This window comes from Callorhinchus milii, unplaced genomic scaffold, assembly GCF_018977255.1.
Source record: "Callorhinchus milii isolate IMCB2004 unplaced genomic scaffold, IMCB_Cmil_1.0 Scaffold13, whole genome shotgun sequence".
NCBI classification, from domain to species: Eukaryota; Metazoa; Chordata; class Chondrichthyes; order Chimaeriformes; family Callorhinchidae; genus Callorhinchus; species Callorhinchus milii.
The window spans coordinates 13,842,531-13,986,709 of NW_024704754.1; the positions used below are offsets into that span (position 1 = coordinate 13,842,531).

Sequence of the window (144,179 nt, forward strand, 5' to 3'; positions counted from 1 at the left end):
TAATAAACAGGTTAAAAATAATAAGGTGCTTAAAATGGCAGGTCATCTACTCTCTCTCTCTGAACTTTTTCGCATTTTTGGAATCTTTTGGAATTTGACAAGTGCAATCTGATCATCAGTCCAAACAAGAAGGTTAAAATTAGCACCACTATCCCTTTTGTGAAGCCCTACTGTTCACAATGAGGGCAATTATAATAAACACAATCACACACAGAAGACCAGCTACATTCTTGGCATATTTCTCATTTACACTCATGCATCTTATACCCTTTATCACCCACAGGTGTATTCAAGGTTATTCTCAGTGCAGAGTTCCAGTCCAGTCCTGCTCAAACTGACTGCTGACTATTAAACTCAAAACCAGTAAGCGGCATTGAGCTGAATCATTCATACTGGAGGACATTGGCTCAGATCCAAGGCCTTTGTCAGCTGCAATTCGGAATACTTCATGTGTCAACAGGCGCAGTTGGTAGCGCTCTTGCCTCCGAGTCAGAAAATTGGGGTTCATGCCCCATGTCAGGACTTAGTCTAGGTTGACATTCCAATGCAGTACTCGTGGTGTGCTGCCTTTTTGGAGGCGCTTTCCTCTTGATGCGATTAAATTTAAGGATTATTATAATTTGTAATTAGCAAGTTCTATCCTGTCAATAAAATATTCTTACTGTTTTAAGTCATATGGAATTTCTTCCAGTATAGGATTGGCTTCATACTTGTAGTGATAGTAATAATCCTCACATTTGATTTAGCACCTTTCACATTGCAAGGATCTGTCAGTCTGGTTCCTTTGGTAGCATTTTTGCCACTGAGTCAGAAGCTGCCATGGTGCGTTCAAGCTCCGTGTCAGAACTTTGAACTCACGGTCTAGACCAGCCTTTATGGTCAGCCAGTATATCAAGAAATATTCAATGAAGGAAAGACTGAAAACACTACAGATCAAACATGGACTTATCTTGACTCGTGCGAATGTTCGGGGCAAGCTGCTTCTACATAGCCATGGGGCCACTTGTAGCCCACAGGCTGGCCACCATTGGTCTAGGCTGACAGACCAATGCAGTGCTGGAGGCTTGCTGCACTATTGGGAGTTGCCGTCTTTCAGATGGAATGTTAAATCAAGGTACTACCTACTTGTTCAGTGGACGTTAAAGATCCCATGGCACTGGTCAGACAGAGAAGGGCGTTTATCCTCTAGATAAAATTAGTCATTCACTTCATGGCTGAATGTTGGAAATTGTTATGCACAAATTGGCTGCTACATTTGCCTACAAATACTGCACTTCAGAGTGTTGTGACATGATAAGGTGCTATTCCAATGATAAGGTGCTATCCCAATGACATGATAAGGTGCTATTCCAAGCATAAGGATCATTATTATCATGCCTCAAAGTGTGTTACAGGAATTACTGTAAAGTGTAATGATTGTGTACTTTTTAGACAAATATGGCAGCCAATTTTGTGCACAGCAATTTCCTTCAAACAGCCATGAAATGAAGGATCCTTTTTCTCTGGAGACAAGTTGGCCAGGACACTGTGAGAAACTCCCTTCTGTTTTTCTAATAGTGCCAACTGTAAAAAAGCAGACATCTGCTTAATAATAACAATAATAATCCATGCATTTGATATAGCACCTTTCACATCATCGAGATGTCTCAAAGCCCTTCACATGATATACTGTAAAGAGGAATGACTGTCTATTTTACCATCTCTTCTGAAGGATGTGTTCCTGAACAACATCAGTCATTACTAGGTCATGGAACAGGTCATGGGCAAAGATCTTAACTGAAGAGGTGTGGGGATAAAAGGAAAAAGAGGTCAATTCAACACCACATTAGTTCAGGAGATAGCTGGAGACTTACGTCAGCAAAGTGACTTAAGAAGCCAGCTGGCAATCTCTCTCTCATTCAGGATGTTAATGCAGGAAACCTAAAGAATAAAGCTGGAAATATTTTGGTATAAAACATAGGGCCTCTGTAAATATTTTTAAGACTGTGCACAAAGAAAACAAATAATTTTTTTCCTTTGGGATTGCTTGTCAATTTATATGCTTTTGTTGAACTAAATATTGTAAATATAATCAAATGGCATTTCACAGAAATTGATCTCTTTTTATCGGAATTGATGGGTAGAATTTTTCCTCTAATTAAGAGGGAATCATGCCTTTTAAATTCAGGAAGAAGCATTTTCTAGTGAGAAACTTGGATCTAAAATGTGGAAGAACACGAGGCAGATTATGACAGACTGGTTATGTCACAACAAGCTTGAGCTTTAAAATGTGTGGGGTGTAGGAGGAAGCAAAGACTGAGGGAATCGGGAAGCTCCTGGGAAGTACATATCTTCATTGTATCCTACAATTTTTCGTTCACAATGCATTGAGATTTCAAGCTCACTGTGTGCACACTTTGTGTGGAACACGAAACCCTGAAAGAAGCCTTAAGTGAATCAAGGGCACTTGCATGTTCTCTGATTTCACAAGTGCCTTAACATCAAAACACCTTAAAGCACTTTATAGGTCATTACTGTCAAATCAGGAGGTAAATTTGCATTATCCGCTTTTAAACCAGTTCCATCCTATGGTCGTGGTGTTGGCTTGAAGGCACCTCTGATTTGAAGCAACTCTATCTCTCTGCTTCTATTTGTGATTCCAGGTCCATGGTTGTGCTGGAGGAACCTCAATTTCCTCCGTCTTAACATGGATGAAATGAAAGCCATCTTTCTCCACACCCGCCAACACCACCTTACTCCTCGTGGAGATAGAGAAACTCCACATCCTGTGCATGACATTTGTGCTTTATTCAACTCTGCTCTCTTTCTTTCCTTACATCTTGTTCCTTTCAAAGACTGGGTTTCTTTAACTTCAACACATTGCCCACTTCCATCCCTATCTTACAACCATTGTGACCAAAACCCTTATGTTACCTCAAGTCTGGACATTTGCAATGCCCTCCTCACTAGCCTCACAGCTCATCCAAAATGTGTCCACCTGCATCCTTACCTACATTCAGCTTCACCTGTCCACCACCCCCATCCTTGCCAAACCCTATTTGCTATCATTCCCAATGGATTGACTTCAAGATCCTTACTTTTACCTACAATTTTCCAGGGGGTAATAACCATTTCAAAAATAATAACAATAATTTGGTTACACCATCCATGACTGTTTGTGGGGCACTGCTGTGCACAATTGGCTGCTGTGTATCGCCCACAAAATATAGCCAATTCACTTTAGAGTATATTCAGTGAAGCGCTTTGAGATGTCTCGAAGATATAAGGCATATCAAACGCAAGGATTATTATTATTATTACAAATCCCTAGACTGCCTGTCAGACACCAAGTCCTGATGAGAGCCAACTTTCTACAGTTGAACGTCAGCAAGACCGAGGCTCTCCTGATTGGCGCCAGTGCCTCCGCACCTCAGGCACTGGCTGCATCAGCATGCAAGGATGCACACTCCACCTCACCAAGCCAGTCAGGAAACTAGGTGTCTTGTTCGACCCTCAACTGTTCTTTCTCCCCACATCCGTGACATGACCTGTTCTGCCATCCCTCATCTCCACAACAGCACTGCCTCAAGGCCGCCGAAACCCTCATACGTCTTCATTACAACCAGGCTCAACTATGCCAACGCCCTGCTTGTCAGCCTTCCCAACTCTTCCCTCCACATGCTGCAGATCATCCAGAACTCTGCAGCTCGTGTCCTCTCCCACACCAGGCTCCGTGACCCCATCACCTCCACCCTCTCCTGGCTCCCCATCCCTCAGAGCATTGATTTCAAAATCCTCATCCTCACCTTCAAGGCCCTCCATGGCCTTACCTCATCCTACCTCTCCGGCCTGCTAAACCCTTATCAACCTGTCCGCTCCTCCGCTCAGCAGGCTCTGGCCAGCTCCATGTCCCCCTCCCAGCCTGCCCACCATCAGTGGTCAGGCCTTCAGCCCTCTCTGGCCCCTCCCTCTGGAACTCCATCCCACATTCTCTTTGCCTCGCTCCTCTCTTGCCTCCTTCAAGGCATGCTTCAAGGCCCTCCTCTTTGACCGTGCCTTTAGCCACTCTTCTACCCTCTCTGCCCTCTACCCTCCTTAATCCCAACTCTCCCACCACCCACTCCAACTCCGGTCCCAATCCCTGACTTTCCAGCGCCTTGGGACGTCCTCTCGACATGAAAGATGCTTTACAAATGTAATTTTGCAATGTATTATATAGCCTTGCTCCTCCCGAAGCTCCATGATCTTCTCCATTTACAGCGTTTGTAGTTTAGGACGATATCTTTGCTAGCCATTGCCTGAGATAATAAATAATTATCGAAAGTGGTATTTTTTAATCAAATATATATTTAACCTCGCTGATTGTTTAATCAACCTTGAAAGGATGAAGGGAGAGTGGTTTCAAAACTACAGCCTTGTTAGTCAAGTCTGGTGCTCAACCAACTGAGCTACCATGGTTTTAGGGCATACAATTAAAAGCCATAATCAATCGTGATTTGCACAATGTCCTTGTGCTGGACCCATGTGAGCAGAGCTCGCAGCCAGTGCTGGAGAGGGAAAAAATCCACTGACCTGACAATTTTATTCTCAGTTGCTTTCTATGGATGATGCTGATTCTGCAGGTTGGTAAATGATTGACTAAAAACTGTTCTAACTTTAACTTTGAGGATAGAAAGTACTGTTCTGGGCTCAACAGCGCTTGGAATACCTGGACAGCAGTTATTTTCCTGTAAATTCCTATCTATAATCCTCCTGCATTGATACATTGCCTCTTCCCCATTGGGTGGGGGGGGGGGTCTCACCTGCTCCAAGCCATCCCTCAATAACAGGGTAATGAGAGAGACAGTGAACCATTAATGAACCGCCTGCAATTAGTTACTTTCAAAGCAATTATCGTGACCTGAGAGACTGCAATCGTCCGTACAATTCCAGTATCTTTCCTCCCTCACAAATTTCCATTCGCTTGAGCCAAAAGACATGAGTTACATATTATTTAATGGAAAATCAGGTAAGAGGCAGTGCTCACCAGCTTCCCTGGGTGGGTTAGTCGTGTGTAGGTGAGTCACACAGAACCGCAAGGTCAACTCATTGGGTTCACTGTCTGAGCTGAGCTGTTGACCTCAGTCAGGACTCCAATGACTCGGCTCAGAGAGCAACGCTTACGATGGGGCACGTGGGACACAGGTGAATAATAGTGAATGATAGTCCTCGCGTTTGATACAGCGACTCGTCACGTCTCAGGCGACGTCTCAAAGCGCTTCGCAGGAATACACTGCGAAGCGAACTGACTGCGGATCTTGTGGGCAATAAAACACGGCGGCCAACCAACCAACCAACCAACCAACGGCACACAACAACAACAACAGCAACAGCAGCAGCAACTTGGATTTTGTACAGCGCCCTCCACGCCGGACGGCGTCTCAGAGCGCTTCACGGTAACGGGTCCCGGGGCCGAGCCTCGAGGGGGAGAGGGAGGAGGGGAGAGGGAGGGGGGGGGAGGGGAGAGGGAGGGAGGGAGGAGGAGGAGGTGGGGGACTGGAAGGTGACCAAAGGCGCGGCCGAAAAGAAAGGTCTTCAGCCGAGAGCTGAATGTGGGCGGAGGGAGCGAGGACGGCAGCTCCGGCCGCCCCCCTCCCCTCAGTCAGTCAGACAGACGGTTGGCATTGCACTGCCTGGTGACGGGGTGACGGGGTGAGGACCCGGCGCTCTCGGGAGGGGGGGGACCCTAATGAAGAAGCCCTAACGGTCCCGATGTGTGTCCGCGGTGACGCCTTCACACACACACACAATCCTCACAGCGATCGGCAAAAGCCCGGGAAGTGAAACCGACGCGGCCTGGAGCCGGGGCCCAGGCGACTTACACACCAGCGACGCCGGGAGCGGGGCCCGGTCCGGCCGTTGGCTGACTCGAGGCCGAGCGGAGCCCGAGGCCTACACCGACACCGGCGCGGAGTCCGAGGCCCTCAAATCCCACGCGCGGAGCCGAGGCCCCGCCCACCTGAGCCGCCCCGCCCTCGCTGACGCTCCTGGTCGACAGCCAATCAGAGCCCGGCTGCCGCGTGACGTCACATCCGCCCGCCAACTTTGAATCTCTCAGCCTGGACTCCCTGTGACTGTCACATGGCCCTCCCCCTCCCCCTCCTCCATGATGACCCTCACCAGGGGGTTAGCTATGCCTCGCTGACCCCTCCACCCCCCCACCACCGCCGCCGTTCACTCTTAGTCTCGGTGTGCGTCACCGACCCGAGCTGCTTCCCCAAAATGCCCCCACCCCTGTCCTTCTACCTTCCATTACTCCCGCTCTGTCCTCCTCTCCCACCGCCCTCCCCGACTCCTGTCCCTGCTCCACTGTCCCACAGCCTCCCTCTGCGAATCCTCGCGCCGTGGAAGTCCAACACAGCCACTCTGTGACTGCCCTATCCCCCCAGTCTCACACTGACCACGGGGGCCCAACCTCTCCTCCCTCATCCGCATCCCCCACCCTCTCTGTCAGTCCTCCCCTTCCCCTCCTCACCCCCCACATTCCACCACCAACTGACCCCTCCGATTCGTCGATTTTTGGCCTCACTCAAGGCGTCGCTCCCTACAAAATGTCTGCTCCCTCTCCAATAAAACTCTCACCATCCAAGACCTCATTGTCGACGAAAACGTCGACATTCTCGCCCTCATTAATACCTGGTTCACTCCAGGCCACACCTTCCCCCTGACACCACCTGGCTACACCTTCCATCATACCCCATGACCAAACCGCCGTGGTGGCGGTGTGGCTCTCATTTCCTGGTCCTCACTCTGCCCCTTTTACTCCTCTGGAACCTTCCCTCGCTTGAGCACCTTACGCTTTATCACCACTCCAACCTTTCTTTCAAAATTGTTCTTATCTATCACCCCCCCCCCCCAAGCCCTCCCCTATCTTCCTTATTGACATCTCCACCCTCCTATCTTCCCTCTCTCTCTGCTACGAACTCCTCATCCTAAGCGATTTCAACTTCACTTCACCCACTACTGCTCTACCTCTGCTGACTTCTCCCTTATCTCCTCCCTCAACCTCTGCCTCCACATCCACTCCACCACCCACGTCCGCGGTCACCCCCTCGACCTAGTGATCACTCAGAGTCTCACTGTCTCGGACCTCACCATCATTAGCAGAGCGATCTCAGACCATCACTTCATCGCCCTTAACTCCTCAATCCCTCTCCCCACTGCCACCCAACCCACCTCCATCACCTATCGCCCCTGTAAAAAAAAGCTCCCTCCCCTTCCTCTCTGCTGCCTTGGAGTCATCTGAACTCCTTCTGCTCTGGGCTTCCTTCCGCAATGACCTATCCACATCAGTCACTCTTCTCCACAGCTTTGTCTCCTCCACTCTCGATTCCCTTGCTCCCCTCACTTCCTGAACCGTCAATGACTCATGGTACTCCAGCCACCTCTGCTCCCTTAAAAAACAGATGTGTGCCACTGAACGCACCTGGCTGAAATCGAATTCAACAGTCCATCAGCTGGTCTGACTAGACCTTATCCAATCCTACCACTCAGCCCTCGCCGCCGCTAAATCATCATTCTAATCCAAAACAATCTTGGAAGCCAAGGACAACCTCAGGCTCCTCTTCTCCATCACAAACCGGTTCCTCCGCCCACCCTTTCATGCCTCGCCCATCCTCAACTCCAATGCCAACTGCAAGGCAATGCTGGACTTCCTTGAATGCAAAATTGAGAGAATCCGCTCAGCTGCCTCTGCCCTTCCGTTTACTACCCCCTCCCCACATCCCCCTCTCACCCCGGCCCCTACCCATTCCTCCATCCACACCTTCGAACCTGTCTTCCACTCCTCTCTCACCACCACTATAACCCACATGAAACCGACTACCAGCTCCCTCGACCCCATCACTACCCCTCTCCTTACTCCCAGCTCCACCTCGTTGCCCCTCTACTCAACATAAACTTCTCCCTGTCCACTGGTTCTGTTCCCAACCCATTAGATACGACTGTCATCACTCCTATCCTTAAAAAACCCTCCCAGGACCCCTGACATGGGGTCAACTTCCACATGTATGCAGTTGACAGCCAACTGTACCTCCTGCCTCCACCCTTGAATCCAGCACCACTGCTGAGCTGACTGAGTGTCTGTCAGACATCAAGTCCTGGATGAGAGCTAACTTTCTTCAGTTGAACGTCAACAAGACCGACGTCCTCCTGATTGGCTCCCAACAGCACCTCCACATCTCAGACGCTGACAGCATCACCATCCATGGATGCACCCTCCACCTTACTAAGCCAGTCCGGAACCTTGGCATCTTGTTTGACCCTCAACTTTCCTTTCTACCCCACAATTGTGCCATGACCCGCTCTGCCTTCCTCCACCCCCTACCATCCTGTCTGATCCCTCCGCTCAGTGGCCTCCAGCCTGCTTCACATCCCCCTGCTTCGCCCGCCCCACCTTTGCCACTCTGCCTCCACCCTCTGGAACTCCATCCCACAGGCCCTCCACCTTGCCTCCTTCAAGACCCATCTCAAGACCCTCCTCTTCGTCGGTGCCTCCCTCCCTGCCCTCCACCCTCCCCAATCCCAATCCCCAGCTTGTTCGAAAATCTGACCGTCCAGCTCCTTGGGACATACTCCCGATGTGAAAGGCGCTATACAAATAAAGTTTTGTTGTTGTTGAAGGATGTAACATGATTAGATAAGAAAGCAATCTACCACTGACCTCTCAATTAACTGTGCTCGCACTGTTGCCTCTGTTCTGCTTTCTGAAATGAAATGTATTACTGGCACTGAACAACGTGTCCTGCTCTTGATCAGCAGGTTCAAATATAAAGCAGGACTACTGGCAAGTTCAGGGAAATGGTATTCCCCCTGGTCTAATAAAACACTCCTTGTAATTGTTATATCATTTTTCACATGGGGAGGATGTCTTAAAGAACTTCAAAGTGTCGTGACTGTATTTTATAGGCAAATGTAGCAACCAATTTGTGCAGAGCAATGTCCAAGAACATTGATGAAATGAATGCCCAATTTTATCTATGGGATTATTGGATACCAGCAGAAACTCTGTTCTCTTTACAAACACTCCCATGACATATTTAACTTTCACCTGAACAGGCAGATAAAACATTGGTTTAATGTCTCATCTGAATGTTCGCACCTCCGATAATGCAATACCGACAGGACTAACACATAAACCAGACTGACTCCCTGACACCTGATAAAAAGCACACAATTTTAGTCTGAAATGATACAGAATTTAATTTTGTGTATTTGTTGATAACCCCTAATGATTTTGCAAACCATGAAGTAGAGGTACTTGGCTATTGGTTTAAATTAACCATGGCTACTTTACAATTCAATTCAAACTGAATTGGAATGAGTCAGAAGGGGAACATACAGAGGCTTGGCTGGGTGTCTGTACATTTACGTTAAACTGTTACAATTAATTGTCATTCCAGTTCTAGTAAGGGTCCTGCTTGGAACATTAAAGGATCTGTCTCTGTCAGCCCTTGAGAGAGAACTTCCAGCATATTCCACTTTTATTTCAGATTCCCAACATTTTATTTTTTTCTCTCGAACGTTACTTAAAAAAGGAAATTGGGCCATATGTGTATATGTTCAAAAATAAATATATGTTGCTTTATTTCATGAAATTAATCTTGACATGGTGGTATTAAGTGGTTTCAAATGCAGACCTATTTGAGATGTTTAAAAGAGATATTGATATGATATTTGGGACGCAGAGAAAAGACAGAAATAGCATTAACAAGTTTAATAAAATGGTGGAATAGACTCCTCCTCTTCCAATGTGAAATGGGAGCTTTTCAAACCAGTCACGCAAGTCACAGGACCAAATAGCTCCCAGTTATAACACATGGGAACATGATAGAAATAACTTGTGTATCAGCAGGCAGACCGTGGAGCCAATTCAGCTGGATAACAGTCAGGAGCAGATGCTCATATTAGCCTCGGTCGCCATGGATTAGGGTGGGAGAAAATTCCCCAATTTGAAATTCCCCAATCCCCCAAACTGCTGGCCTGGCCAAGACCAGCGAACTCAGCACAGCCTGGGATCTGAATCTGCTTCTTTGCTCAGTCTGTTGGAATTCTAGAGCCGTTATCTACTAAGCCACAAAAGGTAGCTTTAACCTCAAATGCCTTATAAGAACAGGTTAGTTAAATTGCTTACATAATTATAGAATTTCGCTGTAACATTCTTTTTTTATTAGATGTTGCTGATAATTCATGCAGTCCATTACATACAATTTAGTCGACCTTATACATGCTTTCCGTTGGATACACAGGACATGTCATCTTATTCCAACAACACCTGATAAAGGATTGGGTCATGTGCATTGCTGGATAGGACGCAATGTGAAATATTTTACTATACAGACACTGCAAAATGACTATTCCATTACAAACACAGTGAAGCACCCAAAATATCCCATTATTTAAACGTAGAGACAATGTGAAGCACAGAGAAGCACACTGCTCCAAACACTTGGCTGGAGTTGCATTTCCTGTTTTTAAATGTGTTAAAATATCATTACTTCCAGTGTGCACAACTGTTCTAAGTACAGCTTTGCTGATCAACTCACATGCATCTCACTTACAAAATTGACTCATTCAAAACATGTGGTCCCAGTGTGGACAGCTGAGGAGGTTCAGAGATGATCAGACTGAACGGAATAAAACAATCAGGGAAACTGACAAATCTAACTTAAGATGCCTCATCCCTCTTGTGGGGGAATTCAAAGCAAGGGCAATTTTTTAAAAAAATTAGATCTTAAACATTTTAAAATGTCTTTACTCAGATGGTTGTGAGAATGTGGAAGAGTTTCCATATAAATTTAAGTACTGAATCATTTGAAAGATCACTCCCTCTCTATCTGACTCAAAATATTCCTGAAGACTTACTTCTTCAATCATGTCAATTGTCACCTCCCTCCCTCCTCCCCTCTGCCCACCCCACTGCTCAGTGCCCAGCACCATCTTTGTAAAGCGCTTTGAGATATTATCTGGTGTGAAAGGGACAATGTATTTGCAAGTTGTTTTTGTTGTAGATGGGAAGTAAGGGTATTAAGAGACATGGAGAAAAGGTGGGGAAATGATTCAACAAAGTGATAGAAAAGGCTTGACGGTCTGAATGGTCACCTCCGATGAATACCACTGGAGCGCAGCACAGAGTGTACGTATATCAGGACTCACAAAGACAAGAAGTAATGCGATTTGCACAAACAGTGTGCTATTAGCTCACAAACATTCCGTGTAGTGTACCAAAAAGTTCAATGCATGTACAGTATATAGCCTTGAACAACTAGTTGACTGACGTTCACTTCACCTTTTATAGTAACAACACAACTGATATTGTCTCATGCTTAAACCAATATTGACACACAATGGAAGTACATCATGATGTATAAAGCTCGGTTAATATGAGCTTCATATCTGCTACTTGGTGATTGGTGTCTTGGGTATCAACTGATTCAAGGAGTTTCCGATCCTCAGTCACAGAAAGAAGCAATGCTGAGTATTGACTGCAGCAGTCGGAGTTTCAATTCAGTTCTGCACCATCTCGACTGAGAGTTCTTCCTCTCTGTTGGAGGAGAGCTCTGTACTTTCAAGACTCTCACAAGCTTCCTGTATAGAAAGAAAAATAGCACACTGCAATCTGAGCTAAAGATAGTGTCCCTAGATTGTCTCAGTCCATTTGATCTTATCCTTTCAAAGTACTCACTTTACTAAACAGTTTCTTAAATAAATCCCTGGATGATTCTGTGTGACCCTCCCACTCCCCACCGACTTTAACACCATCAGTCCGAAGCTATGATGACAACAACACCACCAAATTACATTTGTATAGCGCCTTTCATGTTGGGAGGATGTCCCAAGGCGCTGGGCAGTCAGGGATTTGGACCCGAGCTGGGGGTTAGGATTAGGAGGGCAGGAGGGCGACTGAAGGTGCGACCGAAGATGAGTGTCTTGAGACGTGCCTTGAACGAGGCAAGGGAGGGAGCTGACATTCTGTCAGCACAGCAGTGGTACTGGAGTCGAGGATGTAGGCAGAAAAATCGAGTTGGGTGTCATCCGCATACATGTGAAAGTTGACCCCATGTCTGCGGATGATGTCACCAAGAGGGTGCATGTACATATTGAAGACGAGTAGACCAAAGACAAAGTCCCGAGGAACGCCGCACGAGATGATGCGGGACCTGGAGCAGAAGCCGTTTGTGGAGATAAAGTGTGAAAGGCAGGATCAGAATCTAATGGCAACAAAAAGCTACAGTAACATTGGATGATTGAATCTATTCATTAACATTGTATGGAAACAACACGTTTTACATTGCGGGATAGTACGGGAACTCAGGCTGTGGGTTATGCAATTGACCTGGATTAACAGCTTGTGGATGAAATCATACTAGAGTTCCAGTTTTCACCAGCTGCCTTGGTAGATGTTAGCCAATTTATTTGGTTTGTCTCATGAAAAACAACTTTTCCATTTCATTATTTTTTCATTGAATTTTGATTTTTTCCATTCTAGTCAGCTTCAATTATAGATGTGCAAAAAATCAATTGGATTGGTTGTAGTAATTATCTTTTTCATTGTTTCCTGAAAAACTGTCACAATTCCAATCTTCAATCATGCTCAACGACAGAGAAAGGTTTGGAATAGATTAGAACCCAAATCTTAGAGACCATAGGTTAATGTCTATTTAAGATAGTGGGCAATCCACAGTGTGGAGTTTGAACTCATTCTCTTGTGACCCAGAGGAGAAACTGCTGCCAACTAAACCAAATTAGCCCCATGTTCAGACTCACACATGATGAATGGGGACTTGGGCAAAATACCTGGAGGGCAGTGGTGTCTCTGAAATTTACTCCAAGAATAGCAGGAGTGTAACAGGATAAATGTGTGCAACAAAACCATAAAAAATTCAATTACCTTCAACTTCTCCAACTCTTGTTTGCCTGGAAGTGATTTCTGAGGCGTGTGGAAGGCCTATTGAATGAGAAAAATAACTAGCATTTAATTACCAGATTAATCAGATATGTGTAAAGGGGGTAAAGTTTTAATTCATGTTTTTCAATCCAGTTTACATGAATCTTTAAAACTTGAAACCTATTGCAAACGTCTTCTAAGAATTAAGGCTGAATCACACTTTTTTAAAAATCATTTCCTTGTCTTGTTCCCTTTCAACTCTGTTGAAATGTTACGGATCGACTGGGAGATATTCACGAGGATGATAACTGCATGAATTTGCATTCATAGATATATGTAGATTAAAATGTTTTTTTTACAGAAAATCGATTTTTTAAATATGTTTTGTATGAATTGCTTGTAATATGAATACTAAAGCCCTGTAGATGTGCCAAGCATCTGAGAATGATAGGCTGAGAGAATGCAAAGGAAAAGATAATAGCATTACCCACTGTATTCAGTTCAGCTAGTGATTAAGTATAATGTTGCCAGTCAGAAAAATGGCCAGAGTAGAAGTGTGGTCTTTCAAATTCCCCCCACTATGCCTCTAAGGTTCCTGTTTATATTTCTGGATGTACCAACAACAACAACTTGCACTTATAGACTTATTAGACATTGTAATGGTTTCACGACTTTTTGGTCACCCATATTTTCACTGCAACAGAAATGCCTAAAAGATAAAGTAATACAGTTCTTCAAATTTCTGAAAGGATTTTTATCCCCCGCTTCTTGAAAATTTGATAACAATGAGGCATGATCCTGTTTGTCATTAGATTCACAGGAAGAGTTAGGTTGGAAGAAATTGATTACAACAGAGTAAAGCTCTCTGTACACTGTCCCACTTAATCTCCAGAAATATGTGATGTACAAGTGACAGAACAAGAAATTACAAAAGATATCAGATTGTAAGTGAATTGGTTGTCCACTATAAGGATTGAAGGTTATTAAATATAGAGACAAGGACACTGTGGGAAATTGGTTGGATTGCTAGATAGATTACCGCTGTCTGACACTTTTACTTTTACTTATTTGTACGATTGGCTTTGTGTGGGGGAAATTTCAGCTCCAGATCCATTACCTTCTTTGCTTGTAGAATCTCGTCGGTGGACTTGGAGCGACTCTTAACAGTCTGTTTCTGTGGTGAAGACAATTCACTCTGAAAATCAAAATGATTTCTGGTAAGTTAGAACTTTGAAAGTCTCTGAAGAGATACTCAGCATTTACAGAAATGTGTTCAGTAAATGTTTCTATTTGTGCCGAGTTAACTGATCAGCAAAACAAATGAATTGTTCATAGGAATGTTGTAAACAGTCTCAGTGGTTAGCGTGGGACAGCAGGAAAAAAATCAGAGAGTATTCATGTTCCTGATCACTGTGTAGTAACCTATTCTGGAAGTTACAAATGTAGAGGATTGACATCATCTGTCGTAACTCTGAGACAGAAAGTTGCAGCTTCAAGCTCCCACGTTAGAACTTTAAGCTCCACATAGTCTAAGATGACATTCCAATGCAGTCCTGGGGTGTGTTAGATTATCGGAGGTGCGTCCTCCTGTTCTGCCTATTCAGGTAGAAGTTAAAGAGCCCATGGCACTATTCGAAAAGAGAAGGGAGTTTCTACAGCTGTCTTGGCCAACAATTCTTCAAATAAAATTGGTCTTTCGTTTCATGGCTGTTTGCCATGCACAATTGGGCTGCCATGTTCACCTACAAAATACAAAGTCACTCTACTTCACAATAAATCCTTTGAAATGCTTTGGGACATCCTCCAGACGTGAAAGAGGCTACACCAAATGCAAGGATTATTCACTTTATTTTACTTGCCTACACTAACTAATTGGGCTTACAAATGAAAAATGGCTACTAGGATGAGATACTTTACTTGATGTCCTGGCTATCAATGCTCCAGACAAGTTGATCCTTCATCTCATTGACAGTTTGCGGGATTTAACTTTGCACAAAATGGTCGCTATGTTTGCACACAAAATGCAGTCACTACATGTGACATTAAGTACTCCGAAATATTTGAAACCTTTCAACATTAGACTGGGTGTAAAAAGGTTCCTTTAACCTCTCTCTTTTCTGGAGAGAGTAAACTTCAACAGCCATTGCTGTGAGGCATTCCATATGCTAAGCCCTGTGTAAAAAATGTCATCCCCTTTTCAAACATAAAAGGAAAATCCAACAGAAAATAAATTGTGGGTAATGTGTTCGAACAAGCTCACCTTCTTCTCCATGCCTTCTGCTGAGTACTCTTGTGTTTGGCAAAGATATGGGCGGTTTTCTCACTGAAATTATATTTTTAGATTCAATCCAGACCTTCTTTTCCAGAGGTCAAATCCAGATATCTATCAAATGATATGAAATGGGCATAATTAGCACCTCATCTGGTTACATTCTAGTTCTCTCAGACCTCGGGATGGAATTTAGAATTAAGAACAATTTGATAAATACCAATAGGTGGCACTCTCCTCTCACAGTAAGTGGGATACAATTCTTGGAGCTCGTTGCACTGTCATTTTGGGGTATTAACTCATTTAAAATGCTTTTCCTCTCTCCATAGATGCTGCCTGACCTGCTGCGTGTTCCCAGCGACTTCTGATTTTATTTCATTTTAAATCTAGTTCTTCAGCATTGTTGTCACTTGTAACTGTTTTGTTTCACATTTGTTTTCTGGGTTTGATCAGCTAGGTTTTGCCCTGACCTAGGCCTTGGGACCATTTAATATTTATATTTCTTAATTAAACACAAGGAACGCTTAAAAGACTGCAAATTGTACTTCATTGTCTTGTCAAGACTGAAGAGTTTGGGTTTATCTCATTGTTCCTTTCAGCTCATCCCTCTAAAACTGAGGATTAGCCTCATTGTTCTCCTCTGAAATGCCTCTGGGACACTGATAACCCCACATTTTCAATGCTAATACAATCATCTTCACTTGTTTTAATCTCACAACCGTATGAAAAACAACATTCTTCACAATTTTATACATTTATATCTCACGTATAAACAAAGTACATCTGTTGGTGCCTTCAATCGAGTTTCCATGCTGCCCACAGGTCAACTTCCTCATGCATGCAGATGACACCCACCTCTACCTCTCTGCTTCCGCCCTCGATTCCAGGACCAGTCCAGGACCGACTGCCTGTCGGATATTGAGCCCTGAATGAGAGCTAATTTCCTGCAGTTGAATGTCAACAAGACCGAGGCCCTCTTGTTTGACTCCCGTCAGTGCCTCCATACCTCGGGTGCTGACAGCATTTCTCTCCACAGATGCACTCTACACCTCACGGAGCCAATACAGAACCTCAGTGTCCTTTCGACCCTCAACTGTCCTTCATCCCCCACATACGTGGAATGACCCACTGCGCCTTTCCCCACCTCTGCAACATTGCCCGGCTCTGCCACTACCTCACAGCACAGGCCACTGAGCCCCTCATACACGCTTTCAGAACATCCAGGTTTGACTACGCAAACTCCCTGCTTGTCGTCCTCCCCAACTCCTTCCTCCATAGATTGCAGTTCATCCAGAACCCTGCAACCCGTGTCCTCTCCCGCACCAGACGCCGCGACCCTATCACCCCAACCCTTGCCCGACTCCACTGCCTTCCCTTCACACAGAGTATACAGTTCAAGATCCTGGTGCTCACTTTCAAAGCCCTCCGTGGCCTTGCTCCTCCCTACTTCTGCGTCCTCCTAACTCCTACCAACCTGCCCACTTAATCCGCTCAGCGGGCTCCAGCCTGCTTCATGTACTCCGCCTTTCCCGCCCCACTATTGGCGGGAGGACCTTCAGCCACTCCGCCCCCACCCTCTGGAACTTCATCCTGCAGTCCCTCCACCTCACCCCCTCCCTTGCCTCCTTCAAGACCCATCTCAAGACCCTCCTCTTCAACCATGACTTTGGTCACCCTCCTTCCCCACCGTCCCCCTCACACTCTCGATCCTGACCCCCAGCTTGGGTCCGAAACACTGATTGTCCAGCGATTGACATCCTCCCGACATGTAAGGTGCTATACAAATGTAATTTTGTTGTTATTGTTAGGTGAAGATGGAATGTTAAATTCCAACATTTCATGGCAGTTGAAACTACATCTGTTTTTCTTTGGATAGTGTTCAATATAAAAAGATAATATTTATATATTTATTCCATGGTTGTTTGTGGGACATTGTTGTATACAAACTGACTGCTGCGTTAACCTACAAAATGCACAGTAATTCCTTTGAGGCACTTTGAGATGTTACACCACATGATAAGCGCGGTTTCAAATGCAAGGATGATTATTATTATTGAAGAGAATTGGAGTTGGAATTCAGAAAAAACAGAGAAAGAAAGAATTTACAATCTTTGAGTAGGTGGATGGAACTCAAGAGAATCTTGATGAAAACCTTATTTTATAATTGGGTAACTTTTCTTATATAGATAGAGGATCAGGCACGGGGTCAGAACTGCGAATGTGTTGGTGCCCTTGGCAGCTCACTTTACATCAGCTCCGATTTACAGACAGCCACACAAAAAGCATTTGTCACAAAGTGATCTCACTGGGGATAATGAGCACAACAAAGGATAAGGACATCTTATTCTTTCAGGAGACATGACCTAACTGTGCCCTCGTGGGATAAAAATTCAAATTGTTTTACAAAAGTAAAGCACACATTTTGTGAATGGCTCACGGCTGCATTCGTAATGACAGGACACAAATCTCACCCAGATGAGAGAAAAGATTCCTCTCTCCGTGCTCTTTGTAAAGATCCTACATGAAAGTGAACATTGGAAGCAGTCTGAACCCAACTCATTTGTGTGGCCAAACACTTGAAGAACATGACCTGGAGCTCAGTGGTTAGAGCGCGGGCCTTGCAAGCGAGAGACCTGGGTTCCATTCCCGGCAAGGCGAGACGTTGGGCAAGTTTCCTTACTCCACATACCTTTGTTTACCTAGCAGCATGTAGGAACCCGGTTGTAAGTCAATTGCTGATCACTTTTCCAGGTATAAAAATTCCTTAAAAAAAACAATAATAAATTAGTCAATCAATCCACAACTATTTGTGGGACACTGCTGTGCGCAGTTGGCTGCCACCTTTCGCCCACAAAATATACAGTCAATTCACTTTACAGTATATCTTGTGAAGTGCTTTGAGATGTCTTGAAGACGTGATAAGGTGCTATATCAAATATAAGGATTATTATTTTATCATTATGTGTGTTTCTGGACACAATATCAAAGGATATCCCTGAAGTCATACCCCATCAGCACAAGTTGCCTTCAGACAACCCTAACTCTAATGTGGAGGAATGACACGGAGAGGAAATAAAGTAAAAATTGCTGTGTGTGACATTTGAAAATAGTAGCCATCAATAAGGTCTATTGACAATTACACCTTTTTATTTGCTGTTATTTTTAGGGTGAAGATGAGAAGGGAATGATGCATAACAAAAACACCAAATGTTGAACAATTCAGCTCTACATTTTGAAAACATTTTACTGCTTTTAAGATTAGGTTTGGATTAATCCCCAGGATCACGAACAAAACAAATCCACTCACACCCCCACTAAACACTTGCTCTTTTGGCATTCAGTGTATGACTGATTCAGTTACCAGGGGCATTAATAAGTTCCAATAAAAACAATTGAACTATCACGATTTAGCAAGTATGAGTAAGAAATTATCCGCGCCTGGACAATAAGTAGTTCCAAAGCTGCAGGAGGCAATTCATTCATCCATGAATCATTTTTCTGCACTGCTATGTGTTAGGAATACATTTTTTTTCCTTTTTGTGGATTACCTGCTCAGGAAGATGCAGGCATTCGTGAAACAGAAATCGCAAGAGGATTCATGGTTCCTTCAATGGAAAGCATCTCATTGTTAAAGCTTAGCCCACAAAGAATTGCCTCAGTCACAGTTGTCGGTATTACAAAAATGCTGGCACAAGGCAGCCCACAAAACCAATCACTACACTTGGCAGCATTTTCCTACACAGTAAGATGTTATAAAATGCAAGCCCTTTCTCAAAAATTAGCTTTTGTAAAAGAAAATCTCACATGATAGCCAGTGGCAAATACACAGCAAATAGAGTCACATAGACTGAAAATAAACTGTGTCTCCAAGCCACTGAAGGGCTTTTCAAGGTCAGGCCTGGACTTCAAAAGTGGACAGGTTTGCTGGCTTCCGGTCAAGTCCTCAGCTTCTCTAATCCTAGGTTTACATTAACTGGGGGTGTCTATGGGGTCTAAAAAGTACTCTACCTGCCTGACTGTGAACAATGGCATCTCTGATATTAACTGTATTTTCCCCCATGCAAATAGCCATATAACATGCAGTACTGGAGATGTTTCAAACCTCTATTATGCAATGTGCCCACATTGGCTACTGCATTTGTCCACAAAACACACGGTCACTTCACTTTGCAATACAACCTGTGAAATGTCCCCCTGACGTGAAATGTGCAATATCAAATGTAAATATTTTTATTGTAAGTTTACCTTACACTGTGACAAACCCCAGCTCTTGTCATTTACTGATATACTGTATTGTAATGGGCCTCAGGGGAGGTTTGTAAGGTCCCTACAAATCTGCGCGTGTCTGTATCTGCCTGGCTCAGAGGAAACGCTATCACACGTTCTCCACATTTATAGATATATAATATTCTCTTAATTCTGTAATCAAGTGACTATCTTTGTTCCCAACATTATTTTAACATCGCTAAATTCCATTAATTGACCTAAGTTATGAATTACAATGTTATGATGCTTTGTTAATTGGGAATGCCTCAAAACACATTTACTGTAATTATATTTGCAGAAAACGTGACAGCCTTTTTGGCACTCAGCACAATCGTGTAAACAGCTATGGAGCAAATGATTCATTTAAATTGTTGGATAGGGCGCCGGACAAAGCTCCCTTCTCTTCTTGAATAGTTCCACAGATTATTTAACATCCATCTAAAACACAGGCAAATGGGAACTCGGTGCAATCTCTTCTGAAGGATGGCACCTCGACACATTCCACCAGCACTGCACTGAATTGGTGGCCATGAGAATGAGCTCAGCTGCCAAGAGTGTATTGATCTGAATGTTATCCCTTTGTTCCTCACAGTCTGCTTTCCTGCACACCCTGGTATCACCCTGAAATGTAGACATTCCACTCTGAGTGGGTTTATCATCAATTTTAATGAATATTGTGAGCAGGAGCCCTGCTGTGACCTGTTGGTCTCAATAGTGCAATTAGAGCTGCATTGATTGCTTCCTTTGTCCTCTGCTGAGTACATTATCTAAAACCCTTTTCTGCTTTATTCAAGAATATTTAGCTACAAATTTCCCATGAAACATTTCATCAAATCCATCCTGCAACTAGTCTCCAGAGACGCAACATCTCTCACAGCTCTACCTTTATGATCATTGTCCTAAAGCGTAAGCAAGACTGTGCGGAATTTTGGAAAATTCTTACCTTCAGTCCTAATTTGCAAGCCGATTTTTAAAAAATAATCGTGAAGGATCAAATAAAGACTGAATTTAAGGATTTTTCAAAATTCTGCCTAAATGTATGTTTAAGACGTGGGGTTTCAAGTCTTGGCTCTTGCTAATGTGCATCTTTTGGATATTCTTAATCATGTTGATAAGTTTCAACATGTGTCAGACACTTGGACAAACTTCTCCCGGGTGTGGTTCACCCTATTTACTTATTCTGGAAAGTATTAGGGAGCCAGACATTAGGGCACTGCTGGAATTTATCCGCTAGACCTGCAGAGTTTGCCATTGAGAAACACTTTATGCCAAGCTTCCTGCTAGGGCCACTCTGCATATCAGAGCTTTGGCTTGCAGGGTTAACAGGAGCTGAGGGGAAGAATCCTTATGCCAGTGATGGATCTGTCCCTCCAAGATGTGGTAGAGTGGGTACATACACCTGATAAGGTGATAAGACGCTACATCAAGTATAAGGAATGCTATTCGCCCACAAAATATACAGTCAATTCATTTTACAGTAAATTCTGTGATGCTCTCTGAGACGTCTCGAAGACGTGATAAGGCTCTCTATCAAATGCAAGGATTATTATTATATAATAAATAATCCACAGCAATGGGTCACGGACTGCATCTTACAAGAGCGAAGATAAAATCAGTTTAGATTTAGTGACTTTACACAGAGAATGTTGAGAGAGAAGAATGGGTTCGGCTGCTCAGGGAGACAATGGAGGCATTCATGAGCTAAATATAGCATCAGCGCACACATGCCGAAGAGAAGAAAAAGAAAGGAAACCCATTAACTCTCTTGCATAATTCACGTTCATTCCGCCAACACAAACCGTGCAAATATGTTATTAGGATCAAACCAACCGCGAAGTAAAAGAGCTCGGGCAAACAAGTGAGGAGGTGTGTCTCTGTGTAGAGTACTTAATCTGGGCCCTGATATCTGAGATGTTCTGTGAGCTGTGTTACCAGTTCTTTCATGTCTCCTGATAATGCAGATTGATTAAAAATGAATAATGTATAAACTTCCCACATCAACCAATTTCCACATGAATCACTTTCCCATTTTAGAAAATCACTTCAGACTAAATGCAGTTTTCTTTTGCATTTTTAAAAAAATCTAAATCAGCTCACCTTCTTCATCACTCGCCTCTCCGTGAGCATCGAGCGAGCTTTTAAGCAAAACTAGTTTTAATGTGCGGAGTCTGGTGCGGAAGAGGACACAGTCGGCAGAGTTCTGGATGATGTGCAGCCATGGAGGGAGGAGTTGGGGCGGCCGACAAGCAGGGAGTTTGCATAGTTGAGCCTGGATGTTAGGAATGCATGTATGAGGGGGATGCTGCGGAGGTGAGGAAAGGCTGTGCGGGTTATGGCACGGATGTGGGATATGAACAGGACAGTTGAAGGTTAAAGGTAATGGCTCTGTGAGATGTAGAGTGCATCTATGGAGGGAGATGCTGTCAGTGCCCGAGGTATGGAGGCGCTGACGGGAGCCAAGCAAGAAGGCCTTGGGTCTTGTTGAAATTCAATTGCGTGAACTTAGCTCTCATCCAGGGCTCGACAGGCAGTCTGTGAGGACAGCAATGGTCCTGGAATTGAGGGAGGCAGAGAGGTACAGTTGTGTGTCATCCCCATACATGTGGAAATTGACCCCATGTCTGCGGATGATGTCACCAAGGGGGAGCATATAGATATTAAAAAGGAGAGGGGCAAGGACAGAGCCCTGAGGAACTCCTCACATGGCAGAGAAGCCGTTAATGGCAACAAAGTGGAGACGGCGGGAGAGGTAGGAATCGAACCAGACAAGTCCAGGTCCGCAAAGATTGATAATTATTATCATTATCACATTATTATTAAGTCCCTTTTTTATTCCTTTCAACATTTATGCCTTGATCTGTATCAAAGAGGCTTGCATGTGGCAAGGTTTGACTCAGATGTTTGTCACCAGCCTGCCAGCACTCACAATCTGGCTTACACAGGGAGAATATAATAATAATCCTTGCATTTGATATAGCATCTTATCATATCTTCGAATCATCTCTAAGAAGTTCACAGAATATACTGTAAAGTGTAGTGACTGAGGTTCTGTAATGGCTCCGTGAGATGTAAAGTATATTTTTATATTAAGTATATTTTTGTGGGCAAAAATGACCATTTGAACTCACTACGAGAAGATGCCCAGCCAAGAGCAGAGCCATTGGATTTCACCCCAAGCTTGATTCACTGCCTTCAGGAGAGGAAGTGAGACAACGGAGTGAAAGAAAATCTCACCAATTCCTTTGTCACTACAGTCTCATAGCGAGACCTCAGCCTATTTCCTCTGTTGGCACTCTACAACCTCTGACCTTGGGACGTCCTCCCGACGTGAAAGGCGCTCAATAAATACAATCTTGTTGTTGTTGTTGTTGTTGTTGTACAAGACCATACAGAAGAAGATGATGATTTAAACTCAGTTCTCAGTTGCTTTGTGGCAACACGGCACTTCTCTTTGAAGAAGGGGAATTGAAAAGGTCAGAGGTTCAATTTGATTCAGATTCCCTCTCGGTGTATCAAGCCATTTGACCAACTTTCCCAGTCCAGCCCTTCCTTCCCCTACAGCTCAGGATAAACAAATGGGCTTCAACAACACCTGTCACCAACGAGCAATCCTAGCAGATTTATTGCCTCTTCAACTAGAACAGTATGAAACTCTTCCACAAATGTGAAAAACCTTTCATTTAGAACAATCACTCAACTTCAAGCAAATTCCCAATTGAACAATGCATTACGTACCTTAATAACAGCAAATACTATTTTGTTCATTTTCTATTTCTAACTGCATTGATGCAAAGCAATATATAATTTTTTACAAAATCTGTTCATTTGCAGGACAGTTTATTTGCAGGACAATGCATCTATTAATAGGGATGGATTTTCATATATTGAAGACCAGAAATGTCTCATTGATGGCTCAATTGGTAAATTAATCATCTGGTGTGGAGCTGAACTGAGCTGACCTGAAAGATTTCCAGTCTTAATGTCTATTCCTCATTGGGGGAGGGAAAAAGGGTGGCAACAGTACAAGACAGTACAATCAGCCTCTACAACCCCAAGCAAGAGGAGTGTGGGAGGGGGTTGGGAGTAGAATTAATCAGAGTTTCCATTTCTGATCGTATCAACGCATTGTGTGTAGAAGAAAATTCTGAAATAGAAATGCTGTAGATATATAAGAAAAAAAAATGAAGCACAGAGTACCCCCAGTCACAGGTTTAAATGCCCTTTGTGTAACATACCAGCACAAAGTACAAACATCACCAGCAGTAGACTGATTAAAGGGTTAAAGCTAGAAATCTATTAGCACCACAATGAATAGGTTTCAACTGCATTCAATATACACACAGCTCACTGATAATACATGCATATACTGATGACACAAGCTCCTCGATAATTTGTATCAGATACATCCTGCTGAACTTGGAAAGAAATTAATGTTTTTGTAAAATTCACATTTTGAGTAGTTGTATTCCTTACCTGCCTTTCAGTGCAGTGAGGCTGTTATATGTTCTCTCTCTCCATCACTATGCCGGTGATTATTCTGCAATACTCACTCCAATCTGCCCTGATGCTTTCATTCATCAACCCAAGGAGTTTCCCTGCCTGGAACATCTCCCCAGCTTAACATTACCCACCAGGAGAGCGGTAACACGTGACTGAAGATTGGCCGCTCAGGAGCAAGCCGGCTGGAGGCTGTTGGAGGAGCTGCTATGACAAAATCTATCAAGACATCCTGCAATGATTCAGAGGTGTCTCAAAGCAAAGGCTCTTATTTTGATCAGACGAGTCTGCCAGCCGTACGAAATGTACATCTTCCGACGGAAGAATGAGATGACAAAGTTAGAGCTGGTGTGTAACTTTTTCTCCAAACCCTCATAGAGTAAATCCGATACATCGCCTGAATCCCTCTCCAGTTCTGATTCAATTACATTTAACTTTGTCTTTGTGAAATATGGGGATAATATTTGCAGTGTTCCGAAATGTGCTTATGAAAACAAGAAGGTATTAAGAACCAGTGCAGATTTAGCACAAATCTCATTCGAACCCTTCCTTTCCTTCCTCACTGTGCTGCATAATAATAATAACAATAATAGGAAGTGATACAGCGTCTTTCACGTCAAGTGGAATAGCTTCACAGGATTTATTGTAATAAATGTAGTGCCTATATATTTTGTAGTCAAATGTGGCAGCCAATTTGCACACAGCAATGTCCCACGAACAGACATGAAATGAATCATAAATTTTATCTGTTGGCCAGAACACCAGGAAAAACTCCCTTGTTTTTTTGCATAATGCCATTTGATCTTTAATGTCCACCGGAAAATAGGCTAACGAGACCTCAGTTTAATGTCTCATCCAAAGGTTGACACCTCCAACAATGAGCCCCTCCTCCATTACTGTCCCGAAAGTCCCGAAAGGGGCTTGAAGCCACAACCTTCTGTGTCGGATGCGAGAGTGCTACCAAACTGAGTCTGGCTGACACCATAAACAATGCCTTCTGGTATATATTTAATACAATAGCTCGGTAATACTTATTTTTTATTTATGGTAGAATCACAGAGGGAGAGATCAAAGATAGACGGAGACAGAGGCACAGTATAGGAGAGAGGAGCAGAGTGAGAGAAGAGATGGGTGTGTGTTGAGGAGAGAACTGGTTGTGATGTCTCCAGTGATGGACATCAATACCCACTGATTGTCACCTCAATGCCCCTCACTGAGACGACAAATGGTGAATCAACACTTGGGTCCAATCCTGGAGTAGCTCCACTGAACTGTCGTCAGGAGAAGGAAAAAGGAGGAGCCACCTTCAGGGGAAGAGAGAACATGTGATTTAAAAAGAGAAATAAATATTTAATATCAGTGACGGGGAATTGACTGACCTATCAATATTATAAGTATAAATAACTTAGAGGAGACCACCATGCACCATTGGAACTTAGTATGCTATTTCAGTTTAAACATCAGTAATGTATCAATTAGGAATTACCTGGATGTAGGCGGGACACGTTCCTTATCCCCACACGTAACACAAACGCACATCAATCATCAATTCAATACCGCAATTTGCCACAAAGTGGGGTTAATCTTTACTCTGCATCTAACCAATGACTTGGGAGTGATTGATGATAGCACTGACTGCTTGAAATAAAAGGAAATGTGTTCAATTTTCTAACATTGATCATTTTGCTAACATTGATCATTTTGCTAAGCACAAATTAAGAAAGCAACCTATAAAGACACAAGTCTACTGCTATCTGGATAAAGTCCTATAACGAACCTCAGATAACTTTAGAGATGTAAGTGCACCAAATTAAGCTGATCTTTTTCAGGTAGTCAGTAATTCGATGCAGTCACTCAATCCTGTGACATTTACTTTGTGACTAATGTAGAAAAAAGATTGATTTATATGACACTAAACCACAATGTAAGTATCTTAACAATCCTCTGCAAAGATAATAATCAGTTCCAATGTGTTGGACGTCTAACCCCAATGCACAATATGCCTCATTTTCACCTACCAGCGGTTCACCTCACTTCTAGACAGGTGCATTGACTTGGTAACTAAATGGATAATGTTTGAAGGAAACAAAAATGATCACAAAAATCCTGTCTTCGAGAAGTAAATAACCTTTTCTTTTAGTGCATAATTTAACACTGACATTCAGGAACAGCTGCCGGAAAGGAAACGTGTGATAGCCTTTGAGCCATAAATTGCTCAATAACTAGGCAGCTGAATATGTTCGTACTGCTTAAGAAAGAATTGTATTTTGATAGTACCTTATCATGTCCAAACTTCTCCAGTTTCCCAGATAATACCTAACTTGACGTCATCTGCAAATAAAGATAACTTATCTAAAACTTCAGGTCATTATGCTTCAATAATTATCCTTATAATTATCCATAAAAGTATTGTGCCTTTTATGTCAAGAAGACAACTCAAACCTCTTCAGGATATACAATAAATACTGTGTATTTCATAAGCAAATGAAGCAGCTAATTTGCACTCAGCAGTGCCCCACAAACAGCCACAAAGTGAATGACCAATTTTACTTTTGATGAACTGTTAGCCAGGACACCAAGAGAAACTCCCTTGTCTTCTTGAATAGTGCCATGGCATCTTTAACATCAACTTGATAAGGCATCATGGTTTAATATCTCAATTCAAAGGATGGCACTTCAACCAACGCAGCATTACTTGGCTATTTGTGGTACATTAATTAGCTGCTGCATTTCACCTACCATTTCTCGATCACTACACTGTATAGAAAAACCTGTGAAGTGTTTTGAGATATTTTAAGGATGTGTAAGGTGCTATATTGCATAAAGGGCGAAACCTTGGGCAAGTTTCCTTTTCCACACGCCTAATAATAATCCCGCCAACAAAAACAATAATAAATTGGTCATTTTCAATCCACGAGTGTTTGTGGGACACTGCTGTGCGCAATTGGCTGCCGCGTTTCACCCAAAATATACGGTCAATTCACTTTACAGCATATTCTGATGAGGAAAGCGCTATATCAAATGCAAGGATTATTATTATATTATATAGTGTGTGCAATTGACTGCCACATTTGCCCACAAAATACAATATATTCTGTAAAGCACTTTGAGACAACGTGATAAGGCGCTATATCAAATGCATGGATTATGATTATTATTATATAAAATGCAAAGCTTATTATAAATGTATGGTGGAGAATAGAGGGGAGACTAACCTGTGACATACCTCACAATTGGATAGCAGTCAGTGCTCAGTCTCCCGACTCATACACAGAGAAAACATTGTTGAGGTATCAGAGTTTGCCAGATCTGAGGAACTGCATCACAGTGTGAGTCATTGACTTCAGGAGAGGAGAAAAATCAGAGAAACAGCTCCTTACAGTTTTAAATCTTCCCGGTTCACTGATATTTAATTTATGCTTCATAAATTTCAGCATTTATTAATACTTTTCAACCCCAAAAAGTGTGTCACATTTTCTTATTGAAAAAAAAGCCTTTTTGCTGTTAGAAAAGTCAATAATTATGACAGCATTCTTAAATATTTTAATCCTGTCTCATTTTTCTCTCAAAGTGCAATTGTTCCTAATTCCATGTGTTAGCATTGTTTCAGACAGCGCATGTCACATTCTGTCACAAGCGATTAGGATCCAGTGAGCTTCTTTCTGTTTTTCACATCATTTGAAGAAATACTTCACTCTGGTGTAATGTCACAATTGGCTCTCATTGAGTCTGACTCAATGCCCTCAGGCTGCTACTTCTGAATCATTGTGGTTACTTTGTCTTTCTTTTCATCTCAGATTAGCAAAATTAATCACATCAAAGAGCAGACACATTTACAAGGGATGAGGATTCAGGTCTTTTCAGAACATACATTTGGAATAACCTTCAGGAGTTGGAAATTCATGTTCACCAGAGTCCGAATTGTCAAGACTTCATTCAGAAAAAGAGACGTTGGAAATTAATTTGAGTAGCAACTGATTTCTAAATAAGTAACGTGTCAACTTTCAAACTAAAATGTTGAATATGCTGGCAAACATGTTTCTGGATTTCCAAATTACAAAAGTTAACTCCTTATTTGAAGAAGGCAACAATTTCTTGGCACTTTAAATTGGACATTTCATCTCTTCATCTTTAATGTCCATGTGAACAGGGAGACAGGACCTCGATTTAATTTCGCATCTGGAGGATGGCACCACTGACAATGCAGTGCTCCCCAAACACTGCACTGGAATGTCAGCCTAGACTGTAAGTTAAAAGTCCTAAAGTGGGGCGTGAACCCATAACCTTCTGACTCAGATGCACAAATGTTACACTTTGAAGAGCACAAATATCACCCAAAGCATTTTTCTATCTTAAAAAGTGTTTCGGATGACTTCCAGATCCTGATAACACTGGAAGGATCTGGGTTTGAATCCTGGAGACTCCTCTCAGATCCTTTTGAAGCTGATAACATGAGTACCATAGCCATACATCAAACAACACCGCTTTAGATCTCTCCATTTCTTATTGCACTCCCTCTCCTCTCCTTACTAATAGTTTGGATCTACTTTACTCTTGTCTAGTCCCAGCTATCATTCCCAATGGGAGTTCTGGGGATCTTATTCCCAGCTACCAGATACAATTTGTTATTCACTTCATGCTGTATGTGGGACATTGCTGTGCAAAAATTGGCTGCTTACAGTATAACCTGTGAAGCAATCTGAGATGTGCCGATGTGAAAGGTGCAATGTAAGTATCATTATTATTACATTTACACCAATCCCTGTGCATCTTGCCCAAACTCCGCACACTACATCCAAACACAGCAAAGTGGGAAGCGTGGTCAGATTTAACATCAAGCGAAGTACATCCCAATGTTACCCCGGCCTTGTCAATGCAAAAGGAGAGGGAAAAAAGTCAACTGTTTGTTTCCAAAAGGAAAATAAATTTACAATTTACATCGCTATTGTTTGTTATGTTATTCGTACTTGTTCCACCTAGAAGCTACACCATGCTGGAGTCTTTTCTCTGGAGTGCTGGGCCTTTACTCTTTCACCCTGACAGTGTCAGCCAACAGGTTTTAATCCCAATTTTTACAAAGGAGATTGGCCATTAAATATCAATGGATATAATAAATAATAATGTATCTTAATAAGAATACCAGAGCAGAAGTGGAGTCCACTGATGACCTCAGTGAATTTGGTTACAGAAGGGAAATTGGCCAGAATTTCTTATTTGGTTCATGGGCCATCAATCCCTGCTGAAGGGGTATGTGTAGGAATACATCATCTCTGACTTCTGAATGAATAAGACAATGAGTATATCAGTGCAAAATGTGCCAGTTTTATTTTCTGGATGTGAATGAGAAGGGCAAGAAATAATAAGAGCGAAGTTTTCTAAAGCCAGGAAGTGAATCAGTGAAGTGAAGTCCTTTTTTTTCCCCCAATAAGGAGACAACTCAAAGTCATCAGCAGCTAACAATACAAAGTCTGAAAGGGCAATGTACTTTTGTCGTGGGATTCACGTTCTCTGAAAGGGAGAAGAAAAAGCAAAAAGCCAGAACCAAACAGCATGAACAAGGAGACACAATCACAACAGGTTGTATTCATATTCTCTATTTGGCTTTAATGTTCGCAAAACCAAAATTTACGTCAGTAAAACCCGAGTAAGTCCAATAAAAAATAAATTTACAATTTAAATATATATTTTAAAAGTATTTCCCTTGCCAATTTTCTCCTCTCCTCCGTTTCTGAAAGTGAATGACACCTTTTTCATTCTGCAGCATTATGGTACATTTCTCAATCGATCACCATTCAGCAGGCTATTTAAAGGTGAGGGAGATTGACGCCAAGCTTGATCCCATCTTCAACATCCACACACCTTCCTGGAGGGGTCTTTAGACCATGATAGGCAACAGCAAAGCAACCTTTGCTGATTTTCACCTTTGTGATCCTAGGAGTGCTGATGTTAATTATAGTCCCAAGTGTTTCCTGCGCTGAGGTGCTAATCTATCACAGACTAGGCATCAATCCTACAATTTTCATGTTGCTCAGTGCTGCCACTCATGATGATTGAACAGTTTGAGGTACTATTCATCTGAATGCTGTCCCGGATTAGCTTCTGCATTTACTTCCATAACATTCACATCATTTCAAATTAATCTGGTTTTATAAAGCTTCAAGAAGTTTATTTGATGGGGAGGGAGTTGTTTAAATGTAAATTGTCCTTGTAAATGATGTACAGCAACTACAATAGGCCCAGCGTTGTATAATTTAAAGTTAGTTCACTAAATCCATTAAGGAGAGGCTAGGAGACCATTTCCAACAAGTATCTAAAATATCGGGATATTACTTGCAATAATTTTAAAGTGTTAAAAAAAAAGTTTGCAATTCACCTGAACCTCTTCAACCAAGCCGGCCCAGTTACAAGAAATTACTTTCATGAGATCACAAGTTTGGTTTGGATGAAGAAGCCCTTCAGCCCATCTGAGCTTATGCTTCCAGAAAACCCACCGTCTACCATCACAGCCTCAAGCTGTTTTTTAAATGAATCCATTATCCTGGTCTCAACTACCCATCCAGGTAACCTGTTCCAGTCGTTATTTCTGCCTGGTGCCTGTCCTAAAATTGCCCTTTGCAACTCTAAACCTGTGTCGTCTTGTTTTACTGACAGCCTGGCTCAGTTGGTAGCAATTATACCTCTTAGTCAGAAGGTTGAGAGTTCAAGCCCCACATTGAAACTTAGAACTCATATAGTCTAGGGCAGTCTGACACTAGACACTGAGCTGGAAAGAGATGTTGAGACTTGGTCCTTCCTAATGTATTATTCTGGGTTTACTTTTTCAATACCATTTAATATGTTATACACCTTAATAAGTTATAATAATAATCCTTGCATTTGACATAGCGCTTTTCACATCTTCTCGACATCTCAAAGTGCTTCACAGAATAGATTGTAAAGTGAATTGACCGTATATTTGTGGGTAAAAGTTCCCCTCTGAGAAATCTCTCAAACTGGGGACTATGTTTGATGTTCTCCTCTGCACTACCTCTAGAGCCTGGGCAGACTGCTTATGTTGTGGCGACCAGAAACACAACATTATGGCAAAGACGAAACAACCAATAAAATGTAAGAACTAAAACTACTTTCTCAACGGTCCTAAAAAATACATTAGAATTAAAAGGGAACATAGTTTTTTCAAAGAAGGATCTTTGAGCTGGTTCTGTTCTTTGAACAATCGCCTTCACCTGCTCCCTCTCAACAGCAAAGAACAGTTTTCAAAGTGGGTAGTGAATAGGACTTTATCAGGTGCCAGTCTGGCTCAGACGGTTGCATTTTCATCTCTGGTCAGAAGCTTATGGTTATCATGATTTACCACACTTGGCTGACTCAGCAGTGTATACTGAGGAATCAATGCATTCTCAGCAGTGCTGTTGTTTGGATGAGGCTTTAAACTGGGATGTTATCTGGTTGCTTTCAGGTGGCTCAGTGACACTCCTGGAAAAGAAAATGATGGTTCCTTGGTGTCCTGGTTTACGATGCTCCAGACTATATTTGTCATTGATATCATGGCTAATTGTAGGATATTGATGTGTTCATATTGATTGCTATGTTTGCCTTCAAAACCAGGCATAGCATAATAATTACTCTGAAGCACTTTCAGACTTTTGGTCTGGATATGTTATATGAGGCTACAAGTTCTTCTATTTTTTCAATAAAACAAAGTTTGGTTGGTCCATGAGGAGGGTTCATGTTGGGTCTTGCAATATGATATGATACCTGATCAGTAGTGCAGAAAGGCTCAACAGTAGTTCCTAAAATTGTCTTTCTTTATAACAAGAACAAATGTACAAACAAACAAATAAGAGAAAATGTAAACAAAACGGACATTGAACAAGTGCGTTAATTGCAGTGCTGGATTTGCTTTGGCTAAAGACAGTTTAGAATTATGCCGGTCCAAATCCTTGCTGAATTGAGAAGCACATTAGGTAGAAATCAGTATGTGTTCCCGCCATGACAACGAGCTGAGAATAATATTAGGACTCATCGTTTGGGACTCTAATTCAACCTCGCTGGTGTCTTTAAGAGGGACAACATTTCAAACCAGGCCACAGTACACGGTTTCAATCATTCATAATGATCTGCTGCAAATGTCAACTTCTGATTAATGCACAATAATAGATCATAGGAACATATGGCACTAGAAAGGCCGACTTCAGTCCATCTAGCCAGCCCCAAAGGTACAGTATAAATTTTGCCATCATTTATATAACAGGAAGTTTAGTTTCATTAAAGTGCATCGAGCTTACATCTTTGTGACCAATCAAACATAAACACTACTGGAGTATGGGCATTGGACAGGGTGTTGGGGCAGGTGGGTCTATAGGGTCAGCTTGCTTCTGTGTGGATTCAGATACAATATTACAGTGCTGTGTCAGCACAGTTTCCTTCTGACCTGTCACTGTGGACTGTTGAACCTCAGGCTTATCTGCAGGACAGTGAACAGCAATGGCTGGATCAGTTACACCAGACGAACCTTGGTTTGGATTCAGCTCTTTGGAGCTCGGCTGCCCTAGTCCTCTGATGTTGGAACTCTGTTGGGAGCAAGCACTCTTCTGGTTGTATGAAATGTGACCTTGTGTGGCCTGGGCAGTAGAGCTCTGTTTAACTGAGGGGTTCAGTGCACTTTGAAGTACAGGATTGCATCCACCCTCAGCAGTTCCTTTATCAGAAGGCCATTGACTGGCCCCAGGCTTGTTCTCTGGCTGGGTTGGACCTTTAATGATCTTCTCATCCCCAGCTTCTGACACGGGCGAATCAATACAGAACTCAGACAATTCTTCAGGAAGCTGCAGGAAGTCTGGCAGCACAAGGTGATCTTTGCTGAGAAGCCCTCGCTGGTCATTTGCACGGGAACTCTGTGCTTTTGATAATAACTCAAAAAGTGCTGCAGGGGAGAGACAAAAAGTACAATCGTTACAGTCTAGCTACTATTCGCATGAAAAAATATTTCAAGCAATTTTCTCCCCTCCTTCTATAAAGGGATACCAGGGACCCTCTTAAACTTGCTCAAGAGGGCATCACTCATGTATGAGCCTGGAAGGTGAGTTAGGTTATTGAACAAAAACCGAGCCCAAAGCTGTCCTCACGGAACATCCAGATACATGTGGAGTCCTGTAGAATAGTGGTTAGAGCACTTGCCTCCCAAGCGAGAGGACCTGGGTTTGATTCCTGGGCAGGATGAAACATTGGGCAAGTTTCCTTACTTCACACGCCACTGTTTACTTAGCAGTATGTAGGAACCTGATTGTTACTTGATTGGCAGATCGCTTTTCCGAGGATAAAAAATATAGTCACTCAATCCACGACTGATTGTAGGACACGGCTGTTCGCAATTAGCTACCATGATTTTTGCCCAGAAAATCTAGAGTCAATTCACCTTATACAACAACAAGATTCCATTTATAAAGCGCCTTTCACGTCAGGAGGACGTCCCTTATAGTACATTCTGTGAAGTGCTTTGAGATGTTTCGAAGATGTAATATGGCACTATATCAAATGCAAGGTTTTTATTATTATTACGTACTTCCAATGATTAAGAGTAGGAATCCTGGCTGGTTGTCTAAACCAGGGATGCTGCGGTTATTTCAGCTCTATCTACTGATCCAGATAAGATCAGGAAACTGACAAAAAATCAAAATTCAAATCTGTAACCATAAGGCTTAGTGTTGCACTGGGGTGTGCTTTTACTCATTAGGACATTTGTGGAAAACATTCTAGCAATTGTTATACCTTCCACATCGTAAGTCTTACGATACACCTGCTTCATTTCCTCCTTACTTCCTTTTCCTCTTCTTTTTGTAGAATCCGTGGAGGCAACTTCATAACTGCCTTTGCTCCCTGAATAGGTCTCCAGCTGTTCATCAAACAAATCGAGAAATCAGATAGCTCCCAGCCTAAGAATTTACAAAAAGTGAATCCTGTGGTGGGTGGATACCTCTCAGGTGACATGCTGGTACACAGATACCAATCTCAATTTTGGTGAAGCAAGATTGTAGCCATAAGAGGTTTGTGGTGTCCAACAGGAATCGAAGGAGAATCCCAAGAGTCAGTACAAGATACATCTAGGTACCTGCAGGATTTGCTACTTCAATTTGCAAATCTCAAAAGTTACCCCCATTATGTTCGGATGCAGTTCTTGAATAATACCAATATCTTTGAATGGGTTGACCAAGAATTAGCTACGCGAGACTTGTTAAAAGCTTCTGTAGTCACAGGTGAATTTGCAGACCCTGGGCAAAGAATTTGGGGTGTGATGTTTGCCGTATCTGAATGGTGTTTCTTAATCAGTTATCAGGAAACTGGTTGGGCTGAGTGGCCTGTTTCCATGCTGTACATTGTTTGCAAAGTTTTGTAAGACCGTTAATTATGGATTTCCTAACAGGATTCTTAATAAGGGATACCGCAAATTAGACTTCTGGAAATCTAAAATGGCATCGCAAAGAAGCACACAATATGTTCGCTAAGATGAATGAAATGATCAGGTTGTGTTGTAAAGCCAACAAATGTAATGCATTTTGTGGAGGTTCAATAGTTGTAAGGAATGCTAGTCTATATTTACTGATCATGGCCAGAGGCTGCATTTTAGTCACTGCTGGTCAGCACATTTACCAGCAACTGGAGAATCACCCTCTATATTTGGATTTGTGAAATATATAACTATCCAGTGATGGTATATAATAGAGATCTTGTCACACTTACACGGCTTGAGGAAGATCGACTGACATTCTTTATCACCTCCGATGTTTTATCTGTGNAAAAACAGACGAATGGTCAGAGAGTCAGTCAGTGTGTTGCACATGTTCTTTCTTATCTCCAATCACTGCCTTTCAAAGACAAAATACCGTGGATCTTGGAAGTAATTGATTTAATTCCAATTCTGTGATTCACAATTTTGAGATTAAAAAAAACACTGACTTTTCAATCACTTCAAGGTACCAAATAAGGCCTGGAAAGTCTGACAAAATAACCTTTTCAGCCATTGCCAACTTTCACAATCAGCTAAATCACAGTTTAGATTTTTTAAATCTGAAATTCCTGATCACAAATCAAGGTTTTTATTAACTCAGCAACAACTGGATTGTGATGATTTTATTTTAGGTGCCACTGATCGATTTGGTCAGAAGTGTGTTTGATCACACAACCAATTGTTGGTGATTGTGGAGCTGAAAACTGAACAGAATGTCCGCTCTTACTAATCTATCAATACAACCAAAGACTATTGATTAAAGACAAATGCAATTGTACAGATGAGTACACGCCAGGGGTTTGTCAAGGACAGAACAGGGTATTATTAGTAGTTGAGATCACCAATTCAAATACACCTACTAATACAATCACTGAGCTTTACAGAAATCTTGTGAAGAGCTTTGAGACAATAATGGATTAAGGCCCTATATCGAATGCATGGTTATTTTATTATTACTCAATAGAGTTTAGTTTTGTTCTGCACCTAGTAAATGGCTCCCTTTATTACATTCATATCCACAATTTTTATTAATGCACATTTTTAAAAATATAATCCATAATTACGTGAAGAATTATTCTCATAATAATACTCACATTTTACCTATAGCCTTCCACATTAGGTCATCTCAAATCACTTCATACGATATACTGTGAAGTGCAATGACCATATTTTGTAAGCAAACAAGCTGTCTTGAACCAAATGGCCAATTTTATCTGAGAGATTGTTGACCAGGACATTGGGAGAAACGGGACCTTGTTTTAACTTTTCATCCAAAGAAGAGCTCCTTCAGCATGGTATTGGGTGCCCTCCTACAGTACATAAATTCTAAGCCCTGGGGTGGAGCTTGAACCCACAACCTTCTGATTCAACAACAACAACAAGATTCCATTTATAGAGCACCTTTCACGTCGGGAGGACGTCCCAGGGCACTGGACAGTTGGATTCAGAGACAAGGGTATCACAAACTAAGCTAAATTGACACAAGCCGGAATTAAAAGTGAATAATTGTTGTTTTCTTGGTTGAATTGCTTTGTTCTACTCTATTTTGGACAACAAGATGGAATTCTGGATGAAATTTGCAACATGTTCTGTGAGAATGATCACCGGTGATAATTATCCTATCCCATTTCTTAATATCCTTGGCTTGCGACATTTACATAAAGTATTGCAAAATACTGAACAAATAAACAGGAGAGATGGTGGGGGAAAACAAATTAGGAGTGAAAAATATAATTTACTGATGAGGTGACTCTTTGGAAACTATCAACTTCTCAGCCCTTTGCCAACCGGCTTAACTGGATCCATATCCTCGAGTTCAAAGACTGACGTTAAACTTGGAATTGACCACTTACACCACCACCGATTAGCACAGAAAGCCACCTGTACTGCTACACCTCTAGCGGCCTTCAGTGGACACCCTCACACCTCTTCACTGTACAGTACATAATCCTTTATAAGCAAATGGAAGCATGAAGGGATAAATTATTTCTGCCACCAGCGTTACAGATTCTAACTCACAAACTGAAGGGATCCACAGGCTTTAGTTTAACCACCCTGAGAGAGAGATCTGAACGTTATCTTTCTGATATTTAGGATCGGTGTGATTGTTCCCTGAGTTTTATTGATTTTCAGATTATGAATTTCACACCAGGAGGATGTCCTAAGATGCTGGGCAGTTAACAACAAGGCCCAAGATGAACTTCTAGCTGCCATTTATTCACCTTATCTTTAAACTCCATTCAAATAGAGGGCTGATGTTTTATGGAAAACACACACACACTAACATACACAAACCAACAGACAGAGACGTACACATGACACACATATACCAACACACAGAGAGGCAGGGGTGTTAGCAGAATGTCCTTGGAGTTAAAGGAGTCTCATTGAAGCAGAACTGGCTCCAAGGTGAGATGCCTGGCATCGGAATGTCATGCTAATGACAGCACAGCCATTCTGGCTCATCAGCAGGACCTGGAAGGGCAGACCAGTCACTGGGGGCAGGGAATCATCCCACTCAGCTCCTGTTAACCCTACAATGTCCACAAAAGGTATGAAACGAATGACACTCATTTTGAATAGTGCCCCAGGATTTTTGACGTCCACCTGAACAGGCAGACAAGACCTCAGTTTTAACATCTCATCTGAAGGGTGGTCTCAGAGGGCAGATAGACAAGCGCTGGTCTCCTGATTGCTGGCCACTATTGAACATTACCTCTGATACATACCTCGCTGTGTTTTTCTGATTGAATCCAGGACAACCCTCTGATTCTCCAGACACGATACTTTAACATTTGATTTCAGAGTCTGCGATTCTCCACTCTGGTTTGTACAAGTTTAAAAACAATTGTTTAAATCTCACTTCCACTTTTTCCAGTCTTCCAATGTACTTAATCAACATTTCTCCCCATTCTCACATAACCAATTCATATCCAGAGCCTTGCGTTCAGGTCCTTTATTGATTTATTATCTTTCCATTTAATTTACCTTCACTTTCTGACCAATTTTGTTTCCCAAACAAATCTCTCTTTTACATTCCACCTGGATATAGTTGAATAGACAGCCAATCTCCCTGCCCCAGCACTCACCCGATGAGCATTTGTCATGCCTTGATAGTGAGTATTGTCAGGGAATTCACAGGAGACACTGGGCCGAGCCAGATCCTGTCCTCACTCAATAACCACACACTTGCTGTAACTGGACATCGATCAAGAACACTGCTTGATTTTCTCCCTCCTTAAATTGGTTGATTGAGGCCAATTGCTGCCTGTCTGAGATCAGAAATGCAGCACAGACCATGGCCTTATGGCTCAGCTAATCAATGGATAAAGTCACTAACCCAATGTGGGAGCTCAGAATCATTCCGAGTAGGTTGTATGGTCCAGTAGGTCCAACAACTTAGATATCTTATACCCCTGATTTATGCTGTCTCCATGCTCACTTGTGGTATTTTATCAGTTCTTAGCTGAGATGTTAGAGGAAGCACCCCCCAGGGAATTGAAATCTTATCTCGAGTGAGATACAGCATGACACCGGTAATTCAACTTCACCCTCACCCTCCTGGGAGTTACTAGCTCACAGAGCTCTGGCACCTTCTCACAGGGTGCAAGAGGTTGATGTAGCACCTTACCAGGTTTAAAATGTCTTAAAGCACTCAACAGTAATTACTGTTAAATGTGAAGACTGTTTTGTAGGCAAAAGTGGCAGTTCTTTTGTGTACAGTAAGTTCCCACAAATAGCCAAGATGTGAATGTGTAATAAATCTAGAGGATTGTTGGCCAGAACACTGGAAGAAACTCCCTTCTCTTTTCTTATAGTGACATGGGATCCATAACATCCACCTGAACAGACAACCATGCATTCAAAATGTATTCAATCATCCGGATATCAACAGTTTCTTTGGATAATGTTTGTCATGCTGTTTCAAAACGTACTATTTTAGCCTCCATCTCCTTAGCATTTAATTTGTATTTGATGAGGAATGGTTGGAGAGCCTCAGCCACTGTTTTGTTGGGTTTGGCTGTCACCCACAGCTTCTTGTTGATTGGAACCAACTCTAACCTAAAAGTAAATAAGATCGAAAAGTCAACAGAGGAATAACAGCAAATGCTCCCAAACTGAGGATCAAACATTCAACTTCTAGCTATAAAACAATGGAGTGAAATAGGTTATGCAATGTGATATCCATCATTCAATAATGCAAAGTTACAATGTAAAGTAAAATGCAAAGATGATTTTAATTATTGACTGGTTTGGGTTAGGGAAGGGAGGTACTGTGAGGGAGAGGCTGATGACATCAGTGGGCGAAGAGACAAGGAGGGATCTTTAGGTGATCAGGAGCTGGGTAGGTATGGGCCAAGGCAATAGGTGGTGGATTTCATGTGAGAGATGAGGATGGAGAAAGATGAGAGGAGACAAGGGCCAAGGTGTGAAGGGAGCAATGGTGGGTCTCTGGCACAATGCCACGCTGTCCAAAACTGGTGGAAGTTTCCATCTTTGATTTAAGTAATTACCTTTCAACAAGCTATTACCTTTATGATACAATACAATTTGTATGTATATAGTGCTTTCCATTTGGGGAGAATGTCTCAAAGCACTTTACACAGCTGGTTGGGGAGAAGGGAAATGCACTCAAGGGTGGTGGGGAAAAGATAAGTTGTTAAGTCGGGTTTGTTTTGAAAGTGGGGAGGGAGGGAGAAGTCGGAGGGGCCCCAGCATGGAAAGAAAAAACATCTGGAATATCAATACATTTCTTCCTTAAAAGCAAAACCTTAGGAAAGGAAACAAGGTAGAATCCTTACTCAAAGAGTATTTTCTTCTCCACACGCAGCTCCTGATCACTCAGTATCATACAGTCCTGGTCCAGCACCAGTGGTTTCTGGAGTTAGTAGGGGAGAAAAGGTTCAATTTTTTACAGACATGTTTTTTAAGAATGAGCCCAATTCATACAGACTAACAGCCCCAAACCCATTAGAGGACTCCAAAACACAGTGAATTGGAATGACAGTCACTAATAATGACTGACTCCTATAATATAGCTAAAATCTTACAGAAACTCTGCTAACTGCAAAGCATTTGGATTTCTATACTAAACTTGAGACCACAGATGTCATGGTTCTCAGCCGGACACTGGCCTGAAGGTCATTTTAAAAGTAAAAATGTTGAAGTTAAAAAGTAACACTAACAGCTGTGAATCAAATAAAAAATTCTCACTAGATTGTTTAAAAAAAGGCAGTCAAGTTTTGTGTGAGAAACCATTCTCTTGAAGCCAGGGGATTTTCATCAGCAAGATACCAATAGGGAGAGTTTCCAGTCAATAATGTGTTTATTGTCACCAGTGAAAGCTACAGAAAAGCTTGAGGGCAGGAAAACCATAATTTTGATTCTAACTTGTTCTTTATTACTCAGAAACTCTGAGGTCAGTCAGCACATTACAAACTGTGAACTGTCAAGCGTACCTTCTCATTTCTGGTCAGATAGATGCTTGTAGCAGCCATTGGGATTCCATGTCTCTCACAAATGTTCAAGAGCAGGTCTCGGATAGTTAGACCAGCACGGACTTTGACTAAGGACGAAGTTCCGTCAGGCAGGTAAATACAACAATATTTAATCGCTTGCTCTTTCTCCGTCTCTGGAACACTGCTGATCGGTCTCTCGTTCTGTGACAGAAAGGAAAGGTTACATTAAAATGCCATCAACCTTCACTCATTGTCTACATTAAGGGCTAATTTTTTAATTTTTTATTATTATTATGTGCCAATTTCTAATTAAATGCTTTTAGGGCAACCTAAGTGCGGACTCCTTCTGCTAACCAGATCACCACATCATATAAAAATGCCAGTTCTTTATAAGCTTCCAATGGATCAATATTGAGTGCAATATAGAGGTTCCTGGGGCTGGTCTAATGCTCAGGTGTTAAGAGCATTAGTGGTATAGATCTGGCGATACTAGGTTCAATCGTTATAATGGAACAGGGTTCAGCAATCTGTACTGAAGAGAAGCATTACTTGGACTCTTAATTACCATCCATTGACTTTTGTAGTAAAATGCAAGGATTTTGAACAGGATCAAGCTTGGTTCTTGCCCTCAATCAGTAATCAGTCTACAGGCAGTTATGATCTCTTTTCCTACATGAGGAATGGTACTTGGACAAAGTACTGGAGGGTATGGTGCCCATGACCCACACTCCAGCATGGGTCCCTGCCATCAGTGGAATAGTGGCAATCCCCCCAAAACAGAAAATAAATACAGTGATGACCCAAAGATAACACACAGCAACTTTCAGATTATTATTATTATTATCATTGATGTTACAGCACAGAAAGGAGGCCATTCTGCCCATTAAACCATTGCTGCTGCTCTTTCCTCCATGAGATCCAACTACCTTTACTGCGATCTCTGTACTTCACCCTTTAAATATTTCTCTCCATCTGTGTTTCCAATCCCTTTAAATTTAATAGTCAATAAAATAAAATCTCATGACAAAGCATTTCATGTTCTAATTCTCTTCATAAAAACAATCCTTCTAACCTGCCTTTAACTCTTCTCTGGATTTTATGCCCCCTGTCCACCAATCAGAGGGAATAACTCACTGACAAAGCCTTTCAACTTGTTGAAGATCTATGTTAGATCCCCTCCCAATCTTCTCTGCTTGAGGAAAAACAGACCCAAGTTTTGAAAACGTTCCTCACTCCGCGACCCCTAATCCCCAGCATAATCTGTGCTGCATTCTTGCACTTTATTAATTTGATAAAGAACTCTCTGTGTTCCACTTGCTGTGCTGTATAAAAGATCTGTCATGATCCAATAAACCAGTGGAACAGGCTCAATAACCTGAACGGCCACCTCCTGTTCCTATAAACCTTAATTGTAAGACTTTCAGGTTGTCCTGTTGTACCTCTGATTTTTCACCTCTGGCAGTGAGAGAGCTGAGGAAGCCAAGTTCCACACTGGCTGTGGAGTAGACTGACCCCTGTGACTCTCGGCGGGTCAGGGAAAACCCATTGCTTTCTGTAAATTCTGCTAAAAGAAGAAAAACAAATTAAACTAGTAAAATAACCTCTCGGGATGGGCAGTGAGGAGGAGGGTAATTTATCTGGGAGCAAAGGTCTACCGAGCGAACTGTTGGAAGCAAGTATAACTATATTTTACTTGTGAATTTGTCTCTCTCCTGTTTGTTTCTAAGTGTCTTTCTGACTTTCTCTCCCTCAGTTCCTGCCTCTGTGCCCTTTTCTATCCCTATCCTATCTCCCCGTTCTGTCTTTGTATCATCACTTTCTGTATGTCTTGCAAATTGTCGTACATGGTTTTTCCCCATCTCACACTTCTCTCACAGTCTGACTCTTTCCTTTTTCACACGTAGTCACTAATATTCAGTGGAGCATTTCAGCCTTGAACGAATATGTCTCGGAAAGGGATTTTAGAGAAGTTCTGTGTATAAAATGCTAATTACTATAGAGAAAGTAAAATAATACTTTCCGATACATCAACCCAACGAAACAAAAGGACACAGGCTCCAGAAAGAACTAGTTTGAAACAGAAACCAGGAAATATTTATTTTCACAGGGAGTAGGTGATCAGCAGCTGGAACGTGTTACCAAGAAGGTGGTTGAGGTCAGGATGCTCATTTAAGAAGCAGCTCGATGCTGTAATATGTGAACAGTCAGGGGAGACCTTTAGGATGGGATCAAATGGGCAGAAGCACCATCTTCACCTAAACCTCTCTTGTGATCACCTTTCATGGCACTAATTTAATCACCAAAAATGTCAAATGAAAATGGCAAGAAATTCCTGACTGTGTGGGACATAGATGGTATTTTACTAGCAACAGAACTCGGACTGAAATAACACTTGGTTTCACATTCAAAGCTTTAAAATATCAACTCCTTCATATGTTATTTTTGTGTCATGACTTGCACACTGAGCATTTTCCTATATCAGTACGTCTTTCATTTTAGATGGTAAGAACATAGGTTTGTAAACAAGATACATCCACAACTTTTTTATGGCATGAATGAAGTATACGTGCAATCCTCAAACAAGCCAGAATAGCTAAAATTGTTTTAAAAGGTTTAATTCATATTTAATAAATGTAATAAAGGTTTATCATTCATATTTAATAAATGTAATAAAGGTATTTGCTTTATTGTTGCTGTGCTTAATTCGTTACCGCGTTTCGCCCACAAATACACAGGAGTCCCGTAGCTCAGTGGTTAGAGCACTCGCCTCGCAAGCGAGAGACTTGCGTTCAATTCCCAACAGGGCGAAACCTTGGGCTAGTGTCCTTACTCCACACGCCTGATAATAATCTCTCAAGAAAAAAAGCAATAATAATTTGGTCACTCAATCCACGACTGTTTGTGTGGACACTGCTGTGGACAATTGGCTGCCGTGTTTCGCCCACAAAATATACAGTCCATTCACTTTACAGTATATTCTGTGAAGCGCTTTGAGACGTCTAGAAGACCTGAAAAGCAGTATATCAAATTCAAAGATTAATATTATGTTATTAACTGTAGTTTCTCATGAGTTAGAGTTCTGTTCACTAACCTCCCAAGGAGTCCCTCTTCTCTTTCCTCCGGCTTAACTTGCTTGAATTTCGCCAGATCTGCTTTTCCGTACTCCCTCCTCTTCTGTCAGAGCTTTCCAGATTGCTCCCAGAAAATGACTTGCCTGATTTTAGTCTCTGCTTCTGCCATATTAATCACATCAAAATAAAGGATTATCATTGTAATCTGAATGGGATTAAATGGCTTCCTCCTGCTAATTAGTATGTTCCTCTTATGTATGTTCAATACTGATCTCAACTCGGATTAAAACCTTCTGCCAGTAGGCAGAGTCAACCCATTGCTATATCTTTAAAACATATCTGAGAAGCACTAGACCAGACCCTTGAGTCTTTGAGGCTGGAATTTAACAACAATGCAGTCACTTTACATTAATAACCTGCAAAGCACTTTGAGATGTTTTGATTAAAGACGCTATATCAAATGGAGACATTATTACATTTATTTTAATTTTATCTGTGAAGCAGGAATAAAGTTAACAGGTTTCCTATGAACACTATTGTCTATTAAAAAAGAACTTGCATTCTTATAATACCTACAGAAATTTTCATCACAGAAGGAGGTCATTTAGCTATTGGAGTTTGAGTCTCTGCTACCTGTTTATTTTCAGTACTTTCCCTATATCCCAGAATGTTTTTTTCTGCTCAGGTGGTCAAGAAACTCAAATAAGAGTACAATCTTGAAAAGCAGAGAGGAATCATCTTGTGTTCAGCATTTTCCTTTTACATTTCAAGCTTACGGCCTGAATTATCAAGAACCGATGGGATCTTTTATTTCGACAGATCATATTGATGTATTTTTTACGTTTATTTTTTAGGAGGTCGATTTTTAGCGGTCGCTTTTTGTTTAAAAAAAGGCTAACTTCTCGGCCGTATGTTTGGGGTGGAAATCACTTCCCACGTACTGTCCATGCGTATTCTGCGCAAATCAGAGGTGCTGTCTGCCCGCACTGCACAGGTGCAGTAGGCGAACACTTCACGTGGAAGTCGGCTATTTTTGTAGTTCAAAACAATCGAAAAAAATGTAAAAAGAAAATTTCATGACGGGAATTCATTTTCCTCAATTTGGAGAAAATTGAGAAATTCAACAAACACCAATTATTGAAAAAATCAGGAACCGTCAAACCTAATTATTCTTTCCATCAACATCCCAATAATACAATTCCTGTGTGAAACCATCTAAACTCAACAGTTACCATTTCCTGTCCTGTTGAATGTAGACGGTTTCACACAGAACGGGCAGGGTTTTACCTTCTTGGAGCCAGAGGGGCTCGAGCTGTTCCCGTTAGTCCTGCATTCCGAGACTGGGCTCCGTTTACATAGCTCAATGTCAGGAAGAGGCCGGCCTTCAACATCGGCTAACATGCATTGTTGGTAAAGTGGTGACTTTGCAAACCGGGCGTAGCTGTCAAACTTCATCAGGTTGAAGATCTTGTAAACAAAAAGCCATTAATATTACTGTTTGTCTGTCAGAATGACAATGGCTCACACTATCATGGGATGAGCAGTGGAATGATATACATTATCCACAGTAGGAGACCATTTGCCGTGTAGTATTTTCAGCTATATACTTTCTTCCAATTACAGAATAGAACTTCAATTGAGTTATATAGTCCAATTCCATTTCTCTGCTCTTTCCCATCCCTATTCCTTATATTGTTCCTCTTCAACTATTTATCCTGATGTGAGACAGATCACACAGTTGTGGTATATCGCATGTACCTTTTCTGCTTTTGGGTTTGGTTGACCACTTCCCCCTGATCTTGGGATGTTCACAGTCACTGGGACTTGGAATGAGAACATGACGTGAATACGAACAATGTGACCCAGATATTGTCACTTCACCGTCCAAACCCATTAGCTCTGATTTCAATATTTTGCATTTCCTGTATTTTGATCATAACCCAACTAAATATTTCAGAAATAACTGTCTTCATTATTTGTGGAAAGGGAAAAGCCAGCTGCCATTGTTATCATCACAACAAATACAAGGGACGCAATTCACATTTAAAACACAACAGGTCTTCAGAAACAAACTAAAAGCTCTGTTGAATACTATGCTATGAACAGAGTGTCTCTCCATGTAATGGTTTCTAGAGATTGGGTTAGAAATCTTAAGTACGGGTGGGACCAACAGACAATACCTGAAGTTGTTGTGCCTTGAACATGTCTGAAGTGGGCGAGTTTAGTACATCCTCCTCCAGCTGAGCTTGCTTGTCAATGTTGATGGGGCTCAGGGAACTGCTGGACAGGTAGGTGTTAAAGATCTTCCGTGCTACCTCTGCAAGCTTTATACAGCGAGAGAAGGAGAGAGAGAGAGCAGTGAAGAAATAGTCAAATCACCACTACTTTCAGCAGCACTGAACCTGCTGTAATACGTTGTCTTGTCATTGGGCCCAAGTTTCAAGCACAAAATAAAATGTTCTGGTCTAGGGAAAGAGTGTGAAATTTTTCAATTGCTAAATGGTTCCAGCCCAGAAAATAATCCTCAAAACAGAAGGGAAAAAAAAGGTTTAAGGGCCAAAAACTGAAGAAGCAGATATCTGCATCAAAGGTGAAAGCAATCAAAGTCAGAGAAAGCACCGGGTCATTGTGACCACTGGCCAAGCAGGTATTACAGTAGTTTAATGGGAAGCTAGGAATGGTCACATTAAGCACAATCTACAGCAATAATTAATTTTATCACCATAATCTTCATCCTATCTGATGGGAAAAAAAATCAATCGATGCACTTATCACAAGATCACAACGATGGTTTGGATGAAGAAGGCCCCTTAGCCCATCACATTTCTCGCTTCTGGAACACCCACCTTACCATTCCCTCTCCACCTCACAGCATCAACTAGTTTTTTTTAAACGAGTCCATTGTCTGGCCTCAACCACCCTTCCTGACAACCTGTTCGAGTCGTTAATTAACCTCTTAGTAAACACGATGAGTGAAGGCACATAAAGGCTTACTTGTTTTGAGTCATTTGCTGGGATCTGCTGGAAGGACTCACAGGCCTGCCAGAACAGGATGTTTTCTGCACTAAATTCTTTTTTTAAAAATGCCTGAAAAAGAGAGAGATAATAAACCGAACAGTTTTAACCTCAGAATGACATTTCAAACCACTTAACAAGATTCACTGTAAAGTGTAGCAATTGTGTATTTTGTAAGTCATTTCCTTGCTAGCAGATAAATGGTCCTGCCCGAATCGTTTCAAAATAAAATGTCTTGTTTCCTAAACTTCACATAATTTATTGCCATTGTAATAGTCAGCACAATTTCTAATATGGTACTTTGAAGAGAAAGGAGTTTCTACCAAGGCAAAATTCCCCCAGATAAAATTGGTTATTCATGTCACAATTTCTTTTGTGTTGTTCATTTCTTTGATTAAATTCCATTTCTTAGTTAAAAAAAACTTAATCCATTGAAGCAATTAACTGAATACAAATATTTGTGTTAGCAACTTGCATTTATAAAGCACCGTTCATGTGTAACAACATCTTTAAACAGTTTGACAAATGTGGTAGTGGCTGAGCAGACGAATAAGAGATTTAAACATGTTGCCCACTGGCACTGCGGAAGAGATGTATGTTTAGGAAATGTTTAAAGTATCCAGAGTTGTAGGAAAGCACCATCCCCTGTGCCATTATGAACTCTTCCCAAAAGTATATGCCCTCCTTACCTTCAAGAACCAGTAAAACCACATCTCTTTGTTTGAACTTTTCATCAATATATCTCTCATTTCCCTACTTGTGCCCACATTAGATTTCTTGAGGGCATTGAGAAATTGTTTCACATGAAAGGAGCTGCAAGTTCTTCTTACTCTTGAGGATCATCTGTCTTGGATAGTGCCAAACACCACTGATGGTGATGTAATGGGTTCCATGCTCCCAGATCCGATTCTCTCTCTCTCTTGTTCTGTCTCCTCAACATACAGATGTGTCTAGAGCACTTGTGACAGCAATGATGAACAGAACTCTTCTGGAGGTCAAAGAATGGTAAAGGTCAATGCTGGACTCCAGCATCCAATACTCACAGTGAAATACTTGACACCAATGGGGTCCTGTAGAAGTCTTTCAAAGGACACGGCCCAGCTGGCAACCGCCCTCTCAGTGTAGCACTCATTGCTCTGGACACTGGGCAGACTGGCATTGATGTTCAGCACCTGCTCGCTCACATGCCCATCCACCTCAGTGATGTTCAACTCTGCCCAAAATAGATCCATTATAGTCAATCAATATCATTATTAAAGAGTTTCCACAAGTTACAGAGTTCTAATGAAAAGATGTACCAATACAGAGAATGGGGGTTAAAATTCTAAACATATTCTCTTCATTATGTAAGTAAGCATTTTAAAATTTGTTTTGAATTACCACCACCCTCCCCGATGTCTGAATATTGGTAGCTCCCAAACATGACTGCAATACCCTGGATTTTGCTTGAATACCAAGTTTCATTTGCATTATTTAGTTCACTGAAAGTTGTGGAGTTTATTCAGGAGATACTAGTCTAACATAATCTGAGTTATACAGGAGTTTCCCCATGAGTAAGACCAGAGAGGCCAAGTTCCACATTTACAAATAGCAAAGTAAGATTTACAGAAATGTTTGGACTCTTCCAGGCCTTAAAAAATGAACAGAACAGGTTTAGGAATATGGCATTTTTGACTGTACACATACAAGAAGTTTACAGGTAGAATAAAGATTGTAAACATTATTTACTTAACAGGGCCAATGTATTTTCAGTTTATACCATCAGCATAGTTCAGAAACGGCCGAACGTTAAGTAGGCTTATCTTAGATCATGGTGATATCAATCCAGCCTGGCCTCCAGTAAAAGCACCTCACAAAGTACAACAACAACAAAATTACATGTGTATAGCGCCTTTCATGTCAGGAGGATGTCCCAAGGTGCTGGACTGTCAGTGTTTTGCACCCGAGCTGGGGGTCAGGATTGGAGATGGTGGAGGGCAGGGAGGGAAGCAGGGTGATCGAAAGCACAGTCGAAGAGGAGGATTTTGAGATGGGTCTTGAAGGAGGCAAAGGAGGGGGCGAGGTGGAGGGACTGTGGGATATTGTTCCAGAGGGTAGGGGCAGCGTGGCAGAAGGCCCGCCTTCCAATGGTGGACGAGCGAGGCAGGGGACATGAAGCAGGCTGGAGCCCACTGAGCTGAGGGAGCAGGGCAGGATGGTAGAGGGTTAGGAGGTCGCAGAGGTGGGGGGGGGGACCAAGATCATGGAGGGCTTTGAAGGTGAGGACCAGGATATTGAACTGTATCCTCTGTGTGATGGGAAGCCAGTGGAGTCGGGCGATGATGCAGGTGACACGGTCATGGAGCCTGGTGCGGGAGAGGACACGTGCTGCAGAGTTCTGGATGATCTGCAGCTTGTGGAGGGAGGCGTTGCGGAGGCCGACAAGCAGGGAGTTTGCATAGTCAAGCCTCGATGTTACGAATACGTATATGAGAATATTTCGATGCCTGGGGTATGAGACAGTGGCGGAGCCGGGCGATGTTGCGGAGGTGGGGGAAGGCAAAGCGGGTCATGACACAGAGGGAGCCCTGGTCGCAGATGTACAGAATGTCATTTGTCACTTTGACCGGGGCTGTTTCTGTGCTGTGGGCACCACGGAAACCCGATTGGAGGGGTTCGTGAAGGGAGTGGCGGAGAGGAAGGAACGAAGCGAAGTAAATTCTATTTTTAACAGAAATAAACTCCTGTATGTTACATTGACTTATGAGAGCTCGTGAGTCTCCCTCTCTATGTTTACTGATTGCATCTATTACAAAAGGGCAGAGTGGACATACTGGAATTCAAATAGGAACGGAAGGTCCCAAAAATCTCAACTGAGTATCCAGAATCACATTTTACAGCAATAGCAAGAGCCAGACCACACATCATGTGAAACATCACTATGTGAGCAGAAGTGGGTGTGTTATACAGGAACAATCAAATGCCAACAACCTTCGCGATTATCATGTTATCTAACCATCATAAGCGCTCCGGTAAATTGTAGCTTTTGTCGGTTACTCACTGAATATCACACAATTCCAGATCCACAACTTACATACACCTCCTTTTACATAAAAAAAGTCTCAAAGCTCTTTACAAACAGTGATTCATTGGAAATGAAGTGAATGTTGTTAAGGAGGTAAACGCAGCAACTAATTGTGCCTGTGAGGTCCTACAAACTACAAGGAGATGAGCAGCCATTTAGTTAGAATTTTAGGTGAATCCAGAGGAGGAGAGCAAATCAACCAGAAAAAACATTTTTCTTTGAAATCAAGGCATGAGATTGACTCTTTAATGTCCACCTCTATCATAAGGCAGATAGATTCTAATGTCATGAATCACTCAAAAGAGGTAGAATGATCTGCAAATAAATTACAGTTATACAGTGTATAACAACGTATAGTGACAATCCACAGCAAGAAGAGAGAATTGAAGGGGTTTTGGGATAAGGCGAGGTGGTGCAGACTCTAGTTGTAGAGGGAAGGTAGTTGCTGAAGGTTTAATTTCTGATCTATTGTGTTACCTTATAACTGGTACTTTGTGTGGCTCATTTAATTAGTTACACAAAATTGCACAAAATTAAATTGAACAAGCAAGTGCAATCCTTAGCAATTGTGTGAAAATATAGCGCTGCAAACTAAGACTCGGGCTTGTGTCCAAAACAAAGTAGGTATACAGTAATCCTGCACTAGAATTGGACTCAGTGTCGTCAGGCTGAGGAAAGCAATAACAGAACAAAGCACTATCATCAGGGTCATGTGACAACTGCAGGGTCAGAGAGCAGAAGTGTTCCAGATCAGAGAGAAATAATAATCATCATTGCATTTGATATGTTGCCTTATCATGTCATTGAGACGTCTCAATGTGCTTCACGGGATTTTACTGCACCATATCAAGTGCAAGCATGATTATTATCATTTGCAGAGTAAGTATTGCCTTGCTTTGGCATGCTCAGTGGGTTTACATACTGGTTGCAATTGTTTAAGGTTTTTAGAGCATACTTTCTTGTGCACCATTCTCCCAACTGACCCTAGAGGGGGAGTGCTCCCATTCCCTTTGCTCGTTGACCCTGCAGTTGTCATATGACCCTGGATGGTCTATGATCGTGTTTTGTTCTGTTATTGCTTTCCTCAGTCTGACAACACTGAGGCCAATTCCAGTGCATGATTACTGTATATTTGTCACTATATTTGTAAGAAAATGTGGTAGCCAATGTGCACACAGCAACGTCCCACAAACAGCCATGAAGTAAATGACTAATTTTATTCAGCAGACTGTTGGCCAGAACACTGGGGAAAACTCCCTTTTCTTTTTGAATAATGTTACTGGTTAACATTAGTGTTAATGCTAATAAGAGGAGCCTGAACAGGCACAGACAGGCCCTCGGTTTAATGTTTCATCCGAAAGATATCATCCCCAACAATGTAACATACACCCATCACTGTTTTCGAGTGTCAGCTTTGACTTAGTTCAGTCAGACAAACTGAATTCTCACACATGCCTGAACCACTTCGAAAGAATCAAATGTTTCATTTTCATAGTGGTTTATCACCATAAAAACATCTCAAGAATCTTTACAAGATATTACTATCAAGTGCAGTGTAACTTTTTGCAGACAATGATTTGGTGTACAGCAAGGTCCCACAAACAGCCATGGAGAGAATGGTCAATTTATTGAGGATCCTTATGGGATCATTAACATCTACAGGAAACTATTAGACAGGGGAATGGGACAGTTTAAAGTCTCATCTAAAAAAGGTACCTCTGACAATACAGCAAAGCCCCACTGCCTCATTGATAGCCTCGTCTTGTGAGCTCAAGTGTCACCTGATTCAGCTGACACTGTCATTTTAATGGATCCTCATGGGGGATGGAAACAGGCGTGCGTGGAGGTTGTTTGACTCATCTGATTTATTTCAATATCAATTTTAACCTTACTCCATTTCCTACAAATACTTTAGCCAAAATCCCCACTTTGGGCAGGAATGTGATGTAGCACACCATAAACAGGAACCATTCAGAATGACAGAGCATAACAGAAGGAACTGAATCCTAAATCTTATCAATACTTCGCGTACTAAACCTATGTTATTTTAAAAAAGAAATAGCAGTCAGAAGCCAAGGATTTGAAAATACTCATTCCTGACAGTAACTGGAGATTACCATCACTCCGACCCTGCAAGAACACTACTCCAATACAATCTACTACCGGTCAAAGCAGCCAAAACCCTAATGGGAAGGGTAATCTTAGCTGGACAGGCAGTGATCACAATGGCAAGCTTTGTGGTTTTAGCTGGTTAAACTCCAGCAGTTCCCCAATGCACAATCTGGGGACCCGAAGCCTAATGCTCTCCGGAATTAGGCAAACGGGATATGTCCCTCCAGGCAGAGAGTGTGCATTTCATTCCAATGCATGGGAATTTGCATGTGTCAGGGGATACATGGAACTCTGGTTCATTTGAATACTCTTGAGCATGTGATGGGTTTGTTCAGGTGTCAGACACAAGGCTGACCAAAACAAAATCAAAGCAGGTTTTTATGTGGTGTGCGAGCTGCAGCATTGGACGCAGAGAACAGATAGGACTGAAGCCTCAAAGTAAAATGGAGAAGGCCATTATGTATTGCAACAGGAACCAATGTATCAATATCATTAGTGATTCTCACTTGTGTACACAGAAAAACAATGAAGGAAGACAGGAAAAGATTTTGGTAAAGTGTATCACACATCAGGATCAAGAAGAAAGAGCGAGATGCTTTTATTCCCCTGACCTCTTCCCTCCCCGCAACACTCACACAAACGTAAGACACAAAGGGACCCAACCAAAGAGCATCAGAGCGAGTTCCTGACTATTCAACACTGAAACAAATGATTCAGTGGCTGAAAGGTATTTTAATCTTCCCGCCATACAGAACTAAATGTGACCATGGTTGGACCTGGGAGCTCCTGGGACTTATAGTGAGTCTTGGCACCTTTAACTCTGATTTTGCAAATGCTAACAAAGTGGGATTATTTTCTGCCAAAATTAAGTTCCACATCAGGATTTAATCTCATAGACTAGTTCTACTGGGTACCAATACAGTACAAGGGAAGTTCTGAATTTTGAGTAGTTCCTTCCTTTGGATGAGACATTAAACCAATAATAATAATTATCTTATCAAGTCAGAAGGACATCTCAAAGCACATTCTAGGATGCACGCTGAAATGGAATGATTGTACTTGTAGACAAACACAGCAGCCCAATTGTGCACAGTAATATCCCACAAACAGCCATGAACTGAGTGACCAATTTTATTTGGGGGATTGTTGGCCAGGAACACCGGGATAAACTCCCTTTTCGTTTTGAATAGTGCCATTGGATCTTTAATGTCCACCTGAACAGGCAGACAGGACCTTGGCTTATTGCCTCATCCGAAGGGAAACACCTCCGATAACGGAACACAAGCTCAGAACTGTATCGCATTGTCAGCTTAGACTATGTAAGTCCACGTCTGGACATGAGACTTGAACCCACAACCTTCTGACTCAGAGGCAAGAGTGCTACCACTGAGCCAGGCTGACAATTGATAAAATAGTCAACAGTAATCACGCAGAGTTGATTGAAGATTGCAGATTTCCTTCCTTCAGATTAGACGTTAAATACTGTGAGGCGTTTTGAAACATTCAAACAATTTTATAAGGTTCTACATCGAATATAAGGATTATTATTACCACAACTTTCTGAATAAATAAGAACAAACACTATCAATATTCAAGCACTTATTACCTCTGATCTCAATTTGTTCTGCCAAATAATAATAATAATAATCCTTGCATTTGATATAGCGCTTTTCACGTCGGGAGGACGTCCCAAATGAATGAATGAATTAATTAATTAATCCTTGCATTTGATATAGCGCTTTTCACGTCAGGAGGACGTCCCAAAGCGCTTCACAGAACACACTGTAAAGTGAATTGACTGTATATTTGTGGGCGAATGCGGCAGCCAATTGCGCACAGCAATGTCCCACAAACAGTCGTAGATTGAAAATGACCAATTTAATTATTGTACATAAATGAACATAGAAAGCATTCGAATTCAAGACCCTCATCCCATCCTTAAACTCCTGCTCCATCCTATCTCTGCAACCTCCTCAAATCCTAACAATGTGGCATCTTCCTTTGCTCAGCAGGTACCAGCCTGCTTCACAGCTCCTGCACTGCCCACCCATGCTCGACTGTCAGGTTTTCCAGGTATCTGCCACCACTCTCTGGAACTCCATCCTGAAGTACCTTCGACTCACCCTCTTCGCTCACCCTGCTTCAAGGTTTATCTCAAGACCTTCCTCTTTGATCACACTCTCACCTACCTTCCTCACCCACCCCGCCGCCCCCTCCACTCACCCACCACCCCCACCTCAGGTGCAAACTCTCGGCTGTCGAGCACCTTGTGATAGCCTCCAATGTGAAAGATGCCATATAAATGTAAATCTGTATTGTATTGATTGTATAGTATTACCAAGTTATCGGCTTCCACAAACCACAGTAAGCACACAAACTGACACTCACCGGACTTTGTAAAACTACCCCGGACTTTGAAGATTCCTAAACGTCTTAAATTAAACATGATCGGAGAAGTGTGCACCAGCATGTTCAGTATCCAAACTTTCAGAGTTCTCAACCGACTTCTGCTTTCTCTCCCTCTCCCACACACAAATAATACACAGGAAGTGACTGATTCCAAACAGGTTATAGTCAGTATCACTTCATTCAATATGGTTCATTATGTCCCCTGCGCAATTGCATGTACACAGGATAACTGTAGGTGTCCTCTATAATGTAAGTAATTGGTATTGACAGATTGATTGTTAAATATGTTAGTAAAGGAGCTGGCTATTCCCTCTATACACATGGTGCATTGTCGTCTCTTTTCCTTTTCCTCCAGCTTTTCCTCCAGCCCCCGCACTGTCTCGTGCGGTGTCCCTCAGGGCTCTGTCCTCGGTCCCCTCCTCTTCACCCTCTATATGCTCCCCGTTGGTGACATCATCCGCAGACATGGGGTTAACTTCCACATGTATGCGGATGACACCCAACTCTATCTTTCCCCCTCTACCCTCAACTCCACGACCACTGATGTCCTGACAGCCTGACTGTCTGACATTGAGTCCTGGACAAGAGACAACTTTCTTCAACTCAACGTGCGCAAAACTGAGGCCCTCCTGATTGGCTCACGTCACCACCTCCGCACCTCAGGCGCTGACAGCATCAGCATCCAAGACTGCACTCTCCACCTCTCAAAGCCATCAGGAACCTCGGTGTTTTGTTCGACCCTGAGCTGTCCTTTCTTCCTCATATCCGCGCCACAACTGGCACCGCCTTCCATCACCTCCGAAATATCGCCAGACTACGGCACTACCTCACCCCTCACGCTGCTGAAACTCTGGTCCACGCCTTTATCACCTCAAGGCTGGACTATGGGAACTCTCTCCTCGCCGGCCTTCCCGCCACCTCCCTCCACACTGCAGGTCATTCAGAACTCTGCAGCTCGTGTACTGTCCCGCACCAGGCTTCGGGAACACATCACTCCCACCCTCCGTTCCTCTGGCTCCGGTCTGCTCCACATCCTCCGCCCCAACCGCCCTACCATCGGTGGCCAGGCCTTCAGCCTCTCAGCCCCGAGGCTCTGGAACTCTATCACCCAGTGCCTTCGCCGCTTCCTCCCTTTCCTCCTTCAAGGCCGGTCTCAAGACCTTTCTCTTTGACCGTGCCTTCAGCTGCCCTCTCGACTCTCTACCCCCTCCTCGCTCCCTCACTTCCCTCCCCTTACCCTGACCATTTATCCCCTGCTCGGGTCCTGACCCAACTGTACAGCGCCTTGGGACGTCCTCCCGATGTGAAAGGCGCTCTATAAATGGAATCTTGTTGTTGTTGCTGTCTCCAGTTTCTGTTCAATATCAACATTCCTGGCAGAAGGGATCACAGTGCTATGATCTGGGGGAAAAAAAACTGTCTCAGAGGGTACACAAAAGCGCGGAATGGAAAATTGCCATCATTGGTCATTTGGCTGCTGGAAGCAGTGACGAAAGAGGCAATTAGGAAAATGTTTAGCTGCAGGTCCCTCTATTGTGTTCACTGCGAGCTGATATTCCAATGCAGTGCTAGAAGTGCTCTGCCTTGTTATAGATGCCGTTCTTTGAATGAAATGATAAACCGAGGTCTCATCTGCCTGTTCACCTGGATTTTAAAGATCCTGCGGAATTTTCTTCAGCAGAGAGTGTATGCTGGGCCTAACGCACTAATTGTAGCCAGATGCCATTCTACTCTTGTGGTAGGATTCCCAGGATTTGAGGTAGGATTCCCTTGCCTCCTTCAAGACCCTCTTCTTCGACCGTGCCTTCGGTCATCCTCCTTCCCCCCCTGTACCCCTCCTGATCCCAACCACCAGCTCGGGTGCTGGTGCCTGAATGGCCAGCGCCTTGGGACGTCCTTGACGTGAAAGGCCTATACAAATGTAATTTGTTGTTGTTCTTGTGTAAATAGAAAATCCACTTGTGTCGGGGCACATTGTTTCTTTGATCACAACATGTCGTTTACTTTGAAAATCTCTTTTTAAGGATAAAATACTATTATTCTGAAAAACCGCTATCCTCATTGTTCCTCAATGACAAACTGAATTATTCTGAAAGATTAAGAACAAATGAAGCAAATGGGTCAAAGTGCCTTCTTCATCCAATTCTCTCTTATGATCTTACCCTGTTAGAAGAGTAAAACATCTTTAGTTATCAGACTGCAAAACATCAGGCCTTGAAGTCAGTTTCAGTGACACAATTTATACAGAGAGTGACAAGATTCACTGGCTGGGCATTGCTCTTAAACTGAATCTAGGAAGTGCAGTGAGTGTGGTTAACAAGAGGAGGCTGTAGCAGCTTGAAACCACACAACCTTCACAGCTACTTCCCTGAATGGGTCTGAGCCCCAACCACAATAGATAAATTGAAGTCAAACTAGACAAGTACAGAGCCAGACTGCCATGCTGTGGTTGTATTCACCTGTAAACATGGTTCACACCTCAACACAAAGTACCACTGTTAGCACAGTATCACGTCCTCCTCTTCTCTCAGAGTTTGAAACTCAAAACAATAACTACAAAATAACCTGTAAAGCAGTGTGAGCAATGCAGGGTTATACATTTGGTCATTAAAGTCCCCACTGTTTTCACAAGGTGCCATGGGATCTTTAACAACCACCTGAACAAGCTAACAGGACCTCGGTTTAACATCTCATCTGAGGACGCCACATCCAGCAATGCAGTGCACCCCCAGTCAACTACATGAGTTCTGATGTGGAAACTAAGCCAGACTGACATACTTCAGACATCAAGGGAATCTTATTAGAAATCGGATGTGTAGCAAAATGGATCCATGTTCCACTACAGGCTGAGGTTATGTCTTCAGATAATGTTTATTGTCCTCTTAAATGTAGCAGTCAATTAATTCACCATTCACCATTTTTCATTTAAACATTACTGCTGTCAACTCTCAATCCTACCACAGGTCGTTTCCATCGGCATCGTTCAGTTTTCAATACTAACCTCCATCAGAAACAGCCATGGCCTGGAAGACAACAAAGAAAAAGGTGAGAAATTTTCATAAATATAACTGCAGCAAGTTAAAGCTCATTATGTTTTACATTCAACATAAGTTTTCAACATACATGCACACATGCTATAACTTCAGATTTGCAAGACTCCCACCACTTCCGTCTCAGAACACAAAATAGAGCATACGGGTAAAATGCTATATTTCATAAGAAACAGAATGTGATCACTCCTGTTGTGAAACATCACATGGATGACCTGATAGCTGCCAATAATAATTCCCTGGACCCATTGACTCAGATTTGTTGAGTTCAATTGCATTTGTCCTAAGTTGGGCATAAATATTATTTTAAATTGATAAACTTTGATTATAGCACCCGAAACTTTCAACATCATCCAAAGTGCTACACAAAGTTTCTGTGAGTGGAATGACTATGTATTTGTAAGTAAACATCGAAAAGCACATTATGATGCCTGGTTGTGTCCAATACGCTGGCCATTCTGCAATCATACTACTGATTCCTTGTTCCTGCAAAATCTAAATGCACAGTGTTGAATCCATGCCAAATCTGCACTAAAAGAATGTTTTTACCCAACTCTCCGGGCATCAGGTAGACAGAAGTTTCAGTGTGCCCAGATACACAGTATACAACAAGAAATCCAATGTATAATAGAGCAGAAGATGAACATGCAAGTGAAAACAGCTCTCAGACTGTCATTCTCCACCAGTAGATGGTGCTGAAAGCTACAACGTGGCTGTAAACCGGTCATGCCAGTGTGACGAAACTCCATGGACTGGATTTTGAAAGATGGTTTAATTTGCAGAATAATAGAGTTCAGCTCTGACAGGATAATGATGATTGTGGAGTCCTGTAGTTCAGTGGTTAGAGCACTCACCTTGCAAGCGAGACACCTGGGTTCAATTCCCAGCAGGGCGAAAACTTGGGCAAGTTTCCTTACTCCAAACGCCTAATAATAATCCCTCCAAAACGAAACAATAATAAATTGGTCATTTTCAATCCACGACTATTTGTGGGACACTGCTGTGCGCAATTGGCTGCCGCGTTTCGCCCACAAATATACAGTCACTTCACTTTACAGTCTATTCTGTGTAGTGCTTTGAGACGTCAAGAAGATGTGAAAAGCGCTATATCAAATGCAAGGATTATTATTATCAATAGAGACAGAGACCACATTCATCCACATGCATGTCTTGAGATGGACCTTGAAGGAAGTGAAGGAGGGGCGAAGTGAAGGCACTCTGGGATGGAGTTTAGAGAGTGTGAGGAGAAAGGCTGAAAGCCCGACACTGATGGTGGGTGAACAGGTTGAGAGTAACAAAGCAGGTGAGAGCAGAGGGAGTGGGCAGGTTTGTACGGTTTAAGTTTGCAGAGGTGGGCCAAGACTATGGAGGTATTTAAAAATGAAGAAATGGATCTTGAACTCAATCCTCTGGGGGTGAGGTATCAGTGGAGCTGGGCGAGAATGGGGTGGTAGATTGTGGAGCCCGGTGCGGGAGAGGACACGAGCTGCAGAGTTCTGGTGGGTCTGCAGCTTGCGGAGGGAAGAGTTAGAAATTCCAGTGAGCAGAGGGTTGGCGTAGTCCAGCCTGGACATGATGAAACAATAATAATAATAATAATCCTTGCATTTGATATAGCGCTTTTCACGTCGGGAGGACATCCCAAAGCGCTTCACAGAACACACTGTAAAGTGAATTGACTGTATATTTGTGGGCGAACACGGCAGCCAATTGCGCACAGCAATGACCCACAAACAGTCGTAGATTGGAATGACCAATTTATTATTGTTTTGGGTTTTGGAGGGATTATTATTAGGCTCTGTGAGGAGTAAGGAAACTTGCCCAAGGTTTCGCCCTCTGCCTGGAATTGAACTCAGGTCTCTCGCTTGCAAAGCGAGTGCTCTAACCACTGAGCTACAGGACTGCACAAGGCAACAAGGCAACAAGGCACTAAATATGGTCACGCATGACTGCTCTCAGATGAAAGGAGCTGTCTGGAATGAGTTGAATCCTAAATGGGGATAAATGGAAAATAATGGGACAAGTTCACGAATGTTGTAACTGAGAACAGCATTAGGGGGAGGGCAAGAATCCATCAGCAACAAGAATGCAAGTAACCGAGTTAGATTATAACATTCAGAGCTGTAACAACAATACGAAATTGCATTCATACACGCCTTTCACGTCAGGATGCTGTAGTGTGAGCAAACCCAGTCATCTGCAAATACAGCAACTTAATTTCCATTTAATTTCCAGGAGTAATAAGCATACAAGGCAAGCAATCTGGAGTGCTATTAATCAGACAATGCTGATGTAAACAAACTATGTAACAAAGGGACCAGATAACCTGTGTGTCATCAAAACATATGCTGAAATATTACACTTCCTCATCCCCAGGAACACAACAACAACAAGATTACATTTGTATAGCGCCTTTCAAGTTGGGAGGACGTCCCAAGGTGCTGGATAGTGTACAGCATTGCAGGCCCGAGCTGGGCTTTTAGGAATTTAGTGTAAAAGCTTTAAGGAACATGTCTGTAAATTAAAGGAATTCAGGTTTTAAGATGATGAGATGGATGTGTTGAAGGAATCTCTTAGGAAGTTCGATGGGTAAATATTTCTCTACTTCTGCATTCTTCAGCCTTGAAAAGAGTTCTTGCAGAAAAACTCTCACAGAGGTACATAAGATAGGGAAAGCAAGCAAAACAATAATTTCTGATAAACCTAGAACCTAGCAGAACAGGAAAACAATATGAATGAAAAAATTTAGGACAGACACCAGGAAATATTCTTTTAAATAGAGGGAATCAACAGCTGGAATGCAAAGGAGGCAGAATCCAGGACAGTGGATTAATTTGAGAAACAATTTAATGCCATAAAAGTAGGTTGGATATTCTTGAAGGATGAGATCAAATTTTTGTGAACTCTACATTAGATTGCAAATCTGCTTTGAAAGCAAAATACCTCACTAGAGGAATTACAGTAAGAAATCTTCTTGAGTTCAAATGGTACAACTCAAGTTGGTTAAAAGTCATGCCGATAAGATGTTCGGCTCGGTTCTGGAGACCAAAACCAGTGTGTGAACAGCCACGTTTAATGAGAGCTGTCGAATATTTTTAACCCATATATGGACATAACTGAACACACTGCACTCAGACTGAATGGTGTGCCGTCAGTTGAAAATATCAATGACTCTAAAAGACTGATACACTTCTGTACATCACCACATCTGCACCAAAAAATAACTGAATTAGCATCTCGTTAGTCCATGTACTTAAATGTCAAAAAGCCTATTGTATTAATGTAACCAAGAAGGTTTGTGAAACCTTTAAAGATGTTTGTGGTAAGTTTGTACAGACAAGAGATGTTATTGCAATCATTTCCTCTTTCATATAATGTGAACCAATGCAGGGAACGTTGAAAACCTCTCATCTAAGTACCTCAACAGGATGCGCCTTGTAACACTCTAACAGCCAACAACGTACTTGATGATAAAGGTGCTGGCTTTGCTCAGCACACTTACCTGTGGGAAAGAAAATTGTGGGTTCACATCCAACATCTGAGAGTTGAGCTCAGTTGAAGCTGACACTCCAATGCACTGTTAGATAAGTTTTGCATTGCAGGAGCTGCAGTTCTTTGAACGAGACATTAAAACCAAGGGTTTGTCTGCCAGTTTTTAGATGGATGATAAATATCCAATGACAAAAAAGAAAAGAGAATTTCTTCTTGTGTCCTGTCCAGCAAACCTTAGATGATTTGATTATTCAACTCATGGCTGTTTGTGGGAACTTGCCATGAGAAATGGCTGCCGTGTTTGTCTCCCAAAGCAGGTACCAACATTTGACAGCAATTACTGTAATGTGTTTTGAGTTGTTTCAGTGTGATAAGGCATTATGAAAATTCAAGTTCTTCTTTCTAAGGTCCATAGTATAAATAGATTTGCGGCAATTTTGGGATTTTCGTATTGAGTAACCGAGGCAAAAGGCCAAAGGCCACAAGACAGGATACGACCAAGGTTGAAATAGTAGGAATGATAAGAAATCAAGAGTGGTGGTTGGATTCCACTAACCTTGGTTTTAAAAGCCTGAGAAGTGTAGTAGAAAGGGAAGATTGTGGGTTAGAGGATTTGCACAGCTTTGAGATGCTCGGAAAGAATAATAAATACATTTTGAATTTGAACACAATATAAAGTGTATGACTATATTTGTAGTCGAATCCAGCAGCCAAATGTAAACAGCAATGCCCTACAAACAGCCATGAAGAGAATTACCTGTTTTTTTTAGTCTAGGGAATTGTTGGCCAGGGAATTTCTCTTAGTATGTGGAGAAATTCCCTTCTCCTTTCAAATAATACCATGATTTATTTAAAATCCACCTGAACAGGCAGATATGAATCAATTTAATGTCTCATCCAAAAGGTAGCACCTCCAACAATGCATTGTGAGTGGCAACGTGTACTATGAGCTTAAATTCCCATCGTGGGACTGACATAGAACAATAGAGTAGTAAATGATGTGATGAGACTACAAGGTCTCCCATTCCAGTCATGCCAGGTTCCCATTCAGTACATTTATTGTGCAGATACAGCTCTGATCGATAGCCTGGGCTCTGTTCTGGTGCACTTCCATGTGTTAAAGACTATCATGTAATTTCCCATCAACTGTAGCATACTGTACCAATCACTGATACCAGATTTACAGAGAATAAACTCTTCAGTACACAAAGGCAAAGATCTGAGCGTCCAGCCGTCAGAATAGAGTATCTTGCACCTCATATACATTCCAAGAAACATTACACAAATATCCTTATGACACAGTGTAAAAATGCTCTGACTATTTAGCAATTATCTAGTTTCAGGAACACAATGTAATGAACTATACAGTGCAATGCAATAAAAAATTTTTTGTGTCTTTCACATCAGGAGGACATGTCAAAATGCTTCACACAGCTACTGGGCACCTGAGCTGGTGGTGGGGGGTGGGGGGGGGGCGTGGGGGAATGGAGGGGGAACTTTACTAATTTAATTGAGTTCAAGGCCCCAACGTGCTGTAATGTGCTTTACTCTGGCCTGAATGCACCTGGTGTAATATCTCCAATTATGGTCAAAGCAACTTAGGAGGACTGCTCAGGCCCCAGACACAGCACAGAGAAGAGCAATGGTCATTTTTTAGGTAGCGTCCTGGAGCACTTCACATTGGCAGAGTCTGACATTGAGCCAGAGGGAGAGGGAGGAGGGAGATGACTGTAAGCACAACCAAAAAGGAAGGTCTTTAGGCGGGATTTGATGGTGGGAGGAAGGGGGCAAGGCGGAGGGATCAAGGGAGAGAGTTCTAGAGTTTCAAGGTGTCGTGGCTGAAGGCACGGCCACCGATGTGGGAGCAGAGGGGACGAGGGACAATTAGGAAGTCAAAGCCAGCCGTGCAGAGGCAGCAGGTAGTGGGGTGGAGGATAAGCAGGTCAGATAAATAGGGAGGTGCGGGGGAATTAAGTGGTTTGAAAAAAAGATCGGTACTGTAGAGGTATATAAATTTATTCTTCATTATGAACTTCATTAAGAAATACAAAATGAGAAAAAATTATTTCAGTGAATTATATCCAGTTGCAGCTAACTTTACCCATGACCCTGGAACTCTGAGTCAGAGGTTGTGGGTTCAAGCCCCACATTGGGACTTGAGCTCACAATCTGGATCAACATGACAGTCTATTGCTGGTAGAAATACTGTATTGTTAGGGAATGCCATTCTTTGGATGAGACATTAAACCCAGCTGTCTGTTCAAGTGCATATTAAAGATTCTATGACATTACTTGAAAACGGGGGAGGGAGTTTCTCTGGCTAATAATCCTCCCTATTCCCTTAATTGCTGTCCATTTTTCTGTACATAAACTGTTTGCTGTATGTGCCTACAAATCAGCCAGAACAAGCTATAACAATTGTCCGGTGAGGCATTCCAACATTATAGGTGCTACATTAAATGCAGGTGTCATCATTATTATTACTACAGGACTTGCTCCACATGCCGGATAATAATCCCTCAAGAAAAAAAATCAATAATAAATTGGTCACTTCAATCCACGACTGCTTGTGGGACACTGCTTTGTGCAATTGGCTGCTGGGTTTCGCCCACAAATATACAGTCAATTCAACGCTGGATCAAATGCAAGGGTTAATATATTGTTATTGTTATGCAGGACTGCTGCACGTGGCGTATGTTCAGTGTAAATAATCATGTTCCTCCAAACCACAATTGAAAAATTGTTGGGCTTGTTTTAATCAGCTTTGAATCCTCATGAGTATTTGTGATGAATCTCCACGAGATCTTTAATGTTCATGTCTCAATTATTAAAGCTCATTGTAAATTCAGATTACAGGAAGTGAAGCATATCAAAGGATTTCTGGTTCACAGTGTTCCCAAATGCCAAGGAACCTTTACAGAACGGCAGACTGGTAATTCAGTCAGTGAGCAAACAACATTCCAGAACTTGAAAACCAAGCAGCCTACACTGAATCCACTCCCAATGCAATACACACTGATAGCTCCCCCAGTGGGCTGGATGGTAAACTCTATACTTCAGTGGGTGGGGGTGGAGAAGGGCAAGCAGTGGGATCATTGTGGCCTAAACTGGCTTAAAAGTAACGTGCTTGGCAACAGAATGTCAGAATCAAGTCAGTCCGGTATTAATTATACTTTCATTTGCAATCAAGCTTGCATTTGGTACTGTGCCTATAATGTCACCTCACACTTCACAGATAATTGCTCTAATGTGTACACAAATTTGGCAGCCAATTTGCGCATTACAGTCAAGAAATGTATGATCAATTTATCTGGAGAATTGTTGGTGAGGACACCAGGAAAAACTACCTTCTGTTTTTGACTAGAAGCATGAGATTTTAAATGTCCACTATACTAAGGACACAAGCCCTTAGTAAAAAAAATCATTCCAAGAATATATTTTTGACAATGCACCACAGTACTGGAGTTCATTATGTAAAGGAAACAAATCAATCCTCTATACCGTTCTGAGTAGTTTGGTTCCTAAATCAGATAGGTCCGCAGGACTCCAATACTGCTCATTGCAGATCACAAGATTGTTTTTTGAATGAAGAAGGCCTGATCTCATCGTTTCAGAGTACCCATGCCATCATCTTCTCCACACAGCATTAAGCTGTTTGTTAAATGAGCCCAGCATTCTGGCCTCAATCACCTTCTTGGTAATCTGTTCCAGTCTATTCATTTCCTTCTGAGTCAAGGAATATTTCCTGGTGTCTGTCCTGAAATTGTCCTTTGTAATTCTAAACCTTTATCCTCTTGTCTTGATACATCAGAAAGTATAGTATTGTGCTGGGTTTACCTTTTTAATCCCTTCAAAAAAAAATAATAATTTGGACACTCACTCCATGATTGTTTGTGGGACACTGCTGTACACAATTGGTTGCCACATTTTGCCCACAATATACTTTACAGTATAAGCTGTGAAGCGCTTTGAGACAACCACAACAACAAAATTACACTTGTATAGCGCTTTTCACGTTGGGAGGACGTCCCAAGGTCCTACAGACCCGAGCTGGGGGTCGGGGTTGGAGAGGGTGGAGGGGGAAGCAGGGAAATCGAAAGCACGTTTGAAGAGATGGCTTCAAGACGTGATAAAGCACTATAACAAATGTAAGGATTAGTATATTATTATTATATATTTAAAATGTTACACAAATCTATAAGATCTCCCACTGAGAAATATCCTTTCAAGATTGAAAAGCCCTAGCTTCTTTAATTGTTACTCTGAGCTTATTCCTATAGCATTAAGATTCATCGTCATTTCTCTCTTCTTTGCTGCCTCTAGGTGGGCTGTCCCCTTATGTCGTGGGGTCCAGTACTGTATGTTATACTCTTGGTACTGTCTGACTGAAGCACTATATAGCTTTTTGCCACCTCACACTTTTATGATAATATTGAGCGATGAGTCACTCAATAGTATCCATACAGTGTGAGGTGGCAATAAACAATCCCTCGATTTCTTCCAGCTTCCCGCTTGGCAAGTTCTAATCAGTTCCAAGTTCTATCTCATCCAAGGAATATATGTGTTTCCTATTCTTACTTCCTATATGATGTCGTTCCTGGCATCTATCTATATTGAACTTCATTTGCCAGTCATCAACCCATGTAGTCTTTATAAGACCTTTGCTCCCTTTTCTGATTCCACAATTCTTAGCTACCTTACACAATTCTTTCCTAATTCTTCCCTACTTCTTGACTACTTTACACTGGGTCTGCGAATCCAAGTCATTAATATATAGAAGGAACACAAGGTTCCCAGTATAGATCCCTGAAGCACTCTATTTAATACTTCCTCCATTTTGACCTAACTTTCTTATCAATGATGATCTACTTCCTTCCTTTCTGCCATTTTTCAAATCTATATCTATTTCTTACCCTTGATACCCAGTGACCTCAGTTTGGGAAGGAGTGGTACTTTGTCAAACATCTTTCAGAAGTCTCGATGTACTTTTTTTAAAACGTATAGTTGGGAGTGTATTTGTGAAACTCTCAGTCTGCTTTGGATGGTGATGTACGTAGGAAAAGAGAAGTACACATATGCATTACTAATCAAACAGAACAACAAACCAGAATCAGTCTCCTTTCTGGGAGGCATTCAAGTTTAAAAGTGTAACCAAATTAGTGATTAATGCCAAATTTCCCCTACCTCTTCCTCCCCCCATTCACACATGAAACACGAACAATATAAATTTCCAAGACTAAAAGGTTAGAAATTTGCCCATCACCCACTTGGATTCTAAAGCAAGCGTGGTGTGACGTCGTGAGCATTACATTACTGTGATGGAAATTCTTGCTGTCGGGTTTCCGCACTGTATAGGGTTTCTAAAGATGGACATTCACACCAAACACTTGTTTAGACCTCAGAATGTGGTTTGTTTTCTTCCTCTGCTTTTGTCCACAGATTCTGTGAGTGGTTTCTGTGACTGGTATTTTCTTCAGCAGAGTGTATGCTGGGCAAAATACACTAACGCTACTGAAACACCATCCTACGCTTGTTGTGGGATTCCCAGTTTACATGTGTAAATGGAAAGTCCACTTGTGTCAGTGCACAGAACCCATTAGATCGCTACACGTAGATTGTTATGAAAGTTAGCTTGTTAATAGGAACCAGAGAACAATTGAAATCGATGACACAGTAGGAGACCAGTCAGTCCATTATTAGTGTCATTACTTGCATCTCCAATAAAACCATCTGTGCTAACCTCAATTCTTTACTCGATCTATCCTAATCCCAATTCTCTACGCACACCAATGCTCTTCCTTTGCATGTGCTCATCTAATAAATGTCACTAAGAATTAATGCACATATTAATAGGACCTTGTCACATCAAAATGTCTCAAAATATTTTACAGTAATTACTGTTGAGTACAGTGACTATTTTGCAGGCAAGCATTGCAGCCATTTTGTGCACAAGTTCCATAAACAGCCATGAATGACCAGTTTATCTAGTGGATTTTTGGCAGGTCACAGGGAGAAATGCACATCTCTTTTTCAAATAATGCCAAATAGGAATCTGTAATGTCGACTTGAAGATTAGGCAGACAGGACTTTGGTTCCGTATCTCATTCAAAAGAGTATCTCAGAGAATGCAGTGCTCTCCCAATACTGCACTGGTCTATACAGTCTATAATAATCCTTAATGTGATAAAAGTCCCTTTCACATTGGGAGGACGTCTTTAGGCATTTCACAAGACATGCTGCAATGTAAGTGAGCCTACGCTATGAGTTTAAGTAGAGATGGAGATTGAGCCCACAATCTCCTGACCCAGAGGTAAGAATGCTATCAACTGAGCCAAACATTACATCAGAGCGCTTGTGAAAAATAAAACAGATTATCATTTGATTGAATCAGCTTGTCATGAAGCCAGAGTGTAAGCCTCGCACAAAGACATTGTCATGTCAGATCTGGATCAATTGGAGACTGGCATCATTGTTGAGTTTTTAAAAGCAAACGTTTGGTACTGTAGCAACACAATTGATATTATTATGTGTAGATTACAAGATCCATTTCTGAACAAGCGGGTATCCTTCATCATGGAATTAACATTACTGTACAAGGCACATCTGTGCACTGGTGTACCCAAAATCAAACATAGCCGTTAGGTTCTGTCAGACGTTCATGCACATGCCGAACATCTCAGGGTCTCATTGCTCTGGTATTAAACATCTGTGCAGAGCCAACAGGTCACCTGACTCTGGATATAATTCCGGCAAATCCAGAACCAGGATATATATAGGCTTGACAACACAGTGGTGTACTTACCATGTACCTAAGCAGGACTTTAGGAATGAAACCTAAAATAAATCGAGTAATTGCAAATTCCTTTATGGTCACAATTTTCTGCTATTTCTCAAAAGCCCAGGAAGACTTTGCACTAACTAACCGATAACAGTTAGATCTTTAGAATTGTCACTGCAAAATGAACAACCCCAAAAATTATCGGAACATTTCTTGAATTGCTCCTTTAAATGGGGAAGAACATAAACCAGCTCTTTAATAGCATCTTTATCCTATCACATCATTTTAACATCATCTGTGAAGGTATCATCTTAGCTCAGTTAGTAGAACTTCTGCTCAAGATTAGGTTGTGGATTCAAGCATCAGCAGCTGCAGCTTTTAGCCCTTATATGCTGCCAGCTGATGTTCAGCAATTTGCACTTAACTAACACTTCAGTGCAACATGGGGGATGGCATAATTGGAGGTGCCATTAAACTGAAGGTCCAGCTGCCTTTTAGCTGGTTGTTAAGATCCCATGATACAGTTAGAAACAAGAATAGAATTGCTATTGGTGTCCTGGCCAATACTCCTCCAGATAAATTGATCATTGACTTTTGTGGCTGTTTGTGGCACATTGCGAATAAGTATAATGATTGCTGCCCACATTTACATAGAAACTTTACTTCACAGCAATTTTTGCAAAGTGCTTTCAGGCATTTCAGTATTATAAAACTGTAAGGATTACAATTATGATAGTTTCAGTCACATCTCTTAATTCTAGGCATAAATAAAACGTCTCAAAGCACTTTTCTGGATTTTACTACAGAGAGTAGGGACTGTGTATTTGTAGGTAAATGCAGGAGCCAATCTGTACACGGCAATGTCCCATAACCAGCCAGGAAGTGTTGGCCTGGAGAACTGGGAGTAAGTTGTAAATGAAACATTAAAATCAAGGGCCTGTCTGCTTGTTCGGGTGATTCAGAGAAGATCCCTTGGGGTAGACCTGCAGGACTAGAGAGTGCTTGCAGCTTTTGGAACCATAACCCAGAAAAGGAAAGCAAGGAGCCAGTTATAAAACCATAGACATTTATGGCACAAAAGAAGGCCTTTCAGCCCACCTCTTCCAGAGAGGAGAAAAGAGAAAAAGCAAAAGGGCGAAGGGGATTAATAATAATAATAATAATAAAATTAATAGAAGGGAGGAAAAAGCTAGTTTGAATGGTACTTCTCATCCTTTAAAAAATACAAAAAAAGAATCAGTGCCAGACAGTTTAAATCGGGATTGAGGCAGTGAAATGGGGCCCACAAAACATGGAGTATAAATGCAACATTCAAAGTTGGAAATAGAATGGACTGTGGCCAAACCAAGTGATGCTCCTTTAAATAACTTCATTATCAGCATTTAACATGATTAACCGCAATTTCATGCCACATCCCTTCAGCTTCAAGGGTTTTTTTAATCATCCGTTTAAACAGTCAGCTATTGTATTATCAGCAACAGAAGCTCTCAACGCAAGCGGTGGGGAGGAAATGCAAGTCCTTTTGCAATGAATGAGCTCAGCTCAGTGAAAGGCTGGGTAGGTTTGGGTTAGATTCTTACAGCTCATTGTAAGAAGTGACCCAACTGTGTTATTTTGGTGTTTAAAATAATGAAGGAAATTGCCAAGCCAGAAAGGAGAAGCAAAACAATCTTTGTAATCTTAAAACTTGACCTAAAATAGTCGGAAGTAGGATCAAAAAAGATTTCTTCAGTCAGAGGGTTAAGAGAGGATTGAATGGATGCCTTGAGAGGCCATTTCCTAGAATTATTTAAGGTGTATAACAGAGAGGACAGATACTTGGGCTGTGAGGGTGTTTGTTAAGCAGTAACTCAGTGAGATATTAACGTGGCATCACTTATTCAGAACAATGTAGGAAAAAAGGGGAAGTTGCAAAAGGAAATATAGACAACATAGAAAGGAAATATTGACAGTGAGGGACAATAACAGCTGCCACCCTTCTTGCCAAGTGAACAGTACGCTTCAGGAAACATTTACACATAGAAGTGAGTCAAACAAAAAGTAAAATGCCCTGAATATTAAACACAAGTTTGCTGTTCATTAGCACATTGATTAATTGTATTATTAATTTAGGTTCGGCCTGCTTTATGATTCAGGTGAAATATAGGGACTGCCCTGCTGCTATTGTTTCAAAGAACTGGGGAGTCTTTCTCCTAGTTTATGTACCCCCTCCTAATGTACCCCCAAATTCAAATTATTTGAGTGCCCATTGCTTTTGCTGTTCATGGGATGGATGTTGCTCACGCAGATTAGCTGTCGTGTTTGCTTTTATGACAACATTAATTTTTAATCGATTTTACTTTGTAAAGTGCTTCTTAATTTGCATATGAATATGCACATTTGTTTTACGTGAAAGATGCTAAATAAATGCAATTTATTGTGATTACAAGGCAATTTGCAAGCCAATGTCTGAGTAACTCACAGACCAGTAGATTTAGGGTGGGTGCAGGCGGAGTTTTTCTGAATATGACATAAGGAGAAACGCCTTTCTCTGTTTTGACTAGTCATAGGATTTTAACGTCCACATGAACAGCCTGCAAGTCCTTAGTTTAAAATCTCATCCAAAGGATACATCTCTGACAATGCAGCACAGGAGTTCATTACCAAAGTGGCACCTCACCACTGAAAGGAATCAATTAGGTCAATCCTCTATGACAGCAGTTTTGATAGTCTGACTTCTGAGTGAGGTTGGTCTGCTATTGACAAGCCAGCCAGCCTGAATCATTGACAGAACATGCAGGAGCTGGCTGATCGCTCGGGGCAGGGTTGCTTCTCACACAGCTCTTGTTAACCCTGCAAGCTAAAGGTTTGATAGATAGGATGGTCCCAGCTTGACAAATAGCAGAAAGATTGCCATTCGTTCACAATGACAGTGACAAGCTATGCTGTTTTAGCTGGTTAAACTCCAGCAGTACCCCAACTCACATTCTAAGGTCCCAAAGTCTTAACTGTTTCCAATCTCTGCCTAACACGTTCCAGAATTAGTATGCGATTGCGACGCTCCAGGGAGAGAGTACGCATATCCTTCCAGACACAGGGAAATTTCCTGGAATAGGTAGCATGCATACGTGGAACCCTCAGTCAGGTTTGGATACCCTTAAGCACGGTTTCTGCATGTGTCAAGCACCTGATTGTTCAGAACAAAAGTCCCAGTCAATATCAATAAGAAGCCAGACTTCCCATTGAGGGAAATTATGTTTCCTGGCCATTGGATTCAAATGAATGGTTCAAAATTTAAATTTAATTGTTTGCATAAATTGGATATAAAATTTCCTAAACTAGCTCAAAAATATTGGGATCATCTGTGTTGGCAGCGGCAGATTGAAGGCACTACAGGCATTCACACAAAAGCTCAATGGCAGTTAACGGATTTGCATACAATCATTTAAACAACGTCACAGGTGGGTTGGAAGGGGGAGGGGAGAAGAGTGCATCCTTATAACTTGGTTGGAGCATTGGGATTGAAAGATCTGCCAGGATTTAAAAAATTGATGAATAGGCTCAAGGGCTGAATGCCCTTCTCCTGTTCATGTTTTCCTATGTTCCTAACCAGTCATGAACTGGGAGTGAAATCACAAGGAGTGAAGTGATACACAGAATGCCAAAAAAAGTTACAGTTGAAAACATGCAAATAAAAATGAACTTGTGCACAATGGCAGAAGCTTGACTGTCATTGCTATCATTGCTATGAATTCACAAATCTGTAAGTTGCTGAGGTTCTGATAGAATGAAATTTAGATCAACAATAAGATTAAAATCTCATGCTGGTAACAATGTTTTTTTTCCATTTTGTTTCAAAGCTTAATATGCACAATTTGTTTTCTAATCTTATCTCCACTGGCATTTGCCGCTGTGCTGTTAGTATGGTTTCCTCTTGCTTGGATCAGGTTCCATGATCAGAATAATAAAAATCCTTGCAACTGGTATAGCACCTTTCACGTCGGGAGGGTGCCCCAAACAGCTTCAAAGGATACCTGTAAAATGTAGTGATTGTGTGTTGAGCACAGCAATGTCCCACAAACGCCATGAAATGAATGACAAATTTTATCTGCGGGATTGTTAGTCCCAACGCGGTGTCCCAATGTTGCTCTCTGATACCTGGCCAAGTGGCCAGTGTTCATGTGTGAGCCTTGGCAGTGAGTGTTTCAAGCCACTTGACTAAAGAGGGCATCACAGTGAGCAGGAACTCTCCTCACCCAGCAACACGCACACAACAGTAGAAGGTGCTATAGAGGAAACTGGAACAGGAACCCTGGCTGTTTTTTGGAATGTCAGGACCAATTTAGCTTTCCCACGCAACCCCAAATTAGACCAACAAACTCAGCATTAGGCAGGACTTGAGCAAGCTCCAGGGCTGTAAACTGCAGCTCTATCCAACACTATCAGAGCTGCACAATGGTGTTTCAGAATGTCAACAATCATCTCTCAACGGGCACCCCGAAGCTCTAGGGGTAAAGATATTGCCCAGTACAGCACTAGGCCACAAACAATGTTTTTGAATATGTAAATATACGTAGGTTGTAGGTTTGCATCTCAGGCATTTCACCCACAAAATAAACAATCAATTCAATTTACAGTTTATTCTGCGAAGAGCTTTGAGACGTCTCGAAGATGTGATAAAGCGCTATATCAAATGCAAGGATTATTATTATTAGTTGGAGCAACAATTGGTGTGCATGGATTAGGACGATGAAAATTAAAATGAAAGTTTCTACTTCTAATCACTATTCCAAGAACATTCCCCCCCCACACCCCCCCACCTCAACCCACACACACCATGGTGCTGGAGAATTGATGTGCATGAATGTTGGGTGAAAACAGGATGGGGCTTCGTTGTGATACTCCACACCCTGTGGTCGAGTACTCTGACGACATTCACCCTCAAGACTCACACATGAATAACAAGAAACTAGTAATGTACTATCAGTGCACATACACTCGAGCAAAAGGTAGAACACTGAGATAGAATAGATAAATGGCTGGGGGAAAACATGGGCATTTCCCCAGTATTAACTCATTCATATTGCCACAGCACAACAATAGAACATAAGAACAAGACAACCATTCAGCTATCAAATCTGTTTTGCCAAAATATTAGACCATGGCAGATCTTTCAATCCCTTTCCCCACCCTTTGTCCATACTCCTTCATACTTCTACTTCCCAAGTATCTATCTTCTGTTGAAACATCCAAATTGATTCTGCCTCTATGCCTTCGAGAGCAGTACATTCCATATTCTCACAACTCTGAGTTAAGATTTGTTTTCACCCTCAAACTATCCTAGTTCTAATTTTAAGAACATGTCTCCTTGGTATAGATCCCACTATCAGAAGGAAAAGTCATCACCTATCCAGCTTTGGCCGAAAGAGAATTTGAGGCTATGGAACCTTCAAGGTTCAAGCAAACACATCGGTAAGAAAAGCACAGTGTACATCTAACGTGAAGACAGATTAAGATCAATAAGGTTACTGAAAACTGCTCTCTTCCTGTTAGCAGCACAGAAAACAGCTAGTAACTAACTTTATGGTTCAAAGCTGTTGCACTCACCAGACGTCCATTCACCATGCATTTTGTTTTTCCTGCCATGTCTTTTATTTAGAACATCTAATAACTTGAATTGAAGTTGACTGGCTGAGAAGAGCGGTAATAAATTGATGGAATCCGCTCACAAATGCGTCCTACCTCCAGTCCAGCTGTCACTCTTCCTGCCACACTCAGGAAAGGATGCCATGGTAACAGACCGCAGAAGGAAGTGATGACAAGTTTCGTGAGCCACCCCTTATTTTCACTGAACCCGTCTGCTTTTTTAGAAGGACTATTGTATGAGGTATTTGGTTTTAAAGGGAGTGGTAGTCTGAACAGCCTCGACAGCTAGTTAATTCACCTGTGTAATAAAATGTGCTTGCAGAATGTGGAGCTGCCAATTGGAAGGCAATGCGCATCATGTAGTGTGACGTCGCCTTTTAATGTGGCTCAACCAGCGTGGATTGCAACTAAACTGGAGATGTCAGATCCGTATGGTTGGAAGGGGGAGGGGGAAAAGATCCAGCAATCTGACATCCTGTGTAAGCAGCATGAGTGGTTCTGTACCCACAATCTACCTCCCATTTATATAAAAACTGTAATCTGCTCATATAATGATAATAATCCTTGCATTTGATATAGCGCCCTATCACGTCTTCAAGACGTCTCAAAGCGCTTCACAAAATATACTGTAAAGTGAATTGATTCTATATTTTGTGGGAGAAACACGGCTGCAAATTGCGCACAGCAGTGCCCCACCGGGGATTGAGTGACTAATTTTTTATTTTTTTTAGAAATTATTACCCCGGAAAAATGATCCTTTTAACGACAAACAACAACATTCCTACTTACTGCTAGGTAAGCAGAGGCGTGTGGAGTAAGGAAAGTTGCCCAACATATACACATGCCCAGCGTTTTTCACATTCGATAAATATCGTGGGAGGGGGTCACCAAGAGGGAGAGGAGGAGGAAGAAAAGATGAAGTGTGTTGACCACAGGCAAGGTCAAAGAGAAATGTTTTAAGATGGATTTGATGGCAAGGAGAGAAGAGAGCAAGGAATTTGTGGAAGAGTTTCATGAGGTGAATTGCCAATTATTCTGGACATTGGGAGAAACTCCTTTTTTACAATTAGTGCTCAGTAATTATGGGATCTTCAACAAAGCAGCACTCCCCCATCATAGAGAATGAGCTCAAGTACCAACATAATGTTTAAACACACGACTTTCTAACGGAGAGGCTAAAGTGCTCCCAACCAAGCCTATCTGATACCTACACGAATAATGCACATATAAACGAAAGAGCTCCTTTAACTTATTTGCAAGGTTAGCACATCCGCAACTTTAAATTAACACCTTCCTTCCCCTCTCTACGCACACACTTGCAAATGTGAAAACAAATTGTGTTTAAACAATGAATGCTGACATCAGGGGAAAATCTGGCTGTGATCGAGTCATTGAGCATGACTGCGTGAAGGAAATGAGCTACTGTAATATACAAAGTTGCAATGAGTCAAAGTACTCTTGGGTTAATGGCACTGTCAATATCATAAAATCACAACAGAAGTTTGGATGAAGAAGATCCTTCAACCCATTTGATCTCATCTTTTCAGAACACCCACTCCACTTCCATTAGATCATCAATCTGTTTTTTCAGTGAGTAAAGTGTTCTAGCATGAACCACCCTTCCTGGTAACCTGTTGTTAATTACCCTGTGTAAGTGTTAATGGCAATGCTTCCACAATAGATGTTTCCAGATTTACTAATTCCCAGTTAAGTTATTAGTGATCCAGTCTTAACCAAAATGGATAAAATAATAATGTGTTAACTTTTTTTTAACATAGAAGCTTGATTCTTGGAGTGCTGAAATGCTTGACATGCTCTTGACAGAGGCAGGAAACAGAAACAAATGCACCACACTCACGCCTTAATATATCGCACAATAGTTCACACTGTTCGTTTCTCTGCCTAATCCACTCTTACTGACGGTTAACTCAATTTACTTATGATTAATTGAAGCTGAATGTCACTTTCTGATAGTGATGAGAGGGAGGAAACAATGACCAGGTGTGACACAGTAAGAAAGCAAATAAGGTGAATTCCTTTCACAGTCTCCTGGTCCTTTATTCCTGACAGCATATCGAACCTAGTCTTGGACAATCCCAGGATATCCAAGTAGTTTCTGAGCTATTGAGTATAAATATAACCTTGTTTCTGTTCTACTTCCTCCTCTCTTGCTCTCTTGTTCTGCCTTGCTTCACAGCTTCCTTCTTCCATTAATAAAGCTGCTTCCTCCTTCAAGTGTTAATGCCTAATCCGCAAGTCTAGACAGCGAGTGTTGGGATGGTGTTTGACAGGGTGCGGGGAGAGAAAATGGATCCCACAGCCTATCCTGATCTATCCTCACCCATCAGAATGCTGTTCGGGATCTGAAGATCATCAAAAAGTTATGGACAGAAAAAGCCCTTTTGACCCATTTGATCTCACCTTTCCAGAATCCAATAGAACCCCAGTAAAACACACTTTGTTGCATTGCAGGTTTGCTTACAATACATTTGGGGGTAAACCTCGATATTTACTCATCAATAAAATTCAAAATGCAAAGCAGAAAGCTGGTCATCTTGCTTCAAAATGCCTTCACTTCAGAAGGAAGTTCACTTCAAGGCCCAAGGAAGTCACATTAACAACAACCTGATGACCTGGAAGTCAGCCAACCGTGTCACAAAAATTGGCTGATGTTTTTAAGTGAGCTGATTGTCTCCGTGTATTCACAGTGGATGGAGAAGCACTGACTGGTGTTCACATCCCATTATAATGTTGGTTGGGATTTTATGGACCCCAACTATTGTGCTCTAACGTACATACCTACTGCCTTCCCATTCCCAGCATTAAGTTGCTTTTTAATCAAGTCTTATGTCCTGGCCTGACCCTTCCTGCTAACACTTTCCAACCATGAACAACTAACTGCATAAAGAAACACCTCCTGGTATCTGTCCTAAAATTGTCCTCTTTTCCTGTTGCCTTGATGCACCTGGAAGTATTGTTCCGGGTTTATTTAAAACTAAATAGCTTTCCTGTTCAAATAAATCTACAGTTATTTGAGAAGATTCACAAGGAATTTGTCAATGCAGCCATCGACATGTGGCTTTACCCACATCAATGTCTAACCTGGGCATATGGTGTGCAATGTGCTCCATAGTAGTGAGTGCTCTAACCACGAAGCTGCATTGTAAGCTATTGGTGGAATCCTATAGCTTAGTGGTTAGAGAACTTGCCTCGCAAGCGAGAGGACCTGCGTTTGATTCCCGGCAGGGCAAAACATTGGGCAAATTTCCTTACCCTACACGCCTCTGTTCACTAGCAGTAAGTAGAAACCCGGTTGTTAGTCGATTAGCAGATCACTTTTCTGGGGGTAATAATCCGTCTAAAATATAAATAAATAATAATCTGGTCACTCAGTCCACGACTGTTTGTGGGACACTGCTGTGCCACGTTTCTCCCTCAAAATATATACGGTCAATTCACTTTACAATATATTCTGTGAAGAGCTTTGAGACGTCTCGAAGACACGATAATGTGTTAAACTGCAAGGATTATTATATCAAATGCAAGGATTAATATTATTTTCTAATCCTATTCAACATCTTGTATGCACTTCTAGAAAATCATCCTCTGGAATATCTTTGAGATGTTTCTTTCAGACTGAAGAACCTTAGTTTAAACTTGTCATTCTTCATAGCTCATCCCTCTAACACTGGGGACTACAACAACAACAAACAACAAAACTACATTTATAGAGCGCCTTTCACGTCGGGAGGACGTCCCAAAGCACTGAACAGTCAGGTGTTGGGGCCCAAGCATAGGGGACGTGTGGTGTAGGGGTGAGGGAAGGCAGAGAGGTGGGAGGGCGACCAAAGGCACGATCAAAGAGAAGGGTCTTGAGACCGGCTTTGAAGGAGGCAAGAGAGGAATCGAGGTGAAGGGACCATGAGATGGAGTTCCAGAGTGTGGGGCAGAGAGGCTGAAAGCCCGGCCACTGATAGTAGGGCGGTTCAGGCAGGAGACATGGAGCAGGCCGGAGCCCGCTGAACAGAGGGAGCGGGCAGGTTGGTCCAGTATTCAGTGGCTGTAGATCTTCAGGTTACTCTGACCAAAACAGCACCCCAGCTGCCAAAGTTGCAGCTAGGGTACGATTCAGGTCAAAGTGACTCTCAGTGTGACCTAACCACAACTGTACCCAGTACTTCTGGTGGAGTCTTGTAGCGTATTGGTTAGAACACTCGCTTCGCAAACTAGAAGATCCGGATTTGATTCCTGGGCAGGGCAAAACCTTAGGCAACTTTCCCTATTCCACACTCCTATGTAAATCAGCAGTAAATCAGAAGCTTGTTAGTCAACTGGCGGATCACTTTCTGAGGTGCAACTGGCTTTGCCCACAAAATATACCAATCAATTCACTTTGCGTATATTCTGTGAAGGGCTTTGGGACATCTCGAAAACGTCAATGCAGCCATCGACATGTTTATTATTATTATTATTACTATCTAACGAGAGTACGGCACTGCTTGAGTACTTGAATATAAACAGAACAGGAAAAATTACCTTACAGCAAGTGACAATTGAGACTGAATACACAACAACATTTAAAAGGAAACTGGATAAACATTCGAATAGAAACAAATGTACGTGGAATGATCAAGGCATGCGGATTAAAGCAATTAGCTCCAATGGATGATCTAGCACCAGATAAGACTCATTTGGCCAAATGGCCTGCTGCTGAGACGTAATTTCCATGATTCTGCTCACCTCCAGCTGCTCCAATGGATTGCCAGTAAACGCCTTTGCTCTGCCCAGCCTCCTCTGGCAGGGAGAACGCTGGTATTCTTGCCCAAACCGCTTTGGTAGTTCTTTAAATTGCCTAGTCCTCTGTTGGAGAGGAAACAGCAATTATAAATACCAGTACAAAGGTATTCTGTTGTTACAGGAACTAAAGGCAAAGATGTATAACCAGAACCTTCAACGTGTTCCACAAAAGTCAGACACAGCATTAGAGAAGAAGCAGTTGTGGCAGCCAGACCCGCCAAGCTATACAACAACAACAACAACAACAACAACAAGATTCCATTTATAGAGCGCCTTTCACGTCAGGAGGACGTCCCAAGGCGCTGCACAGTTGGGTCATGACCCGAGCAGGGGGGAAATGGTCAGGGTGAGGGGAGGGAAGGGAGGGAGAGAGGAGGGGGGAAATGGTCAGGGTGAGGGGAGGGAAGGGAGGGAGCGAGGAGGAGGAGGAAGAGAGTCGAGAGGGGAGCTGAAGGCACGGTCAAAGAGAAAGGAAGCACAACAGAATAGCAGAAACAAGGTCCCTGTAGATTCATAGCACAGGAAACTTCTCATTTCCACTCTAAGTGAATAAGACTTTTAGATCTAATGCGCAAAACAATCCAGGATACAGCAAATTACCCCAAATCATTTCTTTAACCTTTAATTTTTTGGAGGGCTGACCCACAGATATTTGTAATTGAATGTTGAGGCTTCTCCTTTTATATTGGGATGAAATGCAGGAGGCTACAGGTTAGCTTCTTCCCTCCCCGTCCCTGCCTCACTCTGCTCTGTGTGGATCTGCCGTGCTGGCAGGTGCAGACATGATCAGGAAGGAACCTCCACCAACCCGGTCACTCACTCACTCACTCACTCACTCACTCACTCACTCACTCACTCACTCACTCACTCACTCACTCACTCACTCACTCACTCACTCACTCACTCACTCACTCACTTTGTAATACAACAATAACTTGCATTTGGATAGTGCCCTTCACTTTGGATAACGCCTCCAATGCGTCACAATGATGGGGTAGGAGAGAGGGGATGTGACGGGGCAGATGACCATAGCGCTCCGGGACGCTACTCCACTTGAAAGGTGCTATATAAATGCAAGTTGTTGCTATTGTAGCCATGGTCGAAGAGGTGCTTTCTTTAGATGAGACTTACAGACAAGTAAAGAGGGACCAAGATGGTTTGGACATACAACCAGGTTTGGGGAAGTAGAACCTGAAAGCTTTACCACTGATAATTGCCCAGATGATTGCCTGGATAGGCCAGGGGACTGCAGGAAGTCTGACTTAGCCGAGCAGAGAGGATGAGCAGAAAGGGTCCGGTAGGGGAAGAACACAGAGTTAGGGAGATGCTAGAGCATGAAGGGATTGAAAGTGGTGAATACCCTAAAATTGATCTGCTGGGAGATAGTGGAGCCTGGGGAGGACTGAGGTTGTTCAGATTTTGGAACAGGTGGACAGAGGACTTTGGGATAAATTTTATGGATTAGTTTATAGATGGATCCTCAAGAGCAGATAGCTCTCTTGGATCCTCTCTCTTCTTTCTATTCTATATACTATCCTTTTTTTTACCTCCAACTGTCTGCTGAAAGTGTTGAATAACTTACCAAAGAGCCCATTATTCAAACCTCGACAGTGAATGTCTGTAAAGTATTTGACAGCAAGTGGCACAAAGCTAAGCCTGATTACATCTTCAACTGACATCCACAACTTCCAGCAGGGAGTAGGGATCCAGAGCCCAGGATGATTTTCCTCCTGTCTAGCCCATCCACAGCGGCTGAGGTCAGGCTCTCTGCCCCCACCCTCTGGAACTCTTTCCCACAGTGCCTCCCCCGCGCCCCATCCCTTGCCTCCTTCAAGACCCGTCTCAAGACCCTCCTGTTTGACCATGCCTTCGTTCACCCTTCTGTCCCTACCCTCCTCACTCTCCACCCCTCTTCATCCTAACACCAGCTCGGATGCGGATCCCTGACTGCCCAGCACCTTGGGACGTCCTGCTGAGGTGAAAGGCGCTATACAAGTGTAATTATTGTTGTTATTGAAGTCAAGTGTAGCACTGAGTGCTACCCTGGTTGAGATCAGTGAACTTCTGACCTAGTTGTTTGGCAGCACTAACCAACCAACCATTTTTCAAGGTGTCACATTGCACTCAACCCTAGGATCAGCTTAGATGCAGACAAGCAAATGAACTGTGACCCAGATCACTGGCATACCATCTCAGGGGTAATTATTGTTTTATAACCGACAAAAACATGCGGTATTAGTGAACTCTGCAGCTATTCTTAAACCAGGAAGCAACAGGCAAAGCTCTCCACAACGACATGTAACTATCTCCACTGATAGAGCAAGGACATAACCTATCACATTTCATCTGTTCAATCGCATTGACAATTGGTCTGCTCTCAGGTGTACAGCAGACCAGCATGTCCAGTCGAGCTTCAAAACGAACAGAAACCTCACTTGTTCTTGTTTAACGCCTCCAGATTGTCTGTGTCTGAAAAGAATGAGAAGTTATAAAGGATAAAATGACTGTTTGTAGTACTCTGCTGTGCACAATTGGCTGCCGCGTTTCACCCACAAAATATACCGTCAATTCACTTTACAGTATATTCTATGAAGCCTTTGAGATGTCTCAAACATGCAATAAGGCACTATATCAAATGCAAGGATTATTATTATATTAAAAAATCCTTATATATTATATAGCATCTTGTCACATCGTCTAAACAACAACAACAAGATTACATTTGTATAGTGCCTATCACGTCGGGAGCACATCCCAAGGCGCTGGGGTCCGGGAGGGGAGAAGGGAGGGGAAGGGAAGGGGGTGGCCGATGGCATGGTCGAAGAGGAGGGTTTTGAAGTGGGACTTTAAGGAGGGGGTGAGGTGGAGTGATTGGGGGATGGATTCCAGAGGTTGGGGGCAGAGTGGCTGAATGCTCTCCGCCAATGGTGGGCAGGTGGGTCGGGGGATGTGGAGCAGGCCAGAGCCGGCTGAACAGAGGGAACGGGCGGGTTGGTAGGGGGTTAGGATGTCGCAGAGCTAGGGTGGGGCGAGGCCATGGTGGGCTTTGTAGGTGAGGACCAGGATCTTGAATTGGATCCTCTGAAGGATAAGGAGCCAATGGAATCGGGCGAGAATGGGTGAGATGGGGTCACAGAGTTTGGTGCGGGAGAGGACACGGGATGATCTGAGTTCTGGATGATCTACAGCCTGTGGAAGGAAGAGTTGGGAAGGCCAAAAAGCAGGACATTTGCATAGTCGAGCCTGGAGCTGATGAAGGCATGAACAAGAGTTTCAGTGGCCTGAGGGGTGAGGGAGTGGGGGAGTCGGGCAATGTTACGGAGGTGAGGGAAGGCAGAGCGGGTCATGTCTTGGATGTGGGAAGAAAAGACAGTTGAGAGTCGAACAAGACACCTAGGTTCCTGACTGGCTTGGTAAGTTGCAGTGTGCAACCATGGAGGTTGATGTTGCCAGAGCCTGAGGTGCTGAGGCGCTGGCGTGAGCCAATCAGGAGGGCCTCAGTCTTGTTCACATTCAACTGTAGGAAATTTGCCCTCATCCAGGACTTGATGTCCGACAGGTAGTCTCAAAGTGCTTCATATAATTTATTGTAAGGGATAGTGACTGTGTATTTTGTAAATGAACGTGGCATCCAATTTCTATAAACCAATGATGACCCACAAACAGCCATGAAGTGAATGACCAATTGTATTTGGAGGGTTGTTAGCCAGGACACTGGGGAAAAACTCACTTGTCATTTTGAATAGTGCCACTGATCTTTAGTGTCGACCTGAACAAGCAGACATGAATGTTGCTTAGCATCTTATCTGAAGGATGGTATCTCCACCAATGGGATTTCAGCTTACAACAACAACTTGTATTTATATAGCACTCTTCACGTAGGATAATATCTTGGGAGTGCTTTATGCATCAAGCAGAGGGGAGAGAGGGGGAAGGGAGAGATGATCATAGACATGGTTGAAGAGATAGGTTTTAAGGCAGGACTTAAAGATGGTGAAAGAGAATTCCAAAAGTTAATGGTATAGGATATGAGCTCAAGCCTAGACTCTGAGCTCAAAGTCACACAGCTTTATATGAAAAGGGTTAGAAACTTTGAAAGTGGTGGGACAGGCACGATAGGCCAAATGGCCCACTCTAGTTCCTATGTTCCTAACCCTGGGCCATCCTAATGTTGGTTCCCAATGTTGGGAGTAGTCAATGGTTTTGCACCTTTTATACAGGATTTGCTCAAGATTTTGCCACCAATGGTTGTATGTCCAAACATTGCTGTTCAGCTTCAATCCCCATAGTATTGGGTAACACATGAGTTAAGAAATGTGTTTGAATATCAAGTGTTGCTGATAGGAATTAAAATTCCGGTGCTTTTACTGAATCCTGATATTTCAGGATTTTAATGCCCCAAATCCCAGGATCCCGGGATCCCAAGATGCTAAATCTTGCCTTGGAAAAACAGCATCACCGGCTCTGCGTAGAAAGCTGTGGTGGCGGAGCAAACAAAAGAGAGAGAAAGAGAGTGAGAGGGGTAAACATAAAACAACACAGTAACGGCAGAAAGCAACTTTGCCCCTTCTTTTTAATAGTTTTTTGATACAATCCCGAAATCCCAGGATTCTCTTCTATAAATCCTGGGATTTGGGGAGCACCATTATCATACAGGATTCCCAGGGTTGTAACCATGAGTTGCCGGCATGCCCCTTGTTACCTCAAGGCGAGATTTCCCCAACACATACCTCACCGAACATCCTCGCTCCAACCCTCCATAAACTCCAGCCCATACCGAACACTGCTGCCCATATCCTCTCCCTCACCAAGCTCCACATGCCCACTACATCTCGTCCTTGTTGGGCTCAACCTTCCTCCAGCACATTAATCCTCATGGTTCAACTTCAAAGCTCTGAGAGACTACCCTGCGTGAGGGGCTCTCTCTAAATGCAAGTTGTTATTGCCTCAGGCCTACTGCTCCGTGCCCTCCCCCCGTGTCCTAACATTGGTGACCAAGCTTACAGCCTTATGCTCCTGTTTTCTGGACTCTTGCCCAATATCCCTTCATCTTGATCCTTCTCTTCTTGTCTGAAAACCTTTCTGAAAACCTATCTCTCTGACTGCATTTTGATCAACATCCTGAAAAGCCCCGTTGTTCCTGCCTGGCTCGGTGAGTCACATGTTTGCAAAATGGTTTGAGGCGTTATCCTACGTAAAAGGTACTATTTAAATGCAAGTGATTTGTTAGTACCTGTACTGACAAAACATCATTAACATGAACCACAACAAATATGTTTGGGTTGCATGTGGACCACTTAAATCACTCCCTGTTTACATAATGTGGGTGCCATGGCAATAATCTTGCCCACGTCAGGCTAATCTGAATTTCCCCCAAGTGCTTTCATTACTTGTGTAGCTAGGGAACTGCTTGCAGCAAAAATCCTGAGTGCAATTTACTAATTGTGTTTATTTAAAACTGACTAATGTATGAGGCAAAATAAATTAGGAAGCACTAAGATTTTCCATTGTTTGTCGCTACAGGAGAGCTCCGTTATAACGCCCGCACTGCTGTGTACTGGACTGTAGACTCCACTGTGGGCCAATGCCAACCAGGAATGTTTTACACATGGCTCCCTGGCTTAATGCAAAACATCACTGAGGATGGCACTTTACAAAGAAAGTGGTGTCAGTGGCACTTCCCTGCGCATATATAAAATGCAGGAAGTGACATAATAGAGAGTACGCTCAATTCACTTTACAGTATATTCTGTGAAGCGCTTTGAGATGTCTAGAAGACATGAAAAGCGCTATATCAAATGCAAGGATTATTATTATTATTAAGATGGTAACACTCACTTTTGAGTCAGACAATTGTGGGTTCAAGACTTTGAATTCACACAGTCCAAGCTAACACTCCTACTAATTTGGTCATTCAATCCACGAATGTTTGTGGGACACGGCAGCCAGTTTTCACACAACAATGTCCCACAGCCAGGTGGTAAATGATTAATTTTATCTAGAGGAATGTTGGCCAACGCACCTGGAGAAACTCTTCTACTTTTCAAATAGTGTCATGGTCTTTAACATCCATCTGAACAGGCAGACGAAACACCCTCTTGGTGACATCATCCGCAGACATGGGGTCAACTTCCATATGTATGCGGAAGACACCCAACTGTACCTCTCTACCTTCACCCTTTGCTCCAAGACCACTGTTGTCCTGACAGAATGTCTGTCAGACATCAAATCCAGGATGAGATCTAACTTTCTTCAGTTGAATGTCAACAAGACCGAGGCTCTCCTGATTGGCCCCTGTCAGGGCCTCCACACCTCAGGCGCTGACAGCATCACCATCCATGGTTGCACACTCCACCTTGCTAAGCCATTCCGGAACCTTGGCATCTTGTTTGACCATCAACTTTCTACCCCACATCCGTGCCATGTCCCACTCTGCTTTCCCCCACCTTCGCAACATCGCCCGGCTCCGCCACTGTCTCACACCACAGGCCGCCGAAATTCTTATACACGCATTCATGACATCGAGGCTTGACTATGCAAACTCCTTTCTTGTCGGCCTCCCCAACTCCTTCTTCCATCCAGAGCTCTGAAGCCCGTGTCCTTTCCTGCACCATGAGCCTATCACCCCCATCCTTGCCCAACTCCACTGCCTTCTCATCACTCAGAGGATACAGTTCAAGATCCTGGTCCTCACTTTCAAAGCCCTCCAAGGCATTGCTCACCCCTACCTCTTTGACCTCCTAATCCCCTACCATCCTGCCCTCTCCCTCTGCTCAGTGGGCTCCGGCCTGCTTCATGTCCACTGCCTCACCATTGGCAGGCAGGCCTTCTGCCACTCTACCCCCACCTTCTGGAACTCCATCCCACAGTCCCTCCGCCTTGCCCACTTCCTTGCCTCCTTCAAAACCCATCTCAAGACCCTCCTCCTCGACCTGCTTTCGATCACCCTGCTCCCCAATCCCGACCCCCATCTCGGGTTCGAAACACTGACTGTCCAGCGCCTTGGGATGTCCTCCCGACGTGAGAAGCTCTATATACATGTAATTTTATTGTTGTTGTTTGTTTAATATCTCATTGGAAGGACAAAAATGCAACACTGGAATGTCAGTCTTGAGTTCAAAGTCCCAACATAGGGCTTGAGTCCACTTTGTCCTTTGCCCTTCCACCAGACTGGTCGCTTCAATCATGTGCTGGTCATTCACTGTGTGTCACGCTCCAGTCTTTTCTATTCTGTAGCAGCCAATTAGTGACTTATGTGACCTTTCACAATCCTCAAAACCTTCCTGTCACACTCCATACCTTTAAGCACAACGTTACAGGACAAAGTCCAGCGTCCTCTCATCCTAACCCTAATTCGTGCACTCTGTCTGGAGATACTGCAACACTAGGTTGATGGCAAAGTATATAAAAACCCAGCCTCTCCCAACTGCCACTTTAAGTCTTCACTTCTTGACTTTTTGGCCATTACACCTTTGTCTTTGAAGTCCAGATTCTGCACGAATAGGACAACCTGAACCTCCACATGATGGGGACGTGGGGGTAGAATTACTGACAGCAAATCCTTTGCCTTTGGCCTTCTATTGGCTGGGATTGGGATGGCACAGGGTCCGGATATGAGGAATTTGATCCGCAAGAGAATCAAAGAGGAGTGGAGAAACAGGAATACAGAGAGGCGATCTGACCCATTCATTTGCTCAAGACGTCATGATTTAAGGAATGGAAGGGCAAACTCACTTTCTCTTGATGGTTAGGGACCCTGATTTGGTTTTGGGATTAAGGGGAACCTGGGAGGATTTGGTTTACTTCAGCCCAATGGGGGGTTTCATGGGTAAAACCGTGTTCACCCCAAAAAATCTCTTCTAGCAAAAAATAATAATAATAATAACCTGAGTTTATGCATCATAATGATTAATTCACTCCAAATACACAGTCACACTTATTAGCAAGAATGTGAAGCAGTTCGAGACTTATCAATATGATAACAACAACAATAACAACAAATTGCATTTTTATTGCACAGTTAATGTCGGGAGGATGTGTGCTATATCAAATGCAAGGGCTATTATAGGATTTGTATAGCGGAAATAATCTTTCAACATGCATCCTCTTGTTGGTCAAGTTTGATCCTTAACTTTGCCTTTTCCACGGAAAATAGTGAGAATTTTTCAAGCCTGTAATCCCTAATTCTTGTTATCCTTATGTGAAGCTTCCCTATCCATGACTGCTGTTCTTGCTATAAACTTTTTATTGGTTTGTGTCCGATTAGGTTTGATACACAATCTGTCCATAAGCACTAAAATAACATGATTTTAGTCCCAATTGCCCAATAAACCACCAACACCACAGAAATCGTTTGGGTCTTTCTGAAAACTAATTGCTTCAAATAGTTAACCATTCGCTGTAATAGAAATTCCATTATTAAAACGTAAATGACCAGATTTTGCTGGTAATGAATGGAAGATGGAACTCATTGTGCCCCATAGAGCAATTTACATTCCAATCTGTGCCTGGCCCGATCCCCTCCAACAACAACAACAACTTGCATTTATATAGCAGCCCTCACGTAGAGAAGCGTCCCTGGGCGCTTGACAGTGGAGCATGACTCCGAGCCGGTGGGAGGGGAAGGACAGTCCTCTGAAGCAGAAACTTGTTCTGCTTTTTGTGGAAGCAACTAATGGACACCACACCTGCCATGAGGTCCATTCCACAATCCTCCAAAACCAGCAGCTGATACCTGTCCAAGCCGTCTGCCTCCACCATTAATGCTTCACAAAACGCGAGTTGAGCATTTTTTGTTGAAGAGAAAAAAATAGAAAGATAGCCACTAGCAAACAGAAAAGATGCACTTCACTTCAGCCAGATAAATATTTGTCAGGTGAACCTTTGATTCCTCAGAGCTAGATATTTATTTAAAATACTACGACTAACCATGCTGCAAATGAAACCTTTTGTAAAACCCAGAGAGGATCTACGTAATGCTGCTCTTACCTTTGTAATTTTCTCCGTTGATTGATAAAAGTGCTTCAGTGGGACGCAATGATCACCCAGCATGTTTGGAAAGTCGCGCTGCCTACAAATGCAGATGTATCAGTTGTGATGTGCTTTGCGACACAAGGCAAACAGTGCTGTGACGTTATCAGAGGAACTGTACACAGCGAGAGAGCAGCCAGAGCAAACAGCCTCCAATAATAAATCTCCCTGCACGTGGGCAAGCACTGGGAAAATATTTTTCTTCCCTCCCGGTGGCAGGTACAGGTTCAGGGATGTGACGTTTAGGGCACACAAGTACATAGATTTACAAAGATTTACAAAGATTATACAAATTATACTATGCTCCACACTGGTCTTCAGCCCTTCCTTACTCACTCCCATACCCTTCTGTTCCCTCTCCCTCGGGTGAAGGTCTAGCTTTCTCTTGAATGCATCTACACTATCAGATTCAACACTTCATAGGGTAAAATTAACCTTTTGTGTGCCTGGCACCCAAAAGATATGTGGGCTGCCATTTTCAAGTGCTCTAATTTATAAGTAATGGGCCCAGTGGCAGACTGTCTCCCTGAAAGCGCTTAGGATTGTAAAATGGGGGCGCAAGTTCTTGGGAGGTGCTCGGTAGTCAATCATGGGGTGTCTAAGGAAATTTCCTGATTTCCTGTATAGCCAGTGCACCACTGAATAATAATAATACTATTCCTTGCATTTGATATAGCGCCTCCTAAATTCTCTTTTATATCCTCTAGTCACTATGTTAACATTTGTATTCCCTGGTTACAGACTCCCCAACCACAAGGAAGAGCCTACTTATGCTAACCTTATCGAATCCTTTTATAATTTTAAGCACTTCCGTGAGATCCCCTCTTAAATGCCTCTTCTGTAATGAAAAAAATTCCATTGTATTATAATTTTCCAAAATAATCCTACAGCAATCTTATAAATGGTTTGTGTTCAATCAATTTAATAAAATTCAATAAAAATCTGGCCATGAAATAGATATTTTTGGCATATTCCGTTGAGAATTGGTTAACACGAAGTATTCTTTCAAAGCATTTATTATTCCTGCAGAGGAGGGTGGACCCTTTTTTTTTTACATCGGTTGTTTTTAAGGAACATGAACGGAACTAGGACCCAGTGTGAGTGCCGGGGTTGGTGACTTTGGCTGAATCAACTGATTTAGCGTCTTGTCTCCATGGCTACAAATCAGGATATTGTTAAACAATCCTGGTGACCGCTGAGCAGAGCGTGCTCGACTTCTGCACTGAAATACAGCACTGCCATGCAACATTTTCAAGACTTTCTTCCATAAGAAGTCCTGTAGCTCAGAGCAGTCGCCTCGAAAGCGAGAGGACCCGGTTTGATTCCCGGCAGGGCGAAATGTTGGGCAAGTTTCCTTACTCCACACGCCTCTGTTTACCCAGCAGTAAATAGGAACCCACTTGTTAGTCGATTAGCGGATCGCTTCTTCCGGGGGTAATAATCCCTTTAAAAAATAAAATAATTTGGTCACTCAGACCACGACTGTTTGTGGGACGTCGCTGTGCGCAATTAGTTTCTGCGTTTCGCCTACAAATATACAGTCAATTCACCTTACAGTATATTCTGTGAAGCACTTTGAGACGTCTAAATGATGTGAAAGGCGCTACATCAAATGCAAGGATTATTATTGTATCCGAAGTTGAGTTTATAGATGAAATAGAGGCATTGCAGCAACAGGAGAGCTTTTCTTCCATTATCTGGTTGACTTTTAATGGGTTTACAGAGGATTCAAAGAGTTTGAGGTTGCGTTACTGGTGTGGGACACAGGCAGTTCACAGGAACCCATTACCTGGTTCAGTGTGGCAGTAAGTGAGTGAAATGTCTATGCAGCAACACCTGACAATCACAGATTGCCACAGCCGGTCAGTGAGTGCCTTGGGCTACCACACAGCTCGCAGAGAGTTCCTGACGGGTTTTGAAGGTAAGAAATCTGAGAACTCACCACAAACCACTTATTCAAAATAATTGGCAAAAGAACCAGAGGGGAGATGAGGAGACATTTTTTTTACAGAAAGTTGTTACGATCGGGACTGCACCGCCTGAAAGGGCGGTGGAAACAGATTCAATAACAACTTTCAAAAGGGAATTGGATAGGTATTGCAGAGGAAAAATTTGCAAGGATATGGGGAAAGAGCGGGGTAGCTCTTCTAAAGAGCCAGCACAGGCATGTTGGGCTAAATGGCCTCCTTCTGTGCTGTAATATTTTATGATTCTATGAACCTCAGTATTTCAAATCACTGATTTATAGTTTTGACAGCTAGAGGATGAGTAGTCTCGGTCATATTTATGCTTCCAATCGTTGAGGGGTGATCCGATTACGATTTCTAAAACAATAAAGGGAATTAACAAGTTACATGGGGGTCAATTCTGCCTTCTATGAAAGGTCTCCAAAATATGGGAACATAATCTTACAATCAGAGCTGGGATGATTAGATCAGAGTGCACTTTCCCAGAAACACAGATTAAGTTGAGATGTTTACAAGAAGACAGATAAAGATTCCTCCCCTCCCATTCCCCCACCCCACCTCCCCCATGCCGATATAACATACTTATCATAAATCGAGTTTGCTTACTCATGTCTTCCCACGTATTAAGAAAGGGCAAACTCTTGGTCATCAAGTCACTGCCAAGGTCAGTTGTGATGAAGATTTACATCTAAGCAAATGTAGATGTTTCGACAATATAAACTGTAGGTTAAACATTAGAATATACAGCACAGAAATAGGCCATTCGGCCCAACTGGTCTTATACTGGTGTTTATGCTCCACATGAGCCTCCTCCTGCCCTTCCTAAGCCTTCAGCTAAACATATCGTCAGAATTAACATGTTCAAAAGTCACAATAAGGGGTTACAAAATCAAGCGAAGAAGGAATGTTGAATTATTTTACACAGAGTACAGTGAACTTCCCAGAGAGGTGGGAGGGTGGGGTGGGGCGAGATTGTATTAGCAAGTTCAAGAGGGGATCAGTTAGTTATTTGACAAAGAAATCTATTAAGGAGAATGAGGAAAGAACATGCTTTCATCACTTTGGGACCAGCCAAATCTTTCCCAGGACTGTATATTCCTGAGATCTGTTTTTTCGCGTTCCAGACGGTGTTATTAAATGGTGGGATTTAGAGACTGGGAAAATGACTTGTGTGGCCCAGGAACACACTGGCATAATCACACAGTTCCTTTACTGGGCTGAACCTAAGCTCCTCTTCTCGGCCTCCAACGATGGCACCATAGTGATATGGAATGTAGCAGCAACCGTGTTTGACAGGATTGTGGTAAGACCTGCACCTATCACTCACTTCATTTAGACATTTTCTTTTTAATTTAACTGCAAGGACCACACTCAAAATGCTGTGTAGAATGGTTTGAAAGTGTATTTACGTGCGTAAATTTGATAGAGAGGAAATTGTGACTGCGCAATGTAGTAACTAATTGTATCACTGTAAGTGATAACAGATTTAAAAGCTTCTCTTGGTTTTAGTGAATTTTGATTTAATTAATTCCTGTGTTCCCAGTTGAATGCTGCTGTGTTTTGCATGGCAATCTGCTACCGACGCCACCAAATCATCTGTGGTTTCAAGAAACGTCTGAGAGTCTTTCCTTTGGATGAGAAGAAGGAATCTGGCCACGTGATTGACCTGAAGAGAAGTTTCTCTGATCACAGGCATAGCGACATTGTGTCATGTGTGGTCTGCCTGGACACACGCGTGTTCTCCGCTGGGTATGTACGGCACTAAATAAAACTGTTGATGCATGAACGTGTTACTAACAATCTTTGATGTGGTCAAAGATTACAAGCTGACAGGCTGGTTCTGAACAAATTGGAGTCATAGGGGGACACTGTCAAGATCTGTTCACGGGAAACTAATTTGACTACAGAAAAATTCATCAGCAGGACTTGGAGAGGCAGAGCTACGGAGTTGGACATTTACTTGGCCTTTTTTGGTACAATGCTGTTAAGAGTCATGTGTTAATAGATAAGTCATATGAGTGTTTTTAATCTTATTTTATTGACCAGTAACCATTTTTGTAACTAAACGCAGCAAATTGTTTACTGTATACATTTTATCCAGAAAGATTGCAAGAGGAAGAATGTAAAAGGTCCAAGGAAAGAGCAGGGAATTGGGATTATGTAATTGTCTCTGGGAGAGGAGCTCACACCAGCATAAGCTTCTTCCTGCGCTGTAAATTTTTATAGTTTTAGACTAGTAACAGTCTCACAAGGAGTCAAAAGGTCACACATTCGTTCCTATTCCAGGTAGATGCTCCAGAAATCTAAATGACATGACATGTTGGGCCAAATGACCTTGTCCTGTGCTGTAAATGTCCATACCTGTACAATGGTTCCAATCCAAGGTCAAACCGGGAAGTTGCCAGGAGTGAAATTTGACACTAATATCATCTATCACATTTTTCACCTCAGTATTTTCCAAACTCACGTCTATATCTCTTCTCCATTGAACAGGTACGACAAGAAGCTAATTGTTTATGAAACCAGTTCTAACCCGAGTAACAAACCTCTTCAGGTGGTCCACTGCAACCCAAGCGCGCACGAGGCTGGCATCACATGTCTGTTGGTAGTACAGGAGCACGAGAGCACACGGTGAGTGTGAGAGTCCCACAATGGTCAGGTCAGAAACTTCTGCATAGAGCAAGGGTACGTGTATTTTAGAGTTGGTGTTGTGAGGTCTGTGCTATGGGTTGTTAGTGTAGAATTGCTGGAGTTACGACAAGACAATATTACAATTAAATGTTTACTTTGACCAAAGTACCTCTCGGGTATTGACAGAGGCCACTCGAGAGGTGGAAACAGTCACAGACTCAAGAGGGAACAGCAAACAACAACGACTTGCATTTATATAGTGCCTTTCACATGGGGAAGAGTCCCAGAGCTTATCCCAAAGGAACTTATCAACAAATAAAAAACATAATGCTAAAAAATGTATTCCAGTATTAGAATGGTTAGACTGTAGTCAGGAAAGATGTTAAAACCCTAAAGGACTTAAACGTATCTGAAAAAGAGAATAATCAGGAGATAGCGAACATTAAATGACTGCTATCTGGAGATTTTGTACCAGGGAGAACACAAAATCATTACCCCAACATCTAGCAAACATTGTTTGTGCTCTAGAGCTTTATCATTATTGAGGCTGAGCTTCAATAAGCTTGAGATAAGCTTAATGAGTTGGAAACAAAGAAATCCCCTGGGAAAGATGAACTGTACCCCCAGAGTACTAAGGGAGACTGTTCACCTGTAAAGGCTGGCACTGGGTGGTGTGCCATCTCTGCTTAAATGATTGATAACAAATTCCTCTGAACTCAACAGGCTGGTGACCGGTTCCTTTGACAGAGCCATAAAAGTCTGGTCCCAGGACGGGCAGCTGATCCAGAAGTTACACCACTTACCGGGAACAGTCAGCAGCCTGTGCTTTGTGCCTTGTGTGAACGTGGTCTGGATCTGCAGCGGGGTTAGAGTCCCCACTCTGTTTGACCCGAGTTCCGGAGAAATTGTGAGTCTCATGAGAAATGTCTTTCCAGACACAAATAACGCAGGAAGTTTGTGGAAAAAGCCAGACATGTGCTCCAGACAATGGTCTTCCTGCAGCCACTCGTATTGTCTGAATGGATAATAATAAAAATCGTAGCATTTGACATAGCACGAGTAACATCAAGAACATCTCAAAGCATCCACAATGTTTTTTCTGTCATGTGTAGGGACTGAGTATTTTTGTAGGCAAATGTGGCAGCCAATATGCATACAGCAACATCCCACAAAGAGCCATGAAGTGAATGATTAATTTTGTCTGGGGGATTGTTGGCCAGAACATGAGAAAAAAATTATTTTCAAAAATTGACGTGGGATCTTTAATGTCCACCCGAATCAGTAGATTGGACGTTGGTTCATAAAATCTCATCCAAAGAACGGCAAAGAATAACTCCTTCATCACTGCGTTGAGTGTCGGCCTAAACTGTGGGCTCAAAGTCCCCGACATGGGGTTTGAACCCAGAGGCCAAAGTATTTATTGCTGAACCAAAGTGACACTTGTAAAGGGTCCTCAACTGTGTTGAAGAAAACTGTCTGACCACTGAATATGGGGCAGGGGAATAGAAAGGTGCATAAAGAGTGCAAGCTAGGAGAGAGCTGGGGTGACAATTGTAAAAGGAAAGCACTAGTGAAACTCACATAGGTTCACCATCTGGAACTTCGTTCAGATGTTGATCACAGTTTCAACTTCTGAGAAGCTGCAATCCAGAGAGTCGGCCTCAACACCTGCAACATTTGTTATTTATTAATTCTTTGGAGGATTTAGACGCAAATGTCTCAAAGCTGCAGGGAATGAGAATCTAACTGTGATTCTCTCACCCCTCCCATCCTACACACATGCACATACATACCCAGAGTGCTCAGAGACAGCATGGTATCCAGGTATCCAACTCCGCTGTAAAGCATTCGGGTAAGTAGATGTTAGCAGTAATAAGAATAATTTTTACTTTTGATATGGTGCCTTTCAGTCGGGTGAAAGCACTTCATTGGACACATTTGTAAAGTGGAGTGACTGTGTGTTTTGTGGACAAATTTGCGTCAGCCAATTTCCACATGGCAATATCCCACAAACAGTTGTGAAGTGAGTGATTGATTTTATTTGCGGAATTGTTGGACAGGATTCCAGGAGAAACTGCATTGGTGTGTCAAATTTGAATATATGAGTTGCAATTCCCAACGTGGGGCTTTAAACCACAATCTTCTGACTCAGAGGTGAGTCCTATCAATTGAAACAGGCTGATGTTGCTATCGGACTATTCTCTTCTCTGCGTGTCAGAGAGATAAGAGCTTTGTGCCCTCTGTCAAACTGTTGCAGACCCACAGTGGATTCTGTTATTACGTTATTATGTTACGTTATAATCCCTCCGTGGATTATGATATGATATTGTCTTTCACTATCAAACTCATTGCAGGTGTCCGAGTCTATTGATACCTTTCAAAAGCACAGGAATGGACCAAGGTTGAATCAAGTGATCTGCCCCCCAGAAACTAACCATGTGATCGGTAAGTGTATAAATCAGTGCTTCACCACCTGCGCAACACTTCACCACCACGTAGCAGCACTTCACAAATGATGTAATACTTCCACAAACATTTTCGACCACAAAATACACAGTCACTACACTTTACAGCATATTCTGGTGAAGCGCTTTGAGACACCTCAATGACATGATAAGGCGCTATATCAAATGCGATGATTATCATTATTATTAATGCAGTGCCTCATCAGCTTCTGATTCCCAACCTTTCAAAACATAAAAACTTTATGACCTTGTGTTGGAGAACGCTACCAACTGTGACAAGCTGCTAAAACGGAGCTAAAAGAATAAAAATATTTTAAAAGAATTAAAACTCTATTTTAATGCTTCTTTTAAAACCAACCTAATGCATCAATCCTGCAACAGATCCAGTGAAGTTATGCTAAGCATGTGCTAAGCTTTACATTACATGTTTATCTTACCCTGGTGTTAACGTGAACCATAAATTAATAGGAGTGTGGGGTGATTCCGGCTATTTCAGTAAATAAGCTGTTGTAAAGCTTTCCACCTGCCTAGCTAGCCAGTGAAACCCACAAGCTATTTGGCTGGGGGCTGCTATGCTTGGATCAGCTTTGCTACTTGATGCTCATAAATGGGAACGATGCTTCTAAAGTCAGCGCTCACACAAGAATGAGGTTTGGATCAACCCTATGTTTTTCTTGGACTAAACCTCCTCCATCGCAGCTGCCAGCCAAACAGCCTCAGTAAATACCAGACCTTGCTTCACGAAAGGGAAAAATACAAGTGCATATTTTAATCAATGCTACTGCTGCACTGAACACCAAACACACCACCTTACACACTGAACATCAAACACACCATCTTACACACTGAACATCAAACACACCATCTTACACACTGAACTACAAACAGACGACCCTACAAACTGAACACCAAACACACCACCTTACACATTGAACTACAAACACACCACCATACACACTGAACTGCAAATACACCATCTTACACACTGAACACTCCTCTAAAATTCCTCATCATTCCAGCCCCTCCTCTACTTAATTCCTTGGAAGAACCTCAAACCCTTGCATTTACACATGGCCTTTCATATAAAATCAATATCTTGAAGCACTTAGAAAAATGAGATTAATTAGAAATGGAGGGAATATTGTTATTGAGTAAATCAGTTAATCTGTCCCAGTGATTGCACCCACAATGAGATGGCGAGCCAACTGATTTGAATTTAGGGTAAATTTGGGGGAATATGAACCAAGATTAACAGGGAGAAAAACTCCACATTTCTTTGAAATAGTCTTGGTCTCTGATCATCCACGGAAATCACAAGGCAGTCGGAACCTAATCAATGACTCAATCAAAAAGGGGATAATGATCTGAAAAAAACAACAGGAGAACATTTCAAAGCACTTCAGGATACACTGTAAAATGCAGGGACTGTATTTTGTAGGTGAACGTGATAGCCAACTTGCTCACAACGATGTCTCGCGATCAGCCATGAAGTTGAATTTAATACAAAAAATTGTTATTTCGACAAATGTGGCTGCTAATTTGAACCAGCAGCGACTCGCAGTTGAGAGGAGGTTTTTGGGAGTTGAATTTGAACAACGGTAGAATATTTGCTGGGATGGGAACGAAAAGGAAATTTCAACAATTGAAGAGCAAGGAAAAAGAAAATGAAGGGACAGTAAATAACATTATCGGATATAATACATAGGTAGTTCGGGACATTTGTGCATGCGACCTCCAGGATGGCGGAAGGCGAACTAGGTGGACCTTGGTCTTTGTTTGTCTAGCATTTCTTACGGTCTTATGTTATGACAAAAAAAATGCATAAATGGGTAAAAATAAAGCAGAAGGCAGAGAGGTGGGGAGCTTAGGTGTGGAGTGGCAGCCAATCTGTACCTGCAGAGAGGGTTAGAGGCCTAGATCAGGCACAAAACGCCTGTAACTTCTGTTTTTCTTTCTGTTGTTCTTGGGCTGATAACGTGGAGACAGATTCTGAGATTGGACGCAGCCACACGCTTTGCAGATTTTAATGAAGACTTGAGACTGTGAAGCTGTATCCCTTATCTCCTCCTACACTCCACATGTGATCAAACTCCAAACTTGGCATCACCTAACCATTAAAAGTAGTATTTACACTTTTCTTGCAATTGATACAGCACCTCTTACATCAGGAGGATGCCTCAAAGTGCGTCACAGGATTTACTGTGAAGCATAGCGACTGTGCATTTTGTAGGCAAACAGGTGGAGGTTTCAAAGAGCAGACTTTAATACTCCATTACTTTTCAACTGTAGGATTTACCATCCAGCAGAAAGCAGTGAGCGTATGGAAGTACAACAAGCAGGGCTGTGTTACTGCATTACAAAGCAGGCAGCCTGTGGAGTGTCTGAGCTACAGTGAGTAACTGCTCGAGGAGGTGGTGGTGGTGGGGGATAAAATGCTTCATGAAATGCAAGGTTTATTATTATTGTCATCTTGACTAACTTGGGTCTCGCTAGACGCTGTCTGCATTCTGCTCTTACTTCCTCTAATGCTTTGTTTAGTTAACTTTGTTTAGAGGATTCCTGGTTCTATCTACTTTTGGTTCCCTTCATATGAAAATATTTCTGAACTTTAGGTTGAACTTCTTGATCAGACACAATAGCCTTGGACGCGTGAGGTATCTCTATTCAGGATGTACTTTCTCTTCACTTCCCTTAAAATTCCATGTTTCCTCTGTGGTCGTATTATCTTGTTTTGTTTCCTGTTTAACCCTCTTCACTCCAGTTCACATCCTAAATTTGCTGATCAATTGCCATCATTGACAGGCTGGCTCAATTCGTAGCACTCTCGCCTCTGACTCAGAAAATGTGGGTTGAAGTGTCACGTTGGGATTTTGAGTTCATAAGATTAGGCTGATACTTCAGTACCCAACAGAGGGAGCAGAGCATTGTACTGTCCTTCGGATGAGATGTTAAACCATGGTCCAGTCTATCTCTTGAGGTGAACATTAACAATCCTGTGGCACTATACGAAACAAGAAGCGAGTATCTATGGGGAAGGAAAAGAGATTCAGAACATTGTAACAGTAATTAATACTTACAACAATTAATAATTGTAATAATTTTGTCATTCAATCCACGATTGTTTGTGGGACACTGCTGTGAGCAATTGGCTGCCAAGTTTTGCCTATATAATGCACAGTCACTACACTTTACAGTATATTCTGTGAAGCGTTTTGAGATGTCTCGAAGACATGATATGCTGCTATAGAAAATGCAACGATTATTATTATTATTATTATTATTATTATTATTATTATTATTATTATTATTATTATCTCCCTGTGTCCTGGCTACAAATCTCCCAGATTCAACAACAAAAACAACCAAATTACATTTATATAGCGCCTTTCACATCAGGAGAACCTCCCAAGACCCTGAACAGTCAGTGTTTTGGACCCAAGCTGGGGGTCAGCATCGGGGAGAGTGAAGGGCAGGTGGGAAGGTGGGTGACTGAAGGCACAGTTGAACAGGAGGGATTTGAGATGGATGTTGAAGTAGGTAAGGGAGGGGGTGAGGTGGAGGGACCAGGGGATGGTGTTCTCGAGGATTGGGGCAGAGTCCCTGAAGGCTCCCCCGCCAATGGTGGAGCGGGCGAGGCGGGGGACATGAACAGGCTGGAGGCCGCTGAGCGGAGGAAGCAGACAGGATGGAAGGGGGTTAGGAGGTCGCAGAGGTAGGGGGGAGCAAGTCCATGGAGGGCAGTGAAGGTGAGGACCAAGGTTTTGAACAGTATCCTCAGTGTGATGGAAAGCCAGTGGAGTCGGGCGAGGATGGGGGTGATAGGGACGCGGAGCCTGGTTGGTAGAAGACACAGCTAGAGGAGAAGCTGTTTGTGGAGCTGAAGTGGAGTCGCTGTGAGAGGTAGGATCTGAACCAGTCAATTAAGTTGAAGTGAGAGGAGAGGCGGTAGAGGAGGATAATGGTATCAAAGGCAACAGAGAGGTCAAGGAAGATGAGGGGACATCTGGTCGCAGATGGACAAAATGTCATTTGTCACTTTGACCAAAGTTGTTTCTGTGTTGTGGGCGGCACAGAAACCCGATTGGAGGGATTCATAAAGGGAGGGGAGGGAGAGGAAGGAACGATGCTGGGAAGCAACGACTCGTCCCAGGACCTTGGAGAGGAAAGGGAGGGTGGAGATGGGGAGGTAATTTGAGAATAGGGATGTGTTCAGGGAGGGTTTTTTAAGGATAGGGAATTTAGATTTTATCAGACAACATGATAATGCAAAGATTATTATTGTACCAGGTAACGTAAGGTAATAGTAAATAATAATCCTTGCATTTGCTATAGCGGCTTATCATGTTGTTGAGACATCTCGAAAGGGGTTCGCAGAATTGTAAACTGGATTGACTGTGTATTTTGTGGGCGAAAAGTGACAGCCAATTTCACACAGCAGTGTCCCACAAACAGCTGTGAACTGAGTGACCAAATATTTTTAATTTACAAAATACACCAAACTGTATTTTGTAAGTAAATGTGGCAACCAATTTGTGCATATTTAGGGGGTTGCTGGCCAGGTCACAGAAGAAACTCACTTCACTTTTTGAATAATGCCATGGGATCTTAATTTCGACCTGAATATGCAATCTGGTTTCAATGTCTCAGCTGCAAGACACCACTTGCAGCTGAGACAGTGAAACCAGATTGCATGTTCAGGTGCAGAGTGGCAGGTCAGACTATGTGAGTGTCATCAAGCACTCCGGGACACTACCCGGTGTGAAGGGCGCTATATAAATGCAAGTTGTTACCAACTGAGCCAGGCTAACATCGGGCCTCTCTCGCTCTCTCTCTCTCTGCTGTTCTGGTCTGACTGTTGTTTCTGAGTTACTGAAGTCCATGGTGATTGCATTACAAGTTCCTGCCTTTCTCACCTAACCAAACAGCGTTATGTACTTGCTCAGCCTGAGCAGGGTGTTGAACAGTTGCGTAACCTGGGTTTCTCAATATGTAAACTTCAACACTTCCTGATGGAATTAGTTCCGCAATTGGCTAAGAAGAGGACATTGGTAATGAACAACTGCACAGGTTCGGGGAGTCTGGCACCATCCCGTGGTGAAACATGCAATAACAACTGTCCATTTATTATTTAAAATAGTAATCCTTGCATTTGATATAGCGCCTTTCACGTTGGAACAATATCTCAAAGCCCTTCATAGGATTTCCTGTAAGGTATAGTAACTTTGAATTTTGTAGGCAAACACGGCAGCCAGTATGGACCAGTGTCCCACAAACAGCCATAAACAATAAGAGTAACCGATTTTATTTGGAGAATTGTTGGCCAGGACTGGAAGAAATACCCATCTCTTATTGAAAAGTGCCACGGGATATTTAGAGACCACCTGAACAGATTGCCAGTTTAACATCTCAGCTGAAGGAAGTCACCTCCAGCAATGCACACCCCCCCAACACTGAGTTGGAATGTCCGGATGCAGAGGTTGAATCCATCGAGGCAAAATGCTATCAACTGAGTCAGGCTAATATTTAGCCTAGTGAAGATGTACAACAACAACAAATTACACTTGCATAGGATCATTCACATTGGAACGACGTCCAATCAGAGTTTTTTGGACCCGAGCTGGGACTTGGGGTTAGGAGGGGTGGAGGGCGGGGGAATGGGGATGGAGGTGGGAAGGTGGCCGAAGGCACAGTCGAAGAGGAAGGTGTTTAGACGGGACTTGAAAGAGGCAAGAGAGGGGGTGAGGTGGAGGGATTGCGGGATAGAGTTCCAGAGTGTTGGGGCAGAGATGCTGAATGCCCGACCGCCAATGGTGGGGTAGGAAGTGCAGGGAACTTGATATATTACTAATAATCCTTGCATTTGATAATGCACTTGTAAAAATGAAATGTGTTAAAGTGCTTCACAGCTAATTACTGTCCAGTGTAGTCACCTTGCAAACAACAAGGTCCTACAAACATCCATAAAGTGAAAGATTAATTTATCTGGAGGACTCCAGATCTGATGGCATTGGCAAAGGATCTTTAATATTCACCTAAACAGGCAGGCAGAATCTCAAATTAACATCCCATCCAAAGGATCTCTGACAATATAGTTCTCTCTCCGAGACTAGACTGTGAGTTCAAGTCCCAAAATGGCACTTCAACCATAATCTTCTGAAGCAGAAGCAAGAGTGCTACCAACTGAGCCAAGCTGACACCTGAAGATGATGGAGTATCGAGTTTGTGGTATTTCTTAAGATAATTCCTTAAAGGAATGTTTTTCGCAAGAACTGAACTTGGGATCTGGCTTGTATGGCTCAGTGTTGGAGAGTCCATTCACCCAGTGCGATCTCAGGGAATTGTGCTCAGAAGAGATTTGTTAATAACATTGCTTGCACTCTGTCTGAAGCCCAGAAGGTACCAATCCTGCTGTTCAGTGGCCACAGAGATGGGACCGTTCTGAAATGGGAACGACATCAATCTTCCTATTTCCTCTACAGGTTAGTCAGCACTCAATATTTAGTAACCTTTATAACTAAAGATGTCTAACACGCCGGCAAATCGAGAGATTCCTGGTGTATCAGGACATAAGTCAGGCTGACCCGCTCTCTGAATCCAATCTCAGTCCTGACTTCCATGAAGCTGGCAACTGGTTGCAGATCAGTGTCCAAACACAGATCTGGACTATCGGCTTGAGATACACACACATACACACCTGTATGACTTGGATGATTATGATCAACTATTTAGAACACAAATTAAATATCAATTTGTCTGGAGGACTGTTGGAAACTTCCTTCTCTTTTCAAATAGAGTTATAGGGTCTTTAACATCTTCCTGAACAGACAGAAAAGAGCTTGATTTAACATTTCATCCTAAGGATAGCACCCTGAACTATGCAGTGATGCAGTGCTTTGGCAGGACTGCATTGTGTGTTGGTGGGTATCAAGGGTAACAGTAAATTTTTTTTATCAATATATCAAAAGAAAAAGTAGAAAAGGGGAATCTGGTCACAATAAAGTCACGATTTCACAATATAGAGGAAGAGGACAAAATACCAGCGGAACAAGGGAACCTAAAATAAATCAAGAGAAGTACTTAATGGATTTAATATAAATAAAAATGGTAATGGAGAAAACAATGGGACTAATGATAGACAAAACTCCAGGACCTGATGGATTTCACCCCAGGGTATTAAAAGAAATAGGATGGGAATTGTAGGTGCGTTAGTCATAATTTCCCAAAGCTCTTTATATTCGGCAATTGTACCCTTGGATTGGAAAATTGCAAATGTCACCCCATTATTTAAGAAGCGAATGCGGGAGAAACCAAGTAACTAGAGACATGTCATCTTACTTCAGTTGTGGGGAAGTTACTGGAGTCTCTCGTCAGGGACAGAGTGACTGAGCATTTGGACATTATTAACTAACCAAGGAGAGTTAACATGGATTTGTGAAGGTTCGGTCATGTCTGACGAATCTCATTGAATTTTTTGAGTCACTAACATGGTGGATAAAGATTGCCTATGGATATTGTCCATATTGAATTTCAGAGAATTCCGTACAAGAGTTTTTAGCAAAAATAGAATCGGAGGTAACCTTGTACACAAATCACTAAAAATGAGCTCACAGGTACAAAAAGTTATTAAAAAGGCTAATGGGTTGTTGGACTTTATCTCAAGGGGGCTGGAATATAAAGGAGAGGAAACAATGATTCAATTGTATAGAGCCTTGGTCAGACCCCATCTGGAGTACTGCATTTAGTTTTGGGCATCATACCTCAGGAAGAATATGTTGGCTCTGCGGGGTGGGGAGGGGGTGGTTGTAGCTCAGATTCAATAGAATGATACCAGGGCTTACAGGGTTAAATCATAAGGCCAGGTTGCATGAATTTGGTCTCTATTCCTTGAGTTTAGAAGGTTGAGGGATGATCTGATTGAGGTGTTTAAAATAATAAAGGGATTTGATAGAGTAGCCACAGAGAAACTATTTCCTCTGGTAGGGGAATCCAGAACAAGGAGCCATCATCTTAAAATTAGAGCTAGGTCATTTCAGAGTGAAATCAGGAGGCATTTTTTTCACGCAAAGGGAAATGGAAATCTGGAAATCTCTCCCCCAAAAGACTATGGATGCCGGATCCATTCAAATTTTCAAGACTGAGTTGCATAGAGTTAGGTAAGAGTATCAAGGGATATGGGACAAAAGTGGGTAAATGGAGTTGAGTTAGAGATCAGCCATGATCTAATAGAATGGCAGCACAGGCTCGAGAGTCTGAATGGCCTTCTCCTGGTCCTATGTTCCTTGGAGTGGGGAGAGATCTCAATCTAGACTGGGAGCTCAAACGTATGCTTTGTAAAAACAACCTTCTCGGAGCCGAGCTTTGCTGTGCCATGGCTTTTCCTCCTCCCTACAAATATTTCCAAAGATCCTTGTACAATTTCAAAAGATTCTTGTTTTATCTGCAATCATCACTCACTGGCTGCTTTCTCCCCTCAGTCATGAAGCCTTTAACCTGTTGGATGAGCAGTCAAAGGGAGAGGAATCTCACAATAATAAAACACAGTGGAGGAAAACCACATACAATAAAACCCACCACACATACTGGACTGCAGGCTCAAAGCTCAGTAAAGTCCAGAAATCAGCTGATACCAGGACACCCAACCAAGTCAAAAGACCTCGTTTCACCAGGTAGGCCTGTCAACCTGCCATGGTTAAATGAGTAGGGAATGTGACGACAAGTCTCATAATAAAGGAACGTCAGCATAACACTCCCTGTACTCTGCTCAGACAACAATAACACATTACATTTGAATAGTGCCTTTCACGTTGGGAGGATGTCCCAATGCGCTGAATTCTGAAACAGCTCTAATTAGACTCTCTATACCCATTTCCCAGTCCTCACCAGGATTCGTTGACTCCTAGGACCAGTAGATTGATTTTAAGATGCTTGTCATAAACTTCAAAACCTTTTCAGATCGCCCTCCTCCCTATCTCTGCAATCCTCTCCAACTCCATTAATCTGCACATCCACAGTGTTCTTCAGTCAGATTGATTGCTGACTGACCTGTAGAGGAAGTAGGAAGATTCTAATTCAGTTCTGTCTTTTCTTCGCTGGTCTTCTGATTCGCTGTTCCGTCATTTCCTCCATCTTTTACCATTGATGGCTATGCATTCAGCCACCAAGGCTACGCTCTCTCCCAATCCCCTTCACTTTGCAATTCTCTCACTGCCTAAAGATTGCACAGAATTTTAGAAAAAAGGTCCTCATTTGAAAACCAGTTTTCCAGATTTTTTTTAAGAACCTGGCTTCTGAATGAAGACTGAATTTAAGAATCCTCCCAAAATTCCAGAGATATTAAGACAGTTCTCGTACAGCTGACACTGAGGAATCTGAGTGCCTGATCTCGGTGGGTCTGTATTGCAGGTCAGTGTTTGTGGAAGAGCTGGATCTGTTGGCACTGGCTGCGGAGGATGGGAAGGTTTACCTCTGGGGATTTGATGACTCCCTTTCCAGCATCCTCAAGATGATGCCTTCAAAAGCCAAACTGCAGCAAGACAGGATACGGGTGAGAGTACCCACAGAAGACAAGGAAGGGGGAGAACGGCTGTTTTGGTTGAGTCCAACCCTATAGGATAAAAGGATACAAATGAGGCTTGAATTACAATACTGGGTGAATTTGGCAATTTGTCTCAACAGATTCTCCATGTTAACTTATACACGAAAGGCCCAAAATTTGACCCAGTCTTAGTTCGCAATTCCATTTTATCTTAAAATTTTAAATCATTTGGAATTTTTGAAAATTATTCAACTTAGTCTTATTTTGGAGGTAGTTTATCACAGTTTTAAAATAAATTAATTCCAAATTATTAAAATTGAATTTGAGGATTCTCCACAATTCTGTGTGCTAAAATTTTAAGATAAAATAGTCTAACCAGCTCAGACTAGATGGAATTTCAGTCCTTAAATCTATTGAAATATGTAATCTTTACTCAAGACGCTAGTCCACTTGACCTGCGCTATAAATGCAGGTTTTTGTTGCTGTTGTACATTGCTGCTCATGAAATATAATTAGTAACTTATGTCTCTACATTATAAGCTTCAGAACTAAAGAGGGGAAAATAGAACCAAGACACTCCAAGAACACTATGTAAATGCAAGTTGTTGTTTTAGAAACTATTAGTAACTGCTAATCTCTCCTAACAGCCTGCACATGAGTCCAGATTAACGTGGGTCCTGGGAGAGGTGAAAGTTTCCATACTTTTATTTCAGAAAAATTGTAAAATGGGAAGTTACACGACACAGATCCACAGACATGCTCCGTAGTAAGAAACAGCTTGACCTGGTAATAGATACTCAAGAAAGATGAAATCGAATGGATTGAATATTCCCTTTTCATTCAAACCTCTTGTATAAAAACCAGAGCAGCACATTCTCCTGAAATGCTGCAGATTCCTCCATCACAAGACGCAACAATTTCTTTCCTATGTTTTCCAGAGATTTGAAGTTCTCTTGGACCAAACTCCCAAAGACCATCTCTTTGACCTCAAAGACAATGAAAACGATGCCGATTCTGTTACAAACCGTGTTTCAGGTAAAGGAAGCAGCCAACAAGTGAATTCAGACAAGTGATTCCTGCTGATCAGAAAGTCAGTAAAAAATTGTTGGAGCAGAATGCATAGATTTTTCTAAAAAGAAATGAGATAAATGCTTGTGAAAGAGGCACATTGCAGGATGTTGAAGCAAGTGAGAGAATAATAATAGTAATAAGCCTTGTATTTGGTATAGCACCTTGCCATGTCTTTGAGATATCTCAAAGCCCTTCATAGGATATACTGTAAAGTGGATTGACTATTTTGTGGGTGAAACAGTTAGATTTGGGTTATAATAAGTCACTTCACTTGACAGCAATTACCCCTGAAGTGCCTTGAGACTTGTTTGATGTTGCTGGCGCTATGTCAAAGGCAGTAATGAGGATTTAGCTCCCTCAGCATCCATTACAGGCTTGGGGTGGGAAGTGGATTGCACTTTGGTAGTTTTCGGAAATCTAAATTCATCATTTTGTGAATATGGCAAATTAGGCCCCGAGATCCCCGGGAGAAGCTCATGTGCAGAATCGTGCCTCCAGTCTGTCTTATCTGTTGAATTTAGGCTTTGTTTGCAAGAAGGTTTTATCCGGACACTTACAGCTGGTGACAGGGCTCGCTCTGGTGGCGAGAGGTGGAAGCAGCAACACTAACTATCTGGTGAGTGAATCTTCTGAAGCTCATTCTATGCTGAGATTCTGATAGAATAATTAAATTAAAATCAGACAATGCTGGGAATTACAAAATAGGTCGCTTGGTATGAAGGGCTTGAAATTACACTCAGTCTTAATATGCAAGAGCAAAATAGAAGATGAAGCAGAATTGTGAAAAATTCTTAAATTCAATCATAATTTGGAAGCTGGTTCTTTTTATTAATAATAAAATAATAAAGCGCTTCACAGAATATGCTGTAAAGTGTATATTTTGTAGGCAAAACGCGGCAGCCAATTACGCACAGCAGTGTCCCACAAACAGTCGTGGATTGAAATGATCCAAATTATTATTTTAAAAAATAAGATTTTTTTTAAGAACTTTTTAAGGTTTGCAATGGATGATCTCAGATCGTATCTGCCTTATTCTGAGACGTACTTGATCCTAAGAAAGCTAGATGGGTCGGTGTTGTGGGCGATTGGCTCTGTATGTAAGCTGTGTATATAACCTAGGAAAGCTGGATGAGAAAGTGTATTCAGTGCTGATATCCCTCACCTTGATGATCAAGCAGACAACAGAGAACAGAGAGGGAGGAGATGATCTCAGAATGTAGCATGTGCGTGAATGATCATCTGACCACTGATATTAAGTTGTCAGTACAAAGCTCATGGATTATATATACATGAGACCTCATGGGATGTGGCCAAATATCAACTTAATAATAATCCTTACATTTGACAGAGTACTTGTAAGGGTGAAGCTTCTCAAAGCATTCTCAAACCAGATCAATGCTCTCAGAGGGAGTGACTGCACCTGTGGGCAAACACAGGATCCAGTTTGCACACGGTAAGGTCCCACTCAAGAACTAACCTGGAACACGCTATATAAGTGCAAGTTGTAGTTGTTGTTGTGGGATTGTTGACTAGGAAAACGGGAGAAACCAAAGGAAGTAGAGTTTAATTTCTTATTCCAAAGGACAGCACCTCAACTCAGCCTGAAGTGTGAGCTCAGACCCACCAGCTTCTGGCCCAGAGGCAAGTTACCACCCACTGAGCTTTGCTGACAACTTACATTTGCCTAGAAATGTCACTGAGAAGAAAACGTATATTACAAATATGAATTTGATGCTGATTTTAATGATTTCATTTCCTAACTGTTTCTATTCTTAAACGTTTGTCAGATAAGTGGAGGCTGGGACGGGAGACTGTGTGTGTGGGATTTGCAAACCGGGGCATTGAAAGACACATTCTGTCACACTGCCTCAGACAGTCAAAGTGAGGTTCAAGACCTGGCCAATGATGGTGCTATTTTGGATCTTGCATATAGCCCAAAACGGTAAGATGATGTGTGGAGAGAAACAGTCACTACAGTGGCACACTCTGAGATGGGAAATCTAAATGCTAAACCGGGGGGGGGGGGGGCGGGGGGGGGGGGCGGCGGGGGGGGGGGGGTCAGCCTGCCTCAGTTTGAAACTCTCTCACCTCTCAACAACATCAACAACAACTTGCATTTACATAGTGCCCTTCACACAGGGTAGTGTCCCAGACACTCTCAGTCACAAGGTTGTGATATCAAGGCCCACATTAGGAATTTGAGCTAAGACTCCAGACTGACATTCCATCACAGTGCTGGAGGAATGATACATTGACAGAGGTACTGTCCGTGAGATGTTAACCAAGGTCCTGTCTAACTGTTTAGGTGGATGTTAAAGATAGCCTAATACCTGTAAGCAACTAACTACCAATACTCACCTGAGCTCTGTGGCAAACTGAATCAGATATTCAAGAGAAACTGGCAATCACACCCACCAATTAATTTACAGTTAAAAGTCTTATTGTAATCCCTTAATCTCAGACAATCCTACAAAGGGAAACTGTCCTGATAGCCTCACCTCAATACGGCTCAACCACCAGCACCGTCAGTGAAATCCACCAACAATAAGAGTCCCACTCAATTCTGTCCTCAAGACTGCTGAGAAACTCATCCATGCCTTCATCATTTTCAGACTCGATCACTCCAACGCCCTGCTATTCACATTCCTCATCTCTTCCCAACACAAGCTGCAGAACATCCAGACTATACAGCCAGTGTCCTCTCCTGACAGGCTCCACAAGTCCATTTCCCTCATCCTCACTTGGATCACTGCCCCCTCCTGCCTCCCCCCCACCATATCTCATCAGATTGAATTCAATATTCTCCTCATTTTCAAATCTTTGGTCTCAACCCAACCAACCTGTGTGACCTCCTGCAACACTGCTGCCCCAGGCTCTCCGTCCCCTCAGTGAACAGGTCTCCTTCACATCCTCACCCGCTCTGTCCTGCCACCAGTCAACACCACTGACTATGGGATTCCCACTGACGTCTATTCTTTCTGTCTTCCAGGAATGAATTTGCCTATTCTTCAAGCGAAGGAATGGTCTACCTCCGACGCTTCAGCCCCGTTGCGGCACAAATGATTCTGGTGAATGTACTTCGAGGTCACGAGGCTGATATCACATCAGTTGTGTGGCATTCACGCCTAGAAAAATGGCTCAGTGGCTCAGAGGATGGAACGATACGCATTTGGGCAAGTATCTCACTCACAGAGTTGATCTGCTAGGGTACTGGGAGCCAGTGGAGCCTGGTGAGCATGCTGGTAATGGGCGCATGGAGGATCAGTATATCTGCTACCGTGTACAACAACAATAACAACAGTTTCTAATTTGTATAGTGTTTTTCACATCAGGAGGACATCGCAAAGCATTTCACACAGCTGACTAGGAGCCCAAGCTGACAGTGGGGGTGAGGAGATGGAAGGGGTAGTTTAGAAGTTTTGTGGAATCATATGCCTTGGATGTGTGTCCTGGTACGATACACAAAAATAAATTAGAAGCAGCTGCTATTCCAGAGAACTCACAGATTTGGTTATTTGTAACAGAGTGAAGATGGAATGCAGTGCGAGCAAGTCCTGGTTACTCACGGAGCCGTGAGCTGTCTCTGTGTCGATCAGGTCAATGGCTGCATCGTAGCTGGGATTCAGGAAATCATGAGGTATGATTTTATACAAATCTAATCTATAGGGACATATTATATAACATAGAGGAACATATATAATAGATAGAGGGATATGCATGACCAGAACAAAATACTACCGGTGGGCACCATCGCTCAGCATCTCACATACCTTCCCTTCACTGTCTAAATAAAATCGATTTCCCTCTTCACTGCCCACACTATCTGCCTCCACTGCCTTCTGCGCAACCTGTTCCACATGATAACAATCCTCTGTGTAAAGTAGTTAAATGGAAACTGTCTGTTCCTATTCCCTCTGTGTTACCCCTTTCCTAAGAACACAAGAATTTGGTAGGCAAAAGAAGACCAAGGTCCAGTTCGCCTTCCACCATCCTGACAGTCGCTTGGCAGGGCATGTCCCAAATTATATATTGTATCCCGAGATATTATTTTCTAACAGAAATCTGTCTAATTTATTCTTAAAACAAACAACACTTCCTGCTTTCACCCTAGGGAGTTTGAGCCATACGTTTCACTACTCGCTCACTGAATTAGTGTTTCCACAGATTTATTCTGAATTTATCTCTCTTCAATCACAGGCTGTGTCCTCTGGTTCTACTGTTCAGTACATGATAAAACAGCTTATCATGGTTTACATTATCTAGTCCTTCAGAATCTTAAAAACCATGATCATGATCATATTGCCCCTAAACCTTCTCTTCTCCAGTGTGAACATACCCAGTTAACCTAATCAATCCTCATAGTCCAGTCCCTCCATCCCCTCAATCATTTTGGTTGTCCTCCTCTGTATCCTCTCAATTGCTGCAATATCCTTTCATATTGCGGTGACCAGAACTGCACACAGTATTTCAAGTGCAGTTGCACCAGTTAATTATAAAGTGGCAGGATTATCCCACTATTTCAGTTCAATTTTGCCCTTTTAATGCAACCTAGCATCTGGTTTGCCTTACTCACTGCTACCGAACACTGTTGCAATGGCTTCAATTTATTGTCAATCAGGACTCCCGGGTCCTTTTCATTTTTCGTACAGATTATTTTCTTTCCATTTCAGTAATAGTCCCTTTCTGGATTTTTTTTCCCATTAAAGCACTTTGCATTTCTCTACATTGAATTTCATCTGCCATCCATCTGCCCAATTCCCAAGTATGTTCAAGTCCTCCTGTAATCTCTAGACCGCTTGACCATATCTGGTAATCTTTCTCCTCCCCAGCCTCACAGCTTCCATCCCCAGCTCGGGTTCCCCCGCAGTACTGTTAAGCACTTTGGAAAGTCCTCCCAATGTGAAAGGCACCATATCAATTTCATTTTTTTAATTGTATTGTCTAGCTTCTCTATACTCTGTAATCCAGAAGATTTCAATAAGATCACCCGTCATTGTCTCAATTAGATCCCAGTGTCTTTGTTCTGGTTAATTCTTACTGTGAATGCTTCCAGAGTTTACGATGCTGAGACGTTTATCCAAGTGCAGAGTAATACTGGACACACTGATTGTATCCGGACCATAATCCATATCCCCGAGAGAAAGCAGGTATCAGTAAACTTTCAAATCCAATTATTTTCATTTAAAGCCTTGTGTTCAGTACCAAAACATTCCTTAAACCTATGTCCTCTTGTTTTTTTTAAACTCAATTGATTTAGCAACATAGACCAGGATGCTGTTCGTCTTCTTTATTGCGGCCTCACACTGTTTTGACATACAGGCAACTAATACCCCTGGATCTCTTTCAGCTTTCCCATTGACAAGTTCTTCCCATTGATGGAGTACTTGGGTTTTCTATTCTTACCTTCTATGTGTAGTACCTAGGATTTATTTGCATCGGAGGTAGACCATTCCTTCGCTTGAAGAGTAGGCAAATTCATTCCTGGAAGGCAGAAAGAATAGACATCAGTGGGAATCCCATAGTCAGTGGTATTGACTGGTGGCAGGACAGAGCGGGTGAGGATGTGAAGGAGACCTGTTGAGGGGAAGGAGAGCCTGTCTATCCATCAGGTGGCACCAAACTCTTGATAAGTTTATCACGTTTTATGTTGACATGTTGAACAGACATACAATGAGTCTTAATGTAAATTGTGGGATCTAGAACAGTTGTTTGGGATTATTATTTTAGTTTGACATTGATTTTCTATGGTTGAAGGAGAAACAAAATCCTCTTTCCAGCCAAAAGATACACTTTTACCTATTAGGTCAAGGGCTAGCCTTGAGCCTTGCCCACCCGATCAGTAAAAGAATCATTTTAGACTGAGGAGAATGTGGTTCTCTCAGAACTATAAGTTCATAAGATGTCACTGGTGAGAGCTGAGCAGAAAAGCTTTGATTTTGTTAATATTTGACTGAAGGAAGTTAAGGCCCATGACTTGATGTCAGGCAAACATGTCAAGTAAAACCACCAATGCTTATCAATTGTCTCCTATGCCTTGGGACGCCCTCCCGATGTGAAAGGCGCTATACAAATGTAATTTTGTATTATATTTTGAATTGTTATTTCCTTTTATATTCTTTCCCTAGTACATATCTGCATCCTGGGATAACACTGTGCGTGTCTGGAATGCCTACATCAAATGTCTGCCCAGGACTAGAAACCCGACTGGAAATGCAATCTAACAAGTTGAGAGCCTGTAAAACAACTCAACATTTCATTCCAAATTATTTAACACATATTTATCATGAAAAGCAGCTAATATTTAATACCAAAAAAGATAACAAAATTACATTTACATCCCTCTCCCAACTCTCTTCCCATTGCTCACATACAGAAGTACCAACATATTTATAGCATAATATAATAATATAATAAACATAAATACTTATATAGTAAAGAAAGACCTCCTGAAATAGGTGTTATTGTTGAATTACTAAATTGGGGACATGGGGGAAGGAAATTTCAAACATTAACTTGTTAATTTTTTAACAAAAACTGATAAGCAACAATTTTTAAAACGTTTTTAAAAAGTTAAAAATTAAATTATTAAAAATGATTTGGGTTGATGGGCAGATTGCTTTCAGGGGATAATAATCCATGACTGTTTGTGGGACACTGCTGTTTGCAATTGGCTGCTGTATTTTATAATAATAAACCCGCAAAATACACAGTCAATTCATGTTAAATATATTCTGTGAAGCGCTTTGTGACGTCTCAACGACATGATAAGGTGCTATATCAAATGCAAGGATTATTATTATTATTATTACCACATTTCATCCAAATCCGCCAGTGTCGCTCATGTGCATTGCTGGGTTTTTTCCCAACCTACGCTCTCACCTCGTTTCTCTGTCCCTGTCTTTAGAGGAGATTGAAGGGGAAAATTAGCAAACGGTAGCCCGGAGATTGTTGGGCTTTTCTCATTACATATACATGTGTTTCAGTCATAGGCATGATGGATGAGGGTGTCATAAAAATGCACCACAGCATTATTTGCCATGGCGGGGGGTGGGGTGGACAAGACCTCACTGTTTGTCTCAGAGATTCGCCATTGTCACCAGAGAAGATGTTCATTGTACATTTCAATACACACCATCAGCATTACACGTCTAAAACATTGACATCCTCAAAAACTCCCCCCCCCACCCCTCAACTCGCCCCCCCACATCCAGCAGTGCTTGGTGCCACATGTCGCCTCTAGTGTGTAATAATAAGCTGTTGAACCACTGCCAGATTCTTTGAAGGTGGATGGCCCTGAACTGCAGACATATTGGATGAACACAAGTCACAACAGCTGAGTGCTTCTGCACAATGGTGTTTCTCAATCTTCATCCGAGTTTTTTGCATCGCACAAAGGCTTCATACAGCACGTCGATATATTTCTACAAACAAGCCTTTAAAAAGGATACAAATTACTCAACAAGAACATTTTTCGTTTGCAAAACAAACCAAGCCAACAATGGAAGCAAAGATCATTGAACCTTGTCTTAACACTGAAGCCGCCTGACAATCAAGAGTCAAATGTTCAGTTGAGATGGCGAGGCTGGTTTTAGATCCAGTCCAGATGGGGGGAGGGGTTTCCTCTCTTTGCCACATGTAATAGGGAATTTAGGGAAACTCACCCAGTTCCCAGGACTATTGCATTAGATCACTCCAAATTTGCATTCGCTGACAAAGAATGGATGCTTGACTCAAAAAGTCCATAAGGATTTGTTTGAATAGAAATGGAAATATTCCCACTGACGTAGAAGGAAGTTGAGGACTAAGCAACTGTTGGAGCAGAGTAATAATAATAATACACCTTGCATTTGGTATAGTGCCTTATCATGTCAGAAAGATGTCTCAAAGAACTTCACAGGAATTTCTGTGAAGTGGAGTGGTTGTGTATTTATAGGTAAACGTGCCAGCACAATTGCACACAGCAATGTCCTACAATGATCAATATTATTTGGGGGATTGCTGGCTAGGACACCAGGAGAAACTCCCTTGTCCATCACCTCCGGAATATCGCCAGATTACGGCACTACCTCACCCCTCACGCTGCTGAAACTCTGGTCCACGCCTTTATCACCTCAAGGCTGGACTATGGGAACTCTCTCCTCGCCGGCCTTCCCGGCCCTCCCTCCACAAGCTGCAGGTCATTCAGAACTCTGCAGCTCGTGTACTGTCCCGCACCAGGCTTCGCAACCACATCACTCCCACCCTCACTCGCCTCCACTGGCTCCCCATCCCCCAGAGGATCGAATTCAAGATCCTCATCCTCACCTACAAGGCCATTCACGGCCTTGCTCCCTCCTACCCCTCTGACCTACTATCCCCCTAGTTACCTGCCCGTAACCTCCGTTCCTCTGGCTCCGGCCTGCTCCACATCCCCCGCCCCAACCGCCCTACCATCGGTGGCCGGACCTTCAGCCTCTCAGCCCCAAGGCTCTGGAACTCCATCCCCCAGTGCCTTCGCCGCCTCCTCCCTTTCCTCCTTCAAGGCCGGTCTCAAGACCTTTCTCTTTGACCGTGCCTTCAGCTCCCCTCTCGACTCTCTACCCCTCCTCGCTCCCTCCCTTCCCTCCCCTCACCCTGACCATTTCCCCCTGCTCAGGTCCCGACCTAACTGTCCAGCGCCTTGGGACGTCCTCCCGACGTGAAAGGCGCTCTATAAATGAAATCTTGTTGTTGTAGTAGTGCCATGGAATCTTTAACATCCACCTGAGCAGGCAGACGGGACCTTGGTTTAACATCTCATCCAAAGGATGGCACCTCTGACCATGCAGCACACCCTCAGCACTGCATTGAAGTGTGAGTTCAAGTCCTGATGTGGGATTTGAACCCACAACTTTCTGACTCAGAGATGCGGGTGCTGCCAGTGAGCCAAACTGATACACAAGCTTTTATTCTGTACCTAACCTATGCTGCACCTGGCCTGAAAGTACCAGTTTGGACAGTATAGAGGAAGCTTTACTCTGGATCAAGCTCACCAATCTACTTGTGAATTTTCCCTTTGAATAACTTCGCCCCCTCTCCTAAAGACACATATTGGGTTAGGTTTGAGCAGTGCAAGAAATCCTCTATACATGGGTTTTTAAACTGTGAGGTCCCTTTGGGGATATGACAAGCGAGTGCTGGGTGTTGAAATTGGGTGCCTAAAATGGGAAAGAGTTTCATTGGCTTCCTATCCCCCAGTGGATCGATTTCAAGATTTTCATTCAAGAAATAAACCATATACTGTAGAAAAATTAAATGCTTCAAAAAGAAAACTGATATAGCAGGTTATTAGTAATCAGTATAAAACCTCATCGTGGTAATTGGAGTGATACCAAATAGTTTATTTCAGGGCTTTAAGGAGGAAATAGTTGGATTAGATTTAGTGGATTTCTGAATATAGAGCTCAGAATGTTACATTTGTGGTGAGAATTATTTTTTAAATACAGAACTAAATTGTACTCCATTGAGTTTGTCTGTGCCATAGATAATTTGACTTCTATACCATGCAGTTGTATCTGAATGCACATACGTGCATGTCAACAATCTCTTCAATATCCACGCACAATCCACATATTTTGAGGAATTCTCAGGTACATGACCTTCTGTGGGCCTGATGCACTACACGGATGGCTCCTTGGTAACAGGGGTTATGCCCTCAGTCTTTGGCTCCTTACCTCCATGACACACCCATGTACCCCAGCTGAGAAGCATTACAGTACTGCATATAAGCAAACTTGTGTCATCACTGAGGATATCTTTGAAACAATATTTTCTCTGCTTTGATCACTCAGGCTATGTTACTGTCCTACCCCATAAAGTGCGAAGATTGTGCTTCCTGCTATTTGTTGCACACCGGGAAGAAACATTGCACTGCTCACAAGTGCGGATGAATGTTGTAAACTTCTCGCTCGGGGGCTATTACCCAAGATTCAGTAAATTTGCACCAGTGAGTGCTAATTATAGAATACCCATGTATGTCTTATCATCTACTCTTCACATTTGGTGATGTACAACACTGCAGGCCTGGCTTTTCACCTGGGTTTGTCAGTAATAATACAGAAAAATGTTCTGCGACACCTTCAAGTACAGTTTGTCAATCATAATATTATTGAGCTGGATGACCAAATCAACACTCATTGTTTGTTGCAAAAAGTTAAATGCAGCTCGCATAGTCCAGATTTCTTCTGCGCTCTCTGTGTGGGTAGGTTGGGGAGGAACTTTAGTTCCCGAGAAAGTAAACAAAGTGGAGCCACAAACGAGCTTTTAAAAATATTTGTCAATTTTTTTTGTGTGCTCGGAATATTCAAGCGATAAGTAGCTGTCGCTAAAAGATTTCTTGTCAAGTTCAGATAGTGTTCTTAGCAAAACAAAGTTGTGTGGGGTTCTATGCAGCTTTAAGTTGTTGCAATAGCCCATGACAGCAGTGCTGTTCAGTGGAGATGACAATGGAGGCCCTTATTGATTAAATGGTAATGACTGTTCTGTGGTGTTCTGAGACCATAGTTCTTTCATTGGCTGTATTCGTTTACTGCAACAATTCATTGATGTTATTGAAAGCATGAGTGGGATCTCGTGGTTCAGTCACCCAGCCCTGCAGCAAGAAACGGATAGTCCCTTAGGAGGGTTTGTTTAGGTTCAGATTAATATTTTGTGAATGAGGAACTTCACAAGTAAGGTGAAGACAATAGCAAGCGAGATTACTAAATATGTTTCTGGATGAATTAATGTTGTCTTGACATTTATTAGTGTTTGAATCTCTCTCCCCAAATCCCTTTTGTCTTGTTCCTTTTTTTCTGACTTCAAATTTCTCTTAAAATTCTTTCTCCTTGACGGCTTTGGTGTGCAACCTTAAATTCCTTTTGCTCTCCATGCTCAATGCTCTCTTTGAGACATTCATCCAGCAAAGATCACAGAGCACAAAGGATGGGATAAAGCAAACAATTGTACTTTTAAAAAAGTTACCCAAATGATTGTGAAAACTGTAATTCTTGACCCAATGTGTATGTAGTGCTTTTTCTGAATACAAAGAGAGTCTTGTTTTCAAGCTGTTATTCTTCTCATTCTCTTCTTGGCTGTGATGAGTCTTTTTAAACACCAGTTTTCTTTGAGGTGATTATTCATCATCCCAAAAGGCATCCCAAACAAATAAAATGGAACCTTGTTAAAGCAACCCGTGATATAGTGCGGCACAATAGCAGATTTGACAGTGTTAAAAGAGAAAATTGATTGCCCTATTTGTCTACAAATACACACTAACTACACTTCACTGTAAAATTCTGTGATGTGCTTTGAAGTGGTTTGATGATATGATAAGGCTCTATTTCAAATGCAAGGATGGTTTATTGCAGATGTAGAATAGCTGACTTTCGCATCATTGGAACACCACAAACTCACTTCCTTATTTTGTGTTTAGTTTATACCACAACATCACTTCCTGGTTTCAGCACATGCACAAAATGGGAAAACCATCATGTTTATCAAATCTTATAGAATTTTTTGAGGATGTAACTAGCAGGTTAGATAGGGGGGAACCAGTAGATGTGGTGTATTTGGATTTCCAGAAGGCATTCGACAAGGTGCCACATAAAAGGCTGTTGCATAAGATTAGAGCCCATTGAATTAAAGGTAATATATTAACATGGATTGGAGAGTGGCTAACAGGCAGAAAACAGAGAGTAGGGATAAACGGGTCCTTCTCAGATTGGTAGGATGTGACTAGTGGAGTGCCACAAGGATCAGTGCTTGAGCCTCAATTATTTACAGTCCGTATCAATGATTTAGATGAGGAAATAGAACTTAACATATCTAAATTTGTGGACGATATGAAGATAAGTGGGATAGTAAGCTGTGAAGAATGCAAAGGGAAATAGACAGACGAGGTGAGTGGTCAAGAAGGTGGCAGAAGGAGTATACAACAACAACAACAACAAAATTACATTTATAGAGCGCCTTTTATGTTGGGAGGATGTCCCAAGACGCTGGAGGGGTCAGGACCTGAGCATGGGGAGGGGTGAGGTAGGGGTGAGGGAAGACAGGGAGGTGGGAGGGTGACCGAAGGCATGATCGAAGAGGAGGGTCTTGAGAGCGGCCTTGAAGGATGCAAGGGAGGAAGCGAGGTGAAGGGACTGTGGGATGGAGTTCCAGAGTGTGGGGGTAGAGAGGCAGCCGCCGATGGTAGGGTGGGTTGGGCGGGAGACATGGAGCAGGCTGGATCCTGCTGAATGAAGGGAGCGGGCAGGTTGGTAGGGAGTCAGCAGATCCGAGTGGTAGGAGGGGGAAAGGTCATGGGTGGCCTTGAAAGTGAGGATGAGGATCTTGAATTTGATCCTCTGAGGAATGGGGAGCCAGTGGAGTCAGGCGAAGGTGGGAGTGATGGGGTTATGGAGCCTGGTGCACGAGAGTACATGAGCTGCAGAGTTTTGGATGATCTGCAGCTTTTGAAGGGAAGAGTTGGGAGGGCCAACAAGGAGGGAATTTCCATAATCGAGCCTTGACGTGACAAATGCATGGGTAAGGGTTTTGGCAGCCTGAGGGGTGAGGCAGTGGTGGAGTCTGATGTGGGGAAGTGTGAAGCTATTCACCTAGGTAGTAAATATAGAAAAGCGGATTATTTTCTAGATGGGGAGAGACTAGGTAATGTTAGTGATCAGAGGGATTTGGATGTCTTTGTACACCAGTCACAAAAAGTTAGTATGCAGGTACAGCAAGCAACTGGGAAGGCTATTGCCATGTTGGCGTTTGTTGCAAAAGGGTTAGAGTACAAGAGTAGGGCAGTCTTGCTGCAGTTGTATAAGACCTTGGTGAGACCGCACCTCACCAACTGTGTGCAGTTTTGGTCTTCTTATTTAAGAAAGGACATACTCGCCTTAGAGGGGGTTTTAGCGTAGATTCACTAGGTTGGTTCCTGGGATGAGGGAGTTGACCTATAAGGATAGGTTAAGTAAACTAGGCCTATATTCTCTAGAATATAGAAGAATTCAGAAGTGATCTTATAGGAACCTATAAGATTCTTAAAGGTTTTGACAGGGTAGATGCCATGAGACTGTTTCCCCTGGTTGGAGAATCTAAAACTAGGGGTCATAGTCTCAAGATTAAGGGTCAGCCTTTTTGAACTGAGCTGAGGAAACATATCTTCACTCAGGGGGCAGTGAATTTGTGGAATACTCTACCCCAGAAGGTTGTGGTTACTCATTCCTTGAACATATTCAAGACTGAGGTTGATAGATTTCTAAAGAATAGAGGGATTAAGGGATATGGGGAAAGGGCAGGTAAATGGAATTAAGTTAGAAGATCAGCCATGATCTTATTTAATGGCGGGGGATCAAATGGGAGCTTTAGGGGTTAAATGGCCTACTCCTGTTCCTAAGTCTTATGGTCTTATTAAATGGTGAGCAACGCAGCTGTGGTAACAAGAAATGAAAGTAACAAGAATTTGCAGTTCTCTGGTGACCTTTCGTTGGCACCATCATTCCAGCAGTATGAAAAGAAAATAATGAAGATTTTTTTTAAACTTTCGGATCAGTCAGACAGACCTCAATGTTCACTTCTGATCCTATACAATCCTACAGTCCTTTGTAACACATTTATTGGGCCACTTTACTCTGCATGATTTCAGCCTGGCTGAGTTGGCAGCACCCTCACCTCCGAGTCAGAAGGTTTTAGGTTCAAGACCTATGTTGAGACTTTGAACTCACAGTCTAGGTTAACACTCCAATACAAGGGAATGCTGTAATGTTGGAGTTGCCATGAGATATTAGATGTTAAACCATGGTTACTTCTACTTGTTCATGTGAACATTAAATATCCCATGACACCATTCCAAAAGAGAAGGAAGTTTCCCTTGATGTCCTAGCCAACAATCCCCCAGATAATATTGGTCATTTACTTCATGACTATTTTTGGGATACCACTGTGCACTGTTTGAGTCCCACATTCACCGAAAATATACAGTTACTACACTTTACATTGTGAAAGGTGCTATATCAAATACAATGATCATTATTTTACTATGAGAGCTTCAGCTACAAATTCCCCAAACTCTGAATTGGCAGCTCAGCTACAAATGGTGCTGTTGGGAGCTTGTCTTTTTGTACGGTCAATGCTTAGTATACTAGTTTACAATTAGGCTTTGTTTGCCAAAGGACTCAAAACAATGGTGTGTTTCAGTTTGGGAAATAAAACCATAGAAAGTTCACAATAGGAGGAGGCCATTGGCCCATTGTCTCTGGACTGAGGCTCGCTCTGCCACTAGAGTTTCCTGAGCCCATCCCTCTGAAAAGGGGTGTGGGGGAGAGGCAAGGCTGCTCATTGCCTCCCACCCTGTTTGATGTGTTCATTAATGACGTGTTGGATGGCATCGAGGGGGAAGGACAGTGTATCTGGTCCAACCTCTCTGACAGGATTGTGGTGCTTCTGCTTGCGGATGATATTGTATTGCTGGCGGACTCACCTGGGGACCTTCTGCACTGCACCCGCCATCTTGAATACTGGGCCAACAGGTGGGACATGGTGATAGGAGCCTCAAAGTGTGGAATCATGGAAGACATTGATTGGAAGATATAAGGGGCATCAGTTCCACTTGTTGACTCTTACCGATACCTGAGGGTCGTGATGGACACCAGTTTCAGCCTGGACACCTGAAGGACCATGCTGAGAAGGGATAAAGGGTACTCTGCTCATCCCTCTTCAAGGACAACAAGATCCCAATGCAGATCAAGCTTGTGGTATACAAGCCCTGTGTGCAAACAGTCTTCCTTAATGGATCTGAGCTCCTGGGGATGCAGCAGAGAGGCTTCCTCTGATCCACTCTGCAAATTCCAGGATCATGCAGTGAGGTGGATTTGTGGCAAACAAGAGAAGTGGCTACAGGGATGGAGGGCTCCGGCATACACTGACCTGTCATTGAGCACCCTGGAAGAGGAGGCGGCTTCAGAGCGGGCATGTCTATTTGCCAAGGCCCCTCGTATGAGGATCTGGATTGAGCAGCTGGTGCTGAGTAAGCCTGGTACGCAGCTTTGGGCTTGGACATCAAGGTGGCTGGCATGTCACAAGCTATCCTGTAAAGGTCCTACCACCATGCTGAAAGCAAAAGTCCGCCTGATAGCTGATGAGGAAATAATAATAATAATAATAATCCTTGCATTTGATATAGCGCTTTTCACATCGGGAGGACGTCCCAAAGCGCTTCACAGAACACACTGTAAAATGAATTGACTGTATATTTGTGGGCGAACGTGGCAGCCAATTACGCACAGCAATGTCCCACAAACAGTCATAGATTGAAAATGGCCAATTTATTATTGTTTTGGGTTTTGGAGGGATTATTATTAGGCGTGTGGAGTAAGGAAACTGAGATTTGGAGCAACAGCTGCTGGAAGACATTACCTGAATAGACAGACAGGGCCTCAGTTTAACATCTCATTCCACAACAGCCATGAAATGAGCATTTGGGAATAGTTGGCGAGGCCAGGGATGTTTAAAAGGGAGATGGAAAATGGGTTTGCAATAATGATTGCCCATCACTAAAAGGTGATGAATATAATGCTCAATGGACTTTTCCCCCAAAGTGTATTAGATGATGTAGAGAAATGGGATTCAAAGGGGTTATATTCTTTAGATGAGAGGAGGTAATGGGGTGATTTGATTCCGTATTTAAAATAATGAAAGAAATTGACAGGCTAGATAGTGGACACGTTTTCCCTTTGAAAGAAGGATCCATTACGAGGGAGCACAACTTTTAAATCAGAATTAAGTCAGTTGAACCTGAAGTCAGGAAATATTTCTTCACACAGAGGGTTTTGAAGTGGAATACTCTACCCCCAGAAAGCCATAGAGGATGAATTAGAAGGGATACTTAAAAGAGAGATGGACAAACATTTGGATATTAAAGTGTTAAGGGGTCTGGTGAAAGGTCGAATAGTTCAGCTCAAGTAATGTCAGTGTTTATGTTCCATATGAGCCTTCATGCCTTCGAATCTCCTGTCCCATACCCCATTTTTCCTTTCTCCTTCATGTATAGATCAAGTTTTCTTCCAAGTACATGTTCTGCTTCAATCACAGCTTTTCCAGCCAATGAGTTCCAAATTCTAAGCATCTTTTGTGTAAACTTCCTTTTTAGATCTGCTACTTGCCATCTTAAGCCTCCTTGTTTTGGACTCACCAACCTATTTACGGCCGAGTTATCGAACCCTTTCATAATTTTAAACACTTCTATCAGGTCATCTCGTTTCCTGCAACAGCCTGCTCACCAGACTTCCCAGCTTCTCGCTACGCAAGCCCCAGCCTATACAGGATTCTGCAGCCCATGACCTCTCCTGCATTTGGTTTCATCAGCCTATCATTCGCTCAGCTACACTTCTTCCCATCCCCCAAGGGATCAAATTCAAGATCCTCATTTTCAAATTCCTTCCCAGCCCCACTTCACCCTAAACCTGCAACCTCCTGCAACCCTACTGATCCAGGCACTCCTTTTGTTCAATGAATATCCTCCTCCCATCCGCTGTACATCAATGGGTGAGTTTCAGCTATTCTGCCCTCGCTCTCTGAAACTCCATCTCAAAGTCCCTCTTTTCTCACTTTCACAGTCCATCTCAAGACTTACCTCTGGTCATCTTTCCCCACCCTCTCCCACCTCATTATCAATGATCTTCTGGAAGTTCATATACACTACATCCACTAACTTGTCTATTTATACTGTACTGTTACATTCTCAAAAAAAATCGATAAGGTAGGTCAAGTATGACTTTCCTTTCATAAATCCATGCTGGCTGCTTTAAATTACACTCTCCTTCTCAAGATTTTTAGTTTTTTTTATATAGAATCCAATGTTTTACCCATCACAAACATTAAGACAACTTGACAATTTTTCACTTTGATAGTGGAATGCTCTGAGCCTCAAAGCTGTAGAGGTGTAATCAATAGAGATGTTTAGAGGAGAAACAGGCAGAGACTTGGGTAGTTGAGAAATTAGAGGTTTGGTGGAAAATATATTGGGAATAAAAGATCTACCAAGATCTAATAAACTAGTTTGAACAGGCTCGATGGGCTCTTCCTGTTCCATGGCTTTTAATAGTTTGCCACAAAAGGACCAGCTGACAGATTGCCTCAACATTTGCTTGTTTTTGAATTGCTGGATGTGTAAGTGTTATTTGTCTTTTATAAACAACGATTTCTCCTCTCTTTTCTTTGTACAGTTTCATCTGTCAGCAAATAATTAAACAGAGCTTCCACATCACTGGTGAGGCGAGTGGCTCACAACACAACAGGCAGAGTGGGATGAAAGTTATCACTGTCAGAAACACAAGTGGGATAAAACGCGCAAGGCATTCAGAAACTGAAGTGCTTTGCTTGCTTAAAGGAGCACGATACTGTACGTTTTATTGCTGAATTTAAATATCCTTTTGCTTTCTCTTCAACAGATTTTGTAGGGGGGGAAATAAAGAACGATGATTTCGATTACTTTTGTTGATTGCTCTTTAATATAGTTAAAGCCGCCATCTGTCAGCTGGTAGGATTGGACAATGTCCTGCCAGTGGATTTTGCCCAGTGCCATGCACTGCCCGGGTGTTGAGGTCAGACAGCAGGGCGGCTGGAATGTGCAGCTGCCGCAACCTACATGCCCTGGCATTGCTCCAGCACAGCAGGCGTAGCACAGGCCAACAGCGTAGACCAGAAGATGTGTCATTTTAAGAGGGTTTTCAATTCCGCAGGAGAGAAAGCAAGGCAAAGAAGTTTTGGTCAGAGCTCCAGAGGACAGGGGTGAACCTTCGGTTGATGAGTATTGATGTTAACAAACACACGTTTTTCAAATACAGAGAGAAAGGAACTGAAATGAGGTGAATGAGGAAACAGCTTGGCCAGATACACAAAAATGGGATGGGGGTGAACAGCAATGGAGGGAGGTAAAAGTTTATGAGTATTATAAACAAAACAGCTCTCAAACTACCGTCTCCTCTCCAACCTCCTTTTCCTCTCCAAGGTCCTGGAATGATTTTTGGACCAGCTGACAGATTGCCAGATTGCTTCGCTCCTTCCTCTTCTGCCACTTCCTTCATGAACCCCTCCAATCAGGTTTCCGGCCCGAAACCCTCATACACACATTCATTACATTGAGGCTTGACAATGCAAACTTATTGCTTGTCGGCCTCCCCAACTCTTCACTCCATAGGCTGCAGATCATCCAGAACTCTCAGCCCGTGTCCTCTCCACACCAGACTCTGTGACCCTATCACCCCCATCCTTACCCGACTCCACTGGCTTCCCATCACACAGAGGATACATTCAAGATCCTGGTCCTCACCTTCAAAACTCTCCAAGATCTTGCTCCCCCTAACTCTGCGAGCTCCTAACCCCCTACTATTCTACCCCCGCAGGTTCTGGCGGGCTCCAGCCTGCTTCGCATCGCCCACCTCACCAGGCCCACAATTGGTGGACAGGCCTTCTGCCACTTTGACCCCAGAGCACAGAAACAGCCCTGGTCAAAGTAACAAATGACATTCTGTCCATCTGCAACCAGGAATCCCTCTGCCTCCTCGTCCTCCTTGACCTCTCTGCTGCCTTCGATACTGTTGACTGCTCTATCTTCATCCACCGCCTCTCCTCTCAACCTTCATAGCTCTGCCTTTGACTGGTTCAGATCATACCTCTCACACCACCTCCACTTCAGCTCCACAAGCGGTTTCTCCTCTGGGCCCCGCACCGTCTCGTATGGCATTCCTCAGGGCTCTGTCCTTGGTCCCCTCCTCTTTAATAACTATATGCTCCCTCTTGGTGACATCATCCGCAGACATGGGGTCAACTTCCACATGTATGCGAATGATACCCAACTGTACCTCTCTACCTCCACCCTTGACTCCAGGACCACTGGTGTTTTGACAGAATATCTGTCAGACAAAAGTCCTGGTGAGAACCCTTCTGATTGGCTTCTGTCAGCGCTTCCATACCTCAGGCACTGACAGCATCACCATCCGTGGATGCACACTCAAACTTATTAAGCAAGTCCGGAACCTTGGCATCTTGTTTGACCCTCAACTATCCTTTCTACCCCACATCTGTGCCATGATCTGCTCTGACTTACCCCACGTCCACAACATCATCCGGCTCCAACACTGTCTCACACCGCAGGTCGCCGAAACCCTCATACACACATTCATTACATCGAGGCTTGACAATGCAAACTCCTTGCTTGTCGGCCTCCGCAAATCGTCCCTCCACAGGCTGCAGATCATCCAGAACTCTGCAGCCCGTGTCCTCTCCCCACCAGACTCTGTGACCCTGTCACCCCCATCCTTACCCGACTCCACTGGCTTCCCATCACACAGAGGATACATTCAAGATCCTGATCCTCACCTTTAAAGCCCTCCAGGGTCTTGCTCCCCCCTATCTCTGAGAGCTCTTAACCCCCTACTGTTCTGCCCCAGCCCCCCGCTGAGCGGGCTCCTGCCTGCTTCACATCGCCCACCTCACCAGGCCCACAATTGGTGGACAGGCCTTCTGCCACTCTGCCCCCACCATCTGGAACTCCATCCCGGTGTCCCTCTGCCTCACCCGCTCCCTCGCCTCCTTCAAGACCCATCTCAAGACCCTCCTCTTCGACTGTGATCACACTGCTTTTTAAAAGAGCAATACTTTTCAGTCCCTACCTTTTACCCATACCCTTGTAGTTTGATAGAATCATAGAAATTTACAGCACAGAAGAACTGATCAGAAAAATCTAATGTTATTCTGTAAAACCATTCTATCCTACAATTTAAGACTGCATAATTTTAAGAGAAAAATGGTTTTCAGGCTAAGATTAAGTGAAATTTTAGTCTATATTAATGACTCTGATGCAAAAATCTCTATACCCCTCAGCCCATTTCTTCGCCAAATAACTGTCTTAATTCCTTCTTGAATTTGTTGACACAATCTAATTCCACCCCATTCTACATGTTCACCGTAATTAAATCATAATTCTCTTTTCACCTGCACTCTTCTCACTTGGGAATCAGCACCTTAGGATGTCCTCCCAACGTGAAAGGTGCTATACAATTGTAATTTGTTGTTGTTGTGTCAATGATATATGGACTTAATGCATGTCAACAATAATAAGTCAAACAATATCCAGCTTCTGTAAGGCAGAGTTTACACCGTCATAAAGCCCACAACTTGTGTGGGAATCAACATTTTTTTTAAAAAATGCATTGCAAAAGGTCAGGCTTCTCTAAACTGGAAATTTACATCCCACACAAATATACTGTTTTATTGTAATTTGGCACCAACGAAAAGGACATAACACTTCACGTTTTCATATCAGCTAAAAAGTAATTGAAATTGCACCTTAAAAGGAAATGGGCCTATTGATTATTTAGGATATCACTGACAACCACTCAATGTAGATTTCTTTAATTGCAGTTTTGCTGCTGGAGGGTGTGCTGTTTGTGCTGAACAATAATGAAATGGAGTGGAATAATCAGTAAGGAGGGACTGACAACAGAGTCTGTATTGAGCCTCACTTTTCCAAGACCAGATAGGGGCTGACTTGCTCTCAGTCCTATCAGGGTTTGACTCCTTGGCAGGAGGGCTTGTGGAATGAGGAGTACAAACAGCTGATTGAAATCGATCATTCGCTCATGTTCACTCGCTATTGTGTGGTATTGTTCCATCTCTCAAGCTCTTGTTGTGTCTTCAGGCGACCCAGTGGGTAATGCTGACTGAGCACTGTGCCATGCGCAGCTCAGGTTTGTGATTGACTCCCTGCAATACCTTCAGTCTACACAGACGGATTGGACTCTCTCTAAAACCCTCCTGTGCAGGTTGGACATTTCTTCTTAGTGCCTGTGGTGCCTTTTGCGTTGTGTAACTTAATATATTATCTTAACTTTGAATAAATAATGAGCTTGAAATAAGACTGTACAACATGATATGCTTCTAAAAAAAAGTTGAAGTTGTAAAGGATGTGTTTAAAATTGGAGTTTTGAGAGGGTAAATAGACAAATTATTTCCAGACCTTAAACTGAGGATTATCACCAAAAGAAAAGAAAGTTAGAAGCATATTTTTGCACATAGAATGTGGAATGTCTCAGAATGTGGAGTTCCTTATCACAGGTGGCTATAGAAGTTGAGTTCCTAGAAGAATTTAAAGGGGATTAATAATAATAATGATGCATTTTCATAAAGCACTTCAGAGGATATCCTTTTTTCGTATTTTGTTGGCAAATGGATTGGATAAATACATTTAGATAATTCAAATTAAGAGACTGTAGGGAAAAAGCAGGGGAATGGGATACAGTAGAGAAGCACAAACATGATGGACTGAATGATCTCCTGTGGTGTCATAAATAGATCTACAAGTGTTGAACTGTAGGCATCAGTTTGAGCATTATGGCCACTAAAAGGTTAATGCAACCAGTCATTAAATGTTAATTGAGAATCCCTTGACTTGTTAATTAGTTTGAAATGGGGGGGGGAAATCTTTATGGATTTATTGAACAAATATTCTGCAACAATAAATAAATTGACTATGATTCCATTAAGTTGCAGACTGGAAAGAATAAGTCCTGTCTTTCAGCTCAGTGTTACTAAATGTCAACTGTCCGCGCAGTCTTACGATATCAAAGTCTTAATCAAATTGACATTTTCACGTTCTTGTGCTCACTGATTTATGAATTGCTTCAATTCTTTGACCTTTGGAGATGTATTGAGTCGTTCATTAGTCATACATGAGTGTGTGCCTGTGAGGCTGTTTCTCTGTGCGTTGCATTGTTTCTATTTTATTTTAATGCCCTTTCTTGGCGCTCCAAGCCCCCTGCACTAGTTTAACAAGAGTGAAGATCTTACTGTGCCAGCAGCTCTGCTTCTTTAGCTTAGTGTGAAGGAGCCCTGCTCTGGCAGAGGAATTAGAGCACAAAGAAGGTACGGAGTAACTGAACTGTCTGATTTATAATGAAAATGAAGCGCAGTGTTTTGTGTAAAGTGAGAATTAGCAATTCTGTTTAGGGTAATAGCAGAGTAATAATTAAAAGTAATATTGGGTCTAGCGGATTTCTGATTTTTGATTCTATGACATATTTGTACTAACCAATATGTGAATATCTTTTGCTTCAACATCTGTGTTTGTGTGGTTAAGCCCGGCATTCGTTTCTAACTCATTAATGCACTAGCTGGTGTGAAACTGAGCCACACAGACCAGTTTCAACTCCTGTTTAATGCTGATCTCACTGATGACATTGCTCCAGGACTCTACCCCACGTGAAGGGTTCTATATCAATGCAAGTTGATGTTGTTGTTGAGGAAGGTGAGGGTGATGGTAAAGGAATATTGGAATCGAGCCAGCCTCCGTGGCGGTCTTGGTAGTCCGATTCCTGAGCCAGGACGATCTGCAATATTCCATGGCACTGCTGACGACAGCACAGTGCTGGCTCATCGGCAGAACCCGGAAGGGCAGACCAGGGAGTCATCCCACTCAGCTCCTGTTAACCCTACTAGCCAAAGCCCTAATGGGTAAGGTGGTCCTAGCTGGATAAGCAGCGGCAAAACTTACCGGACAGCAATATCAATGGCAAGCTATGTGGTTTTAGCTGGTTAGACTCCAGCAGTTACCCCAACACAAACTCTAGGGTACCCAAGCCTTGACTCTTGCCAACCTGCGCCTAATACTTTCTGGAATTAGGTAACCAGTATGTGTCTCTCCAGGGAGATGGTACATATTCCATTCCAACAATCTACCTCTGGGATTTCATGTGTAGATGGGATGCATGGAAATCTCAGCTTGGTTTGGATACTCTTCAGTACGGTGATGTGTTTCCGCATGTATCAGACACCTGGCTGAGCAAAAAAAAAGTGATGGACAGGACACAATTGGTGTCCCTAAAGTTGAGAGGTGTGGGGAGGGGTGGGGAAAAGCGGGAAATCAGCCAGTGACCTTAGACCTGAGGAGGAAAGGGGAATCCCTTGTGGAAATTGTGTGCGTAAACACTGGACAAGGACAGAATCAAAGCTCGGCTGTGAGCCGCCTTCAACAGTCACATCCAAACAGTCTGCCATCGCTCACAATGTTGTCACACACATGAAGAGCAGACACAACAATAACAAACAAATTGCATTGATAATAATAATGAATAACAATCCTTGCATTTGATATAGCGCTTTTCACGTCTTCTAGACATCTCAAAGCGCTTCACAGAATATACTGTAAAGTGAATTGATTGTATATTTTGTGGTCAAAACACAGCAGGCAATTGCACACAGCAGTGTCCCACAAACAGTCGTGGATTGAGTGACCAAATTATTATTTAATTTTTTCTTGAGGGTTTATTATCCGGCATGTGAAGTAGGGAAACTTACCCAAGGTTTCGCTCTGCTATGTATTGTTATTCATTTTATCTTATTTCTGGTCCATTTACGAGAATCTTCAGCAGATTTGTGGAGTCCTGTAGCTCAGTGGTTAGAGCACTCGCTTTGCAAGTGAGAGACTTGAGTTGAATTCCAGGCAGAGGGCGAAACCTTGGGCAAGTTTCCTTACTCCACACAGAGCCTAATAATAATCCCTCCAAAACCAAAACCAATAATAAATTGGTCATTTTCAATCTACGACTGTTTGTGGGACATTGCTGTGCGCAATTGGCTGCCGCGTTCGCCCACAAATATACAGTCAATTCACTTTACAGTGTGTTCTGTGAAGCGCTTTGGGACGTCCTCCCGACGTGAAAAGCGCTATATCAAATGCAAGGATTATTATTATTATTATTATAGATAGATAGATAGATCATACTGGGCAGGTGAAATAGGCTGAAAGTTGTCACTTTGATACAATTCTGTTTACTATAAACCTCTCCATTGTAGTAAGTAATGCTCCTTTTACATTGGGAGGATATCCCAAGGAAGATATATAACTGGGTATGTGGGGGCGGAGGCTGCTGACTGTAGAACTATTCTCCCCAGCATGAGTCAGTGTTACAGGAACGAAACACATTTTGGTCCTGAGAAGCATCCTTCTCTACTGTATTATCATTACAGCATCAAGTAGTTTCTTAAATGAGTCTCCACCAACTGTTGAATCGTTTCAGCTCTGGATTATAATCTGTGTAAAGAAATATTTCCAGTGTGAGTCCTCTTCTCTGCCCTGCCCTGCACTCTGCTTCTTATCACACTGTCTTGGTGTATCTCAAAGTATTGTTCAGGGCTAATTGCTCAATCGCATTTATATACGATACAATCATAAGTTCCACTCTGAGAAGATGACAACCTGATAAACACTCCATACTAGACTGACAATCACAGATTCTGATTTAAAAATTTAACTTACTGTCCTTTGATTCCCATCTTTTTAAAATGAAGCACAGTTCCTTATAGATAAATCAGCTCTGATAGCTGTTGCAAACATGTTTTGCTGCATTGAAGATGAATGCTCGGAAGATCTGTTAAGATTTGTTGAATGCATTTACATGATGTCAATTCCTAGTGTCAATTCATAGTGTCTTAAAAATAAAATAAGAAAGTTAAGATTATCTATCTATTGTAATCTATATAGACTAATTGAATATGTGTGCTGTGCAACTCGCAAAGGCATTACTGAGCTGAGTTAATGTGCGAGAAGACAATGAATGGCCAGTGTCTCAGTCCACAGATGTAGGAGTTTACAGAGCAGTTCCTGCTGAACAAATGCAGCCCAGTTTCAATACTGTGTGTGTATGTGTGTGTGTGTGTGCGGACAGTGGTTCGTTGTCGATGGCTCATTGTGCAGGTATCAATGTGTCTGATTGTTCTCTGCTCCTCTCTCCACGTTCTCTCCAGGCTGTGATCCACACAATGAGTGCCTCTCACTGCATGCTGGCACTGCTGCTCGCGTGTCTCATCCAGGGTAAGGCTGTTTCACCCTTTAACACTATTATCTCTCGGCTTTAACTCAGGCATCTGATGTTTTTTAAGCATTGACTGAGTGTACGGATGTGTTCTATGGTTCACTGAAGTTGTTAATTACCTGGCAATTGACTAGAATTTTAGATACAGCTCCTCCGATGGCTCAGTAGGTTTATTCAGTGAGGATCTGAATTCTATAAACAGAGAAGGTCATGGTTCCCTGGTCAGTCAGGGCGTTTTGGACCTGAGCTGGGAGTTGGGGTCAGGAGGGGTGGAGTAGTGGAGGGGCAGGGTGTGGGGTGGTGGGAGTGGGAGGGTGGCCAAAGGCACAGTTGAAGAGGAAGGTCTTTAGATGGGACTTGAAGGAAGCAAGAGAGGGAGTGAGGAGGAGGGATTACAGGATAGAGTTCCAGAATGTGGGGGCAGAGATGCTGAATGCTCGACCACCATTGATGGGCCTGGAAGCACGTGGGACCTGAAGCAGGCCGGAGTCTGCCGAGCGGAGGGAGCGGACAGGCTGATGTGGGGTTAGGAGTTTGGAGAATCACACATGAAGATTAGCCACTTCAGCTTGATTTCTTGATAATTACATTTTCAGGAGAGAAAATATACATATTATACTGACATGTACATTAGTTTAATTTATTTTATCTTTAATAGGAAATAATTCACTTTTACGAGAATATTTTAGAATGTAAGTGGCTTTTATACCGTAAATGTTCTAAGTTTTGTTTCAATCTCATTGCCAATTCTCTGATGCTCTCAAACAGAGCTACAACTGCGAAGACTGTTTCAGGGCAACCTTGTTACCACGTTATAAGTGCAGCACCAAAAATGCTGATTTGGGTTGTCAGGTCACCACTGAATATCACTTCCTGCAGCTGCGTGTTCATGGTATGTGTAAGAAGCATTCCTGCTGCCACTTCCTTTGTGTATTCATACATGCACAGAATTCAGGAAGTGATGTTAGTGGCATATTTCCTGTACATTCTGGCATATAGATAGTGACCTGAAGTTGTACATTTTTAGTGCAGGAAGCATCACAGTCAGCTTGGAAGCCTAAAGTTTCTGCTCACTATAAGGCCATAGGACATCAATGCTATAAGTGACGGCAACGCTATATCCAGGGTATTAGGACTTGGCGGCAATGTATTTTGATGAGCTTCTTATCTAAATGAAGCATCAGTTCAAATAAGGAAAAAAAAACTAAGTGCATACAACTGAATATTGTTAACTGACTCTGAAAAGACTGGGCATGATTGTAGCTGTGCAGCATGTTCTCTAGGACCTCCCTACCCAAAAGAGCTTTGATTTGCAGACTTCAGCTTGTAGTCTAGGCTGACATTCCAGTGCAGTATTATTGAGTAATGTTAGAGTTGTTTTTCCTTCAGATGTGATGTTATTGAGCTCCCATCTGTCTGCTCATGTTAAAGATCCTCTGACAGTGTTTGAAAAGAAATTGGAGCAGGTGCTGGTGTCCTCGTCAACAATCCTCCAGCTCAATCGATTATTCACCTCATTGTTGTTGCGGCTCGGCATTGGGCTCTGCCACTGTTAAGCGCTCTGAGATGCCGTCCCTATAAAGGGCGCTTTATAACTGCAAGTTGTTGTTGTGCAACCCCTGTTTGTGCTCAAAACTGCTGCTGTATTTCTCCACAGAATTTCTCACCACACTTGACAATAATTACTTTGAGTCTTTTGACATGTAAGGTATTATAAACATGTAAGTTATTTTTATCTTTCTATGGATATCTTTCCAACCGTGTTTGGATTATTTTAGAGCTGCCTGGCTTTGTCCAGATCATAAGACCTTGTTGCATTTTTACATGTTTAATCCCAGGGAGACTTCCCCCAAAAGGATTTTATCAACTTGAAAACAATGACTGGGACCCAGAACCTTCAACCAAACGAGCCATTAATGTTCCATCAAATGCAAAAAAGGAATAATAAGAATCCTTGTATTTGCTATAGCACCTATAATTCTGAAACACCTCAAAGTACTTCACAGGTAATTGTTGACATGTGTGGTGACTGTGTTCGTAGGTAAATGTGGAAACAAATGTCCCACAAATAAAAATGAAATGATTAAAAACAGAAGTCACTGGGAACCCTTAGCAGGTCAGGTAGCATCTACAGAGAGAGGATATTTTGAGCTCATCGTCTCCTGTCCTCCACCTAATTATTTCCTGTGTCTTTCTTTCCCTGCCCCCTTCTCCGTTTGTCCTTATAAACTGCTCCCTTCCAACATCCCCCAGTTCTGATGAAAGGTCACCGACCTGAAACGTTAACTCACTTTTCTCTTTCCATAGATGCAATAACAGCCACTGATGTATGTGTCTCTCCTCTTGCAGGGTTAGTCTGCCAGTGGTCTGTCTGGGTTGATACTTCTGCGTCTGCTTGGGAAGGCGAAACTGTGCTTTTGAACTGCTCTTTTGAGTACCCGGAAACAGTCCGAGATACCCAAGCAATAACTGCCAGGTGGCTGAAGAACTCTCCTTTCCCCAATAACAATCAGGCTGCCGAAATATACAACAGCAGGAATACCAGGAGGCTCTCGCCTGACATAACATTGGTGGGGGATCTGTCTGAGAAGAACTGTTCCCTTCAGATAACCAACATTAACAAAGTTGACAGTGGGATTTACTACTTCAGGTTTGAAATGGGACAGGGCAACAACTGGTCAGGAGATCATGGCGTCAGAGTCTCAGTTTACGGTAATTGCTTCTCCTTGTCTTTTCTTTTAACTTACTGTTTGTTAACTTATTGACTAAAGGCACCTACCTCCCTTTCCAAATTGTACAGGTCAACCAACGAAGCCAGAGATATCCATCCCGATGGAACTGCTTGAAAGCGATGAGATGAGCACTATAACCTGTTCCACCTCCAACGTTGATCAACGTGGCAGAGCCCGGCTCAGCTGGGAGGGCATCTCTGAATTGACAGAAGATTTGCCAGTCATTGAAGAGCAATTGTCTGGATCTACCTGGACAGTCATCAGTAAAGTCATGTTCATCCCATCATACCAGCACCATCAAAAACTTATCAGATGTGCTGTAGACTACATCCCCTTCCCTTATTCAGAAGACACGAATGTCACACTACAAGTGAAGTGTAAGTTACTGGCTGAGATTACCTTCAAATAACCCAAATTTGGCATTCACATATTGAGGCATCTTATTGCAGTATAACTGTAATAGAATGGATAATGGATAATAAATTTGTGTATGGATCCCTATACACTATTCATGTATAGAGACCCATACACAAATTTATGATCAGTCCCACAGATAAATGTTCTGCTGCAGTAGACTGGATAAAAGTAAGAAAAATGTTGCATGCTACATCTGATGCTGCTTGTTCATTTCAGGCTGGTTCATTGCAGGGTTATGTTGGCAATGCAAACCCTTAATGAAAAGAGTTTCCTGGTAGCAAACTTACCCCAAACGATTTTTGGCATCTGATCTCCCGTTGCCTTCACAATAAATCATGAAGCAAGATGACACACGTGGAACAATAAACCAGAATCCGACAAGGTTTCTGAATGTGAAGACTATGGCTGCTCTAAAGAGCTACACTTTGTGTCTGCTCTGGCAATGGAATATAAAGCAAGAATGAAATAAATAAGACCACCTGAAGGGAAAGCAAAGAGCTCAGCCCATGGTAGAGCATGATTTGGTGGTTGGGTAGTCAACTAACTTCTCCAAAACATCAGGGAAGAACTACCAAGGATGAAGAAATATGTGATACAAAATTTCAAAATGAAATAAATAAAATATTTTACACAAAGTTTAAAAGATGTCTGGAGCAAGTTATTAGGAAGCCCAGTGAAGCAAACACACTAAAAAGGATTCGAAAGGTGTTTGCTGAGAGAGGAGGGATTGAGGGATTTGGTCAGATGATAGAAAAGTGGGATTAAAACCTACCAAAAGGAAAAGCTCTGTAGTTTCCAATTACATTTCTCTTGTTACTAGTGGCACCAAAGTTTGTGGAACAATGCCATCCTAACTCACCAGGGAACAGGGTGATAAGAAGTGGGTTTGTGCTAGTAGTACACCCAATGAGTGCCCAGCTGTGGTATCATGTGGTGGCTGTCAGACATCTAAATTCCTCTCTGGGATTTCTGAGCCAATGGGTCAAAGCTGGCGAAGAAGATACCTGCTGCCCTCTAGTTTTGGGTCAAATGTATAGATAAGAGACAAGAAAAGGGGAAGAGAAAATAAAATGACCTAAAATGGGATGCAAAAGTGTTTTTATAGGGTGGTTGACTATGCGATCAAATAATTCCATGATTTTACCTCTCCATAAACCAGTGAAAATAATCTATTGCTATTTATCCTGTCATTACCTTTAAAAGGCTAACGTGACCACATCCACCCCCCTCTCCTGAGCCGTAAATGAAACCTCTCATCCCTAGTAATGTCTGTGGTCAAGCAGGTTTACGTGGACTGTGTAGAAAGAGGGCTTAATGTACCCGATGGCCTTTCCTCAATCCATGTGCCTTCTTATGTCTTTAGGTCACCTCCACCTTTCAACACTCTTTGATTGACTGTGCAAACAATGTGTCGCCCACACCATCGATTCCTGCAGAACACAAACCATTTATCGCACGGAGGCATTAGCTCATCCCATTCTGTACTTTCAATACTGTCCCCAATCAACTCTTTCTGAGGCATTCCTATTTTCATAGAATAGAATTGTAGAATTTTACAGCATGGTGCAGGCCATTCAACCAACCATTGTTTCTTCCGACTCTTTGAAAGAATTCATCATTCAATCTACTCCTCCATTCTTTACTCACACCATTTAATTAGGTCAAAATTCCTTAATGAATAGCACTAGTATCAATTAAGATGTACCACACAATTTGGACAGTAAGTGAGAATGGTGATTTTTAAATAACGTTGATAATTCCTGTGAGAAGTAAGCATTTATTTTTTTAGGATACAGTACCTGTGTGCAACCTATGAAAGCAATAACAAAGCACATATTCCCTATTGAACATCATAGCGCTGACCAGGAACAGTTATGCCTTTGATGAGTTATAGCTACATACTCAATTAGTCTGTGAACTTTCCAGAAATTAACACTCACAAACTGCAGGTTTCTAACGTTAACATAACGTTTTAAGATGTACCTCTTTGACCAAGATGTCATCTTTCCCCTCCCTACCTCTCGGCTCCCACCTCCAGCTTAGGTGCCCATCCAGCATTGCCAAGTGCTTTGAGAGATCCTCCTGACATGAAAGTAAATTGTATTGTATTGACATTTTGGCTTCAGAAAAAGAAATGATGTCCATGTAAACAGAATTTCAACCTTCAAATGTCTGGACAACTAACACATTGATGTGCTTTCTTTGGCGCCTATTTTTCTGCTTGCAGATGCTCCAAAAAATACAATGGTTTTAGTGAATGGAACGCAGGAAGAAATCAAAGAAGGGAATTGTGTGACCCTGGCTTGTGCGAGTAACAGTCACCCTGAATCCAATTACACCTGGTACAAGAAAGATAGAATCACGGAGAACACAGAGATCTTAGATACCACAAGCAACGTCATGTTGTTCCATAAGATATCCAGGTTAGATTCCGGGTTCTACAGCTGCTTGGCAGCGAATTATCTGGGAAGCAACATCGCCACAGAAGTAGAAGTCGACGTTCAATGTGAGTATTTGGCTTCCAATGTTACCAGTGAAGACATTCTGTATTTTAAGGTTAATAAAAGGCACTTATAACGTATTACTCCACACAGCATGCACAGCCAAGAAATGGGCTATGCTTGCATGTAGACAGTTTCTGAATATGTAGGAATTAGGAGAAGATGAAAAAAATGAGAAATGTTCACACCGGAGAAGAGAAGGCTCAGAGGAGATGTTATTGAAGTATTCAAGATCCTAAAGGATTTAGATAATAAACCTGGAGGAGTGGAGGTTCATGTGGAGTATAAACACCAGCATGGACTACCTGGGGTGGATGGCTTATTTCCATTCTGTACACTGATCTATGTAATTTAATGCAATATGTTTGCCTTATTAACAAAAGTGGACTTGACATCAGAAAAAGAAACACAATTCAGATTGAATTATTTTACATAAAGTGAATAATAATATACTAATAATAATCTTACCATTTGATATAGCGGCTTATCGCATCGTCGAGACGTCTCAAAGTGTTTCACAGAATATACTGTAAAGTGAATTGACTGTATATTTTGTGGGCAAAATGCAGCAGCCAATTCCGCACAGCAGTATCCCACAAACATCTGTGGATTGAGTGACCAAATTATTATTGTTTTTTAAGGGATTATTACCCCCGGAAAGCAATCTGCCAATCAACTAACAATCGTGTACCTACTTACTGCTAGGTAAACAGAAGCGTGTGGAGCAAGAAAACTTAGCCTAAGATTTTGCCTTACCCGGGAATTGAACCTGGGTCCTCTCGCCTGCGAGGCAAGTGCTCTAACCAATATGCTACAGGACTCTACAGGTGCTAGTTTGCAGCACATAGGATGTTGGTCTGGTAACATGGAGTGGGACATGAAAATGATCCCAATGATTCTCAATTAACATTTAGGCAGAAGGAGGCCATCTGGCCCATTACACTCTGAGACTCCACCTGGCGTGGAAGGCGCTATATAAGTGCAAGTTGTTGTTGTTGTTGTGTTGGCTCTTTAAAACAGCTACCCAACTAGTCCTACTCCAGTTCTTACTCCAGAGCGCTGCAATTTTTTTCCTTTTTAGGTACCTATCCAATTCCCTTTTGAAAGCTGTTATCAAATTTGCTTCCTTCACCCTTTCAGGCAAGTTCATTCCAGATCTTAACAACTCGCTGGGTAAAAAACTTCTCCTTGTTTCCCCTCTGGTTCTTTTGCCAATTATCTTAAATCTGTGTCTTCTGGTTACTGACCCACCCACCAGAGGAAACAGTTTTTCCCGATCTACTCTATCAAAACCCCTCATAATTTGGAACACCTCTATTAAATCTATCCTCAACCTTCTCTGCTCTAAGGAGAATAATCCCAACCTCTCTTGTCTCTCCATATAACGGATTACATAATAGATTGTGTAGCAACTTGAAGAGGAAATTAGATAATTATTTGACAAAAGAAACAATTGAGCATTCTGAAAGTTATAATGCCTGGTTATTTTTATGTTTTGCTTTATTTTGGGGTCAGAAGGACCATAATGCCTTTTCCAGTCCTTTATACTCCTAAATTCCAAAGGTTACCAGACCTCTGCTGTTGTTTCCTCTGTGAATGGAAAAGCCCAGTTGCATCCCTGATTCTCAACTGACATTTAAGCACCTCAGGATGATTAAATGTCAGTTGAGAATCACAGGGATAATTCCTCACCTTCCATTTCATGTCACCATCCCACTACTCTGTGTCCTGCAAGCTAGATTGCTCTCTGTTGATACACAACTGCCATAGCACTATACAAAGCATTGCTCTGTTGCAATCTGATGTGCATGTTCTCCCACACAATATAGTTCATCCCCTTGACAGTATATCTATCTACACTTCTGCAAACATTTTTTGCTCCCGCCCCCACCAGGTCACCTGCTGCGCATTCCAAGTCTCCATCCTTGGCCCCTCCTACTCCTCATTTACATGCTTCCTCTCAGTGATGTAATCCGCAGACATCAGTCAATTCCATCTGTATACAGATGACACCCAAATCTACTTCTCTTCCTCCAGCCGTAACCCCAGGTCCACCAATGTTGGGTCCTTTTGCTTGTCAGACATCAAGGTCTGGATAAGCATCACATTTCTGCAGCTGAATGTTGACAAGATCAAAGCCATCCTTCTTGGCTCCTGTCAATGTCTTCTCATCTGTGACTCCAGCCTCCTGAACCTCCCCTGCCTATCCCTTAGACTCACTGAACCTATGCGCAACCCAGTGTCAGGTTCAATCCTCAGCTTTCCTTCCTTCTCCACATCCGATCCCTGACTAAGACTGTATTCCTCCACCTCAGTCACATTGCCCACCTCCAACTGTATACCTCACACCCAATGCAGCCAAAGCCCTTCTCCATGTATTGTGGGGATTTTGAAGTCGATCCGTTTGGGGATGGGGAGCCAATAGAACCTGGCCAGAAAATGGTGAGATGTGGGTACGGAGTTTGGTCCGGGTCAGTATGCGGGTGGCAGAGTTCTGAATGAGCTGGATCTTGTGAATGGTGGAGCTGGAGAGACCGGCGAGGAGTGCATTGGAGTAATCCAAGCGGGAGGTGACAAACCCATGCACAAGAGTTTCGGCTGCATTTGGGGTAAGGTACGGTCGGAGGCAGGCAATGTGGCCGAGGTGGAAGAAGGCAGTCCTAATCAGGGACCGGTTGTGGGGGAGAAAGGACAGCTAGGGGTTGAACCAGATGCCTAGGTTGCGCACTGGTTTGGTGAGTCTGAGGGAGAGCCCAGGGAGTTGAGGAGTTTAGATCCGCAGGAGCAAAGACGTAAGGAATATGGCTTTCGTCTAGTCCATATTCAGCTGCAGAAAGTTTACGCTCATCCAGGCCTTGAGGTCTGCCAGACAAGCTGATAGAACATTGGTGGGCATGGAGTTGGTACTAGAGGAGGCAAAGTAGATTTGTGTGTCATCGCACACACGTGGAAGTTTACCCATGTCTGCGGATGACATCACCAAGAGGGAGCATATAGATGAGGAAAAGAAGGGGGCCAAGAATGGATCCCTGGGATACCCCCAAGTGACCGGGAGGGGGACGGGAGGAGAAACCATTTGTTGAGATGAAATGGAGGCGGTTGATTAAGGAGGACTTGAATCGTGTGAGTGTGATCCCACTAAGGTAGATGATGGAAGAGAGTCGATGGAGGAGGATGGCATGGTTGACTGTGTCGAATGTGGCAGAGAAATCCAGGAGGACGAGGAGGCAGAGGGAGCCCTGGTCACAGATAGAGAGAATACCATTTGTGACTTTGACAAGCGCTGTCTCTGTGCTGTGGGCAGTCGGGGCGAAAACCAGACTGCAGGGGCTCGAGGAGGGAGTGGAGGGAGAGGTGTGACCGAAGTTGACCTGCAACAATGCATTCCAAGATTTTGGCAAGGAAGGGTAGGTTGGAGATGGGATGGTAGTGGGAGACCTTTTCACAAACCTTTCTCTACAACCAAATGAATTGATTTTCACAATGGTAACCAACAGCAAAACCTATCTTTAAATTGGAATGAGATCACTGTGATTATTGCAGAAAATAAATACTCGGGCTATAGCAGTACAAATTGCAGTGTGCGAGAAAGTGGTCTGAAACGCTGTACACTGTCCAACGCCTTGGGACATCCTCAAGACGTGAAAAGCACTATACAAATGTAATCTTGTTATCGTTGTTGTTACCTACACCAAATTTCCAGCAGTAACAGCCAGGAACAGTAAATAATTGATTAGAAATGAGGAGTATTAATATTCACAAGGGGCAGTTGTGGTTTCAGTTGAAGTTGAAGCCTGTGGGTGCAAAGAAGACAGAGTGGTAAACTGTTATCGTTTGTCAGCGGTACTACCCTGTGAATTTGATACCCATGTGACATGTATACTTGGGTTAATATGCCAATCAATTGGGTCACATTCATCATATATTCCTCTCTGCTTTAGGTAGTCATTTCAGAAAGATTGTGTTTTTACTAGTTGAACAAATGGCTCTGCCTAAAGTCTGTGCAGTTTAATACCAGACCGGTTTTATAGCGGAATCCTGCTAACCACAGGCCTGGAACACAACTTGCGCAATTATGCACTGAAGTTGTCCTGTTGTCAGTGAGCCCTGAAACATGTTCACACACAATTTGTCTTTCCCATCGGTAACATACTATATTTATATTTCTACTCAATATGCATACAATGAATAGATTGAGTTGGACCGTGCAGAAATTACAGGAACATATTAGCTGTATCCTTTGGTAAGAAAGGTTTCTTTCTCTTGCTGTCATTACAAGTTGCAGCTTCACATTTTGTTTTAAATTACCACTCTTATCAGTTTATATATTGATCACAGAAAGCCCTGCTCTATTGCTGACGGCCACTTATTAGTAACAACATCAGTATGATGCTTCAGGTATTTTTCGTCAGTTTAGCTAGCAGTAAGTAGGAACCCGGTTGTTAGTCGATTGGTAGGTCGCTTTCTGGGGGGTAATCCTTCCCCCCAAAATAATTATTATTTTGTCAATCACTCTATGACTGTTTGTGGGATACTGCTGTGTGCAATTGACTGCTACGTTTCATCCCACAATACAGTCACTCCACTTTACAGTATATTTTGTGAAGCGCTTTGAGATGTATCGAAGACATAAGGCCTATATCAAATGCAAAGATTATTATTCATAAAATCCAATTCAAAACTGCGCTACTCATATCCTCACCTGGACAGAATTCCATAACCCCATCACCCCAGTAATGCCCGACTCCACTGGCTCCCTACTGCAGAACGGATCAATTTCAAGATCTTCACATTCACATGAAATCACTTCATGCCCTGGTACCCCCTACCTCTCCAACTTGCTTACACCCCAATTTATGCTTAGCAATGACCCACAAACAGCCATGGAGTGAATGACCAATTTTACTGGGAGAATTGTTGGCCAGGACACCAAGAGAAACTCTTCTCTTTTCGAATGGTGCTGTGGGATCTTTAATGTCCGCCTGAACAAGCAGATGTGACCTTGATTTATCATCTCATCTGAAGGGAAGCACCTCATACAGTGTAGAACATTGTAGTGTCAACTTGGCTATGTCAGTTTAAAGTCCCGAAGTGGGGATTGAACCCACAACCTTCCAACCCACAGAGCCAGACACAATGTTTAGCCCCAGTATCTTTGCCCCTCTATGTTCTGCCATTGAGCCAGGGTGGCTGGTCTGTCATCAACGGTGCTCTGAAGTCCTTCAAGAAGCAGACTAGTAAGCCCACCACAGAGGGTTGACTTGATTCCAACATTCAGTTGCATGTCATCTTTGACATCTTTCAGCTCCAAATGCCCTGTTTACTTTCCCCCCGACCCCACCTCCCCAGAGGAGACTCATCATTTGGTCATTTATAAAGATATTTGAGATTTGTGCCCTCACGAGGTGGATAGCAGATATACTGCGACTTCCTGCAAGTTGTTAGACACAGGAATTTATAAACTTCTTCATTCACATATAAAGTTCTTCTGTAAACTATACACTTACTACCATGCATCTGTAACCGTTGCCTGACCATTACAAAATTCTTTGCATAATTCCTGCAGTGAATTGTAATTTCAGCTTTTAATAGTAGACCATTTATTTCTACAAAAACACTGGACTTCAAGTCAGTGGGATTTGTTTCCATTGCCTATCGTTTCAGCTAATTTCTATTTTTATTCATTTGAACTTGCACCAAACCATAAAGATGAAAACAGGAATGAGAAGCTCAGACTATATTTCTTCCCTTGGTGAATATCTAGACCACTTATGTCAGCTGGTTATATGACTGATTTTATCCACTTCCCAACTGAAGTTACTGGATAGTAATCTAGATCTATTATTATACATAAAAATAATCCTTGCATGTGATACAGTGCAATGTTGAAATGTCTCAAAGCACTTCATAGGATATAATGTAAAGTGATGTGACTGTGGATTTTCTATCTTCTTCGCCTCTCCACCTCCCCACCTACCCCAGTGACGGTCAAGCCATTCATCCTGAATGAATTAATTTAGAAATCAGAATGATTTGGGGGAAAATAGAAGAAAATTCTTCCCACAGAGGGTGGTTGGAATGTGGAATTTGTTGTTGAGGCAGAGTCCATAGATTCTTTCAAAAGAGAATTAGATAGATGCTTGAAGAGGAGGAATATTAAAAGGGCAAGGGTACGATTCTATGATTTCCCTAAAAATACTGAAGTTGCAATTGAAAGAGAAAGAGGTTTTAAGCATAAGCACTCAGCCATTTACCTTCACTCTGAAGATTAACTGCAACTTCACAAGTAGGAAAGATCAGAGAGAAGCGCTGGTAACACCCTGTGAAGTTACTAAGATCAGGAAGATTAAGAGAAGGGAGTTCCACTTAGTGTCGTGGCCAAAATCCCCCAGAAAAAAACTCACTCATTCATGGCTGTTTGTAGCACACTACTGTCTGCAAATTGGCCTTTGTGTTTGCGCATAAAATAAACAGTTACTCCACTTTACAGTGTATCCTGTGAAACACTTTGAGGCATCTTAATCTGATAACAACAACAACTTGCATTTATACAGTCTCCCTCACGCAGGGTAGCGTCCCAGAGCGCTTGACAAAGACGGAGCACAATGCCGAACCAGGGGAGGGGGCAGGTGACCATAGCCACGGTCAAAGAGGAAGCAGGCGACCTGAAGATGGGGAAGGAGGGGGCAAACCAGAGAGATGGAGATGAGGCACTATGTATCAAATGAAAAGATTGTTATTACTATATTATTAAGATAGATTTATATTAAAAAAAATAAAAACTTTTCGTATTGCACCTTTCATGTTGGGTTTACTGTGAAGTGGAGTGACTGTATTTTCTGTGCAAGCACAGCAGCCAATTTGCACACAACAGTGTCCCATAAAGAGTGGAGTGTCACACTATGTGAGTTCAAAACGTGTGGCTTCTGACTGAAGAGGCGAGAGTGAGCTAGTCTGATACACACAGCCTGTGATATTGGTAAAATTTCACATAATTGTCACATGGAATCTGTTATGAATTGTTGCTTATTTCCATCCTTTTCCAAAGAATGGGTGTGGAACTGAACTCTGTGCTTCCCCCGACTGTAACACGATGGTTGTCTGAGGATCGCTTTGCTGCCTAAACTCAGTCAGGTTCCTATGAATCAGACAAGAGACTCCAGCATGGAAAAACAGTGTCCAATGCAGTTTGGGAATGCACTGCATTATTAAAGGTGCCGTCCTTCGGATGAGACATTAAACCAAATTCCCATCTGCCTCGTTAGGTGACCGGTGAAGATCCCATGGCACTGTTCAAAAAGAAAAGGGAGTTCTCCCAGCGTCCAGGCAACAATCCCCCAAATAAAAGAAAATGGTCACTTGTTTCATAGCTATTTGTGGAACATTGCTTTGTGCAAATTGGCTGCTGTGTTCCCCTACAAATACAGTCATTACACTTCACAATAAAATCACGTGAAGTGCTTTGAGATATCTCAACATAATAAAGCACTTTGTCAAATGCAAGGATTATGTTTTATTAATAATAATAATGAAGCCGCTCTGCTCATTCAGTGGGATATGCGTGCCCAGGAATGCCAATCAGAATGGTATCTTCAGGGGCCTGTGAGAGTGAAGGTGGACAGATAGAGTATTATATGCTCATGCGAAGAGAATATGTACCAGGATTGGCAATCAGAGAGGCATGCCATGGAGAATCTGATTCACTCTATCTGAAGCCTCCTCAGGGAGAAAGGCAGTACCTTCTGTAGACTAAATAAAGAGTTGAACATTCTTTGTTGATAATAATAGTCCTTGCATTTGATATAGCGCCTCATCATGTCCTTGAGACATCTCAAAGCGCTTCACAGAATATATTCTAAAGTAGACTGACTGTGTTTTTTGTGATGCTGTCTGGCATAAGAGGTGCTATACAAGTTGTTGTTGTTGTTGTCAAAATGTGGTCTGTTTATAACAAGAAATCCTGCAAAGAAACCAGCAAAGAAAATCCAGTTATTTTTTAGTGATCAGAACATGATTAACCCCAATATCAAGCCTCCTCCACACCCAAATCACTCCTCAAAAAAACAGATTGGTACCTTCAGGAGACAGCTCTGGAGATGCTTCATCCCAATTTGACAATAAGGTGATAAATCAGACCTCCTTAACCTGAGGCTAATGGGATCCTGCCTGCTCTTTGGACCATAATATCACTGTTATAGATTACCAAAACAACATAACAATTCTTGCATTTGATATAGCGCCTTATTATGTCATTGAGACGTTTGAAAGTGTTCACAAGATATACTGTAAAGGATGTAACTGTGCAAACGTGCCCACAAATGTGACTGATGCCTTGTGGCTGTTTGTGGACAGCTTTGTGTTGCTATAGCTGATACTTGCAAGGTGCTGGGTACTGCAAATCTGCAAGTTGTTCTATTCTATAAGCTAGTTCTCTTCAACCTTAACAAGAAATGTCACATGGGGGATGTTCTAGATACACCATGTGTCAGCCTTAGTTGGTAGCACTGTTGCTTCTGGGCTAGAAGACTGTGTTCAAGCTCCACGTCAGGACTTTGAGCCCCTAGTCCAGACTGACATCTTGTGCAACACAGTGGGTGGCTAGGGCTAGAAGGGGCTCAGCTCCCCTCTTCCCCCCCCCACCCCGTCCCAGCCAAAAAATCTATCGACAGTCACTTATTGAAGGGGAGCTGGGAGAGGAAAGCCCTTAACCCTGAGGAGGACCACAGCCAGTTCTCTGAGCAGCCCCAACCAGTGCACTCATGGGTCCTCTTTCCCCTCTCCCTAGTAATCGACAGTGCCCACCTACGTCTGGCTGCTCATCAAATATCAAATGCAATGTTTATCATTATATAGAAATGTGGAGTCCTGCAGCTCAGTGGTTAGAGCATTCGCCTCGCAAGCGAGAGAGCTGGGTTTGATTCCCTGCACGGCAAAATGTTGGGCAAGTTTCCTTACTCTTTCCTTATGCCTCTGTTAACCTAGCAGAAAGTAGGAACCCGGTTGTTAGTGGATTGGCGGATTGCTTTTCCGGGGTTAATAAGTCCTTCAAAAAAATATAATAAATTGGTCACTTAATCCATGACTGTTTGTGGGACACTGCTGTACGCAACTGGCTGCCGTGTTTCATCCACGAAACATACAGTCAATTCACTTTAGAATATATTCTGTGAAAGACACTATATCAAATGCAAGTATTATTATTATTATATTAGAAGACAAAGGATGTAAATCCAGAATACATTCAGATATGCTAAGGCAGCAGGACAAGGTTCAGGATACCAGGAAATATTTTTTCACGCAGAGAAATCAACAGTGGTAACTAAGAAGGGAAGTAGAGGCCATAACAGTGATTCTTTTAAGAAAGGGCTTGATACTGCAATGGTATGGAGAGAAAGATGAGATCAAATAAGCTGAAGAGCCTGCTTCATCCAAATCTTTTCTAATAACATGAAACAAAAGAATTCTAGCTGCAGATATTGTTAAAATATACAATTATATCTGTATAGCGCCTTTCACATCGAGAGGACATCCTAAGGCGCTGGTACAAGTATTATTTCTGAAGCTGTAGTAACCAAATTTAATTTGCTTTTGTAGACAAACCCGATAAGGTCACCATCACCCAAGACTTGATGTATACGTGTGTGGCTGAGGCCAGCCC

General features: G+C 42.5%; 3 protein-coding genes across 5 annotated transcripts in view; 2 read left to right on the forward strand and 1 right to left on the reverse strand.

The window, feature by feature from the left end:
* Positions 1-30,852: 30,852 nt before the first annotated feature.
* LOC103177388 (regulator of G protein signaling 14) lies at positions 30,853-86,383 on the reverse strand. Of its 3 annotated transcripts, none has more exons than XM_042340010.1 (16): positions 86,304-86,383; positions 77,259-77,378; positions 56,575-56,596; positions 47,032-47,201; positions 45,968-46,060; positions 45,154-45,297; positions 44,261-44,440; positions 42,994-43,135; positions 41,342-41,463; positions 39,903-40,103; positions 39,246-39,322; positions 38,379-38,505; positions 37,173-37,266; positions 34,677-34,726; positions 33,708-33,831; positions 30,853-32,862 (listed from the first exon to the last, which is right to left on the reverse strand). In XM_042340010.1, exons 1-16 carry the CDS (start codon positions 86,364-86,366, stop codon positions 32,252-32,254), a joined length of 2,340 nt encoding a protein of 779 aa, XP_042195944.1. In that variant the 5' UTR covers positions 86,367-86,383; the 3' UTR covers positions 30,853-32,251. The 3 variants fall into 3 exon arrangements, with proteins under 3 accessions (XP_042195944.1, XP_042195943.1, XP_042195945.1); XM_042340009.1 differs by having other exon boundaries at positions 41,342-41,466; XM_042340011.1 differs by lacking the exons at positions 77,259-77,378; positions 86,304-86,383 and adding an exon at positions 72,480-72,651 and having other exon boundaries at positions 41,342-41,466.
* A 1,780-nt stretch (positions 86,384-88,163) lies between these two features.
* Positions 88,164-110,572, forward strand: LOC103177308 (probable U3 small nucleolar RNA-associated protein 13). Its single transcript, XM_007891422.2, has 17 exons — positions 88,164-88,266; positions 89,437-89,615; positions 89,856-90,061; positions 90,806-90,943; positions 91,667-91,850; positions 93,298-93,388; positions 95,698-95,799; positions 99,797-99,887; positions 101,883-102,074; positions 102,811-102,952; positions 103,882-103,978; positions 104,536-104,630; positions 105,802-105,956; positions 107,004-107,187; positions 107,539-107,651; positions 109,068-109,161; positions 110,140-110,572. The coding sequence occupies exons 1-17, from the start codon at positions 88,164-88,166 to the stop codon at positions 110,233-110,235; spliced, it is 2,262 nt and encodes a 753-aa protein (XP_007889613.2). The 3' UTR covers positions 110,236-110,572.
* A 14,015-nt stretch (positions 110,573-124,587) lies between these two features.
* LOC103177309 (myelin-associated glycoprotein-like) overlaps positions 124,588-144,179 on the forward strand; it is a 24,580-nt gene continuing 4,988 nt past the window's right edge. The window contains exons 1-6 of the mRNA XM_007891423.2: positions 124,588-124,824; positions 128,804-128,870; positions 131,221-131,583; positions 131,672-131,980; positions 134,248-134,526; positions 144,116-144,179. The exon at positions 144,116-144,179 is cut by the window's right edge and continues 191 nt beyond it. Coding sequence (XP_007889614.1) covers positions 128,819-128,870; positions 131,221-131,583; positions 131,672-131,980; positions 134,248-134,526; positions 144,116-144,179 — 1,067 coding nt within the window. The 5' untranslated portion in view covers positions 124,588-124,824; positions 128,804-128,818. The remainder of the gene's footprint in view (positions 124,825-128,803; positions 128,871-131,220; positions 131,584-131,671; positions 131,981-134,247; positions 134,527-144,115) is intronic.

Coding starts and splice junctions, on each gene's coding strand:
- LOC103177388 (XM_042340009.1), bottom strand. CDS start 86,366: ATGCTGGGTGATCATTGCGTCCCACTGAAGCACTTTTATCAATCAACG. Junction 45,298..45,967: donor CAGCAAATGACTCAAAACAA/GTAAGCCTTTAT, acceptor CGCTGTATAAAG/CTTGCAGAGGTAGCACGGAA. Junction 37,267..38,378: donor AGGAGATGGAGGCTAAAATA/GTACGTTTTGAA, acceptor TGTACAAACCAG/AGTGGAGAATCGCAGACTCT.
- LOC103177308 (XM_007891422.2), top strand. CDS start 88,164: ATGTCTATGCAGCAACACCTGACAATCACAGATTGCCACAGCCGGTCA. Junction 107,188..107,538: donor ATGGAACGATACGCATTTGG/GCAAGTATCTCA, acceptor TATTTGTAACAG/AGTGAAGATGGAATGCAGTG. Junction 109,162..110,139: donor ATATCCCCGAGAGAAAGCAG/GTATCAGTAAAC, acceptor TTCTTTCCCTAG/TACATATCTGCATCCTGGGA.